Source organism: Engystomops pustulosus, chromosome 4, assembly GCF_040894005.1.
Source record: "Engystomops pustulosus chromosome 4, aEngPut4.maternal, whole genome shotgun sequence".
Lineage (NCBI taxonomy): Eukaryota > Metazoa > Chordata > Amphibia > Anura > Leptodactylidae > Engystomops > Engystomops pustulosus.
Genome location: NC_092414.1, coordinates 184,796,825 through 184,941,003, shown reverse-complemented (window position 1 = coordinate 184,941,003; position 144,179 = coordinate 184,796,825). Strand labels below are relative to the sequence as shown.

The window sequence follows — 144,179 nt, the reverse complement described above, 5'->3', positions numbered from 1 at the left end:
ATTTCACTGGTCGGCTGATCTTAAGTCCCAGCCGTAGAATATATTTTAGACTTTAGATTTAATACGGATGGGAGACTCGCGGGAGTAGTATTTATGAGGCTGCTCACTGCTCAGGTGTAAGGTGTTATATGACTAGAAATCTTATATGGACTCCAGTAACTTTTCAAATGTACTTTTACAACATTTTGTTGGTATTGATTGCTGTACACTTAAAGGGAACCTCTCACCAGGAGACCCATTTTTAGCACTCCCCCGGTCCCCGCAGAGCATAGCACATACACTGCCAAAGTGTTTTTGTATTAAAAATTGGTTTTACAGAAAAACAGATATGTTACATTGTACCTTTCATTAGCATCTGCTGTGTGACTAGGCAGTTGCCAATTGGGAGGGGCTGGAAAGGAGCAGTTCCCCCACCCCCCACACTTGGGGAACAGCTACTCCATGTGACCTTTTCAAATATATGAAAACACCCATCACTTGGCTTAGCGACGCCCCCTGCTCCTCTACAGCCAATCCCGAGTGTGGGGAGTTATTCATATATTTGAAAAGGTCACATGTTTCCCAAGGGTGGCGGGGGGGACTGCTCCTTTCCAGCCCCTCCCATTTGGAACTGCCTAGTCACACAGCAGATGCTAATGAAAGGTACAATATAACATAGCTTTTTTTCTGTAAAACCAATTTTTTATACAAAAACAGTGTATGTACTATGCTCTGTGGGGACTGGGGGAGTGATAAAAATGGGTCTCCTGGTGACAGGTTCCCTTTCAAGGGACTCCCCATGTACCCCATTACACTACTACCACTGTCAGGTATGAAATGTCCTTTGAATTCCCTCTTTTATGTGAAATCTCACAGGTTACATATTAAATTATACCCTCCAAGTAATATGCAAATGAGGTTAAAAATAGATGAATAGAGCCTGAAAAGGGGTAGCCCTACTTTGCATGCCCTTATCTTGAAGTTTCTGTGTCATTTTGACGATAAGAATCTCATCTTTGAAATCACATCAGACTTAAAGTTTTGTGAGCTACAGAAAAGTCAAGAATTGTATTTTTTATCTTTATCTCGCAGTAACAACTACGTGGGACATTTATAAATTTGGGTGCAGGGTCCATGTTTTTTTTGACACATGAATCGTTCACTGGGATGTTAGATTGTGAGGCAAGGGGTTTATGAATTGGCGCAGAACTAAAAAGGTTGGAATTAGACAATCCTATCTCTAAGGGGACTCTGTTAGTTAAAAGTTAACCGGTTCGCGACCGCCCGCCGTGTATTCACGGCGGCGGTCGCGCTGCATGGAGAGGGCTCACGGGCTGAGCCCTCTCCATAGCCGGTAAGTCTTTGCTGCATATTGCTAGCACCGATCGCGGGTGTTTTTACAGCGTGGGCTGCCGGCAAAGCTGCCGGCAGCCTCAAACAGATAGCGGCGCATGGGCGCCGCCATCTTACCTGGGATCGCCGCTCCCCGTGACGTCTCCATGGTAGCCTCGGGTCTTCCGAAGACCCGAGGCTATTTCGTTTTAACCCCTTCATTACAATGTGCTGATAGCACATTGTAATGAATGAGTTAGAAAATCCCCATATACTGCCATACTGTAGTATGGCAGTATATGATAGGATCGATCAGACAACCTAGGGTTAAAGTACCCTAGGGAGTCTGAAAAATAGTATAAATAAAAATTAAAAAAAGTTTAAAAAAAAAAAATTATAATAAAAAAACCTAAAATTTCAAATCACCCCCCTTTCCCTAGAACTGACATAAATATAAATAAACACTAAAAATCATAAACACATCCGGTATCGACGCGTCCGAAAATGCCCGATCTATCAAAATATGATAGCGGTTTTTCAATGCGTTTAACCCCGTAACGGAAAATAGCGCCCAAAGTCGAAAATGGCACTTTTTTGCCATTTTGAAAAATCTAAAAAAATCTATAAAAAGTGATCAAAAGGTCGTACAGTCCTAAAAATGATATAATTGAAAATATTATCAAATTTCGCCAAAAATGACACCACCCACAGCTCCGTACACCAAAGTATAAAAAAGTTATTAGCGCCAGAAGTTGGCAAAATCAAAAAAATTATTTTTGTACAGGAGGTTTTAATTTTTGTAAATGTATGAAAACATTATAAAACCTATACAAATTTGGTATCCCCTGAATCGTACCGACCCAAAGAATAAAGTAGACATGTCATTTGGGGCGCTCAGTGAAAGACGTAATATCCAAGCCCACAAGAAAATGGCGCAAATGCGTTTTTTCACCATTTTCATTGCATTTGGAATTTTTTTCCCGCTTCCGAGTACATGGCATGGAATATTTAATACCATCATTATGAAGTGCAATTTGTTACGCAGAAAACAAGCCATCACACAGCTCTTTACGTGTAAAAATAAAAAAGTTATAGATTTTTGAAGGTGGGGAGTGAAAAATGGACATGAAAAAACAGGAAAGGGCCCGGTCCTTAACCGGTTAAATGCAACCCTGCATAAGTTTCCCACCCCAGCACCAGTAATGCCAACCAGTTTGATACCTTCCATTAAAAACGAAAAAATGTATTTGATGGTGCTCACCCAGCAAATGATTCATCCAACTTTCATAAGTGATGTCACTTTTTTAATAGTATGGATTAAATAAAGTTTTCAAATTTTTTAGTCCTTTGTCATTTTGGATTTTTTATTTTTTTCCCTCATTCCAGGTAAATCCCTTATGGATAAATCAAAAGACTCTGAAGCCTTATTAGAGGTGTTATACAAATTGCTTCTTAATCTGTATTTTACACATTTCAACGGTCTGTAAAAAGTTTGTAGGAATTAACATGCAAAAGACTAAGACTTCTTGGCTAGAAGAGTTTATTATTTTACCCTATTTTAGCTGCACTTTACAAACATTTGCTGTGCTGGGTCCTGTAACTCAGAAACCTGCTTTTATAGTTGCATATTAACAAGACCTTGTACTTTTTTATCCTCAGACCAGCTTAAAGTGTTTAGAAATTCTCACAGCTTTTCACATTGTGTGAGTGTAACGTCCCTGCCAATGCAGTGTTATCACAAAACATTGCTCCTATTAGATTGCATGTGTCCCATAGAGCCTGATCACCTCTGTGTGCTATTTCCTGTGTGACCAATAGGATGTCAATAATTGTTAATTTCATATTGTAAAAAGATCCCTGGTTGGATACGGAACTTGCAAGCTCCCAGGGATAGTCCATAAAAGCCCTTGTGGCTGGAAAGTTCTAGGTCTTTGTGACCTGCTGTCAAGACACACGGCCTACAGATCAGGCCTGCATCTATGAGACCTACCAGAGCCTGTCTTGGAGCACTTCTATAGCAGCTCCTCATCTCTCCAGCCTGAAACCACCTAAATACCAGGCTGTGAGAACCCTTTGCCGAACACAATTCAACCAGTGACCTTAGACCCGAACCAGTTAGACTGTTACATTGGCCTGTTGGCTCTGTCAAGTTGATGTTCTGGAATAAAGGAACCGTGGATTGACGTTTCACATCCCTTGTCTCAGTGTGATCCCTAGAAGCCGAATAACATCATGGACCTCCCATTTACCATCTACCCAGGGATCCTTACACACATTTACATATGGAGTGCCCCAGGGAGAACTGTTTCCATCCATCCATGTATCTCCCTTCTTTCTTGCAATCCAACTGCCGGATTCCTGCCTGACATGGACGGAGCCTGTTCCACCTATACAAGCGACCATGACCCAGCCGAGGCCGTGTGCAAGCCAGCCACTCAGGGGAAATTCAGCTTCCCCAAGTCCAAATGGTCCAGCCCCAGTGGGGAGAAAAGTTTTCAATGTGACTGGAGAAATACAATTTGGAGTTCAGGATTTTTCCTTGAAATAGAACAAATCATTAGAATAGAGAGTGCTAGCTGGATCAGGGTACCACCCCATATATCATAGACATGTAATCCAAGCACTACATTAATTTCTTGCTGAGAGATATTTAGTAGCTTGAAAATGGACAAAATTCATTCAAGTTATAGTGACATTTCAGCCCCACATGGGCCTTTGCCAAACACAGGCCATATGGTATGGGAACGTAGATCTCAGGGGGTAAGCTGGCACAAAGTATAGACACAGCATACATGTCTTCATACATCTATTCCTGCTTATGTACACATAAGCCATTTCAGGACCTTTGAAGGGCCTCCAAAGGTCCTAAAACCACAGATCGAAAGCAGGCAGAAGGGACACATCATCCATTCCCCATGAAGCTGATTCTACATAGTAACATATGTAGGAAGTGACTCCAGACTTGTAGGGGCTATAATATCCATACATCCCAGGGCCTATGGTTGTCCAAATCCGCCCCTGGTGACACCAATATGTGATCTATCATGAAGTAACACAAATATTGTAACAGTGTGTAGAATAAGGGTTATGTTATTTCACATGGTCAATGGCTTAACTTTTAACCCCTTAACTCTGCACCTGTTTTCCACGTTACTGCAAAGACTATTTCTCAGTTTGTTTCCTCAATGCCTTCTACAATCTATACATTTTTATGTTTGTCACTATACCTGTATGAGGTCTTGTTTTTCTAGGACGAAATGCATTTTTTAATAGCACGATTTCGGGTTTCATATATCCTACTGATTAATTTTTATGAACCTTTTTTGTACAGTGTACTTAAAAAATAATTAAAATCTGGAGCAGATTTGTCATCTGTGAGGAACCTAAATAACATAAAAAACTTTTTTCTCTATGTCAATCAATATACCAGCAATACCACATTTACAGGGATTCCCTTCATTTGCATAATGCAATCTATTGGGAAAATACATTTTTGTATGGTTGCTTTTTAAGTGCCACGACTTTTGAAATGTTTTAGTAAATGTGGCTGTGAGTGCTTATTTCTTGTGCAAGGACTTGGGGTTCATAAGGTTTCTTTACGGATTGGGTCTGCTCAGTTAAAACATTTTAAAAAAATCACCACCTCCTAAAGTCCAAAGCTAGCTGGTGACTGAGGGGTTAAAATGCCAGTCATTTAATATTCCATGATTTTATAGTTGTTTTTAATTCCAAAAATAACAATTATGAAAACTTCAACCTGCTCCGTATATTCCCATTCACTCACATCTAGCTGCTGGACCACAGACGGCAAAGCAGATTTACACTTTATGACGCGTTTTATTTTGTGCAGTATTTTGCTTGTTTTCCTTTTATTTTATTTCCTAGAAGCTTTTTAAAAGTGAAAAAAAAATGTCTGTGAATGACACAAATCCGGACCGGCTGCAGACCCGTCATTACAGTTTGTCATAATGAGGGCAAAGCGTTTCTGTCACAGACCCTTGATGGCAAATCTTGTCACCAGAATATGTGACGACTTCACTCGTGATCCGACATGATGGTTAATTATCACGCTGTCATGGCACGAGGCTGTAAAGGCTGGGAGCGCAAGAGAAGAGGGCACTGTGTACAAGGGATATGCCGGCTGTGGTCGTGGAGGTCAGCATGCAGTACATGATTTATGCTAATTTAAAGGGTTAGTCAAGCTTCAGATTTATTCTAGGCTTTGTATAAATCATTCAATTTTCAATTTTTCATCTACTTTCTGTATCGCTTCCTCATGGATTTTATGCCCTTTGCTTTCTGTCAGTTTGATTTCCTTGAAATTGAAAGTTCCTATTGAATGAATTATAATGTTTAGTTGCTGGAAGTGGGATCCCTTTAAAGGGGGGTTTCCAAAAATTGTATACATAGCGGTAAGTCTCCGACTACCACTGATCACATACGGATGAGCAATCCTAATAGAACTATATAGGATTGTACTGGTGTACTGTCACCAATGAATTACACCTCTCCTAATGACACCTCCAAAACAAGTGTGGAGTGGGCCATCCTTCCTAGCCAGAAGGTTTATCTGATGCGACTTTGGGGACAAGGATAAAAGCAAGAGCTGGCCATGATTAAGCACTTGTTAAATCCCCCCTCCCCCCCCCTCCATATAGTAGCCAAAAGCAGACATATTTGTTCACTGTGTAACGGCTCTGCAGACTTACTACCCTTCAGTTTCTATTCACTTGATAGGAACTTAACTGCACTACCCACCATGACCACTACACATTGGATGGGGCTGTATTTGTCAGTGTCTTTACCACTAAATAGAAGGATCTGTATAAAATGAACCTCAAGTGTTATGACTTGCATATTCAACCATATTAAAGGGGATTTGTGTGTAAAGATGATTGATGAACTAACCGAAGATTAGGCCATCAGAGTTAAATTGGGGAGGGCCTAACAGTCAGCACCCCTACAGATATCCAGAGAATGAAGCAGGAAGCAGACAACTCTATTCGCTGTGTAGTAGTTGAATTTAATGACTGCAGCTTTGCTCCTATTTGGATGAATTGTAGCTGATCTGTAGTAACCTGGTCTGACCACTACACATAGATTCCTGTGCTAGTCTTTGTTTATGATCTGCTTTTTGAAGATGTAATCTTGGAATATGTTATCAAAATTTTAACAGAGAAAATACTTTTTTGTGCAAAGTTTAGGTTACACATATACTGTGGGACACGTATGAAATTTTTAGGTTGGCTATTTTTTTCTTTTTTGCAATTTTTAGCGGCACTTTCGTAACTTTTTTGCAACAAAGACAGTCTCCCTTCAAAGTTCACCATTGTCTATTTTTTTGCAACATTCAATGAGTTATCACCTGAAACCAAGTATGAAAGATGGAACTTTAAAAAAAAAAAAAAAAAAAAAAAGATCTCTTAAAAAAGTACCATATTTTTGTGGTCTTTTTTTTTACTTTTTAAAACAACAGTCACAAATTCACTTAAAACCCTAATTCCTCAAATGCCACATGTATTAATAAGGTAAAGCCACAAAGATACATTTGAACAGCAGAAATGCCAAGCAAAAAGAAAAAGCAGACACACAGGGGCAGATTTACTTGCCTGGTGCTGTCGCGATCCCCGATGTGCGTTCTCCGACGAGGATGAAGTCTGGCGCGATTCTTCAAGATCGTGCGTCCATTTTCCTGCATGTGTCGCTTCCCCACTGAGATCCGCCGGACAGGGGTGTACCAAGCCTGTCTGCTGCCTGAGGCGAGCCATTTATGTAATATATAAGGAAATGTCAGGACCAGATCCATCATATTTTGGTTTGAAATTAAATCAATGCAAAATACATACAGAGTATAAAATGCATACAGCGTACCACCATGTAATACAAGATAGATACAGTGTACAGCCATGTAGTAGAAAACATATACAGCCAGGGCCCCCATTGAATGTAGTCCAGACAGGGAACAGTAGTATACCCCCCAAGCCAGCAATGACTGTATACAGCTCCACCCAAGCTAGCAATGACTGTATACAGCTCCCCCCAAGCCAGCAATGACTTTATACAGCTCCCCCCAAGCCAGCAATGACTTTATACAGCTCCCTCCAAGCCAGCAATGACTTTATACAGCTCCCCCCAAGCCAGCAATGACTTTATACAGCTCCCCCCAAGCCAGCAATGACTTTATACAGCTCCCCCCAAGCCAGCAATGACTTTATACAGCTCCCCCCAAGCCAGCAATGACTTTATACAGCCCCCCCCAAGCCAGCAATGACTTTATACAGCTCCCCCCAAGCCAGCAATGACTTTATACAGCTCCCCCCAAGCCAGCAATGACTTTATACAGCTCCCCCCAAGCCAGCAATGACTTTATACAGCTCCCCCCAAGCCAGCAATGACTTTATACAGCTCCCCCCAAGCCAGCAATGACTTTATACAGCTCCCCCCAAGCCAGCAATGACTTTATACAGCCCCCCCCAAGCCAGCAATGACTTTATACAGCTCCCCCCAAGCCAGCAATGACTTTATACAGCTCCCCCCAAGCCAGCAATGACTTTATACAGCTCCCTCCAAGCCAGCAATGACTTTATACAGCTCCCTCCAAGCCAGCAATGACTTTATACAGCTCCCCCCAAGCCAGCAATGACTGTATACCGCTCCCCCCAAGCCAGCAATGACTTTATACAGCTCCCCCCAAGCCAGCAATGACTTTATACAGCTCCCCCAAGCCAGTAATGACTGTATACAGCTCCCTCCAAGCCAGCAATGACTTTATACAGCTCCCTCCAAGCCAGCAATGACTTTATACAGCTCCCCCCAAGCCAGCAATGACTGTATACCGCTCCCCCCAAGTCAGCAATGACTTTATACAGCTCCCCCAAGCCAGCAATGAGTGTATACAGCTCCCCCCAAGCCAGCAATGACTTTATACAGCTCCCCCCAAGCCAGCAATGACTGTATACAGCTCCCCCCAAGCCAGCAGTGACTTTATACAGCTCCCCCCAAGCCAGCAATGACTTTATACAGCTCCCCCCAAGCCAGCAATGACTTTATACAGCTCCCCCCAAGCCAGCAATGACTGTATACAGCTCCCCCCAAGCCAGCAATGACTTTATACAGCTCCCCCCAAGCCAGCAATGACTGTATACAGCTCCCCCCAAGCCAGCAATGACTGTATACAGCTCCCCCCAAGCCAGCAATGATTTATACAGCTCCCCCCAAGCCAGCAATGACTGTATACAGCTCCCCCCAAGCCAGCAATGACTTTATACAGCTCCCCCCAAGCCAGCAATGACTGTATACAGCTCCCCCCAAGCCAGCAATGACTGTATACAGCTCCCCCCAAGCCAGCAATGACTTTATACAGCTCCCCCCAAGCCAGCAATGACTTTATACAGCTCCCCCAAAGCAAGCAATCACTGTATACAAATATATCACACACACATCACAAATTTCACCTATATATATATATATATATATATATATATATATATATATATGTATATATATATATATACCTAATTGATGTTATACCTGTATATACAGTATACACGCTTTACACCTATATCTACACCCTTTACATGGTATACCTGCATATACACATACATGGCACCTATGTATACACACCTATTCCATGTTATACCACTATATACACACATATATAATACATTACACCTATATATACAGCAATTACAAGTCATACCTCTATATACACAAGCATTACACACACACATATATATATACAGCTATTACACGTCATACCTTTATATACACACGGATGACACCTATATATATGTATATATATATAGATACAGCTATTACACGTCATACCTCTGTATACACATGCATTACACATATATATATATATATATATATATATATATATATATATATATACAGTTATTACATGTCATACCTCTATATACACACGCATTACACACACACATTATACAGTATATACACAGGGAAGACACACACATATACACATTACACTTACCTGATATCCAGCAGCAGGCGCAGGTCAGGCAGGGGATACATCATGGCAGTGGATGGAGCTGTCTCCTCAGTGCAGCAGGCCGGGCTGGTGGGCGGGGCTTCTCCTGTCAGCTCTGCCCAAGCTGCACCTCCAGGTAGACCAGCCACAGGTTTGAATGTGGCGCTCCCGCTCCTCCTCCCCCTCGCTCCTCCAAGCTGCCTCTGTGGTAGTGACACAGGAAGCGCTAGTAAGCGCTTCCTATCTCACAGCAGCTCCGCACAGGACGTCCTGCGCGGCGCTGTCAGCAATGGTACTTGCATCTGAATGATGCAAGTACTATTGTAAGTAGTAGCAGAGCAGCCTGCCAGCCTGTAAAATGCCGCCCCCTCCACCAGCAGGAGGCGTGCCTCCCTGAGGCGAAAGTCTCAACTCGCCACATGGCAGTTCACCTTCTTCTTCCGGTGTATGTGAGTGCATGTCTTGTGACACAATTTGAATTGTAAATCCCGCGCTCAGTCCGAATCACAATCCCAGGTCAGACACTTCCTAAATAACGGTGCAGGCTGTACAAATCCCAAAAAAGGCAAACAGTCCAACAACGTGAGTAGCGTGTGTACTCACTGGGGCTTATTTACTAAGGGTTGTGGATCCCACTTTTGTCGGACTGTGCGTTGTTTTCGGGGATTACACGCGATCGGATTGTGGAGGAGCTGCGCCGGCTTCCATGCAACACAATTTAGGGGGCGTACCGTCGGATGATCCGACTGTTTCGGACTGAGCGCGGGATTTAACTTTCAAATTGTGTCGCAAGTCCAAGCACTTAGATCCACCAGGAAGAAGAAGGTGAACTCTGTTGGACCTGAGCGGGGGAGCGACACATGCAGGATATCAGGTGCACGATCTTAGTGAATCGCGGCACAGTGTATTATCGTCGGACAATGCACTTTCAGGGAACTTCGTCAGACAGGTAAGTAAATGTGCCCCACTGTATTGTGCTGTGCAGGCTCTATCTTTGGCAGTAAGAATGGCTGTGAGGCGCTATTTCCTATGTAGAGGGGAGGGGTGAGCAGTGCTCATACCACCTACTTTCCAGTGCGCCTCATGTATGCCGGTATACATTATGCTATGTCCGGGCTGTGAATGTAGCCTATGCATTGTCCGACGATAATGCACTGTGCCAGAATTCACAAAGATTGTGCGCCCGATTTCCTGCATCTGTCGCTTCCCCCGCTCCATGGTTGCGACACAATTTTAAAATTTTAAAATCCTGCGCTCAGTCCGAATCCGTCAACCTTCATCATCCGACGGCTGGCCCCCCCAATTTCTGTAGCATGGAAGCTGGCGCGATTGCACCAAAATGCGTGCGACCCAATCCCCTTCTAAATAGCTGTCACAGCGGAGCAAATCATCCCAAAAATTTCCATAATCCAACCAAAGTACGTTCCACGGACCTTTAGTAAATAAGCCCCATTGTTTCTGCGTAGGATTAGTCGGAATACTTCCTGCCAGGGGCGTATCGTGTTAATTCCGAGCTCCGGTACCCACCGCACTGATACATTCATTAAGTGTGGCTGATTTTCACATCTAAAACAGTTAATGCTACTAATTTGTGTTACTATCATTTACAGATCTCCTTCGCTCTCCTCTTTGTTATAATTACTTTTTCATCTCTCAAGAAACTTTCTAATCAGGAATATAATGGAGACTGAAATCCAAAACTCCAAAAATTTTGACACTGCGGGAAAAGAGAAAATAAATGTGTTCATTACATTCTTTCTGTTTTTTTTAATTGCCTTAAAATGTCAATTTCCTTTCCCATCAGATGTGGAGTACATCACTGGAATTGTCTAATTGTCCTTATCTACATCATTTTCTGATATGTCAAGGCTGATCTGTTTTTATTTTTACTTTAAAACCTCATCATAAGTTTTTTGACCTTTTTACAGAAGCCGCCATGATCTGCATAATGTTCTCCCGTGTGACTTGTTTTCCAGTGGTTATCACGTCTCCATGAGTCCTTTCAAGGTCATGCCTTCTGCTCTATGACCCTGTTGCTAGCATCTGATTCATGGTTGTACTGTCCATTGTCTGGTCCAGTGTCGGACTGGCCCCCCAGGGTTGTAGGTTTATACTTTATAGCTATAGGTCAGCCTATAGCTATATTAGTAGATGATGAGTACTCACCTCCCTGTCTTGTCCTCCTGTGATGGAATCTGTGCTTGTTATGTGCTGGATTTGGAAAAAAATCACTTAATAAAATTGTTCAAATCAGTCTGAGGCCTCTCTCGGCTCTGGGATTTATTTTATGCATGCCCCAGGCCCTGCGTTGTCCCGCCTGACACTACCTACAGAGGAAAGTAATCAGTTGGCTCTCTGTAGGCAGTACCAGGCAAGCCAAACCGCATCGGGGAGTGCTTAAATTCATTCCCAGTGGAGCTGGAGCCTTAGCCTGATATGAATAATTTTAAAAAGTGATTTTCTTCCAAATGCAATGGTTCCAGCACATAATAAGCACGGATTAAAGCACAGGGGAACATGAGGGGAAGGTGCGTACTGATCACTTATCATCAGTGAATCTGATGGTAGATGTCCTTTAAGTTATAGTATAAAGAAGACCTAAACATTATAGGATGTAATACACATTTCAATATGTTCTTTAAAGAAAACCTATTGTAAGATCAATTGACTGCCATACACTTCTATACTTATGGCCATTAACATATTTGGTGTACTAAGACAGTAATAAAACAGTAAAGGAAGATTAGACATGGGGGAGATTTATGAGAAGTGTCTGAGAGGAGAACTGTCCTAGTTGCCCATAGAAACCAATCAGAGATCAGCTGTAATTTTATCACAGTTGCTTATAAAATGAAAGCTGAGCTCTGATTGGTTTCTATGGACAGCTAGAGCAGTTTTACCTCAGACACTTCTGATAAATCTCCCCCTGATTTAATATGACATAGAAATTTAAACATAACACAAATACACCCGAGTAGTGGTCATATCAAGTTACTGCAGGTCAGGTCCTCATTTTTTTATTTTTTTTAAATACTTTTATATCATACCGACAATAAGAAACTATTCTATTAAGTAGCCATTAATTAAGGACCAAGTGTTAAAATATTATTGGATGTAATGTATTGAGAGCAATAAGATTTTTCTCTATAAATAGTGCAATTAGTCATTTTTCAATGACACTTGACTGATTTCTTTCTGTGCAATAAAAGGAAGGTCCTCCATAAGGTCTTCACACTTCGTAAGTCACAAAGATACTTTGCTTACGAGGTACAAACAATATATCCTAAATTAGACTTATTTCCAGTATTAATAAATAATGACATAATCAAAAAACAATGGGTTTCTATGGTAACTTCACACAATCGTGGCAGAGGTCTCCAGAATCCAAGGACATTACGTAGACTAGAAGGCGGGAATGTTAGACCTTGAGATTAGAATGTGTGGATGTGAAGGTTTATGGCTGTCTCTGTGTCTAGATTATATTGCTATCACGCTGTTACGTTGATGGGGATTTTATTAGCATTTTACACCTGCTCATAAAACGTACAGTTGATGCGATCAATATGCAACATCTCTGTATCTCATCGCAACGAGGGAAGAACAAGACAAGGATTTGTTCTCCTAATGAGTTTTGTTCTTTGTCGATTCCAGGCAGCTTTGGAATGAAGATCTCTTGACAATCGGGATACAAGGTTATTTTCATTTGGTTTAAGAAAGACATGGCCACAGGATAGGGCCTAACTTGCTGATCGGTGAGGGTTTCCCACAGATCATGAAAATGAGGGGTCTGATGGGGTTCCACGTACCTCAGTCGGACCCCTCGTCGCTCCATGAGAGTAATGGAGCAGACGGCCGTGCATGAGCTTTGTGCTCCATTCATCTTAATGGAGCTGATGGAAATTGCTGACTGTGGGGGTCTCAGCAAGGTGGGGGTCTAACCGATCACCAAGTTAGACCATATAAGGCCTAACTTGTATTTGTGGGAAAACCCCTTTAAAGAGCAACATCCTTTCGGTACAATTGCATATGGGGCAGTAGTATACCATGTAACAGAGACTAGTGCCATAATAGGTGATTGTCAGACCCCACTATTATCACCATCAACTGGACCCTTCTTGTAACACTAGCAGCTTTCCTTGTCTCTATTGGCTCCCGAGTCCTACTGCTGGGTCCGTTTGTAGTGCCCTGCCTATTTTTAAGGGGCCAATACACGCTCAATTAATTTATCACTTCCTCTGCAAACCTGCATTATTTAAGGCACCTTCCACACGGGAAGCATTTTAGCAGCAGTTTCATGACCTCTGATTATTTAAAGGTTATCTACAACCTCTTTAAGCCTCTTATAAAATCTGCTGGCAGTATGTTGTAAAGAAATGTAATATTATTCGGATAAACAACTTTATTGTTTTTGTCTTTTACAACGTTTCTGATAAATTCCCATTTTAATCTGTATGTTAATGAGGTAGTTGATGCACCTAGGGTAAAATCTCAGTACCTGGAGCACTGGACCACTTCCCTCTCCATCAGATAAGCAGGAGATTTGTCTTGTTGGAAACATGGGGTAACACTATAATTGAAGGGATTTAGAAATAAATCACAGTTCTCCAAGTGCTGTGAACATGACCTTAGTGATAACTGCCTGTTTAGCATACAGATTAAACTGGGAATAATTTAGATAGTTGGATTACTGGAAATACCATAATGGACTGAAACAATAACGATATGTTATCACAGTGTATTTCTCTACAACTTTCTGCCACTTGGTGAAAGTGGTAGACCCTCTTTAGATCCCCTTCTCCCTGCACTGACCCTAACCCTTTACCATTCAGAAACTTTTTCTGCCTGCCCTGACCATGGCCAGTTATACCAATACTTTGGCACTACACTTGGTGTTTTTTGATCTGTCCAGGTCAGCTGTCAATTTTCTGGATGTAACTCTAATTAGGCAACTTGCTTCAAAGGTTTCTAAAGGGTGAAAACCAGGGACCACTTATGCCCTAAGGACTTGCCCCTTACCAGTTTAGTGTAAAAGTAGAGAATCCAGCATCCATGCATCGTGGCTGCTTTGCACCACTTGGGTTGGTGTTACACATCTGAACAGGTATTTGGACATTCATTCCAGTTTAGTGCATTGTGGATCGACACCCTCTGAGTTGCACTTATTTATTTTGGCTATTTTGTTGGATACTGTCAAAATAACATATATAAGGGCTTCTACGCCAGAAATAGACAAAGTCCTGAAATAATAGAGAACCACCAGACATCGTGATTATTATCCCCTTTACCCCAGCTCCATACCAAGGGGACTTGGAGGGCTGTGAAGGGGGCATAAATGGCAACAGAGTGGACGGGCTAATAGCATTCCTGGCCCTTTGGTCTCTGGTGGCTGAAAAAAGAGCCACCGGCCAACCCTCTTACACCCACAATCCTCCGGCGAGTTGTTAGTTAATTCTTGTCTCCTCTCCAAGGACAAATATCTTCACTTTATCTCTGTCTGGTTGTCGGCTTTTCTGCATAAAATGGCAGATTTGTTTCCTTTGTTCTCCGTGTTCTCACTTGAACCCGCTCCCATATCTCAGCTTTATTATTTCTATTGCGTCTGGTTGGGTTTTTTTTCATGGATTTAGTAGATTACCCTATTTTTGTCATTAAAGCTACGGATGGAGATTTAGTTCTCTTTGAAACACATTATCATCTCCACAGGCGTCAAAGAGAGATGATCTATGAAACGGGAGAATTGATTTACAACACAAAGTTTTTCTGAATTCCTTCTAAATGTTGGGTAGATTGCTCGGATTGACTATTATATTGATATTATGTTATTTAGATATTATTTATTTAGCCACTTAAAGAAGATTTAAAATGGATTTTATCTTCTTCTAACTTGTTAGTGCTTTTCCCAAGGTGGGTTCAGGCTAGAAACATTGCTGGCGGCCAGCTTCATTCAGTACAGCAGCCACCAGGTCTCACTAGTAGCGATTCCAGGCTACATGTGTGCTCTATACATGTTATTGAACCCTTGCATACCCCGAGCATAGCTGCCACCACCGATCACAGCTCAATTTTTAAAGGAAATCTACAATCAAAATCTAGCATGATAAACCAGGCACCGTGACTGTGGTAATCTTCTTATATTTGGTTATCCATGGCCTCCTTCCTTCGAATCAAATTTTAAAATTATGTTAATGAGTCTGAAGGGTTCTGAGGGACGTTACCAGAGCCCCTCCGTGCTGCATGTTTCCCCTTCTCACTTTGGGCTGTAACTTCCTTTGCTGTAGTGAGTTTACATCAGTCAGAGGGAGGATGAGGTGCTTATAGAGCAACGGGGAATGGCACAGTCTCATAGCCTATGAAGCTGCAGCACAGAGGTGCTCTGGTTACACCCCACCTGGCTCATTAGCATAATTTAAAAAATGATTTTAGAAGGATGGAAAACAAAGATAAAAAGATAACCACAGTCACAGTGTGTGGATCTATGAGCCAGTGCTCTTGGTTTACCCATGCTTGGTTTTTATGGTAGATCAAATTTTTATGGCAACTTCTGCTTCTGTTCTCAGAGCCCATCTCAGAACTTGTCTTATTTATCATGACCTGTAGACTGACTGATAACATCATTGAATCCTTGCCATTTGTCCTGACCTCTACCTAGCTACCTTAGCCTCTTAACTCATCCTATTCTTTTAGCGCTGCACAATTTGTCTCTCCTGTCTGTTTCTTATTTCCTTGAAAAGAGATTCCAAGAGGTTTCAAACTGGTGGTTTCTCTGCAACAAAGTCTATACATGAATTAAAAGGTTAATACAAGGGAACCACTCAGACAACACCCATGGGAGACGGCCAGAGTCATATCAGTTAAATGGTCACCTGTCATCAGGTCTCTGTCACTATTTCTGTCACCTCTAACTGTTGGAGCAGCTCACAAGGATCAATCCCAGGCTTTATCTAGTTTTTTCATACATTAATCATTATAAAATCATATTTTCTTTATTATGTAAATGAGGCCGGTCAGAGGCAGTGATGTCACTCCTGTTCCCCCTCCCTTCTCCTCCCCCTGCTCAGGTCTGTGTGTAATGTATAGTAAAGCATTGCTAGTGTCTGTGCTGCATCTGCTGACATGCTGCATCCTCCTAATACACAGGTGTAAGACACAGACATCAGCTACATAAGTACCTGACATGTTCTGCTATAACATGGCTGCCTGGAGCGGTTATATCTCTCCTATACATACACAGGCTCCATGGGGCGCCAGGAAGCACATGGAGGAGCCATTACACATTATACCTCACATCATTAAACAGGCTGTGAGTCATGTGTATAGGAGTATCTCATACACACAGTCTGCAGGGGGCGCCAGAACTAGGAAGCACATGGAGGAGACATTACACCATTATACCTCACACCATTCATTATACAGGCTGTCAGTCAAGCACTGGGGGTGTGGCTGTGCCTCCCACTCATGAATAAGCTGGACAGCTTGAATATGATAATGACTCATTGGACATCTCACAGGTCATTTGCATAAAGCTTTATGACCTCATTGCTTAAAGAGAACCTGTCACCAGGGCCTAAAGACAGGTTGCAGAAGCTTATTACACCTGCAGTGCAAAAATGCCTCTCTGCCCTTTCTAAGCATTTGCATTACAGTATAATTGTGTGTTATAACTTACCTTGCACCCTGACAAAATCCTGGGGCAGTCCCAGGGGCTGGACTTTGGTTTGGATGCATTTCAAAAAAATAACATGCATCTTGTCTGTGTTACTCACTCCTAAGCTCTCAGCCCCCACCTTTGTGCTCCTGTACAGCTCCACCTCCTGCTCCTTCTCATTGGCCACAGCCTGGTGAGCTGACATCAGTGGGGGAGGGACAAACTGTACAGGAGCCCCAACCATGACTATCACTGTATCTATAGGGCTGACCAGGATGCCCCCAGGGTAGGAGACTTTACCTACGGTTGGTGCAACAAGACAATGACCTTCTTTAATATTGACAGCACAGGTAACCCTGTATCAGCAGTGTCTGATAGGTACAGGATTTGTGGGGATAGGAGAGTCAGGTCAGGCCTAGAGGCTGGGAAGGTGAGTGTGCTGTGATAAAATTTGTGTATTCCTTCCTCGTGATCCCCAGGGATAAGGTTGATCAGACACATAAGAAAAGGTAGAGAATCCCAAAGGATTCTGGAGGTCTGAGAAAGAAGCACCTAGATGACAACGTTTATATAGATACAGTGGGAGCACCAAGGGGGGTCCCAGATGAGTACAAGGCCCACAATCAGATATGGACAGGACTAGAGTCCATTATTCCCCAGAGAGCTATGAGCAAAGATGTTGGTTGGGTAACTGGTTTTTATTGTAATCAACAGAGATTTGTGAATTATATCGGAGATGCTTCCCAGAACCGCATGGCTTTGGACATGATCCTTGCTGAGAAGGGAGGAGTCTGTAAGATGGTGGGAGTGGCTTGTCGCATATACATCCCAGATGACATCGCCCCCTATGGATCCATTACCCATGCTCGTGAAAAGATTGAAGGACTGTCCAGGGAACTCAAGAGAAACTCTGGGGTGGACACTTTGTCCTTCACTTTGTGGTTGGGGGATTGGACGGGTTTCCTTTAAGTGGGGGTGATATTGGGGATTGTGATTTTGCTCTTGTCACTTATTGCGTGTTGTGTGGTCCCCCTCATCAAGTCCACCATGTCCCAGATGGCCATCCAGGTGGTAAGAACCAGGACAGGAGAAGTGCCCGGAGCGGAGGATGATGCTGCCTGTTTACAAACCTATGGACTATGGGAACTCAGTGATGTGATTTGAGTGTGCGGGCCTGTAACCCCTGAGTGACCAGCCTCCAGGGGATCTGGTGAAGAGTTAATAAGTCCAGCAGGTACGGGCTTGAGGAGGTCGCTCAGGATGGAGTTACAGGCCAGCAAAGCTCAAAGGGGGGAATTGTTAAGGAGGTCGCACTGGTTTCGGACGCCATCTTGACTACTGTCCGCCATCTTAGATACAGCGGCCATGTTCCCTAACCATTGTCAAGTTAATGTCATGATTCAAACTTCATTTTATGTAACATGTTTGCTCGCCTGTCAGCTAATACCCTTTGACATTTAATGAGAAGCCAGTCTGTCCTCGAAGCTGCATAATAATATGATTCTGGAGCCACTTATCACCTTCTTCTCAGCAAACTAGTATAAACAATATCTGTGTACAAGGTCTCTGAGAACTGAGCACAATTAATTAATTGTTTTTCCCAGAATGTGCTGATGTCCAATAGCTTTGCAGTATACTATTCACGCCTCTTTGATGATTCTTCTGTTATATATTATGCATTTTGATTATTAAAAGGTGAGAAGATCTTGACTAAGAGAATGACGTGTGTGGCTTAGTCTTTATGTTCAATCATAAAAGGGTTAATTAGGACTCACCTTACAAAAGTCAAGAGGGCTGTTGGGGCCCTGCATAAAAATCCCTAACAGAGCATAAAGATGGAGGCAGCCTGCAGCTCAGTCAAGTCACATGACGTTTTTTGAAATTCATCCAAACTAAAGTCCAGCCCCTGTGACTACCCCAGGATTTTGTCAGGATGCAAGGTAAGTTATAACACACAATTATATTGTAATCCAAATACTTAGAAAAGGCAGAGAGGCAGATTTGCACTGCAGGTGTCATAAGCTTCTGCAACCTGTCTTTAGCGAAAATAAGGTCCCTGGTGACAGGTTCTCTTTAAGTTTACAGGCATGTAGAGGGGCTGTGAAGGGATAGAGGCAATGCTTTCTAATGGCTGTTTATGAAAATATATTTAGTTTATGGGGGTTAATTTGCCTAAAATCTTTAACACCTTATACAGAGCATAGAGGAATCTCTATCCACGTAGAAAATCAATCCTAAAAAAGTACCTATAGTCACAAAATAACAATCTCTTATTTTTTAGAAAAAGTACATTAGGTCCCCCACAATTTGTGGCAGATCATCCAAAGTACATTTCAATTATAATAATCCTGGGTAGTCACAGGGGCTGGACTTTGGTTTGGATGCATTTCAAAAAACAAGTGCCTTGTCTGTATTACTCACTTCTCAGAGCTTAGCCCCCACCTCTGTGCTCCTATCTAGCTCCACCTCCTACTCCTTCTCAGAGGTCACAGCCTGGCAAGATGACATCAGTGGGGGAGGGACAAGCTGTACAGGAGCAAAAAGATGGAGGCAGTCTGCAGCTCAGACAAGTCACATGTTGTTTTTTGAAATGCATCTAAACCACAGCCCAACCCCTGTGACTACCCCATGATTTTTTCAGGGTGCAAAGTAAGTTATAACACATTTTACAATCTGTCTTTAGTGAAAATGAGGTCTGTGGTGACAGGATCCCTTTAAGAACAAACCTGTGGAACTTATCGGGGACTGCCTGTACATTACGTGGAATAATGAATAGTGCCTCTAAGAAGTGCAATTTGTTACTCAAAAAACAAGCCCTCACACAGCGCTGTACATGGAAAAATGGAAACAGAAAAAAGTTATGGATTTTGAAAGGAGGGGAGCCAGAAAACTGAAATGCGAAATGCACAAAGGTACTGGCGAAAAGGGGATTAAACAAATTAAGATGCTAATTTTCAATTGATTTATTGATAATTCGGACACAGCAGCATTTTGTGTGTACTCTCTTCATATACAGTTATAAAGCTTGTGAGTTGTACAGGAAGCACATAGTAAGCCCATTGGAATTAGATCTTATGGTAATGACTGCTAATGGCACCTTCTCCAGAAATAACTAGTACATTCACCTGAGCCAAAAGTGCAATGTAGAGGACAATCAGTGGTAATAGATGCCAAATAAATGCCATTAGGCAGGTAGCGGTGTCATGTCTAAAAGCTTTTATAGAGCTATTCCCGGCAGACATGAAATCAACATCAATGATACAATTACTATTGGGAAGTTACAGGGTAAAAAAAAACAACATTGAAAAGTTTTGGCAAGTATTCTTCACTTCATTTTCAGAATCACTCCCAGCATGCCTTAGGATGAAGATATGCGGGTGCTTTCTGCCGCGCTCATTGTCGTCCCCCTGCTTGGAAATGTACTTTCCATGATCTACCATAATTGTGGGCGAACAAAAATATTTTCTCTAAAATAAAAAGGGATTGTTATTTTGTGAGCTTATTTGACTACTCAGTAACTAGACAGAACTTTTTTATATAGGATTTATTTACTGCAGGGATTCTATGAGGACTCCTGTGTGAATGTAGCAGGACAGTGCTCATAGAGGAAGCAGTGGTCATTCATGGGCACTACCACTTCATTCAACAGGGGATTAGAAACCTCTGTTCTCATGGTTATTGGAAATTTTAGATAGAAAACAATAAAAAACATAGAATTACTGTATGTACTTGAGTATAAGCTGTTTCTAGCACAAAAAGCCCCACTTGGCTCCAGTGTATAAAAAAACGAAAAGCAATACTTACCTCCTGTGTTCCCTGCAACTACTCTTCCTTCTCAATCTCCTTTATGCACACACTATACAGTGTTGTTGCCTGATGACATCATAATGTGCGCGTGGGCAGAGCACATGGATCCATCTCTACCTTTGATGTTACATATTAATTCTGAGAGACAAGAGGAGCTGCAGGGGGCATTGGAGACAAGTACTGAGTTTATTTTTTTTACACAACAATCATCTGCTGATGGGTATTTCATTACTTGGGGGAGGCTGCTGGGCTTTCATTAGTGGGGGAGGATGCTTAGTTTTTCATTGGTGAGGGGAGGCCGCTTGGCATTGGATGAGTGGGGGGAGGCTTCTGGCCATTTTATTTGTGAGAGGAGGCTGTGACTAATGCATTTCCCACCCTAGGCTTATACTCGAGTCAATACGTTTTCCTAGTTTTTTGTGGTAAAATTAGCTGCCACCGCTAATACTAGGTTCAGTTTATACTCAAGTTTATACGGTACTCACTAACTTGCATATACTGGGAGACTAGGAACATAATTAAAAAACATGTTTTTTTCCAGAGTGCATTTTAACATCTTTTCTCTCTCTGCCATCTTTGCAGTGTTTTAGGTTAATTATTAAAATCTTGTTTTAGTATTAAATGTTCACAGATTTTGCATACAGATTGCATTATGCCTGCTTAAAAAATTAGACTATTGAGAAGGATGTTGACCTTTGAAATAAGATTCCCCCAGGATATTCCAACTGCACGTCCATTACTAATAGTCCATAAAATGTAATAGCCAATATCACAAGAAGACAATTTAGTAAGCTAAAAGCTCTTTAACAGGGAGGTCAAAATAGCTGAAAGAAGGATCATCTTCTACAATGACTAGTTGGGATATTACCCCCTGAATGGGACCATGCTGCTGTTCCTTGTACTAAAGATGACTGTGTGCACGCCAAACAGTGAAGAGGGCACAGTACTAATAAATACTTCATACTTTTCATACTGTAACTGTACGGTATTGTCAGGCACCAGGGGAAGTGGACCAATTGGACCACCGCGGACAGTGGCATAAGCAGACACCTGGGAGGGGAGGACACGCAGAATCGAGGTCACAACGGGAAATCAGGATAATCACAAAGGGCATAGAACAAAGCTTTCTCTCAGGCATAGAAGCACACAGATCAGGGGTCACAGGAAGAGGTGTAGCATTTATCAGGGGGCCAGCGCCAATTAGCAGTGCGCTGGCCCTTTATACTTCAGATAGCCTGGCGCGTGCGTCCCCGCCTCCTAAAAGTGAGGAGGCCATCACTGGAGCGTGACTAGGTAAGTGAGGCTGCTGCTGCTGGCGTGAGGGGGCACACAGAGGCACATGGCTGCACCTGCGACCAGTAACATGGAATAAAGCTTTGGCCATCTCAACTTCGACCCAAAAGTTGTAGTCGTGTGGCTATGTGTTGACAAAGGGTCACATGCGACTTAAGGTTCATGGTTGGTCCTTCCAGGATCTTAACACTTCTTCCACGTCTCTGTCCCTCATCAATTGTGCAAAATTCCAGAACAACTCCTTTATTGAATTATGCTCCAAGTCTCAGGACCTGGTATTTCAAAATCCTTTAATTTTGTATAGAAAAACTGTAATGGTAGGACACAGACAAGGACAGTGAGCCCTGGCACTAAAACCCCCAATCTGTCCCTGCGTACTTATTGGGTCCCCCTAAATGGAGGCCAATAACTGGGCGACGTCCCCTCCCTGGGTAAGGTGAGAATACATCACAAATACAGACAAACAAACACAATAAGGCGAGGTATATAATCCGAGTTGGCAAAAGCGGGCAATAACAATAACCAAATCACAATCCAAATAGAATAGTCAAGACACAGGCAAGAGATCAGAAACCAGAAAATACAAGAGAGCTAGTGAAACAGCAAGATAGCAGTAGATACAGAGATCAGACTGAATAACCAGCAAGGTATGATGGGAGTAGGCAGGTATATAAGGCCGTTCCCAGACACGCCTCCAGCAGCCACTGGGGGAACTGTCATATTATCATAGTATCATAGTATCATAGTATATAAGGCTGGAAGGAGACGCAAGTCCATCAAGTCCAACCTTTAAGAATTAAATAAATGTTTTATCCCCATAACCCGTGATATTTTTTCTCTCCAGAAAGTCATCCAGGCCTCTCTTGAACATGAACATAGAGTTCGCCATAACAACCTCCTGCGGCAGAGAGTTACATAGTCTCACTGCTCTTACAGTAAAGAACCTTTGTCTATGGTGATGGTAAAATCGCCTCTCCTCTAGGCGTAGAGGATGCCCCCTTGTCCTGGTCACAGGCCTAGGTATAAAAAGATCTTTGGAGAGATCCTTGTACTGTCCGTTCAGGTATTTGTACATTGTAATGAGGTCTCCCCTCAGTCGCCTTTTTTCTAAACTGAATAATCCCAAATTTTGTAATCTGTCAGTGTATTCTAGTTCCCCCATTCCCCTAATAATCCTGGTTGCTCTCCTCTGCACCCGTTCCAGCTCTACTATATCCTTTTTATACACTGGTGCCCAAAACTGTACACAATATTCCATGTGTGGTCTGACCAGGGATTTGTATAAGGGCAAAACTATGTCTTTATCATGAGAATCTATTCCTCTCTTGATACATCCCAGGTTAGTAACCCTTGCAGGGCAGGGCTGAAATACAAGGAGCAGGGTGGGGCTCAGTTCACCTAAAAAATCAACGCCACCTATTGTGGCAGCTGCGGATAGTGCGACGTTCTGGCATGGACGTTACAAAAACATAAAAGCTCATATCAGATACAATTTCTGTCCATCGCTCCAGTGCACATGTCTAGGTCTGTGCAGGAGCAGGCAAACTATAAAAAAGTTGTTTTAATGTTATTTTTATGTTGTTGTAATGTCTATTTGCATAAAACAAACCAAATGATCCAAAACTCTTGATCATTGAGCCAATGCTGGAGTGATGATACTGCTCTAGAGTAACAAGGAAGAAATTGGGCAGCTTTAAGTATTGCCATTTCCTAAAATTTTTCAGCCTGCTTCCCTAGTAGAAGAAGAAGAACTAAAACAGAAAAACTAGAATTGTCTTGGCCGTGTACTCATAACATATGGGTCACATATGAAGGCAATGATCTCGAGTGATTACATCTAAGCTAACCACTTTACTGAAGCAATTTTGAAGACATTTTCAAGCTACTCAATGCATTCCCCATGGAAAGCAATTTCACAGCAATTTTTTGTAGTGTGATAAAAAGTCTTGTTGTAGCCCGTATCTTCGTGCTAAAATGATCATCATCTGGGGAAGCTGCTGACATCCATACATCCCCGCTGGAGGCAATGTGCTGGATTGGACATTGTTAATTGAATTCAAGCAAAAAGAAGCAATTTTGCAGTGTTGTCAATATATGGTTAATATAGGGCTTTCCTAATCGACCCATTTAAGACCCTCATATGCCTTATTAAGGAAGCCATACCTTTTGAACGGTGGTACCTTGCGTTAGATGCAATCTGGTGCTGACTCAATGTGGTGCAAAGGAATCCTCCCGTTCTTCAAGAAGGTTCAGATGTGACTGGTTGGATCCCTAAGACATGAAACCCAGAACAATTACCAAATGGCAGTGAGAATGGAAAAGTTGCAGTGACAATCTAAACTGCTTTTTGTGGAATTTGTAATAAATGTCATACAAAAGATTCAAGTTCAGGTAACACTCTATAAAAGGATGTATTTAAAGTGCATCGGTTCCTTAAAGGAATGACTATCCATCTTCTTGATTCATTCTGAGCCATAAGTAGAGTTTTTCAGGCGCCTCACAGTATTAGGATCAGGTCACTGTCGCCGATGGTAAACTTATTCCAGAAAGTAAGAGCTTCCTCTGTTCTGTGTTCTTTTCAACATCAAAAGCAATTATAAAAATCGCCTGGAAAAAAATACATGATATTCTTTGTGCTGATAATGACAGCCCATTTATCAGAGGAAGGATTCTCCCTCGAGTTTAAGATCATAAATCCGGATGACTTTCCTCTTGAAAAGTTGTATAATCACCTGCGTTTGAGAGACAGGTCGCTTTCAAAGTGACATTAAAAAGTAGAGCTAATGTGCTGCAGGGGACAACATGAGCCCAGCGTGTAAATACACTTGTTGTGTTGCTGGTTTACTGCCGGCTCAGAGTGAGCGGATATCATTTATTACTATGGAGTCTTAGTGGTTGCATAGAGCTAGGGATACCTCATATAAATCTTGTATGATTTATGATTTTATAGGAGGTTTGCACTCTTATTCATTTTTCACTCTTATTCATTTCTTTTTTTGCTCATAAAATTTTACTAATTTATTAACCAAAAAAACCTGAAATATCACATGTTCGTAAGTATTCAGACCCTTTACTGTAACTCACACGCTGTCCATTTCTTTCTGATCCTCCATGATATGCTTCCACTCTTTCATTGGAGCCCACCTGTGTTTAGTTAAACTGATTGGACTTGATTAGGAAAGGCACACACCCATCTATATGAGACATCACTGTGCATGTCAGAGCACATGAGTATCATGAGGTCTAAGGAACTGCCCAAGGATCTCAGAGATAGACTTGTGGCAAGATACAGATCTGGCCAAGGTTACAAAAGAATTTCTGCAGCCCTCAAGGTTCCTAAAAGTACATAATCCTTAAATGGAAGAATCCTCCATAATCCTTAAATGGAAGAAGTTTGGGACGACCACAACTTTTTGTCGACCTGGTCATCTAGCCAAACTAAGGAATTGTGGAAGAAGAACCTTGGTGTGAGAGGTAAAGAAGAATCCCAAGATCACTGTGGCTGAAGTCCTGAGATGCAGTAGAGAGATGGGAGAAAGTTCTACAAAGCCAACTATCACTGTAGACCCCATACCAGAGTGTGCCGACAGAAGCCTCTCCTCAGTGCAGGACATATGAAAGAAAAACATGAAATATGATAAGTAGAGATGAGCCAGCACTAAAATGCTCGGGTACTCGTTATTCGAGACAAACTTTTCCTGATGCTCGAGTGCTCGTCTCGAATAACGAGCCCCATTGAAGTCAATGGGAGACCCGAGCATTTTTCAAAGGGACCATGGTTCGGGAATAAAATGTGTTAATTAATTGAAAAAGAATGTCTTCTGATAAGTTAGCAGATGTATGCAAACATCTGCAATCTATTCTTCACTGTTCTGCGCGTATATTATCTCCCGACAAGTTAGCAGATGTGAAGAACAGTGAAGAATAGAATAAAAACAGTGACCACAGGATCATTTAAGTGAAAAACAGTGAAGAATAGATTGCAGATGTTCGGCACATCTGCTTACTTGTCGGTAGATACGCTGTCCCGGGATCCGCTCCTCTTCTTCCACTGAAGTCTCCCCGATCTCTCTGCCCTTCCCGATGTCTCTGTGCCGCTGCCCCGCTGTCTCGGTGCCTGCCGCTGCCCCGCTGTCTCGGTGCCTGCCGCTGCCCGTGCTGCTCCCCGTGCCTGCCGCTGCCCGTGCTGCTCCCCGTGCCTGCCGCTGCCCGTGCTGCTCCCCGTGCCTGCCACTGCCCGTGCTGCTCCCCGTGCCTGCCGCTGCCGGTGCTGCTCCCCGTGGCTGCCGCTGCCCGTGCTGCTCCCCGTGCCTGCCGCTGCCGGTGCTGCTCCCCGTGGCTGCCGCTGCCCGTGCTGCTCCCCGTGCCTGCCGCTGCCTGTGCTGCTCCCCGGTGTCTTTGTGCTGCTCCCCGGTGTCTCTGTGCTGCTCCCCGGTGTCTCTGTGCTGCTCCCTGGTGTCTCTGTGCTGCTCACTATGTTCTTCAATGTGTTCTTCACATACTATTTTGTTCGCACCGTTCCGCGCGTATCTTCCGACAAGTAAGCAGATGTGCCGAACATCTGTAATCTATTCTTCACTGTGTTTTTCACTGTGTTTTTCACTTAAATGATCCTGTGGTCACTGTGTTCACTGTTTTTATTCTATTCTTCATTGTTCTTCACTGTGTTTTTTTAATTAAATGCTCGATCTCGAGCAGGGGAAATACTCGTCCGAGCAACGAGCCGTTTCGAGTACCTTAATACTCGAACGAGCATCAAGCTCGGACGAGTATACTCGCTCATCTCTAATGATAAGACTATGAGAAATAAGGTTCTATGGACTTATGAGATGAAGATTTAACATTTTGGTGTTCATTCTAAGCGGTATATGTGGAGAAAACAAGGCACTGCTCATCACCTGCTAAATACAATCCCAACAGTGACACATGGTGTTGGAGCATCAGGCTATGGGGAGGCAGAGAACGACTGGTTCCAATTGAAGGAAAGATGAATGCAGCCAAGTACAGCGATATACTGGATGAAAACCTCTCCCAGAGTGCTCTGGACCTCAGACTGGGCCAAAGGTTCACCTTGACCCTAAGCACACAGCTAAAATAACAAAGCATAAGCTTCAGAACATCTATGTGACCCTTCCTGACTGGGCCAGCCAGAGCCCTGACCTAAACCCAATTGAGAGACTTGAAAATGGCTTCCACCAATGTTCACCATCCAATCTAAAGGAACTAGAGAGGATCTGCAAGGAGGGGGCAGAGGATCCCCAAATCCAGGTGTGAAAAACTTGTTGTATCATTCCCAACAATTAATGTATTATTTAAGAAAGCGCAAAATAAAATTCAAATATTACTGAAAATAATAAAGGCAAAACTATGTTACAAATACGGTAGGCAGTCTCCCGCTCCTGAAGAGGTACTTAAGATTTGTGATCACTATTGTACTGCAGTATAATATGAATATTAGATATCATTGTCAATAGACTGCATTGTGTGTGGAGCTGTTATTTAACCACTATATGTATGATTTAAAAGGGATGTTCACTTTCAGCAAATAATTGATATTGTTTGTATAATGAAAAGTTGTACAATTTTCCAATATACGGTCCTTTTTGCAGCAATTCCTCATGGTTTTCTAGATTTCTGCCTGATGCTATTCTATTGTGTGATATAACAAGCTGTGCACCTGTGTGACATCACATGACCATGGACCATTTTTTTATATGCAGAAAAGTGAACAATGAAGCTTCCTGTTGAATGACAGCATGCAGAGATCTAGAAAACTGTGAGGAATTGATTAAGAAAGTATATTTGATAATTGATAACTTTTGATTATACAGACCATATTGATTATTTGCTGAAAGTGAAAATCCCTTTAAATCATACATATAGGGGCAGATTTACTTACCTGGTCCTGTCGCGATCTAGTGGTGCGTTCTCTGTGGAGGTTTCGGGTCTTCCGACGATTCACTAAGGTAGTGCGCCCGATGTCCACCAGGTGTCGCTGCTGCGCTGAAGTCCGTCAGAGTTCACTGGAGTTCACAATCCGTTGCTGGCGTGTCAAGCGACACTTTTTAAAAAAAAATAAGGCGTTTTTTCTGAATCCGTTGGCCTGACGACCACGCCCCTGATTTCCGTTGCGTGCATGCCGGCGCCGATGTGCCACAATCCATTTGCGTGCTCCAAAAACCCAGGGCAATTCATGGAAAATCGGCGCAAATCGGTAATATTTGGGTAGCCCGACGGAAAAACACGATTCAGGCCCTTAGTAAATGACTTACGTTTGAGAGCACAACACCCCATATTTGTCCACCTTGAGTAATATTTGAGTTGTACTTTGTACTTTGTAATGCTCCTCCAGTCTTACAAACTTTTAGATATTAGAAGAATAGATCTGTATGCTTATATGTTGGTCATCCCCTAAGGGAAAAAAATTCTATCTATCTACCACTTTTTTTATGCAACACAATCTAAACAACATATAAAATACAGAGCCTGTCATTATACATGGCAGAGCCCATACATCATAGCGGACCCATTGGGAACGGATGTAAGCGGTGGTCGTAGGTCCTTACCGGTTAGTACATGGGATTGGTGTTACCATGTCGTATTGATCGTACAGCAGTCCCTACTTCACAGTTAATATTTTTTTTCCAGTCTATCCATCAGTTCAGACAGGTTCATACATATAGTTATAGATTAATCCCACTGTGGTCTTACAAGACTTTCTATCTGAATCTTAAATGTAATCCAACTGCGTCTATGTTCCCCCATTTTATTCGGAGTCCTTGGAGTAGAAGATGTTGGTCATTGAGATTCTTCATCCGTTGACTACTGGTATTAATACTATTCTGTAGTGATGATATATCTATGAATGGGGCTTTAGGGACCATACTCGAAAACATCTACACTCGGATGCTGTATGCCCAATACATGTTTATGAGTGTTCTTCACAGAAATCCATCTGGTTGACAGGTCCCATTTCCGTAGAAGTCATGGAAAGGTTACTCTGCCATAAAAATGCATCCTAGTATCTGATAACATACACACTCAAAGTGAAAGTATATTATTCACTGATAAATCCAAGTGCCACCTCTGTCTGCTAACCCCCTAGACGTGTTCTTGACCCACGATCTATAGGGAGACCGTATCTATAAGCAGAGCTGAGAGCACTTCACCTTAAGAAAGATCAATGCATATTTAAGTATGTGTAGTAATATTGCCTACGGTTGCTTGTCACAACGAGTAAATTGCCTCCAGGCATCTTTAAAAGGTCAAGTAACCTTCTTTAAGTTAGAGTCATTTTAATTCTGATTGGTTCTAAGATCGACTCAATCTACAGAATATGCAAATGTCATTGTAAATTGTTGGAAGGTATCTTGCCGTAGCCTTTGAATTGCTATACAATGATTCTTTTGCCTTTGGGGGATTTTGCATAAATTTCCAAATAAATAATCTTGGGGAAATGTTGAAAGCAAAAGTAAGCAAAAAGTTACAAGTGGTCTGACATTGACTAAAGTTAGAGGTAAATATTAAAGAATCTGTCTTGGGACATCGTATGTGTGGACTGAAACATGTTGTATCTTGGGTTTTGGGGGCTTTATGTATTAGTTCATGCTATTTTGCACTGGTTTTATAATGTTATACATGCACTTATGTGTACATGGAGCCTAATTTGGATGTTTTGGACAACGAAATATGATTGAAGTGAGGCAGGAGCCAGTATGTAGGACTGGTGCCTCTGCCTATTGGTCTTCTTTTACCATCACAGAATCCCTGGTTTACTATGACACCATCGGGGGACCATACCATCACAGTCAAATATCTGCATCCAGCCCTCCATAGGATTTTTACCGTAGGAAGGGTACTTTTGTTGGAAATTGCAGTTCCCCTGATTTATACTTTCTACATAACCTTCACATCATTTATATAGAAGGATGTATTATTTAGTAATAATTTTTATGTCATACATCTAGTGGTTGATATTGGTGATATTTCTGGTTGATGTTTTCATATTGAATATACATCATCCAGTATGTATGCTCGTATGCTAATGTAATTATGGGTCCATTTTCCTAAGAGGACTACATTGGATTACTCAGCATTAAATTTTTATATTATGAAGCCCTGAAGTTACTAAAATATATGGTAAGTAGGGAAATAACCTGCAGACCATCCGTGGAGATCCGTAGATGCTCCAATTGTGTGGTTGGGTTTGGAAAAAGGGGATACAAAAAGCGCTAACCTAGTGTAGTATATTCAATAAATTGGAGGATAGTGAGAATGTGAATATGCTCACCTTTTAGCACTTTTTGGGGCACTTTGAAAAGTTTCTTTTAGATGGCTGCCGACATCCACCTCCTTAGCGGTGATCTGCTCCCAGGGAACCAGACGACGCTTTCGCATTGCAGTAGGTTAGACTCAAATGTGGAGGCAGAGGTATCGGACGCTAACGGCGCTTGGGCTTTCAAGAATCTTCAGTCCTGCTTCCAATGTAAAAACACTTTACTTAAATACATTAAAACACTTTAAGTAAAGTGTTTTTACATTGCAATTTATACCTGACGAAGGCTCGTTTCCCGAGCCGAAACGCGTTGTAATAAATTTCTCAAAAGGAAGCAGGACTGAAGATTCTTGCATGCCCGAGTGTCGTTAGCATCCGATACCTCCACCACCACATTTGGGTCTAACCTACTGTAAAATATATGCTTGCTTCATTGTTCCGAATAGGAATTGACCAGGGGTTATGACCTATCTTGATGATCGATATTTCACAAAATTGGTGCCACGATCAGCTATTAGACCTGTCATAAACGGAGAGTACGGAGCAGGAAGCTGTTGTCTCCTTGCTCCCTGTAGTGGCTATCATCAGTAAGTAAAGCATTAGGCCGTACATGGACTGGTCATCCTTTGAATAGACCAACATTTATAATTCCTGGACAGTCCCTTTAATGATGGTGGTTTAGGACAAGAAGTTTTACCTACAATTTTCCTTTATTTACTATACACAAGTCTGGATATTCTTTCATAGCGGTTGACGCTCATCTTTCTTTTACATCCTTCCATGTAGCTATAGATAACCTGCCATTTACTCTACAAATGTTATGCTCATAAGCCGAATGGATAAAGCATTAAAGGAACGGATATGTGCTGTAGGGTATGTAAGAAACACAGCAACACCAGCCCCTATAGGAAAATCTTGTCTGTTTTAAGGGATAAAGATCCTTTCAATACCTTCAGAATAAGAAACCCAAGTTTAGTAATGAGATCATTAGTTTACAGGCACAGGAAATGCTGGAAGCCTCTAGACGGTGATTGAACTCTGGGATAACAGGAAAATTCTTATTCGTTTTCATTTCTGGTCTATGATTTGCCTCCAGTGAAAAAGTTTTTAAATGTCTTCAAAGTTTGGATTAAGAATCGAGCAAATAGCTTTGCATCGTTTACATATAAAACAAGCAGCTTCAATCTCCAGAAGCTTTCTTATAATAATATCCTACACGTAAAGCTCTGAGCTACAGGGAATGCTGTAATAGAAAGTCCCAAACCAACAGGAGATGGTTACAATTCCTGAATAGGTGTTTAACTTTTATAAGTAACCCCGAAGATCAACTAGGGCCTTAAAGAGAATAGGCCACAGGCAAGTTACTATGTATTTTTCTTGTCACTTTCTTGTCCAACGGCTAAGTATAAATCAACTATAAGAACACTGTAACTGGGTTTGTTGTGCATCTTCTGTAACAGGTTAAAACTGCACCAGGTGCATATGATTTTATATGTATATGCATATGCATGTGTATATGTATTGGAGGATGCCCAATTAGTGGCCCTATAGAAGTCTGTAGCACCTGGTTTTTGTTTCTCACTGGTTTCTGCCGGAATACAGTGGTGTCCCAGCTTTCTATGTGGTGATGAGCACTCACCCACCCTCCTCCATCTGGTGGGGTGCATGAGACTTGTCTCCAGCCACCTTCTAACACTGGCAACCAAGGGATTTAAACATGTGATCTTGGGGCCGAATAGTATACCTACTTATTGGGTGCTGATTATGAGAAACTGAAGACAAAAGTGGTAAATACCAATTCTGTCTTCTCTCCAAGGTCCCCGCAGCTGCATGCCGGGGGGAACCCAACATGTAACTATCCAAAGATTCGGACAGCCTCCTAATGCCCACACCCTAAATACACAAAGGAGGCATGAGGAACCTGGACCATCATAAATCTACTGTGGACTGTCCAAAAACAGCTAATATTTCAATGTTTTGTGATAGAAGTCTGCTTCATGTGAATATAACCATAGTGTTGGTGAAGTATCCGAGATGTTGGCAGAAATAGTTAGGATAAGCTTGTTATTCTAGTTTTACACCAGCTACAGAAACGCAAGTTGAGGAACCTTTAGAAGAGGAAGTTGATATGTTGCTTAAAGAGACTTTTGAGGCACTGGGAAAGTAAGTGTTCTTTTTCTGTTTCAGCTACCAGTCCCTGCATCGCATTAGTAATCCCAGTCTTTGGCACCTGATTGACAAAGTGATTTAACCCCTGTTCCCTCTCCCCTCCCCTCTCCTCCCCCTGCTCATGTCTATGTGTAATGTACCTGACATGTTCTCCTATACACATGTGAGAGACACAGACATCAGCTTCACAAGCACCTGACATGCTATGTTCTCCTATACACATGTGAGAGACACAGACATCAGCTTCACAAGCACCTGACATGCTATGTCCTCCTGTACACATGTGAGAGACACAGACATCACCTTCACAAGCACCTGACATGTTCTGCTATACACATGTGTGAGACACAGACATCAGCTACACAAGTACCTGACATGTTTTGCTATTCAAATGTGAGAGACACAGACATAAGCTACACAAGTATCTGACATGCTCTGTCCTCCTATACACATGTGAGAGACACAGTCATCAGCTACACAAGAACCTGACAAGTTCTGCTATACACATGTGGGAGACACAGACATCAGCTACACAAGTACCTGACATGTTCTGCTATACACATGTGAGAGACACAGACATCAGCTACACAAGTACCTGACATGTTCTGCTATACACATGTGAGAGACACAGACATCAGCTAAACAAGTACCTGACAAGCTATGTTCTCCTATACACATGTAAGAGACACATGTGAGAGACACAAGTACCTGACATGTTCTGCTATACACATGTGAGAGACACAGACATCAGCTACAAAAGTACCTGACATGCTCTGTTCTCCTACACATATGTGAGAGACACAGACATCAGCTACACAAGTACCTGGCATGTTCTGCTATACACATGTGTGAGACACAGACATCAGCTACAAAGTACCCGACATGTTCTGCTATACACATGTGAGAGACACCGACATCAGTTAAACAAGTACCTGACATGCTCTGTTCTCCTATACACATGTGAAAGACACAGACATTATCTACACAAGTACCTGACATGCTGTGTTCTCCTATAAACATGAGAATCGCAGACTTCAGCTACATAAGATTCTGACATGCTCTTTCCTCCTATACACATGTGAGAGACACAGACATCAGCTACACAAGTACCTGACAAGTTCTGTTATACATATGTGGGAGACACAGACATTAGCTACACAAGTACCTGACATGTTCTGCTATACACATGTGAGAGACACAGACATCAGCTACACAAGTACCTGACATGTTCTGCTATACACATGTGAGAGACACAGACATCAGCTAAACAAGTACCTGACAAGCTATGTTCTCCTATACACATGTAAGAGACACATGTGAGAGACACAAGTACCTGACATGTTCTGCTATACACATGTGAGAGACACAGACATCAGCTACAAAAGTACCTGACATGCTCTGTTCTCCTAGACATATGTGAGAGACACAGACATCAGCTACACAAGTACCTGGCATGTTCTGCTATACACATGTGTGAGACACAGACATCAGCTACAAAGTACCCGACATGTTCTGCTATACACATGTGAGAGACACCGACATCAGTTAAACAAGTACCTGACATGCTCTGTTCTCCTATACACATGTGAAAGACACAGACATTATCTACACAAGTACCTGACATGCTGTGTTCTCCTATAAACATGAGAATCGCAGACTTCAGCTACATAAGATTCTGACATGCTCTTTCCTCCTATACACATGTGAGAGACACAGACATCAGCTACACAAGTACCTGACAAGTTCTGTTATACATATGTGAGAGACACAGACATCAGCTAAACAAGTACCTGACATGCCATGTTCTCCTATACACATGTGAGAGACACATGTAAGAGACATAAGTACCTGACATGTTCTGCTATACACATGTGAGAGACACAGACATCAGCTACAAAAGTACCTGACATGCTCTGTTCTCCTACACACATGTGAGAGACACAGACATCAGCTACACAAGTACCTGGCATGTTCTGCTATACACATGTGTGAGGCACAGACATCAGCTACAAAGTACTCGACATGTTCTGCTATACACATGTGAGAGACAAAGACATCAGCTAAACAAGTACCTGACATGATGTGTTCTCCTATACACATGAGAATCGCAGACTTCAGCTACATAAGATTCTGACATGCTCTTTCCTCCTATACACATGTGAGAGACACAGACATCAGCTACACAAGTACCTGACATGTTCTGCTATACACAAGTGAGAGGCACAGACATCAGCTACACAAGTATCTGACATGCTCTGCCCTCCTATACACATGTGAGAGACACAGAGTACCTGACATGCTATGTTCTCCTATACACATGTGAGAGACGCAAACATCAGCTACACAAGTACCTGACATGCTCTCTTCTCCCATACTCATGTGAAAGTCACAGACATCAGCTACATAAGTACCTCACAAATTCTCCCATAAACATGTGAGAGACACATACATCAGCTACACATGTACCTGACAGGCTCTCTCCTTCTATACACATGTGAGCGACACAGACATCAGCTACACAAGTAGCTGACATGTTCTCCCATAAACATTTGATAGACACAGACATCAGCTACACAAGGACCTTACATGCTGTGTCCTCCTGTACACATGTAAGAAACACAGACATCAGCTACACAAGTACCTAACATGTTCTGCTATTCAAATGTGAGAGACACAGACATCAGTCACAAGTACTTGACATGTTCAGCTATACACATGTGAGAGACACAGACATCAGTAACAAGTACCTGACCTCCTCTCTTCTCTTCTTCAGCTGTGAGACACAGACATAAGCTACACAAGTGCCTGACATGCTCTGTTCTCTTATTCACATGAGACACAGACATCAGCTACACAAGTACCTGACATGCTCTGTTCTCCTATACACATGTGAGAGACACAGACATCAGCTACACAAGTACTTGACATGTTCTGTTCTCCTATAAACATGTGAAAGACACAGACATTATCTACACAAGTACCTGACATGCTGTGTTCTCCTATACACATGAGAATTGCAGACTTCAGCTACATAAGATTCTGACATGCTCTTTCCTCCTATACACATGTGAGAGACACAGAAATCAGCTACACAAGTACCTGACATGTTCTGCTATACACATGTGAGAGACACAGAAATCAGCTACACAAGTACCTGACATGTTTTGCTATTCAAATGTGAGAGACACAGACATCAGTCACAAGTACCTGACATGTTCAGCTATACACATGTGAGAGACACAGACATCAGCTACACAATTACCTGACATGTTCTGCTATACACATGTGAGAGACACAGGCATCAGCTACACAAGTACCTGACATGTTCTGCTATTCAAATGTGAAAGACACAGACATCAGTCACAAGTACCTGACATGTTCTGCTATAAACATGTGAGAGACTCAGACATCAGCTACACAAGTACCTGACATGTTCTGCTATTCAAATGTGAGAGACACAGACATCAGTCACAAGTACCTGACATGTTCAGCTATACACATGTGAGAGACACAGACATCAGCTACACAAGTACCTGACAAGTTCTGCTATACACATGTCAGAGACACAGACATCAGCTACACAAGTACCTGACATGTTCTGCTATTCAAATGTGAGAGACACACACATCAGTCACAAGTACCTGACATGTTCTGCTATACACATGTGAGAGACACAAACATCAGTAACAAGTACCTGACCTCCTCTCTTCTCTTATTCAGCTGTGAGACACAGACATAAGCTACACAAGTGCCTGACATGCTCTGTTCTCTTATTCACGTGAGACACAGACATCAACTACACAAGTACCTGACATGCTCTGTTCTCCTATACACATGTGAGAGACACAGACATCAGCTATACAAGTACCTGACATGTTCTGTTCTCCTATACACATGTGAAAGACACAGGGGCAGATTTACTTACCCGGTCCGTTCGAGATCCAGCAGCGCGTTCTCTGCACTGGATTCGGGTCCGGCCGGGATTCATCAAAGCAGTTCCTCCGCCGTCCACCAGGTGGCGCTGCTGCGCTGAAGTCCGCTGGAATGCCTCGAAATACACCGGCCTATCCAGGATGAAGGTGAGTGAAATTTTTGTGACACAATTTTTTTTTTAAATGCGGCGTTTTTTCCGAATACGTCTGGTTTTCGTTCGGCCACGCCCCCCGATTTCCGTCGCGTGCATACCGGCACCGATGCGCCAAATTCCGATCGCGTGCGCCAAAAACCCGGGGCAATTCAGGTACAATCGGCGCAAATCGGAAATATTCGGGTAACACGTCGGGAAAACGCGAATCGGGCCCTTAGTAAATGACCCCCACAGACATTATCTACACAAGTACCTGACATGCTGTGTTCTCCTATACACATGAGAATCGCAGACGTCAGCTACATAAGTACCTGACATGCTCTCTTCTCCTATAAACATGTGAGAGACACAGACATTGTGGCACATTTACTTACTCGTTCCTGCGGAGTTCACGAAAGTGCCTTGTCCGACAATCATGGACTGTGCCTCTAAGATCCTGTGTTGCTTCCCCGCTCAGGTCCGACGAATTTCACCTTCTTCTTACCAGTGCATGTAAGTGCTTGATCTGACATGCTGTGTTCTCCTATCCACATGTGAGAGACACAGACATCAGCTACACAAGTACCTGACATGTTCTCCCATAAACATGTGTGACACAGATATCAGCTACACAAGTACCTGACATGTTCTGTTCTCCTATAAACATGTGAAATACACAGACATCCTCCACACAAGTACCTGACATGCTGTGTTCTCCTATACACATAGGCAGCAACCTGAAATAGTTTTATCTCTCATACACACAGGCTGCAGGGAGTGTGGCAGCCAGCACCAGGGAGCACATAAAGGATCAATCACCAGAAGTGTCACACCATTATACAGGTTGTCAGTCAAGCACTGGGGATGTGGCTGTGCCTCCCACTCATGAATGAGCTGGACTGCTGAATTTGATAATTACTCATTGGACCTCTCTCAGGTCATTTCCATACAGCTTTAGGACCTAATCGGTTGAGTTTACGGGCATGCAGAGGGACAATGTAATGATAATGGCAATTCTTTTTAATGGCAGTTTATGAAAATATACTTGGTTTTGGGAGTTAATTTGCCTGACAGGTTCTCTTTAAGTCCTCAAGTTGAGATCAACATTTCATTGCCTCTCACAGGAGAAAATAGGTCGAACCCCCCTGCACATCTAGATTCTTTAGGATTTCATAAATCAATACAAAACTCAATGACAAGCTATATCATTATTTAAAAAAACAGGATCCATGTTTGATGGTCTATTTACCATAAATCAAGAAAGCCCTTATAAATGGACATGCACTTGTGTGAACACTTTATTGAGATTGGAATTTGTTTCCACTCTTCTTTTCCTGAAAATAACGCTTTATTAAAGAAAATCCCTGCACTGATTCCTCAGCCGTTAAGCTGACTGTCCATTCGGAAGAAGGTCCTTGTGAGAATTCACCAGCGGGTAAGTGACTGATTCTAGTTTTGCTGCTGGGAACTGTTCACATAGCCGGAGCTCCAAGTTCTCTGCGCTCAAGTGGCTATGGGCCATACGTACATCCCTCCTATGGGTGAAAGCAGATGTGCCAACTTTGGGCTTCTCAAGTTGACTGTCTCTCTTTTCAGTTGGCTCTTGAGGTCGAAAGTGGCAGAAGAGCACAGCCACTAAACTCTTCTTAAAGTTTTCATTCATGAAGGTGTAAACCAGTGGATTATTAAAAGAGTTAGAAAATCCAACGGCTTGAACAATGGCCACTATCATCTTCACTGTGACGTCATCGTACTCTTCCTCCAGGTCATCTAAGGACAGTAAAAAAGGATATCGCTAAATCAACATCTTGGTGATTACAATGGAGCCATCTACTGAAAAAGTGCTGCTATATGGATGACACAGAAAACCAAAATTTGTAATGTAAAATTTACTCTCCAAACAATGAAAAATATCAAACGGCAACAAAAATGAAAATTTCTTTGACATTTTTGTAATATAATACAAGCTAAAACATACAGAAACACATAAAAATGGTATAATAGTTAGAGGTACCATGAACAGTCATGGTCGAGTAAAATGCCCAAAGTTTACCCCCGGACACAAAGAGTCCTGGCAAGAGACTAGTAATAATTATGTAATAATCCACCCCATATAAGTGAAAAACTATCACATTAACAATGATCCCACTATGAATACATAATAGTAAAGTAAATAACAAAAGGTCTAAGTAGAGACTGCAAGGAACTTGTAGTATCAGCGATACCAGGGTGAAGATAATTATGAAATTATGCATCATTGTAGTTATTTTGCATGTTATTATCTTAAATTAAGGGGGTCACTGAATTTAGATTTGTCATCCCTATTAAATTTGTTAATTATCTTCTTGTTTCACGGATGATCATTATATTACAATTATCACAGCGTTGCCTGGGTCTTTAGAGTGGGAGGTCTAATTTGGGAGTCCACTACTACTGTTCCCCTTTGGCTCTAACTTTTGTATTATCTATACGCTTCTTCTTATGTTTGCTGTGTGCAGTAAAACTGTATAGCTGATATATTTCTTTGTTTTCATTTTAAATAGCTGGGTTTAATTTTTATAGGAAATGCCTGGACCCAACACATGTTAAAGTAGTAGCAAAAAGGAGAGGAGAGACCGGGGGCACTACTGGGAAAGTTCCTAAGCCCTCACGGCAATGAGGGCTTTATTTCCAAGTCAGAGAGGAATTCCAACCGTAAGACTTAGTTGAGGTAATGGCGTGGTGCTCTAACTATAAACATGTAGTCGTATACAAAAACTTCGTAGAGGAAAGGAAGAAAAAAGTTGGCACTCACCGCCTTTTGTAAAATTCTATTTCTTTATTGATCCGTGCTAAAACATGGCGTACACAGCAGGGGAGGATTGTGCAATAGGATGTGTAATCTCGTTCAGGGACGATTCGTTTCGCGCAAAAACTAGCGCTTCATCTTGCCTGATTCTCCGGGCGTCCTCATCTGGCTTTTAAATGAGGGCGCCGGGAGATTCTGCTGCGTGTGCAGCCACACCTACAATTCAAAGACATTACATTGGATAAAAACAAATTAGGGCGGTGGGATGCATTCTGACCCCGCCCTAGTCACGTGGCAGATTCAAGCGTGAAGGAGGAATGACAGACTAAAGTCGGACCTGAAAGAGAACTGTAGACTACCGGTTTAGCCAATAGGACGTAGGCGGCCGTAGGGGCGGGTGAGAAAAGAGGAGGTACCTACGAGTCGTATAGCATTTCTTTTGCATATATATCAGCGGACCTGAATGGAGACCGCTTAGTGGTGTGTAAGGCCAATCGGGTTGTAGAAGAGGGCGGGGATAGTGAGTGAGGGGAGACACAGGGGGAGGAGACAGAGACTTCTCTGTATATGTGGTAAACTGAAACCTAAGGGGGATTATAAGGTTGCACGATAAATGCTTCAGTACTGTTCTGCTATTGTACTGAAGCATTTATCGTGCAACCTTATAATCCCCCTTAGGTTTCAGTTTACCACATATACAGAGAAGTCTCTGTCTCCTCCCCCTGTGTCTCCCCTCACTCACTATCCCCGCCCTCTTCTACAACCCGATTGGCCTTACACACCACTAAGCGGTCTCCATTCAGGTCCGCTGATATATATGCAAAAGAAATGCTATACGACTCGTAGGTACCTCCTCTTTTCTCACCCGCCCCTACGGCCGCCTACGTCCTATTGGCTAAACCGGTAGTCTACAGTTCTCTTTCAGGTCCGACTTTAGTCTGTCATTCCTCCTTCACGCTTGAATCTGCCACGTGACTAGGGCGGGGTCAGAATGCATCCCACCGCCCTAATTTGTTTTTATCCAATGTAATGTCTTTGAATTGTAGGTGTGGCTGCACACGCAGCAGAATCTCCCGGCGCCCTCATTTAAAAGCCAGATGAGGACGCCCGGAGAATCAGGCAAGATGAAGCGCTAGTTTTTGCGCGAAACGAATCGTCCCTGAACGAAATTACGCATCCTATTGCACAATCCTCCCCTGCTGTGTACGCCATGTTTTAGCACGGATCAATAAAGAAATAGAATTTTACAAAAGGCGGTGAGTGCCAACTTTTTTCTTCCTTTCCTCTACGAAGTTTTTGTACATGTTAAAGTAGGTAAGTTGCCACATTTATCACTTTTGTGCACCTAAGTGTAGTAGTTGCGCCTAAATTCTGGCGCACTGTTTTGCCAGAATTATCACAAGCTACAACCATCTGTGATAAGTATATTTTCTGCCTCTTATTAATCACTTTACTTTAACACAGTTTAGGCGCAATTTTGGCGCAGTTTAGGCGCAATGCTAGATTCGGGCACTTACATGTCATCCTGCTACAAGCTCCTCTCTGCTTCTACCACAGCCCAGAATGAAGATAACACTCACAGCAGCACCCAGGTGTGTGACACCCTGCACCCAGTGATCTCCTCAGCAGGGGCTTCTCCTGGAGGGGATCCCCCAGTGCTGGTCTCCTGCTGCACCCCTGTAATTCTGCACAGTCCCCTCTGAAACACTGGTGATACTGTGCAGAATTACATGGAGGACACTTGTTTGTAGTATCTGCAAACTTCTGCAAACTTCTCTTCTCTCTTGCTTTGAGCTCAGCGTTTTGCAGAATATTTTGTAAATAGAAGGTGATGAAGTGTAAATAGAGTCTGCAGCTCCTGTCTGCAGAGTATCTCATGTCTGTATGATCTGTTCCAGTGTCTGCAGTGTATGTAATGTATCTATTATATGTTCCAGTGTCTGGCTGAGCTTTGCTGCTAGAAATGAGCTCTTCTGCAAAGGGGCTCAGTGCTTTCTTCTCAGATAACGCCACCTTCGGGCTGGAGTGTTTTTGCGCCCGTTTTTGCGCCTAAATGAAAACGTTGCAAGTGATGAATATCATTAGGCGCAGCAAAACATCTGGATTGGTAAGATAGATGAGGGAAAGCTGCTTATTTTTGCTGCACGGCTAGTTTGGCGTTTAATCGCAAAAATGGCGCAAAAACGGTGCACCTGAATGAAAAGGTGCAAAAACAACAGAAAAAACGAGTGATAAATGTGGCCCAATATGTTTTATTATCACAGTTAATGGAATGGGAAAGTTAATCAAAATGTGCAGAAACCAGTAGTCCAGTTTTTCTGGTGATTATGTGACTAGTATTTTTAGCGGTTATTATCTCTCCAGTCTATATCTACAGTCCTCTCTGTACTAGTAGGTGCAGACTTAGCACTCCTGTCTACATAGAGCGTCCATGTAATGCAAGCTTCTTTCCATCTTGACAGCATGAAGAATTCAGCAAAGTGACCCAAAGTCCCATTAAAGGGGTATTCTCATCTCACCAAGTTTGGGTTAATCAATCCCTAACAGAAAAAAATTCTTCAATTTATTGTTTTTTTTTTTAAAAAATCTACCTACATGCCCATAACTGTAAATAGGGCTTACCTGCCCCCGAGCAACGGCCCTGTGTTGACATAAGATACGGAGCAGGACGTCTTTTGGGCATGCGCAGTAGCACACCAGTCCTCTTCATATAAAAGCAGCAGTGAAGCTACTATGCATGCCTGCAGCTGTCCTGCTCTAGCGAGCGAGGTGGCCGGCATATGTGAACTGCGCATGCACTATCTATGCACGTTCACATTTTCCTGGCTGGTTCGGAGGCTGGGAAGCCTTTTTCTAGGTGCCTGTGCAGCCACCGCTGCTGATGAGCAGCGTTGGCTATATCTTATGTCAACATAGGGGCGTTGCTAGGGAACAGGTAAGTCCTATTTACAGTATATTATGGGCATGTTTTAAAAAACAATAAATTGAAGAAAATGTATTTTTCACAGTCCTACTGTAACCCTTTTTGCAATTTTTGCGCTGTCAAGCAGCTGAACAGCTTCTAGATCGTGTTTATTTCATGGCCCAGGTTGATGGCATTATCCAGAAAATCAACTTTGAACTGATATGTTACGGTAATTGGTTGTATAAAGTAACGGAGGCAGAACGTTTAAAACCAAAATCAAGCTTTCCCTGCCTCCGAACACCTCCTCTTATGTGATTGACATCATAAACCCGACTTCAGGAGATCTAGTCATTGATGTCCCTGGATGCAGGACCATCACTTAGTGTGAAGGGAGCATTCTAAGGCAGGGAGAGCTTGACTTCAGTGTTAAACTCTCCGCCTCCTTGACTTCACTAAACCAAGTTACATCTCACTTTAAAGTTGATTTTCTATACGATGCCACCACCATGAAGGAAGCATGATCTAGAAGCTCCTTAAAAACATACTGGTAGTGCTTTATAGGACCAATTTTTGATGACAGGTTCCCTTTAAATATTCTTTACCTCAGATTTCCTACATGCGATGTTCCATTAGATGCTACATGTATGTGGTAGATGTGATGTGACACTATTTTGGCCCAATGCCTTGACATTATAAGTAAAATGACTGATCTGCACAAAAACAATGCATGATCTTTGTCACAGTCATACAGATGTCCAAGGGCAATAGGTGTTGTAAAGAGTTAAACGTTAAATTTAAAAGTGCATTTTCCCACAAGATTTTATTCACATTTCCTAAAAGCATTGAATTTTGTCAGATCCTATCTTGTTACATACAAGATAGGTTCCTTGGGTTTGTACTTAAGTAGAATTTGTATGTAATTCGGAACAGGGCTATTTCATAATTGTAGCTTGTAATATGGAATTCTGCATCAGTTTGTTGCATAAGAAATTAAAAAAAGAGAACTTACTATATTCAAAAAGGATGTGGACCACGTGGAACGGCGCCCAACAGGCAGTGAAGAAAAGGACTACAATGACCATCATCATCACCGCTCGCTTCTTTTTCCTTGTAAATAAGAAGAAAACATTTCAGTACAACAAACCATCTGTAGAATAAAACAGAACTCAGGTCATTGCTTCGTAAAAAAAAAACCACATGAATAAAGAAATAAAATTTTTTTTTGTAGAATCGGAATTAAAATGTTCCTTTAGTTGTAGCCTGCAGTATAGATGTGACCCTAGGATGTGAAAGTTCATCTCCGCTGCCAAAATGACCTTTGTATGTAGCAACACGTGGAAAATAAAGACGTCCACATCTTTTTCACACAGTTTAGCTTTTCAGGTTTCTTTTTTTTTTTTGGATGCATTGCTGATTTTTGTTTATCATAAAAATGATATTCCATCTACTGGCAGCATGAAAGACCCAGATTTACCTACAGTTTATAATTAAAAAATGATAATAATAACCATGGAAAATTAATGGATGGAATAAAATGTCCATTGGTGTCAAAGGCTTCAGTAATAATTCCTTTATTTATATAGCGCACACAGATTATGCAGCGCTGCACAGAGTTTGCCAAATCAGTCCCTGTCCCCAATGGGGCTCACAATCTAATCAACCTGCCAGTATGTTTCGGAGTGTGGGAGGAAACTGGAGGACCCACAGGAAACCCACGCAAACACAGAGAGAACCTACAAACACTTTGCAGATGTTGACCCTAGGACTTGAACCCAGGTCCCTATCACTGCAAGGCTGTAATGCTACCCATTGAGTCACCGTGCTGCCCTACAGTTAGTTCGTTATTATAATTTTAGTGTCAAAAGTTAATAGCAGAGGTCCAACTGCAGGTGTGAACTGGGCCTAACAGTTCAGGCTTTTCTTTTTTTCTAATGAAATTAGTGGTGTATGGAGGAAGAGTATAAAACAGCGTCTGCGATCCCAGCTTTATAGAAGTCAGCGGTTAATAGGAAACTTGTGACCTTAAACCACACATTTAATAGGCTATAAAATAAGAAGAATTATCCTCCTTTGTCTTACCCTTTCTATGCTTCCGGCTCAGTGTAATATTCCCACCAGGTCCAATAGCTGAAGTATATAGAGCCGTAAAATACCGAGGCCTAAAACGCCTTATCTAGCGCTCTGTGACATTGACAGGTGATGCCTGCAGACAAGTGAAGTTACATCTTTTGGCGAGTCTTTCTCTTGACAGTATAATATGAAGGCGCAGTAGGGTTTTTTCATGTCTTAGACATTTTATTGTCATCTTAAGGGTAAAATGAGTTTTTAATAACACCCTCCGCGTTCATTATCGCTCTATTACTCCAGAAGATTGGCTATAAATAATATCATATTGTATTCATTGCGTTGTGTCACTGCTTTTATTTAATTGCAACCTACTGAAGCTATAGAAACATGTCTCTATGTGTTGACTTTCCATATCCTGACACTTACGTGATAGATTTATTAAGTCAGGCATGAGGATATTACTTATTCACATCCGTAGACGTGTAGACTCAGACTTCTCCTGTTCATTTATCTAAAGTGCTGTGCAAAAGTTTTAGGCAGGCTTTGAAAAAAAAAAAGCCCTGACAAAGTGAACTATCCTCAGCATTAAGAAGAACAATGGGGCTTATTTACTGAGGGTCCGCGGCCACACTTTCGTCGGATTTTCCGATGTTTTCGGTGATTGTGCGGCTGGGACAGGTATTTAACAGGGGATTGTGTCACACGCGATCGGATTGTGGAGCAGCTGCGCTGGCTTTCATGCGACAGAGATTGGAAGTTACAGAGCATTCTCTGTATCACCATAGCAATTCATCCAACTTTATCAGCGACCGGAGGACACCGATAGGGTTGATGTCCCAGGCCAGAGCCCTAAATCCAGGACTTTTCCAGTGGGTTCCGAACTATAGACATCACTGTTGCGACGTTGTTGCGTCTCCTTAATACAGTGTAGGGAACTGCTTTAGCTGAGTGAAAAGCTATTGACTAATGTCAGGAAGTTGCACCTTGCAGACATGTGGAGACTTACAGTTATTGCTCAACTAGTCGATTCTGTGAAATATGCAAATACGTTTTACAGGATGGAAAAAAATGCCTCTGAAGCTACCTTGCAAGCCAGTCCCCTTAAAGAAAATCTACCATTACCCAAAAGTTAAAAAAAAACACTACACATACTCACCTACTCTCGTCTTCAGCCCGATCCCAGAACTTGTCTTCTTTAATGTTGACACCCCAGAATCACCTAGAAACAAGACTTATATTAGCAGCCCGGAGCGTGGAGACGAGGTGTCCGGTGCTCCAAGCTGCTAATTATGCACGTCTCGCATGATGTCTCCACCCTCTCCCATGTTTAATTAGTAGCTGTAGTGTTTTTTTTTCACTTTTGGGTGATAGTGGATTTCCTTTAACACTACTATCATTCGTATTGTGAGTTGCCTACTTCTCCAGTTTGCTGAGACAACCACTTTATACACTCACCGGCCACTTTATTAGGTACACCTGTCCAACTGCTCGTTAACACTTCATTTCTAATCAGCCAATCACATGGCGGCAACTCAGTGCATTTAGGCATGTAGACATGGTCAAGACAATCTCCTGCAGTTCAAACCGAGCATCAGTATGGGGAAGAAAGGTGATTTGATGCCTTTGAACGTGGCATGGTTGTTGGTGCCAGAAGGGCTGGTCTGAGTATTTCAGAAACTGCTGATCTACTGGGATTTTCACGCACAACCATCTCTAGGGTTTTCAGAGAATGGTCCGAAAAAGAAAAAACATCCAGTGAGCGGCAGTTCTGTTGGCAGAAATGCCTTGTTGATGCCAGAGGTCAGAGGAGAATGGGCAGACTGGTTCGAGCTGATAGAAAGGCAACAGTGACTCAAATCGCCACCCGTTACAACCAAGGTAGGCAGAAGAGCATCTCTGACCGCACAATACATCGAACTTTGAGGCAGATGGGCTACAGCAGACCACACCGGGTGCCACTCCTTTCAGCTAAGAACAGGAAACTGAGGCTACAATTTGTACAAGCTCATCGAAATTGGACAGAAGAAGATTGGAAAAACGTTGCCTGGTCTGATGAGTCTCGATTTCTGCTGCGACATTCGGATGGTAGGGTCAGAATTTGGCGTCAACAACATGAAAGCATGGATCCATCCTGGCTTGTATCAACGGTTCAGTCTGGTGGTGGTGGTGTCATGGTGTGGGGAATATTTTCTTGGCACTCTTTGGGCCCCTTGGTACAACACCACAGCCTACCTGAGTATTGTTGCTGGCCATGTCCATCCCTTTATGACCACAATGTACCCAACATCTGATGGCTACTTTCAGCAGGATAATGCGCCTTGTCATAAAGCTGGAATCATCTCAGACTGGTTTCATGAACATGACAATGAGGTCACTGGACTCAAATGGCCTCCACAGTCACCAGATCTCAATCCAATAGAGCATCTTTGGGATGTGGTGGATGGGGAGATTCGCATCATGGATGTGCAGCCGACAAATCTGCGGCAACTGTGTGATTCCATCATGTCAATATGGACCAAAGTCTCTGAGGAATGCTTCCAGCACCTTGTTGAATCTATGCCATGAAGAATTGAGGCAGTTCTGAAGGCAAAAGGGGGATCAACCCGTTACTAGCATGGTGTACCTAATAAAGTGGCCGGTGAGTGTATATTGGTAAATATGATTAGTACAAAGAAAATACCAAACAAAATTATAGTTATATAGGGCAACAATGATGTAAATGACAAACTCTGCATGCATCCTCCATAAAAGTTTCCATCAGGCCCAACAGCACTGACATTGCATCTCCGCTACTAAACCCAAGTGATTTTGCCAGCGATCTCTTGGCTGTGAATACTGAGGACTATTGAACTTGAATTAATATGCTGTAATTCAGACTTAATAGAGCTGAACTATGCTCCCCCACAGCAACTCCTGAGCTAAGTCAGTGCCATGTGGGATTTGTAGATCTCTGACAGCACCAGTTGTAGGTAGGATGGAAACTTTCATAGTGGATGTGTACATCAGCTGTGAAGGTAAAAGTCAGCAATCTACATAATTAGGTTACTTCTTAAAATATTTTTGAGAGGTCTAACATCAACATTCTACTGTGTATAAGGGCATCCTGACTCCACTGATGGCTGATGGGGGAAGATAAATTTAACATCCAAACCTTCTCCCATGTCATAAATTCTGGTACCCACATCTACAACTAGATTTATAACTACTAGATCTATAAGTAAAGTGTGAACACCTGGCTCACCATAATAACTGGCAGAGAATACAGTATAGCGAAAATCTCTGCCAGATGAGACCTGGTCTAAATGGATCCTGATCATTCTAGATCTACTTAGACGCCAGGCCAGGGCCTCTTAGTAGATCCGGGCTGCACTGCACTGGCAAAGTTAATAGTAAGAGACATTTTGTATTACCTTTGCTAATGAATGGACCCCCTTTGATGTTTTTGGTGTGTGCCAGTTGTACGACTCCTAATTCCTACAAAGTATAATCCCAAACTAGACGGCAACCGGTTCAGAGGATCCTACATGGTGGCAGCACACCATTGGAAACACTCTTTCTATCAAATGCACAACCTTTTCTGGTGAACCTTTTCAGATCTATTTGATTATTACTGTACATACAATATTATACTGAGTTATGTGAACTATGGAAAGAGTGTTAAGTTCTCTGTGGTTTCCATAAACCCTAGCCATGGGGCTACTGTGATGATTCTGCCTGGCGAAAGGGTTACGCTATGAAATATTTCCGCTTCCAATGTATTTAGGATGTATTTCCAGGGGCCTCCAAAAATGCCAGCCCTATTGGGGGATGTTGCATTTATACAAAATGTACCGTGATGTATGATTTATCTTGGAGAATCTGCTCTTTGGAGATGTTGGGCAGAGGAGAAGAAGGGAACCCTTTTAATAGATGTGTCAGGCTGCTGGAACCAGGCCATCACCTGTCCATATATGGTGTTTCTACATTTCTGAGGGCTTCCCCTGACCTTGTCCCTAAACTATTTAATGTTATTCAATTCATAATTTTTTGGTCAGACAAGAATTGAACCAGCAATTTCCACTTTTTAGCAGTGCAGTACAGTGACCTTATCCACTAGACTATGCAGCTACCTGTTACAAATAAAAGTGTTTTATCTAACTAAGAGCTTCAATAGAACTTTCATAGTGTTACACTTGTATATTGGCTCAATATGCTGATGTCTCAGAGATATCTTTTTATATCACTACATTATCCTTTTTTTCTGTTTTTAAAATGAATGAATGAATGAATCATTTAAAAATGAAATGATAAAAATGTGTTAGGACTAAAAATAAATTATATATATATATATTATATCAACAATACCTGGACAACCTTTACAATACATACGATAATATAATACATATTAACGATCACATGTGTTGCAACGCATATGGTATCAGGCCCCACCATCAGGAGTTTGCATTACGTTTCTAAACACAATGCAAATGCACCATGTGACTGCACCCTAAACATTTTGAATTCAGATAAAGCTATTTTATTGAAAATATTATTTGAGTTTCGGAGGGAAGGGGGGTGCTGGGCAATTCATTACTGGAGGAGTAATTAGTGGAGAAAGGCTGTTTCCCATTGTGGCTTATACTCAAGTCAATGGGACACATTTACTTGCCCGGTCCAGTCGCGATCCCTCGGTGCGTTGTCCAACACTGATTTGGGTCTGCCGCGATTCACTACGGACGTGCGCCCGATATCCAGCAGGTGTCGCTGCTGCGCCGAGGTCCGCCGGAGTTCACCTACTTTTTCCCGGTGCATGTGAGTGCTGATCTTGCGACACAAATTCTTTTTTAAATACCGCGATTTTTCAGAATCCGTCGGGTTGTCCGACGGCCACGAGCCCGATTTCTGACGCGTGAAAGCCAGCGCCGATACATCACAATCCGCTCGCGTGCGCCAAAATCCCGAGGCCAATTCGGCTCAAATCGGAAATATTCGTGAAACCCAACAAAAGTGCGGCATTCCGACCCTTAGTAAATGATCCCCAATATGTTCTCCTAATTTTTTTTGTGGTAAAATCAGAGGCTTCAGTGTATATATGGGTCGGCTTATACTCAGGTAATTTTATTTAATAAAGTTTCCACTTGCTTTAACAGTACTGTATGTATTGGTAAAATTAATTTTCCCAGTCCCCCTCTTATACGGCTCTTGTCAATATTGGATTGTGACAATCTTTCATTCCAGGAGTAAATGTCAATATATTTCTTATATATCGTTGCTGAGACAACAGCTTGCACACTGTGGGCTTCAGCCGATTTCCCTTACATGTCTACACCTTCATGCTGATTAAGTCCTTATCTACAAAAGCCTCAATACTGTGCCATGGCTGAAAAAAAATGCGTTTTAAAAATATGCAAATAAGTCCATGGATCTCCAGGGCATCTCTAATAAAGCACTTGGCGCTACCTCATTACAAAATTATGCACACCGCTTGCATGTTCTTCTTCTATCCTCCTCCCTCTCGTTACCCTGCCCACAATGAGAGTTTCCAGATGCTCTTTGCGGATTCTAACCGCGCATGCGCAAGACTTTCAGAGAGCCGGCTGCGTCACCGCCTCTCAATCAAGAGTATAGAAGGGAGGAGGAGCAAATAGGTGTGAATAGTTATGTAATGAGGGAGAGCCAAATGGCTTATCTAAGTTGCCCTAGAGACTAATTTAAATATTTTTTATATCCAGATATTTTAGATCGTAGATATGTAAGTGAGTTCTCCTCAAATTCGCAGTGTGCGAGCAGTTGATTTTCTTTAAAGGCGTTTGCCCATGAAAGAAAGTTCACAAATTTCAATCCCCTAGTGATGTTAACACAATGAAGATCATTTTTAGCCCCTTACTTTACAATTTTACTCAGTTTTATTGCTGTTTTAGCTCCTATAACTCAGTGCTGGTCAGCAGTGTGGGTGGGGACTCAGCAGACACTTGATGATTCCTCTAGTGCTATGAGATACTGTGTGCTAACAATGTGCTTAGATTATCATGGTTCAGGGTTTATTTAGACTTTTATTTAGCTTCTGAACATTCTACTACCCTGTTTACCGCCAAAATAAGACCTAACACATTTTTATTCAAGCTTATAAATATAAGGCCTCCCCTTGAAAATACGACTTAGTGGCAGCCATTGCTGCAGCTCTCTCCACAACATACATTAGTATTGGCAAATAATTTAGAGAGGTGGTGAAAAATTCATTGAGAAGCTACCTGGGCAATAACAGCTCATTTATGGAGCATGTTATCATTAAACATGAGAGATTGGGGCCAATAATTCTAAAAGCAATGGAATCACAAGAAATTCAGCATGACAATTAGCGTTTAGAAAGTTATGACAAGAACACAATGATATAACTTAAAATACCAGGATCTGCAGATATACCATAGATTGATGTACATTTAAATACAGAATATTAGTGGAAACTATAGTATATTAATAAATGTACAATTTTTTGTTAAACATTAAATCAGAATTTTTGTTTAACAAAATAATTCCCTGAAATTAAGACCTATAGTGTCGTTAGGGCCCAAAATTAATATAAGACACTGTTTTATTTTTGAGGAAACAGGTTAGTATTTTACAAATAAAAAAGAGATATGAGATATGGGATCCAGTAGATGGATATAACACACAATGACACTCTCAGCTCTTCTAACTCACCTATAACACACAGCCAGCACTGCTACATGCTTTCCTCCTGGATAGAGACCCTATCTGTCTGTAGCTTGTAGAGTAAGTTTTTGCACACTGCTACTTGCTTGCAGGAGGCAGAGAGCACTGCAGTGTGCAGGTCAGAGAAGCTATTCATGGGAAGAATATGACCATAGTCCATAACTAAAGGGTAGCAGGAAAGCACATTTCCCCCTTAATGGGAGTCAAGCACAACATCACTGTGTAACCTAAACTTTAAGGATAAGAAATTCACAATCATATACCCTATTTCTTGGCATGGTCCTCCACCATCTAATGGTTTTGAATGTCTTGGGCTGGTAAAATTGGAGCCCCAACTTCTTCTCAAACACTGCTTGACGATATCACCATTAAATACCAATCATTACACTTGGGGCCAGTGCAAATGTAGTGAGAAGTGGTTTCCATTTCCAGTGTTACATTACCATTTGTTGTTACTCATGTCTGGGCAGATTGATTGCTGGAAGAAGAAGAACTCTCTAGGTGTCATTCCAATTCTTCCACTAATCCTTAAGGGGGTAACCACATGTTCAGTTTTTCAGATGCAGTTTTTGAAGCCAAAAGCAGTTGTGGATCATAATGGGTAGCGACAAATAATGGAAAGGTGCTGCTCCTCCTCTATTTTCACTCCACTCCTGGTTTGGGCATCAAAAACTGCATCTGAAAAACTGAACCTGTGGTGGTCGCACACTTATGGCAGTTAATTGCGCTGATGTTGGAGTTATAGGGGCTCATTTACTAAGGGTCCGAACACCGCACTTACGTCGAGTTTCCTGAATATTTCCGTTTTGCGCCGAATCGCCCCGGGATTTTGTCGCACGCGATTGGATTGTGGCGCATCGGCCCCGGCTTTCACGCGACAGAAATTGGGGGGCGTGGCCCTTGGAAAACCCGACGGATTCGGAAAAACCGCAGAATTAAAAAAAAAAATTGTGTCGCAAAAATACACCGGAACAAAGGAGGTGAATTCCAGCCAACTCCGGCGGATTTCAGCGCAGCAGCGACACCTAGTGGACATCGGGCTGACAACCTTAGTGAATCCTGGCAGAACCCGAATCAGCGTCGGAGAATGCGCCGCTGGATCGCGACTGGACCAGGTAAGTAAATCTGCCCCATAGAATAGAAGACCAATAGCAGACCATTTTGACCATTTTGGTTCTGCTAACCGCTGTGATATTTGTTGCTTATGTCATGGATATTTTTGGACTACAATAAAGGAACTTTGTTTTATTTACAATCCCGAAAGAGTATTAGATCGTGCTGGACAATTGCCAAGTAGTAGACCATAGTTTGTGTAGAGACAAGACAGATCTTTCTTTTTAGATGGGATAGCCCTTTATTACCTGTGCCCTCTCCATAGCACCAAACATTATTCTATATGACTATATTGTTCTTTGTGCACTTGACGTTATGTAGATGGATCATGCAAAACATGGAAGGGAATGTTCCCATAGGCTTACTAGCGCAGTCATTAAGCGTGAATTATTTTACTCGTATAAAAGTACATTTTTACCTTGAAGACTTTCTTGAGATTTTAAAAGAGCTAAAATAATTCAAAGACAATTGTGAGGATGCTCAATAGTAGGAACAATCAAGTTCTCGCTAGCAATCAAGATTCCCTCCTAATGGGACGTGACTCAATTATACCTGGTGATTTTTGCCATCTCATTACGGCTCAAAGTATTCAGCACAGAACAGTCTCCAATGCGCTTCTTAATCCATAGCTCATACCCGATACGGGTATACAGAAGAAGCATGGCGGCAAGGGGCACCAAGAACAGGGCCACAAGGATAAAGATGGCATAGGCTCTACGCAGGGCGGCATCACTCCAGGACTCCAGGCAACAAACATGGTACAAATTGTAGAGCAAATCATATTTCACCTGCAAGACAAACATTTACAGATTCAGTCATCCATAAAGACACGGCCATATGCCAATCCCTGCCCAACCAGTTACTGTTTATCTAGATATTTCCCAATTGCCTCATTCATTGTGTCATTTTTTTCCCATCTAAAACAATAATGGGGCAAATTTACTTACCCGTCCTGTCGCAATCCCCACTGTGCATTGTCCTACCCCGGTTCGGAACTGCCGCGATTCACTAAGATCCTGCGTCCAATTTCCTGCATGTGTCGCTTCCCCGCTCAGGTCTGCTGGAGTTCACCTTCTTCTTCCCGGTGTATGTGAGTGCTGATCTTGCGACACAATTTGAATCTTAAATTCCGCGGTTTGTCCAAATCAATTGGGTTATCTGACGGCCACGCCCCCCGATTTGTGTTGCATGCAATCCAGCGCTGATGCACCACAATACGATCGCGTGAGCCAAAAACCCGGGGCAATTCAGTGCAAAACGGAAAAATGAGCGAAACCCGATGGAAATGTGGCTGCGGGACCCTTAGTAAATGTGCCCCAATGTGTATATAATAACAATACATCTAAATGGAAAAGCTTCTTCAGTCATCACAGAAACACATAAATTTACTTCTAATACAAACCTCCACTACAGTGTTGTAGAGGTCAGAATACATTGCAGCCATATGTACATATAGATGATAATTGTGCTCATTCCTGTGAATAAGTGCTTTGGGGTGGGGTTAAAGTAAACACAGATCTTTTCTAAACTGAGATCTAGAAAACTGCAAGTAATTGATACAGAAAAGTATATTTGAAAAATGTATAACTTATCCTTACAGAAACAATATCAATGATTTGCTGAAAGTGGACAACCCCTTTAAGTCATCTGCTTGTGGAAGTGCTGCAGGGGATGTGGATTAGCTAGCGAAACGGGCACTCAGAGCAGCTCTGGTAACGCCTCCCTTGAAGCTTTTCAGACTTACATATATATAAAATGCAGTTTTATAAGGGAAGGAATACAATAACCATAGGAACACAAGGCTGCAGTGTCTACGTATATCTCTACAAGTCAGTCGTGGAGGTTTATACTAAAAATACAATTACATTATAGATTTTCTTTATATCCTATTGGCTAAATCAGAACAATGGACAACCCACAGTAGTGTGAATGTAAGCAAAGCTGGTCCCTTACCTCTAATGTCTGTACATGCAGCATCGGTGACCCTACAACGATAGCGATAGTCCATACAAACCCTAAAAAGGAAAAGACAATGGTTTACATTAGAAGAAGAAAGCACATGCCCTTTAGTGGGTGGTATCAATAGGTAGATCTCAGAGGATGAGGATGTTGGTATTAAATGGGTGGATAGTAAGAACAATATGATATATGCCCAGGGTATACCAAAAATGTTTCAATAGTGGAAGTCTAAATGGTGTGTACCCCAAAGTTTCATATAGATATTTGGGGAGATTTATCAATTTGCCTAAGATTAAGAATGTGCTTAGTTGCCCAAGGCAACTAATTACAGCTCCCATTTAAAATATTCATGAGCACTGGTAAAATGAAAGATGATCTGTAATTGGTTGCATGGGCCACTAAGTACATTCTTACTCTTAGGCCGCTTGATAAATCTCCCCCAATGTGCAATCTACACTGTAGGTGATCGATTATCCAATAGCGGAGTCCCTCGATAGACTATGGTGACTGTATGTGGGTAAGAATATGCTTATTTAGCCTGTGCCAAAAATTGGCCTGTGTGTGCTCTGTTGTTGTCATGAACCTATTTACCTGGAAACGGGTAAATTGAGTGAAAACTACATTTTTTTGATATATGCACCATATACAGAAAAAATAGTATTATACATGGAGTGTGGCTAGGTATAAACAGCCAGACCTGCATAGTGGGGGAGGGGTAAGATGAGTGATATTTCACTGTCTGCAATGGCCTGCAGTTCACTAGAGACGAATCTGAGCAAAACAAGGGAACCAGAATCACCCCGGTCTTACCGAGCATCTTGTAGGCCCTTCTGTTGGTGTACTGCCTCTTCATTTTTAGCGGGTGGACAATCCCTTGGTACCTCTCCACTGCGATACAGGTCATGGTTAATGTACTGGCCACCACTGCTGTAGTTTGTATAAACGGAACCATCTTGCAGACAAATGGACCTGTGGAAGAAGATGTATGGGGTTAGTGCACTCAAATGAAGACATGACTTTATATTGACCTACTACATGCCATATTAGCTGCTTAATATTGATTAACTTCCCGCTGGTTTAACTCCTTATATATTGTATTTTATCTCATCTAATCTTCCCTACTAATTATTCTTCGAGGAGTCCTATGTAGAAAATCAAGTCTGGTACATTTACATTAAAAGTGATCCATATCAATTTAGTGCTTTATACTGTAAGTATTTCTCCACAGTGATAATGCAGCAAACATATGGGGGGTGGGGGCTAAGGTTTAAAAATATAGTGAATAAGAAGAAGGTATATCCACCAAAAATTACAGCCCTTTAGTGATCTATAGTACACCACAATCATCGCATGCTTACATTGAAGTAGCTTATGACCAATTCACACCTACAACTGCCTCTATAACCAGCAAGATATTGTCATGTGGTAAGAATCTCGAGATAGGAATGTTATATTACCACTGTACAATGTATTAGTTCGGCCTCACCTGGAATATTCTGTCCAGTTCTGGGCACTGGACCATAAAAAGGATGCCCTGGAGCTGGAGAGGGTTCAACGGTAAGGGGTATGGAGGGTCTCAGTTGTGAGGAAAGATAAAAACAACTAGATTTATTAAGTCTGGAAAAGAGACGACTACGAGGGGACATGATTAATTTATATAAATATATGAATGGTCCATACAAAAAAAAAAGATGGAAAGTTGTTTCAGATTAAAACAAATCAAAAGACGAGGGGGCACTGTCTCCATCTGGAGAAAACAAGGTTTAATCACCAGAGGCGACAGGGCTTTTTTACTATGAAAACTGTCAATCTGTGGAATAGCCTGCCTCAGGCGCTGGTCACAGCAGGGACAGCAGAGAGCTACAAGAAGGGTCTAGATTAGAGATGAGCGAACATACTCGTCCGAGCTTGATGCTCGATCGAGCATTAGCGTACTCGTAACTGCTCGTTGCTCGGACGAGTATTTCGCCCGCTCGAGAAAATGGCAGCTCCCGCCGTTTTGCTTTTTGGCGGCCAGAAACAGAGCCAATCACAAGCCAGGAGACTCTGCACTCCACCCAACATGACGTGGTACCCTTACACGTCGATAGCAGTGGTTGGCTGGCCAGATCAGGTGACCCTGGGATAGACTAGCCGCTGCCCGCGCTGCTCGGATCATTCTCTGTCTGGATGCCGCAAGGGAGAGAGCTGCTGCTGGTCAGGGAAAGCGTTAGGGTGTTCTATTAGCTTACTGTTAGGCAGGAGTGATTCTACAACAACCCAACAGACCTTGTTAGGGCTACAATAACGTTATACTTTTTTTTTTATTTGCTTGTGGCTGGGCTTGCTGGCACTAGTAGTGCAGCTAGTACCATATTGTGAGGAATTTGCAGGGGGACTTGCTACCGTTGTGTTTAGCTCTTAGTGACACACATATCCACCTCAAACACCAAAGTGGGAAAATTTATTAGGGGTTTGATTTCAATTAGGCACACTCTGCCAGTTTCCTTTTATTTTACGTTTATTTTTTTAATAACTCAGCGTCATCTCATCTGGCATAGCAGTGTGCTTTAATACTTGGCTAGAAAATAGCCATAGGAGAATCCAAACGGCTTACTTACGCCTACAGTAGCGTTATATATATTTGATTTCTGGTTGATCTGCTGGTGGCTGTAGTTGCTGCAGTGCATCTACTAGCAAATTGTGAGCAATTTGGAGTGAGACTTGCGACCACTGTGTTTTGCGCTTAGTGACGCACATATCCATCGCAAAGACCGAAGTGGGAAAATTTATTAGGGCCCGGGGTTGGATTTCAATTAGGCACAGTCTGCCATTTCCTTTTTTATTTTACGTTTATTTTTTTAATAACTCAGTGTCATCTCATCTGGCATAGCAGTGTGCTTTCATACTTGGCTAGAAAATAGCCATAGCAATAGGATAGCATCGTTTGGTTTTAAAAACTAAAAAACACACAAAAAAAAAAAACACAAAAAAAAGTTAAAAAAAAAATTAAAGTTATAACTCTCATTTTCAAAATGTTTAACCCGAGGGCTAGGGGTAGAGGACGAGGGCGGGGACGTGGGCGTCCAACTACTGCAGGGGTCAGAGGCCGTGGTCCTGGGCGGGGTGAGACACCACCTGCTGATGAGGGAGCAGGGGAACGCCGCAGAGCTACACTCCCTAGGTTCATGTCTGAAGTTACTGGGACTCGTGGTAGAGCACTGTTGAGGCAGAACAGTGCGAACAGGTGATGTCGTGGATTGCCGACAATGCTTCGAGCAATTTGTCCACCAGTCAGTCTTCCACGCAGTCCACCCATGTCCCCGAAATCGGCACTCCTCCAGCTCCTGCACCTCAGCCTCCTCCCCCCCAGTCTGCCCCCTCCCAGCAAAATTTGCCATTTGAACCGGCATACTCTGAGGAACTGTTTTCTGGACCCTTCCCACAGTCACAAACCACTTGTCCGGTTGCTGATGAGCAATTTTCCGATGCCCAGGTTTTCCACCAGTCGCAGTCTGTGGGTGATGATGACCTTGTTGACGTACTGGAAGAAGTGTGTAAAGAGGTGTCCGACGATGAGGAGACACGGTTGTCAGACAGTGGGGAAGTTGTTGTCAGGGCAGGAAGTCCGAGGGGGGAGCAGACTGAGGGATCGGAGGATGATGAGGTGACAGACCCAAGCTGGGTTGAGAGGCCGGGTGAACACAGTGCTTCTGAGACGGAGAACAGACCAGAACAGGTTGGAAGAGGCAGTGGTGGGGCCAGACGGAGAGGCAGGGCCAGAGCTGGTGCATCAGCGCCAAATGTGTCAACTAGTGAAGCTCCCGTGGCGAAGGGCTCCTGCGGCGAGGGCTAGATTTTCAGAAGTCTGGAGGTTCTTTAAGGAAACACCGGATGACCGACGGACTGTGGTGTGCCACATTTGCCAAACCAGGATCAGCAGGGGTTCCACCACTAATAGCTTAACTACCACCAGTATGCGCAGGCATATGAATGCTTAACACCCCACTCAGTGGCAACAAGCGCGTTCACCTCCGGCCGTGCACACCACTGCTCCTTCCCCTGTGTCAGCTGATAGTCAGCCCCCTGCCCAGGACCCTGCCACAAAAACCCCATCGTCGCCTCCACGATCCTCCACAGCATCCACCAGCGTTCAGCTCTCCATACCCCAGACGCTGGAGCGGAAACGCAAATATAGTGCAACCCACCCGCACGCCCAAGCCCTTAATGTGCACATCTCCAGATTGCTAAGCCTGGAAATGCTGCCCTATAGGCTAGTAGAGACCGAGGCCTTTCGCAGCCTCATGGCGGCGGCCGCCCCTCGGTATTCGGTCCCCAGCCGCCACTACTTTTCCCGATGTGCCATCCCAGCCCTGCACCAGCACGTGTCAGACAACATAACCCGTGCCCTGACCAACGCCGTTTCTGACAAGGTCCACCTGACCACGGACACGTGGACGAGTGCTGCCGGGCAGGGCCACTATATATCGCTGACGGCACATTGGGTTAACTTGGTGGAGGCTGGGACCGAGTCTGACCCTGCGGCTGGTCATATACTGCCGACGCCGAGGATTGCAGGGCCTACCTCGGTCCAGGTGTTTCAGGCCTACTATGCCTCCTCCTCCTCCCACCCCTCCTCCACCTCCTCCTCCGAACGACCATCCGTGGGCATGGCGCCATCAGTCGGTAGCTCTAGGCACAGCAGCAGTGCCGTCTCTAAGCGACAGCAGGCGGTGCTCAAACTGCTGAGCCTAGGCGATAAAAGGCACACCGCCCAAGAACTATTACAGGGCATCACGGCGCAGACTGATCTGTGGCTGGCACCGCTGAACCTGAAGCCAGGCATGGTTGTGTGTGACAACGGCCGTAACCTGGTGGCGGCTCTGCAACTCGGCAGACTGACACATGTGCCATGCCTGGCCCATGTGTTAAATCTGATAGTTCAGCGTTTCCTCAAGACATACCCCAATCTGTCTGATTTGCTCACGAAGGTGCGCCGCATCTGTGCGCATTTCAGGAAGTCCAGCACAGATGCTGCCACTCTCAGGGCAGCGCAGCGCCGCCTCCAACTGCCCGCTCACCGACTGTTGTGCGACGTGCCCACGAGGTGGAATTCAACACTGACCATGTTATCCAGAGTTTACCAGCAGCGCCGAGCGATTGTAGACTGCCAGATGTCAACTTCCACCAGAACTGGTAGTCAGGTCAGTCAGCTTCCTCAAGTCTACAATGAGGAGTGGACGTGGATGTCTGATATCTGTCAGGTGCTGAGTAACTTTGAGGAGTCAACACAGATGGTCAGTGGCGATGCCGCCATCATCAGCCTCACCATCCCGCTGCTTGGCCTGTTGAAAAACTCTCTGGTCAGCATGAAGTCGGAAGCTTTGCGCTCGTCAAAAGAGACGGGGGAAGAAGATTCCCTTGTTGATAGCCAAAGCACCCTTAGGTCTGTTTCTCAGCGCATATCGGAGGAGGTGGAGGTGGAAGAGGATGAGGAGGAAGAGGAGGAGAATGTTGGCGAGACATAAGAGGGGACCATTGTTGAGTCCTTCACTGTTGAGCGTGTATGGGCAGAAGAAGAGGAGTTGGAGGAGTTGGAGGAGGAGGAAATGGACAGTCAGGCCAGTGAGGGGAGTGAATTCTTACGCGTTGGTACTCTGGCGCATATGGCAGATTTCATGCTAGGCTGCCTATCCCGTGACCCTCGCGTTCAAAGAATTTATTCCAGCACCGATTACTGGGTGTTCACTCTCCTGGACCCACGGTACAAGCAAAATCTTTCCACTCTCATCCCTGGAGAGGAAAGGAGTGTGAGAATGCATGAATACCAGCAGGCCCTGGTGCACAAGCTGAAACACTATTTCCCTTCTGACAGCGCTAGCGGCAGAGTGCGTAGTGCTGCGGGACAAGTAGCGAGGGAGAGTAGGCGAGCAGGCAGCTTGTCCAGCACTGGCAAGGGTACGCTTTACAAGGCTTTTGCCAGCTTTATGTCACCCCAGCAAGACACTGTCACCTGTCCCCAGTCTCGGCAGAGTAGGGCTGATCTTTACAGAAAGATGGTGAGGAAGTACGTAGCTGACCATACCATCGTCCTAAATGATCACACAGCTCCCTACAACTACTGGGTTTCAAAGCTGGACATGTGGCACGAACTGGCGCTGTACGCCTTGGAGGTTCTTGCCTGCCCTGCCGCTAGCGTCTTGTCCGAGCGGGTTTTCAGTGCAGCTGGTGGCATCATCACCGATAAGCGTACACGCCTGTCGACTGACAGCGCTGACAGGCTGACGCTTATCAAGATGAATAAAGCCTGGATTTCTCCTAATTTCCAATCTCCACCAGGTGAAGGAAGCTCAACCTGAATAATTTATCCACTCCTCCTCCTCCTCATTTTCCTCCTTCTCCTCCTCTTTGTACAGTAAAGCAGAGGAAACTGGCTATTTTTTGACAGGGCCCACTGGCTCTAGCTATAGTACTTTATGCATTTAATTTTTATGGAGGGCCACCGACCCGGTCCTCTGTTTTAAACAATTTTTGGGAGTGCCACATACAGGCACTCAATCTATTCCATTTTTCTGGAGGGCCACCTACCTGCTCCTCTGGTTTGAAAACTTTTTTGGACTGCCACATACAGGCACTCAATCTATTCAATTTTTCTGGAGGGCCACCTACCTGCTCCTCTGGTTTGAAAACTTTTTTGGACTGCCACATACAGGCACTCAATCTATTCCATTTTTCTGGAGGGCCACCTACCTGCTCCTCTGGTTTGAAAACTTTTTTGGACTGCCACATACAGGCACTCAATCTATTCAATTTTTCTGGAGGGCCACCTACCTGCTCCTCTGGTTTGAAAACTTTTTTGGACTGCCACATACAGGCACTCAATCTATTCCATTTTTCTGGAGGGCCACCTACCTGCTCCTCTGGTTTGAAAACTTTTTTGGACTGCCACATACAGGCACTCAATCTATTCAATTTTTCTGGAGGGCCACCTACCTGCTCCTCTGGTTTGAAAACTTTTTTGGACTGCCACATACAGGCACTCAATCTATTCCATTTTTCTGGAGGGCCACCTACCTGCTCCTCTGGTTTGAAAACTTTTTTGGACTGCCACATACAGGAACTCAATCTATTCAATTTTTCTGGAGGGCCACCTACCTGCTCCTCTGGTTTGAAAACTTTTTTGGACTGCCACATACAGGCACTCAATCTATTCCATTTTTCTGGAGGGCCACCTACCTGCTCCTCTGGTTTGAAAACTTTTTTGGACTGCCACATACAGGCACTCAATCTATTCAATTTTTCTGGAGGGCCACCTACCTGCTCCTCTGGTTTGAAAACTTTTTTGGACTGCCACATACAGGCACTCAATCTATTCCATTTTTCTGGAGGGCCACCTACCTGCTCCTCTGGTTTGAAAACTTTTTTGGACTGCCACATACAGGCACTCAATCTATTCAATTTTTCTGGAGGGCCACCTACCTGCTCCTCTGGTTTGAAAACTTTTTTGGACTGCCACATACAGGCACTCAATCTATTCCATTTTTATGGAGGGCCACCTACCTGCTCCTCTGGTTTGAAAACTTTTTTGGACTGCCACATACAGGAACTCAATCTATTCCATTTTTATGGAGGGCCACCTACCTGCTCCTCTGGTTTGAAAACTTTTTTGGACTGCCACATACAGGCACTATCCAAATTGAATTGTCTCCATAGCAGCCTCCACACGTTGTCTCCATTGCTTCCTCCAAAAGTCGTCCATATAGCTGCCTCCATACATCGTCCCTTTATCAAACGAGGTGTGTCAGGCCGAAATTTGGGTTGTTTTCATGGATTCCACATCAAAGTTGTTAACTTTGTCGCCACCCTGCTGTGTTATCCACAAAATACACTGGCAAACTTTTACCATTTACGGATATTATTTCAGCGCTTCTTGCGCATCTGTTTACATTCCCCTCACCCGCCATATCCTAAACTTATAAGAACGCTACTACACTTGATCTTATACAAAAGGTTCTTAGAAGTGCTGTTTGGGGAGTAGCCTAGAGACAGGGGCTTGGATTGGCGAAAGCTCGCCTGGCAGCGGAGCGCCAGCTCCATGCCAAGAACCAACTAACATAGTTTTAACTGCAGCACCTTTAATCTACTACTAGTTCACTGCCTCCATACATGGCCGCCTTATCAAACGAGCTGTGTCAGGCAGAATTTTGGGTTGTTTTCATGGCTTCCACAACAAACTTGTTAACTTTGTCGCCACCCTGCTGTGTAATCCTCAAAATATACTGGCAAACTTTTACCATTTACGGATATTATTTCAGCGCTTCTTGCGCATCTGTTTACATTCCCCTCACCCGCCATATTCCAAACTTATAAGAACGCTACTACACTTAACTTGGTGCAGGCTGGGACCGAGTCTGACCCTGGGGCTGGTCATATACTGCCGACGCAGAGGATTGCGGGGCCTACCTCGGTCCAGGTGTTTCAGGCCTACTATGCCTCCTCCTCCTCCCACCCCTCCTCCACCTCCTCCTCCTCCGAATTACCATCCGTGGGCATGGCGCCATCAGTCGGTAGCTCTAGGCACAGCAGCAGTGCCGTCGCTAAGCGACAGCAGACGGTGCTCAAACTGCTGAGCCTAGGTGATAAAAGGCACACCGCCCAAGAGCTATTACAGGGCATTCCACATCAAACTTGTTAACTTTGTCGCCACCGTGCTGTGTAAGCCACAAAATATACTGGAGAACTTTTTTCATTTACGGATATTATTTCAGCGCTTCTTGCGCAGATGTTTACATTCCCCTCACCCGCCATATCCCAAACTTATAAGAACGCTACTACACTTGATCTTATACAAAAGGTTCTTAGAAGTGCTGTTTGGGGAGTAGCCTAGAGACAGGGGCTTGGATTGGCGAAAGCTTGCCTGGCAGCGGAGCGCCAGCTCCATGCCAAGATCCAACAAACATAGTTTTAACTGCAGCACCTTTAATCTACTACTAGTTCACTGCCTCCATACATGGTCCCCTTATCAAACGAGCTGTGTCAGGCAGAATTTTGGATTGTTTTCATGGCTTCCATGTTAACTTTGTCGCCACCCTGCTGTGTAATCCACAAAATATACTGGCAAACTTTTATCATGTACCGATATTATTTGAGCGCTTCTTGCTCACCTCCTTTGGTTCCTCTCTGCCACCCATTGGTTTGAAGCCTGAGTCCATTTAGGGTATGTCGCCATGCCACTCTCTAGCCTTCCGCTGCTGCCGCTGCCTCTGCATGCCGTCCCCTATAGTGTCAGGGTCAATTATTGGATGTTTTAGATGCTATCTAGCTTCATTCTGTCACTCTGTCATGGCCATGCTGTTGCCCATAATTTTGGCATAATGGTGCGATTAAGCAGCCTCAGAGGCATCCATGCATGCTGCCCCTGCTGTTTCCTGTCCATTTCCGTGGTGTTTCCATCCTTTTCTGAGGTTCCCAGGTGTTTGGCCAAGCTTCCCTGTGCAGAGCCTTGGTCCCCTTGAAAAATGCTCGAGTCTCCCATTGACTTCAATGGGGCTCGTTACTCGAAACGAGCACTCGAGCATCGGGAAAAGTTCGTCTCGAATAACGAGTACCCGAGCATTTTAGTGCTCGCTCATCTCTAGTCTAGATGCCTTTTTACACCTAAATAACATTGATGGTTATGTTATATAGAACCGTTTCCCCTAAATCCCATCCTCCTCCAATCCCTTTCCTTTCTTGGTTGAACTTGATGGACAAGTGTTTTTTTTAAACCATATAAATTATGTCTGGGCTTTTCATTACACTCTCTGTTTAAGAAGAAAATAACAGAAACTAAAAACAAAGAGTTAACAGAAGGTCTACTGTTCACCTCCCATTCCTCATCTTCCCTTATTTTCCGTTACACAATTATTAATAGTGGGAAAAAATACACCGATTCGAGCGCTATTTTATCCACTATTAATAACTGAAGGACGATTGGATCCTGTCAAATGTGAATTTAGCCTGATTCTGTTTCTTAACATCTGCAGGCACCTTGGAGGCTCCCAGATTGTAAGCCAAATCTACCAAAGTCCCATCATTTGGGCAATTTGATCTAATATATGGTGTATAGCCAATATAATGGCTTTATATACACACACATATACAGGTGGTCCCCTACTTAAGGACACCCGACTTACAGACAACCCATAGTTACAGACGGACCCCTCTGGTGAAGCTCTGTGGATGCTTTACTATAGTCCCAGATTGCAATGATCAGCTGTAAGGTGTCTGTAATGAAGCTTTATTGATAATCCTTGGTCCCATTACAGCAAAAAATGTTTAAACTCCAATTGTCACTGGGGCCAAAATTTTTTTTGTCTGGACCTACAATTCTAAAATACGTAGTTTCGACTTACATACAAATTCAAATTAAGAACAAACCTCTGGACCCTATCTTGTACGTAACCCGAGGACTGCCTGTATATATATATATATTTGTACACACACATATATATCCTTCCTTGTGCTATAATAAAACTGGCTGAACAGCTTATAAAGATGTAATAAATGGATATGATAAGAATCTGGGAGCTCCGGTAGAGGAAGAACTAGATGTTTGCTCTCTGCAATATCAGTACCACACAAAGATAGGCATCAGTTAGTTCTTGGAAATGTCTGTTTTATTTCATTCTATAAATTGGAAAGTTTTAACAAGACCAGAATCTCAAGTCTACATTTCTACCAGTTCTGATGTACTGAATGGAAAGGTTAATTCATGCATTTTTTTTCTTTACTTCATGAAGGCAAATTTATCCTTATCCAGGAATTGCTGTCTTTGAGTTTAATGCAGCCATAAATGTAGAATACCAAATCAAAATAAATAAAAACCTCTTTGGATGATTTATAGAACCTAAAGTAGTTTTGACTTTTACTTTAAAGCACTTTTATCAACGCATAGAAAGTTATATATGAGAAGTTTGTAGTAAACTCTATTTAACAAATCTGTGTTCTTAATATCAAAAACTTTGCTAATCCTTCTTTTCCAATGCTTTAACAAAGCGTTGCTAAGGAGTGCCCATATAATGTGGAATGTCACTGACCAGCAACATTCCTATTATAAACTACTTTTTACACTACAACTGTTTCTTCCCATTGGCTGAGATATATTCTATATAAGCTCTGAATAATCTACAAAGTAATTGTGTATAAACAATGTAATATATTTGGTAGGGCAAAGCAGAGAGAGTACAGAAGCCTTCTGATCATTGATATAGGTATCCATAGATTTGAGAGTTCCTGCTGCAGATGCAATTGTTTAGCATAAGCAACATTCTGTTCGAGTGTTGCTAAGGAGAACTTCACATGAAGTTTTATTTTACTAATAACATACTGATTTGATTAGAAGTATGTCATTTATTATCCTCCCCTACAAAATATATTTTTTATCTTAAATTATAGAAATTTCTAAAAAGATGGTTAGGGCTATACAATTACTTTGACCTATTTTCATATCAAAACGTACTAATGTTTCTAAAACAAAAATGTTTCTAAAAAATATATATATATTTAGCGGTTAAAATTTTTTTTCATATATTTTATGCCATATATTCTCCTTTGGTACCAAAACAAGTCTCTATTAGTTTGATGTTTTATGAAAAACAATAAAAAATTGCAAACTTTTACATTTTCTTAAAGGAAACCTACCAACTAAGGTAAATTTGGTGGCAGGTTCTCGTAATCTATTCTAAGCTACTTCTTTTTTTATTAAAACTTTTTGTGCTTCAGATCCTCTGAAAACTTGAGCATGCAGCTCGAAGAAGCTGTACGGCCTCATCTGAGAAGCCAGAGCTACTGAGTATTCTCAGTACTCCAGGACCTCAGAGGAGTGTACGCTGAAGACAGGAGGGTGGGAGGGATTGAAAGAGGCTACTGGGGCGTGGAGTAGCCGTAGCTCCAAGGTACAGCTACTCTGTGCCCCAGTAGCCTCTTAAGAAAATTGTGATATATCTTAGATAAAAGTTTTTTGAGGATCTGGGTCACAAAAAGTTTTATTAAAAAAAAAATTAGACTAGAATACTTTACAGGAACCTAACGTAAAAAAACAACTGTTAGTGATGCACAATTCACCACTCGGCGCTACCCACAGTTCGAGACTGTTCCAAAAAAGTCTCACATAAAATCAAAAAAGAGGAAAAGATAGTTCTTTGCTCTGACCAGAGCTCCAAATGATTTTCTATACGACTCTTCTCCTGGACTATCCAATCTTCCTTTGCCGTTGAACAGCTCTACTCCACAGATCCTCCTGATAAAAATAGGCCACCATTCAGACCAACACCATCGCATTTTTCACTCTTCCTTCATTTATTTTATTTATTAATATTGCTGGAAGAAATACGCGTACAGATGGTGTAGTAGTGTGTTCTAAAAAGTTTAAAATTTATTCCAATACATTATACTCACAAAGTAGACATGAAAATGTGCATATCAAGATTGTATAACGGGATGGCAGCCTCATATGCCCGCCTGACCCTGGGTTTCGCCAACATGGCTTCTTCTGGGGTGTTGCACAGGATCTGTGGAGTAGTGCTGTTTATCTGCAAAGGAAGATTGGATAGTCCCGGAGAAGAGTCGTATAGAAAATCATTTGAGCAAACAACTCTCCTCTTTTTTGATTACAGGAACCTGTCACCAGGACAAGGGGGCATCCTCTATGCCTAGAGGAGAGGCGATTTTACCATCAACATAGACAAAGGTTCTTTACTGTAAGAGCAGTGAGACTATGGAACTCTCTGCCGCAGGAGGTTGTTATGGCGGACTCTATGTACATGTTCAAGAGAGGCCTGGATGCCTTTCTGGAGAGAAAAAGTATCACGGGTTATGGGGATAAAACATTTATTTAATTCTTAAAGGTTGGACTTGATGGACTTGCGTCTCCTTCCAGCCTTATATACTATGATACTATGATACTATGCTACCAAATCTACCTTAGTAGGTAGATCTGTGGTGGTAGGTTTCCTTTAATGTTTCATATGAGATTTAAGACAACTCTTTTTATCAATTATTTTATACCAAAAACAATAAATCTATGTATCAAGAGAGAGAAAGCGGTGCAGGCTCTAGGCTACCCAAAATTAATGTCCCTGCCTGCTTGTCAGGCCCTGCGCTATAAAAAAGTTGCAACTGGACAACAGTCTCTACTCTGGATCAAACAAATTAGCTTCTCCTGTCCAATGAAAAATGCGGGAGGGTGCTTACAGAGGTAGGTTTTAAAAGTACATTGTATATTACAGAGATACCTTTGTAGTAAGTACATTGCATATTACAGAGATACCTTTGTTCTCAAGAGAAGTCTGAGGCTGGCCTACATCAAAGTTTGGCCCAGAAACAAATATATTTGTACATATTAAAAATATTTTAAATGTTAAAATTACAATCTGTACATCTTAAAAGGATCCCTTAGAAATAAACTATTCTATAATGTGTCCCACTAGCAAACTTAGTAGTGAGTACTTCATTTCATTGCAGCGTCACCACAGGGGAGACCAGGATTTTATAAGGCTGGAGGATATTTGAAATTCAGCGAAACCTTAATATTTAATCCTGTCACTTTGAATATGTATTCCAAGATATGATTTCCTTGATAACACAGGGATCACTGCTGGAAGCAACGAGTAAATCATTATGTCCAAATACCTCTAACACACGGAGACCTGAGCAGATGATAACACTACGGCAGAGTGGAATATAAAAAAATCCAACTAAATATTTTATCCTGCCCCAGTGTATTAGAACAATGCAGATAGATGTATGTTTTTTTAAAATATATTCTCTAAATATTTAATATATACCATATATAATATCTATCAGTGAAACCTCAAAGTGACAGGATTTTCATGCTATAACATTGTGCTATGCACGCTGAAGATAAACAGGATTACAAGCTCTGACCCTCAGGCTCTCGGTTATTAAGCCCCTTCTCATATTTCTTCACCTGTACAGAGAATGTATTATCCATATTACAGGAAGGATATAGAAATAAGTAGGTCAGATCCTATTGTAGCTACTGCAGAATTTCAAAGAGATATATGCAAATCTAAAAATGTAAAGTTTGTATAAGGAGGTCTTTATTGTCATTGAATAAAAACGTCCACCTCTGACCCTGTGCCATTAGTGCTGTGATCAATGCTGTGAGAAGGGGATGGGGTTTGACATTGACCCCTGGGACAAACCAGGTCTTTTAGTTGTGCAGAGGTCAATGAAAGACCAGAAGACATAGGAGACCTAGGTGGGCCACATCTCGCAGAACATTTTTACATTAGGCCTGATGGTTACAATCTTTCACTATACACTGTGCGTTCTAAGACCTTTACATTATGCTGCTTAAGCTACATTTGGACGTCTGCTTATTACATACATCAAGAGCCGGTACTTTCTTGATGTATCACACTGCGAAAATGCAGCGGTGGGCATATCATACGCCGATATGATAAATGTCTCCGACATTGAGGTTGTCCGAGACTTCTTAAAAAAACAAAAGGTGGCCGGAGAGGGCTGCTTAAAAAAAATAAAGGTGTACTTACCCTTCGGTGCCCTCCAGGTGTCTCGCGCTGCTGTGGCTCCGATCCGCGCACCATGTAAACAAACATGGCCGTGGCAGTGCCAGCCATGCCCACCCATCCTTATTCACAGCATTGTATATGCGGGATGGATGGTTGTTGGATCTGGTCGGAAGCTGAATCCAGCACTGTTCCCTCGGCCATGTTTGTTAACATTGCACGCGGACCGGAGCGATAACCGGAAGGTAAGTACATCTTTATTTTTTTAAGCAGCCCCCTCCCGGTCACCTTTTGTTTTTTTAAGAAGTCTCGGGCAACCCCTTTAAATCCCTTTCCCTTTGTCCATCAAACAGGAACATATGATATCTGTGATGGGTGATACATAGCTCTACATAGCTTACAGACTCATGTATAGAAATTGTGGGGGAGATTTATCATACGCCGGTGCAATAGAGGCCACACTCATCCCCAACCAACTGGATACATCAAGAGACTTAGGGCTGGCGTAGAAGCGCGGATAAATCTCCCCCTGTGTCTCTCCGGAAAGATTTACAGTATTGATAGGCAACCATTTCAACGTTAGATAGAGAGATAGAAGCAGAAAGAAAAAGAACAGGTAAGAAACTGTAATCCAATACATGGTGAACTATAGTACTGCCTGACGTATTCCTTCATTGTGAAAACTATAGTACAAGGCCTCCATTATTCACATAAACTACAAATTTATAAATTATGACTGATACACACAGTGTTGGACTGGGTTTCCTTAGGCCCACCAGAGAAAATCAATCTGGGGCCCACTCTTCATCAACCCTAAGGAAATATACTCTAGTAGCCTTCAAATTATGTTGTTTTCTGATGGACCTCAGGGCCCACCGGAGGATCCTCTTGTACTCGGGTGGGCCAGTCCGACACTGGATACACAGGTACATAAATGTAAGAGAAGTCTATAGAGTATAACAACTCTATCTGAAGATGAGATTTCTATGGTGTTCGAATAGGGTTCCACAGAATATATTCGGAGACAAACTATTCAGCTCTATATTCCACACAATTGGGAATACACATCAATATGTGCATTTTTTTCCATCATAAATCACAAAATGACCCATATATATGCAATAAAAAGGAAATAGAGGCTGAAAAAACAATAATAGATCTGGAGACTGGGTGATAAAACAAGTATGAAGTGGTAAAATGTGTTAAATGTCTATTTCTTCTTTTCTTGAAATATATTGCTCCTGACAGATTTATAATCACATAAAAAGCCTTGGCTCATACTTCCAGTTCTTAGCCAAGTTTGGAAGATGCAGAGTTTTAATAAAATTATTCTTAGCTTGTCTGGCTGATGAATTATACTGGGTCACCACTAAAACTTTCTCAAAGCAGAGTCCATGCAGATGCAGATAAATGCTGTCATATGCTAATTCCATCTTCCTCAACCCACAGTATTTTCTCCATCTCCGTCTATTTTCTCCGTCTGCATTGTTGAATTAAAAGATTGTTTAGAGGGGTAATGGGTAGAGATGAGCGGACATGATGATCATGCAGAAATCTACTTTGAAGTGAGATAGATGTAAATTGATTGTATAAATTCTAGGAGAAGGGGAGTTTAACACTGAAGTCAATGTAAGGAGCTCTGAATGCCTTTTCCTATGTGATGGACATCATGCAACTGACTTCAGGAGATCTGGTTAGTGATGTTTCTGGATGTAGGACCTTCAATTACAGTGACGGGAGCTTTCTGAGGAGGAGAGAGCTTGACTTTAGTGTTAAAATCTCCGCCTACTTGACTTTATAAAACCAGTTTACATCTCACTATGTAAACAATCTGGAAGATGTGCAGCTGCTTGACAACATACTGGCAGTGGTTTATTAGGTCATTTTCTGCTGACAGGTTCCCTTTAAGATTATTTTTCCTACCTAAAAAATCCACATATCTAATACCCAACATTTAAACGTTTATCCATTTTGGACAATCTTTGTTAAGGCAGGCGTGGAAAAAAATGTGATAATGCGTTCCAGAAAAAGGAGCATTAATAGAAGTGTAGCAGAACAACCACCCCAAACATACAGCCAATGTCATGAAGAACTATCTTCAACATAAAGAAGAACTTAGAAGAAATAGTATGGTTCCCACAGAGCATCAATCTTCACATCATCAAAGCCTGTCAAGACTTGCACAAAGAGACAGAAGGATTTGAGCCTACATATACAGAAGACCTGTGGTTAGTAGTCCGAGATGTTTGGAACAACCTCCCTGCTGAGTAGTTCCTTCAACAACTACATGTACAGGTGTATATAAAAGAACTGAGGCAGTTTCCAAGGCAAAAATGTGTCACGAGAAAGCATTCTCATTCTACATCTGTTACATACATATGTATATTGCATGGACATGCCATGTCCCCTGGAGAGAGAATTACACTTTGATGTGTTCTTGATCATCGCCCGGCTCCTAAACCTGTGTAAAGGGTCCTCGGTATCTATATTTTATTGGAAACTGGACTTGCATCAATATTACGCCTGCATGCTATCCCAGACCCCTACTTTTGGTGGACCCTCAGGAAATTCTGGTGGTAGCAGCTGTAACTACACTCCGATTATTGATTATCAGTTATCGATTCTGTCAAAGACTTCCTTTGATGCATATCAGAAGGAATCACTGGAGACTGAGTGGTTTCTCGTAAGATGATAATTACAGATCTTTGTTGTAAGAATTGGGGGAAAGTCGAAATCTTTCATGTGAAGAGGTGTATAAAATGTATGCGGTTTTCCTACTGCTATGTTTACGACAGGGTCCTAAATCAGTAGACCAGCTTAATGATTATCTAGACACAAACACTGGCAAGAGCTGAGTAACATCTACAGTTATGGTGGCAGACTGCTTATTACTTACTGGTAAACACTTGCTATGAGGTAAGTTCTTCAGATCTCTTAACGTTTATGGGAATAAGGCCAGGAAGCTTAGGATTCACTGTTCAATTGAATTTCACCACTAGAGATATACAACATTGTTGTGTGGTACTAATCATACGCCCATCACAAATATTATCTGTACCCTAGATGTTCATTATTCCAAGACCCAATTTTCTGATGGCATACAAACTGCATTAACATTAGTTTTTTTTTTAATTACAAAGTGGGTCATTGGGGCACATTTACTAAGGACCGTGCAACAGTTTTCTGTCGGACTTTGCATGTTCTTTCTAGTGCAAACTAAATGCACAGGTATGTAAGAAGGGTCCACGGCATATTTGTGCCGCATGCCTGCACTATGCTTCATTCCTGCACATAAAGTGGCATTCTGGTGCTCAGTCGGACCGTGCTCAAGATTCATCATTCAAAGTTAGACAGAATTGTGTTGCACATCCAATGTTAAAGGTGCACCAAAAAAAAAAGTTGGTGCACTCTGTCTGGGCAGTGCAGGGGGGCAACAGATTCACGAAGAACATGCGCCAGACTGCACTGTTTTTAGTAAATGTCCCCCAATCTCTACAGACAATGCAAGTTCTACTCCAGCTGCAGGACTTTTTAATTTGAAATTTATGAATTGCATAATCGATACGGGTGACCTTTGAGATTTAAAGTGAATCATAAAGAAGAATCAATCGCTCTTAAAGGTAGATCTTTAGAGGAATTTATTATAGACAATCAAGTGACCTTTCTGATCATATTGCAGAGTAATAAGAGATGTGCAATGGAGGTGGAAGACGCGATGGCCATATCCAATGTCACATGTTTATTCTGGGGGTTGTAGATAATGAGCTCTTCTGATAACCATACAACTTGAACTCCTTACACCCTATAAATAAAATGTATTCCTCTCTATATATGGCAAAAGAGAACAGCTTCTCTAGAGTATGTTTAAGAAAAATGCACTGTGATTTCAAAATTACCTTTATTATTTCTGTCCATTATATTGTTTCTGAGAAATTCCCATTTCAGTCTGTATGCTAATGAGGCGGTTGGAGCACCTAAAGTGTGCTCTCTGAACCCGGAGCACTGCTATCCCTACCTGGACCCCTACTCTCTCCATCAGATTTGTCTTGTGAGAAGCATAGCATGAAACATTGAAAAAAAGGTTATGATTTAGGCAGTGCTACAAATGTGGAAGACATGACCCCAGGTGCACCAACTGCCTCATTAGCATAAATTAAATTGGGAATATCTTGAAAATTGCACAATGGACACAAATATAAAAGGAACAGTAGGTTGGATATCCCAGTGCATTTCTCTACAACATTCTGCCAGACATTCTACAACTTGGTAGACTCCCTTTAATCAAAAAGTATTACCTTATTATAAGACAAGTCGCACCATATAAGTTGTACGTATATAATAGGCCTACTATGTGTTGTCCCTTCCAGGAGTGGATCCGAAGTAACCATGATTATACTACCACAATACTCAATGGTATCAGAATTCATCATTGTAATATTTCAATTATTCCGGTTTGGCTGGATTTTGAATAGAATTTAGAATCCTTTTATATCCCAGTTATAGGAAAAATTACTTTCGGGAATGTTCTCTAGAGATACCAGTTCTATTATTAGAGGTATATGGCATCTAATTTATGTCTAAGCTTAACTTTTTAACTTCTTTTTCAACAGAGATAATAAAACTTTCCCCAAATACAATGTTCTGTATAAATCTGTCGTGGGCTCTGAAGTGTGCAGTTAGGGATCCTTTGTCAGACAGATGCAATTTACCGTTCACAGCGGGGCTGAGCAGTGAATATAAGTTCTGTATCTGTATTCTCCAAGTTATAAATAGTGTCCCACGTATTGATGTCTCTCTACTGAAGTTCCTTTTCTTATGAATGGGCTCCATCTTTTACCTATTATTTGGCCACAGTTAACATTTATTACGGTTAATGACCCATGAACTGGTTGTAGCTTAGCACTTTTTAGCTGATGATAAGTTTCTTTCTGTGGAAATGCCCCTTGGATCACCACTTTTGAGATGAAGGACCTGAAAAAACTCTATCATCTTATAAATGTAATACTACATTGTTTCTTTCTGTGTAATCTCTACACAACTACAGAAACTAATGTAAAATTGATTCATTTGGATGTTTCTTTCTTCCAGCCCACTGATTTGAAAGAGCAGATTGTAATTCTGTATTTGTCCAGTGGGGGCACTGTAGGGAAATTAACCAGTTAGTGGATGGTTTTCCATAGATATCAGTTGATTGCTGGGATCCCTGATATCATCTTATAGTAAAGGTTTCCTTTTAACCCCTTAATGACTTGGCCTTTTTTAGTTTTTTCACTTCCATTTTTCACTAACCAACTTCAAAAATCTATAACTTTTTTATTTTTCCACATAAAGAGCTGTGTTATGGCTTATTTTCTGCATAATAAATTGCACTTCATAGTGACGGTATTTAATATTCCATGGCGTGTACTGGGAAGCAGGAAAGAAATTCCAAATGCAGTGAAAATGGTGAAAAAACATTTGCAACGTTTTCTTGTGGGCTTGAATTTTACAGCTTTCACTCTGCATCCCAAATGACATGTCTACTTTATTTTTTTGGGTCACGTGGATACCAAATTTGTATAGGTTTTATAATGTTTTCATAAATTTAAAAAAATTTAAACCTCCTGTACAAAATATCTATTCTATTTTGCCATCTTCTGGCGCCAATAACTTTTTCATACTTTGGTGTACGGAGCTGTGGGTAGTGTCATTTTTTGCGAATTTTGATGGCGTTTTCATTGCTATAATTTTTGGGACTGTGTGACCTTTTGATCACTTTTTATTAATTTTTTTATATTTTTCAAAATGGAAAAAAAAATGCCATTTTCGACTTTGGACGCTATTTTCCGTTACCGGGTTAAACACAGTGAAAAACCGTTATTATATTTTGATAGATCGGGCATTTTCGGACGCGGCGATACCTGATGTGTTTATAATTTTTACTGTTTATTTATATTTATATCAGTAGGGAAAGGGGGGTGATTTGAATTTTTAGGTTTTTTATTATATATATTTTTTTTAACTTTTTTTAATACTGTATGGCAGTATATGTGGATTTTACTCCCCATTCATTACAATGTGCAATGTTTTCGAGGTGAAAACACCCGCGATCGGTGCTAGCACTATGCAATATGCAGCAAAGACTTACCGGCTATGGAGAGGGCTCGGCCCGTGAGCCCTCTCCATGCACCGGGACCCGTCGGAAAGGGGTTAACATGTTGGTAATATCCAAGTTCATATAATTAAAGGAAACCTACCCATTTGATTTGATGCATATGAAGCAAACATACCTTGAGAATGGTGTTGCTACACAGATGCAGGATCATATCTTGGTTAATCCATGAGCTGAGTGGTTTTGCTGAAAAAACAATGATACCATTCAGGACCTTGGGACATTCTATAGTCCTGTGTAGCATGCTAGGGGTTATACAGGTGAAGTCCCAGCTGGGAAGCTGCTCCTGAGTCCATCGTCAGGTTAGATCAATAAATAGAAACGAGGAGCTGAGAGGAAGAGAGGATTAGCCATTGGGGCTCATTTACTAAGGGGCCGTTGGACGCATTTTTGTCCGGTTTCCTGAACATTTCCGTTTTGCGCTGAATTGCCCCGGGATTTTGGCGTACGCGATTGGATTGTGTCACATTGGCGCCGGCTTTCACGTGACAGAAATCGGGGGGCTTGGCAAACCGCAGAATTTAAAAAAGAAAATGTGTCGCAAGATCAAGCACTCACATGCACCAGGAACAAGCAGATGAACTCCGGCAGACCGCGGCGCAGAAGCGACGAATACAGGAACTCGGGCGCGCTATCTTCCTGAATCACGCCGGACCCGAAGCAGGATTACGATAGGACCAGGTAAGTAAATCAGCCCCATTAAGTCAGTTAAAGGGGTTGTCTGGGAATGAATTTTTTTTATATGCATAAGATTTGGGTGGAGACCTTTAAAATTAAAATTTATGATTTATATTCCTGGACAACTCGGAAATCTACTGTCAGGAATCTATTTACTCCCCAAGATCCCCAATCCCAATACAGTTTTTATTATTTTACCTTGAAGTCATGTAGTAGACTGTGAGCTCCAGTCTCCCGGTAGGCTTTGCACAGCCACCTCCACTATGCCGCCTATGAACTCAGAACGCCGTGGCAAGATGTGTGAAGGCGTAGAGGCTCCAGGGGCTTAGAGAAGCCGGCAGAGGACCTGGCGCTTCTGTGCATGCGCAATCTCCCTTATGGCCGGCAATGCACCAGAGGCCACTGCTCCTGGAGGGTACTTCACTTCATAGTAATTAGAATTAATTTGAATGAAATAAAGTTTTAAAACAGGGCACATTTTAGAAAATAATAAAATCTGTATGGGGATAAGAGATATTTGGGGAATTTAGCATCAGGATATGTTAAGTAAGTGGATTCCTGGCTGCAGAATTCCTTTAATGAAAAAGTAAGTAAGTACAGCGTGCTCTAGGCACTGTTCAAGAGCAGTCAAAGGAAGAAGTAAGACCCAGGCCCTTCCTGTGCTGCTAAGGAAAACTTCTGACAAGTAGCATCTCAACAGAGAAAAGTTCTAGATCTCTGGAAAGAAAATTGTCACACAAAATCAGTAATATATATTATATATTATACTATATACTGTATTATAAGGGTCAGTTGTAGAAAATATTGCTATGACTAAGGGCATGTGATTTTATTTTGCTCGAAACGCGTCAGCAGTCATGTCGCTGTATTTTAATATGTTTCAATAAAAGAAAGTTTTATTTTTTACGGAGCTAAGACCCACAAGCTTTTCAAGTAGTTTACTAGTTTCGGTGGAGTAGGCAGTCTAGTCTCGAACCTCAATTGAGTCAACGGGATTCAGCTGTATTAGACAAGTAGCTGAGCTGTGAAGGAATTTCTACGAAAAAGTATTTTCACCGTAGACAATATTGATTTTGTTAGACGCCTTCTTTCCTGTGAAAAGAATTACCTGAAAATGGAAACTTGCATCAACATGTGGCATAAATATTTATATTTGATTCACATTGTATCCGGAATTATTCCTAGTTTTATAGTATACTGGTTGAAGAATGCATATTTTTAATTTCCATTTTTTGTTAAATTTCCTATTTCCAATGTGATATTATTATTAAAACAGAGGGTTCTGAAAGCAAAGTGGAGACACCTTTCCATGATAAAGTCGCTTTCACATTTCCATGAAATATTTCTCCTGGATGTCGGCTGAATAATAATCCCATAGTAAATAAATCTTTCCAGAGCCCAGGAGTCACATCATATCACTGACAGTGTGTTTGCCTTTCGGAAGAGAAAGATAACAAATACAGAATAAAATTGGATGGGAATAGATCTCCCTCCACTTTAAAGTCCATTTATCTCCTGGACTCATGAATACCTTTACAGAATGGTGCTTTAATACTGGTGAAAGGGGTTAATTGTTAAGTCCCTATGTACGTAACATTCATAAGGTTCTTGACCATTGGAGGAACAGAAATCACAATTTCATGGATATCCATCCTTTTCTCTTTTATCATTGTATGTGGAAAACCCTCTTCTTTTATTCATAAGCAATTTCTCATGACAGGTTTATGAAATACCTGGATGTATCGGGAATCAAGGGTGAACGGCTGATATACATGGAACATGATGGAAGCCATTATAGAGGAGTAATGTACCGGACAATACCGTGTGCCTGGTGAAGTGCTACCTAATCCATTCAAAGGAAGAAATTATTGGGGTTATTGCGAGGTTATGGGGTTAGATGAGGAGGTGGGGAAGCTAAAGGCAAAAATTACATCAACTTACAGAATGGGGACCTCAAGGGAAATAGAGGCAGTCCCTACTCACTTTCCTCATGTTTTCACTGTGAAAATGAATTCAAAAGTACCTGGAACAATGGATTTTTTTTTTAATTTGTGGCCTTTATTTTGGTTATGAGCTAGACATTTCTTTTCAGCTAACGCAAAACCTAATTGAGCTGTATTTGGCTTGGTCACGGCGACTGCCTGCACTTCATAGTATGGAGCAGGTCCTATTCTAGCTCATCTTTGTGGTGCTGATCCGATATATGTGGGGTGAGTGGCTCTCACCTGCCAAGATCATATAGGTAAGCAGGGTGTCATGTTCCCCAGCTTGTGGGCAGCTAAGTGTACGTGTCCATGTGCATGAGACCTTACTTTGTAAACTAGAGTATGTTAAAATACCGTAACACTCCCCCCCCCCAAAAAAAAAAAACTATAGACTGTGAAAAAGAACAAGGACCATGTATAATTAAATATGGAATAAAGGTATTGGAGGTGAACTGCAGTAACCTGGTTTGACCATTAGACAAAGAATACAGCTGTTTGTTATCTATCCTGTTTCATTAAGTCACCACACTGGAGGTTGATGTGTACAGTAAATTGGTAGGAGTGCAATCTTTGCCCCCAACCAACTATGCCCCCAACCAGTATGATATTGAAGGAGTGGTATTGTAATGTCCTTACTAATGTTGGCTCTCTGATTCTTCCTCTAATAGTTATTCGTTGTTGCCTACGGTCTGAAAGTGGTATCTACATGTATATTACATCATGCTTTCCACTATGGAGTTAATTGTTTATGCATGTTATCTTTTAAATTTAACTTTTTAGCAGCACCCTGGCTGGTCATTGGTTGGTGTCCTGGAATTCCCCAGATCAGATAGTTTATAAATTCTCTCTCTGACTTCAATTTAAGGTCTTTCTCCAGTTCCTTCTCTCTGGACTTTTTCATGTGAGCTCTGCTCACTGATTGCCGCAGAAGCAGCACGGCCAACCTGGCCCCTAATTCCAGCCCTCTGACACACAGGTCAAGTCTTAAGAATCTACCAAATTCCTACTTCTCAATGGAGAATTCCCACTTCTCACCACATTCAGAATGTACAGCCAATCAATCCACCACCTTGTAAACATGTTCAAATTATGTTATACTCTGGCCAGTGGGGTTGGGGGGTATACGCTGGTCTAGGCAGGGGAGGTGAACTCTGGCCAGGGGTCTACTCTGGCCTGGGCTACTTTCTTCCCCAAGGAATACTCTGGCAGGGGAGGTATACTCTGGCCTAGGCTACTTTATTCCCCAAGGTGCACGTTGGCTGGGGGGGGGGGTGTTTATATTCTGGCCTAGGCTACTTTATTCCCCAAGGAATACTCCGGCAGGGGAGATATACTCTGGCCTAGGCTACTTTATTCCCCAAGGTACACGTTGGCCAGGGAAGAGGGGGGTTATACTCTGGCCTAGGCTACTTTATTCCCCAAGGAATACTCCGTCAGGGGAGATATACTCTGGCCTAGGCTACTTTATTCCCCAAGGTACACGTTGCCCGGGGAAGAGGGGGGTTATACTCTGGCCTAGGCTACTTTATTCCCCAAGGAATACTCCGGCAGGGGAGATATACTCTGGCCTAGGCTACTTTATTCCCCAAGGTATACGTTGGCGGGGGGAAGGGGGGGTATACACTGACTATTACTTTATATGCTGAGGTACACTTTGTGCTAGGACAAACTATACCCGGGTATAATCTGGGACGGGATTATTCTGGTCTGCTATACCGGAAATCTATTACCATACACACAATGGGAGTTGCCCTGGGGGGATCCCTACTGTATACTGCAGCCTCCCCCTCTTCTTGAATTTGCCCGCTGGTGCTGACAGCCGTGGACGAGACCTGTTCTCGTGGACCAAGTCATGGTGACATATCTCTGGCTTTAGGCCCCAACCACAGCCACTCCGGTCCCTGAAAATCCACTGCAATCAGGCCCTGCAATACTTCCAATACTTCTGCCCCACAAAAGATTTACTCATTTAGAATTAAATATAGTAATTACTTCTAAAGAGTATTTGTACAATATATCAATAATCACATATTTTCTCCAGCAATGTTTGGGTCGATTTACATTATTCTAAATAAGAAAATGGGAGATCAATTATTCTTATTTTATTGGATTACGGAGGAAGAATATTTTTCAATTACATTTTAGAGGAATTAAAGGATAACATATCTATAAGAGGTGACTGAAGCACACGAGAACCTGCCATAATCCACTAAATTCAATTCCTATTAATCTACGTCTCAACCTGCCGTGACAAGCAAAATCATTGCTAAATGAAATTGTAATGGGGCACTGAGATAACCTCCTTTGTATGAAGGAATAAAACTAATTTAGGAGTTTCATTTATTTCACATAGACATAGTTTAAGATGAAGAGCCCTCTGGAGAAAATTATCTAATTGCAATAGAAGCATTCACGACTAAATTGTATTTTTGGCATAAGAACAGCATTTGTTACTTCTCGTTTAAATGGGTTAAATGCAATTTTATATCCTAAGGACAGGTGACTAATTTCTAAGTTAAAGGGGTTTTCCTACCAAACAAGTTAGGCCCTATCTACAGCATAACTTGCTGTTTGGTGGGGTCTCAGTGATGAGACCTCCACACATCATAGGAACGGGAGGTTCGAGGGGGTCCAAGGTTCCTTTGTCGGACCTCTTGTCGCTCCACAAGATGAGTGGAGCAGCCGGCCTTGCATGTCCATTCTGCTCCATTCATCTCTATGCATCTCTAGTGCAAAGCAAATCTACCATTACAAGTCAAGCATGATACACCAGGGACAGTAGTTACTCATAGATCCAGGCACTGTGACTGTGGTGATCTTCTTATATTGGTTATCCATGGCCACCTTCCTTGTATAATCAACTTTTAAAATTATGCTACTGAGTCTTACGGGCTCCTGGCCGTGTTACCAGAGCCCCTCCCCCTGCACTTCCTGCTTCTGCTAGATTAAACAGGCAGACCGAGAAGGGAGAGAGCTAGTTTGTGGGTGAGACATGTTCTTCTCATTGTAACAGCCTTAAAATCTGCAGGACAAAGGGGATCTGGTAAGGCACCAAGAGCCGTTCCGACTCATTAGCATAATTTCATAATGTTAAAAGTTGATTTTAGAAGGAAAGAGGCCATGGATATCAATAGCTTTCTTTTATTTCAGAGAGTTTTTTGTAAGTATTTCTAATGCTTTATTTCAAAGACATAAAGGACACAAGCCATTCCAGTCCTGCAGGTATAGTGAAAAGCCATAGCTACTCATTTGTAAGGTAGGCATATTGGAGAAGTATATAATGAAGGTCCAATATCTGATCAAGGTCCAAAGCTACATATAACTTTGGATAGTAAAATGCTGACAAAAGAATTTTTAAAATCAGCATAACATAGGCCAGTGATGGCGAACCTTTCAGAGACCGAGTGCCCAAACTACAACCAAAATCCACTTATTTACCATGAAGTGCCAACATGGCATTTCAAGCAGTAACTTATTGCTACCTGTTCTTCAACATCATTCAATTGTATTGGATCTCCTAAGGCCACCAATACATAGATTTGAAAGAAGGCGGGCAAATAAGTTCAGACCATCATTGTAGCTTCTCTCCAGGAAGAATAGTGGGTCCAACAGGAGGACCTCCAAAGACAATGCAGTTCTGTCAGCACCTTCTCACTTTTCCCGCGTTTCACGTTTCAAACAGCCAATGAAGTGTTGCTTTAAAATAGCGCTGCGTGCAGCATCCCTTAATTTGCTTGGGACTGCAGGAAGATTTGGTGGATTTTGTCCTGTTTGGTGAAATTGGGGCGATGGCCTGAGTGCCCACAGAAAGTGGTGCCATAGGTTCGCCACCACTGACATAGGCTATAGGAACCTGTCACCAGCAAAATGTTTTCTTACGGGATATAAAACACTGAAGGAAGTGTCTGGCATTGGCTAATCCTTTTTACACTTGAGAACACATGCATGCTCCAGTGAGCTTACCAAGCACAAGTTTGAGATGTTGAAAAGAACAGCATTAAAACATTAAACCAACAACTATCCAAGATGGTCTCCAAAAAACCTTTCTGCTGAGGTTTATGATCCTCATTGGGATTCATTTACTATGGGTTGTCACTTTTTTTCAGACTGTTTGCCATTTTCGGGGATTGCACGGCTTGGACAGGTATTTAACAGATGTCTACACTGGGATTGTGTAGCACACAATTTGATTTTGGTGCAGCTGCACCGGCTTCCATGGAACAGAAATGGGGGGGTGCCATCGGACAATACGACTGATTCGGACTGAATGCAGGATTTAACTTTCAAATTGTGTCGCAAGACAATGCACTTACATGCACTAGTACAAAAAACTTTGTCGAAACCTGAGCGGGGAAGCGACACATGCAGGATATCGGGCGCACAATGTTACTGAATTGCAGAACAGTGCATTATCGTCAGACAATACACATCTGGTGAACTCCGCGGATGAGGTAAGTAAATGTGCCCCCAATTTATGTGTTTCAGATATTGGTGCAGAATTTAACCTGGAGGCAAATGCAATGCAAAGGTTCTGACAAGTGGATTGTCTAATCTGGGGAACGCATGACCGCAACATCTCCCCCCTCTTTTATTTTAGGTAGTTGTGTATGCGGGTGATATTGTCCCCCCCCCCCCCTTTTTTACTTGTTTTCTAGAGGAGGTATTGCCCATCTTACCCATTTGTTCAGCTTGATGGTACATCCCTTATGAAATGTTGCTGGTGTCCGGGCAGAGAATCGTTGGCACTGTCCTGATTGCTAGCAGATCCACAGATGATCGAAGATCCCTAAAACATCGGAAAAACTTACGTGCGGCCGCAGACCCTTAGTAAATAAGGCCCATTGTCACATTGAGATACATTGTTAAATTCCCCTCAATTTACATACTAGCTATAGTAACTTCAGTTCAGCCACACAGCAGTAACTATGCTACAATAAAACAGCCTCAGTCACTGTAATCTCTAGACTTTTAGAGTACGGATGCTTCTCTATAGAATATAATTTATACTGAGTGCTGTCAGGTTGGTTTCTATTTCTGGGCAATCTGCAATTACCATTCCTTCCAAATGTCCTGCTTCTAGTTTTGAAATACAGTGCATTAGTGTGAACAGGAGATCAGACGATTACTTGTTCAATCCCCAAGAAGGACTAAAGTTAAAAATGTTAAAGAAAACATTTAAAAATAAATCATTAGAATAATAAAATGTCCCAAACCCCCCTTTACATATAAAAATATAATTTACAAAACTGAAAATAAGTAAAAATATACACTACACACAAACACTAGACATTAGGTATGGCTGAGTCTGTATCAAGCAGTACAATAATAAGAAATCATTGTTGAACCCACATAGGGAACACTGTACGAGAAAAGAACTATGAAAAAAACGCCTTGTATCACAAAAAAACTGATGAAAATCATATAAACATTGAAATATATTCCAAAATGGTAGCAACAAAAAGTTTAACTTGTCCCATAAGAAACAAGCCTTCACAATGCTCCGTAGACAAAAAAATAGAAATTTGTTGTCTCCCAGAAGAAAGTGATGCAGAAACAAGTTATTGTTCTCCAAATGAGTTGTTATTCTTAAAAAAATATGTAACACATAAAAAGAAATTCATAATGACCTATAAAATAAATCACACATGCTACTTATGATATATAGTCAAGGACAAAAAAAACTATTAAAATAAATGAACAAAATGTTTATTTGTTTTGGATCCCCTTGGCCAATCACAGCGATGGCTAGTGGCTGTGGGAGTGAGAGTGGGGGGAGTGAGCACAATCTGCCCAAATGTCACGGGTGTCCCCACGACCCACGCCTTGGGTCACGGGCACACCTATGCCTCGCTCCGGTGCCCAGCTCCCCTCCTGCTACCTTACCTACCCACGCTATTGCTCCGGATAGGGCAGCCCAGGGCGAGTGTCCCCGCATCCTAGGGTGCACCGGTGCTCGAAGATTTAAAGGGACAGCACACCCCTAAGAAAGCCTTTGAGAAAGCTATTCCATGCAATTTGCTGTGTTTCTGAATTTCCGTTGTGACCCCCGTTCCGTTATTGACTCTGATCCAGTGCTGCCTGTCCTGACCTTCAGCTACGTCCCCGACTCCGATCCTGTGCTGCCTATCTCAACCTCCTGCCTGTCCCCAACCACAAATTTGCCTTACAATTCTGTACTTCACTTTGGCCGCCACCACGGCTGTCGTGCCTGAGGAACAACCTGGTGGTACCACGCTGCAACAAGTCCAACCTGCTTTGTGGCAGGCTCTGGTGAAAAATGGGTACCACTAAGACTACCAGGTATCGTCCGTGGTGGTACAGAGGATCCACTACCTCCAAAATTTGACACCAAATTTAGGACATATTCTATATTTTGTTGTCACCTGGCTCGGAGACACCTTGCGCTCACGACCCGCACTATGGTCATGTGAATGAGGCTTGAGGGTGAAGGGTGAAGCATGGGTTGGGCGATAGACTGAGATGAAAGAGGAAAGGTAGGGAGGTGCAGCATTATGCAGAGCTTTGTGGATGAGGGTGATTATTTTAAACTGTATTCAATAGGAGAAGAGCAACCAGTGCAGTGACTGACATAGACTGAAAGAATTAGTGTAGCTTTTGGTCTGAAAGAGCTGCCTGGCTGCTGCATAAAGAATAGATTGTAGAGGAGAGAGTTTAGTGAGTGGAAAACCAATTAAAAGGGAGTTAAATTAGTCTAGACGACAGTGAATTAGAGATTTCGTTTGTCTTTGTCCTACTGGTTTGGATTTTCAGCTTTCTCAATGGCAAATTTCTGATTTCAGTAATAGCTTCATTCCATGTCGCAAGTCGTCTATTTTCCATCCATTTTCCCTGAGTCTTCCAAGAATGCCTCTTTTATAACAGTGTATATATATATATATCGTTTTGGTCCTTTATGCTTCTAACTGGAAACACTTGATTTGTTCAAGGATTCAGTGGTTTACTTGACATCCATTCAAGTCTTGTCTACACTTAAGTTCAAAGCTATACCTTTCCTTTTCCGGCTTTTTTCTTCAGTCATCACATAGAAAAACAGCTACATAAAATAATAGAGGCGGAAAAAAGCAGCTTCTTTACTACACTATGTTATTTTTAACATGTCCTCCTTCCATGTTCTATCATGCATGAATCTGCACCGTTTTTTGAGCCTTGCATTTCACATTTCAATTGTTAAACCATGTAAGCACAAACCTGTCACTATAATTACGCTCTCACCAAAATCTATAGTAATTTTTTTTTAAAGTGCCCTCTAGTTCTGGGGCAAGAGGCAAGAGCAGTTTGTGCCCAGTTGGGTCGGTTCTTGCCACTCCAGATATACACAACTCCTGCACATGTGCTGGGAGAGAGACGGCATGGGTGCTAATCATGAGCTCCTAAACTAGTGCTTTTGACCATAGAAGAAATGGCCGGTATATACACACATTAGATCAGGCGTAGCGGAGTGATGGAATAAAGCTGTGCGTGTGCTGAATTTGAACTCATGGGGGCTGATATGATGCCAAACATAGGAGGGAAAATAGGTTTGAGAGGGGCAAGACATAGTGGGGCTTGGGAGAACGTGGCAATGCCCTCGGTGCACTATGAAACTCATAAGATATCTAATATTCCTATATTACATACATTTTTAATGGGTTTCCTCATTCAGACAATTCTTGTCTATATACCTGTATTCATGTCATAGGAAGGTTTTAAACTTCATCTATACACTGTAAAAATAAGTGGTTTAAAGGGAGCCAGGTATATATATGTAAAGTTCATGTTTTTCCTCTCATAGTACTTCTTTTCTATAGTTAACTGGTGCATCTCCACTTCATATGACTCCCTACAGCTGCCATAATCGGTACAGGAAGGTGTTGTGCCATGTATGCAAATAATGCTTGTTGCCTAGGATTAGTACACCCACTGCTCCCGAGGCAGTGTTCAAAACCTTGTGGCTGTGCCTCACGTGCTACTGCCATGGGTTCAACAGTGCTGCGCATGCACTATACTCCAGAAGCTGCGCCACTGTCTTCGTCTGTCCTCCTGGGCTTCAAAGAGACACAGGGCAAAAGTCAAAATAAGGGCCATGGCTCAATGGCAGTCCTGGAGAAAACAAGAGTCATACTCTGAATAGAAGAGTTAAGTATCCTAATTGCATATCAGAAAAATGGCTGTCATTACGGTACAGTGCCTCTCTAGCAGCTAATTTTAGGTGATAACCATTTACCAGCAGGCATTGTTGGTTAGGGGCTAAAATTCTGGTGACAGGTCTTTAAGGTCTGGTGGACTTGCCCCTGCCATATGCAACATCCCCCACCGGGGCCTAGCCTTTTCTCGGGGCCTGGAGTCAGCCGGGGCCCGCAGTACCTGAGTGGCTGGCGGTTGCGGCCTAGGCACGCTATTATCACGGTGCTTGGTATGGGGAACCGGAGGGCTGTCCTACAGCCTGGCAGGTCTCCAGCAGGGTGGTGTTGGCAAGAAATGATGAGGGAGAGGCTGCTATAGCGGATCTCCCTGGGGCAACCCTTTGGTGTCTAGAGTATAAGTCTCTGTGTGGTGGACAGGGTGCCTGTGAGGATGACAGTAGTAGCAGGGACCAGACGGAGGCAGACGTTGAACAAAAACAACTTACAGTTCTTTATTGGAACCGACAGGAACTTCAGCAACGTGCCTTTAACAGAGTGATGGAGTGCTGAGATGCTTTTGGTGGGAGCCTCAGGAGGTAGATCGCCAGCCTGGATGCAGAGGGCAGGCTGGGAGGTAGCTGTGTCCTAATAGGAAGCTTCAGCTTGTCCTGGAGTGCTTCAGGTATCACCCTTGAAGGTAGGATGATACCCCTTTCCTCACTAACTCTAATCTATTAGCTCCACTCTTCAGAGGCAGGGGCTAGGCTCACCTGCTCTGGTATGGTATGCTGGCTGAATAGAGTCTGGACTGGGGTAACCCAGTCTGCTTCTCTTCTCATCTGAGCTAGGCTAAACTAGTCTCTAGCTGTTCTGATCTTGTGCCCTGCAGACCCAGAGGGTCTGACTGGAACTGGTCTCTTCTCCCTCCTGGGAGAGACTGCTCACCTCTCTCTCCTGAGAGAGACTTCTCTAGAACATTCCTGGCCAGGGGTTTTATTATCTCCCCTTGGTCAGGTGGTGGCTGCTCCTCCAATCACATCTCAGCTTACAGAGGACAGGATGTAACACAGATCATTGGATAATAGAATCTTACATCATACACAGATTAACTTCTGCCTTGCCAGGCAGGATTAACCACTGCAATGTCTCCTATGTCCTATAAGGACCATGTAGTGTAATGTGGTTACATGCAGGTTGGGCGTATTCGCAAACACTCCCTCGCCTTGCATCGGCGAGGGTGTTGCACATATATTACATGATTTTAGTCTAGCTTATTCATTGATCAACACTAAAAGGAGTTGATTCCAAAAATGATACAATGATGAATGAATACAATTAATTACATTGTGATTATATCATAGATATAGCCCTTAAAACTTCAAAGGTATGACAAGACAAGTTACAGGAACATTCCAGCATATGCCTTATATCTTAGTAGATAGATAAGAGCAGGAAGTTTTGTCTGCAGACCTTTATGACTACTGAGGCCACTGAGGGGAGAGTGAGGCCATCGCTGGAGTGGCAGAACCAAAAATCATTGCCGAAAGTCAGAGGAGGTGTGCCTGGGGGGTGGGGTTCTCAGCTACTGTCCTAGCAGATATCTTATTTTAAGTGAGCATTCTTCAGTTCTTATGACAAAATCTTTTGAATGGAATTTTTGATGTCCATCTCAGAGAGGTACCATTGCTTGTGGCTTACGAAGATGTGTTCTCTATTTAGTCAGAAAGTATATACATAGTATACTGTACTGCGTGATGCCTACATCACACCACAGCTGAATATCAAAGGAGGTCTTATAAATAAATAACATGCCGCTAAGAGATTCTGCAGCAGCTGGATTTGTCCCTTGGCAGTCATTATTACTGTTACTCCTTATTGCAGCCCATCTATTCTCATATACACATCCCCTATTCAGATATCTGCATTATAACACAACGATATCTTTATAGCATGACATTTTCCATCATTTGACTAAATTGTATTGGATGCAATTTCTTCTTTCATGTTGTAATATGAATCTTCTGCCGAGCTCATTAGCTGCTATGACACGAATCCTTAGAGGATTTGGTAAGGAGATTGTCAGCTATCCGGGATCTTATTATGAGAAGTAAGATCAGTGAGAGCTGATGACCCCACGCTGTGCTGGAGCCGTGCAGCATAACTATCACACAGAATGTATAATGCATACTGAGACTAGACCATGGGGGGGGGGGGGGAGGCAGCTGTTTATTCCGGTTGGATATACCATGTTCAAACAAAGCTATGGATTCCGGAAGCGAGACTTGAAAGAAGTTAGATCTGGAAGCGGAGACATCAATATTCCCTGATATTTTCTTGAACAGTCATTCTTCATATATGTCTTATATTGTTTATATCCATGTGTATTTAAATGATTGTTTACCCTTTTTTTTTATAATTACAATGGGGGCAATTAATCATAGTTTGTATTATCAGTTTTCTGACGTACAAGCCATGGAAAAGTTGAACGTTCAGGAATTGCAAGTTTCTTTCCCCCTACGTCAAGTGGGTGGTGAAGGGCCATGGAGGGGTTGGGATGGAGCAGGTAAGCCCGTGTGGCACGTTTGCTATAGTTTGCACCATTTTGGTGCAGGCTATACCAGAATTCAATTGTGCGCCCGGTATATAAAGATGCAGGAACCTCTCGGTATAACGAGCTGATGTATCACTATGTATCACTATGCAACCAATCATAGTAGAGTATGAATTAATGTTTGCTGTCACACAGATACCAATAATAACTAGACAGGAACCTATCACACAATTATACATAAATGGGGGCAGTTATCTGCTTCTATTTATTCAAAGCCTCCCAGCTCCGGTGCTGCCAGATACATCAGGAAACTCTGGCCCCCTGATGTATGTGGCAGCCATCTACTCTGCCGCATAATTCTAGAATTACGCTATTGTTATAGCACACATAGGGAAGGAATGCCCCACGGAGGCCCAATTCACTGCTGGCTGCGCTCCCTTCACGCCCCTCCATGCCCATTTGGTGTGGAGGTGGCGTAAGGGGAAAATAATAGGAATGCATAGAGGTTTGCTAGGCAATTTGATTATTTAAGGGCTTGCAAGCCAAAATACTAGTGTACATGTCCTTATAAGGAGCTCATAGCTCAGCCTCTGACTGTATAGGAATGGTATGGAGGGTACAGATGGAGAGGATTGTCACATGAAAGCCATCATGGGATTAATATCTTAACACAGATGAAGTGAGAGGAAGGTAAATATAAAAATCAAAGGCTCTGCTATACAAGGTAAAAAATTATAAATCTGATATACACGCAGGTGGTGGATGCTGTTAAGTTGGGTTTCCACAGGGAGGGCTTTTTAATGAAGTTGACAGCTATTACCAAACTTTACTAGTATTATGCCATGATCGGGTCACCCATATATTACCCTGGTAAAGTTTGAATAAAGCTGCCAGGACTGGCAAGTCACGTGACCCTCCAGGCAGCAGAACTCAGGACTTCCTGTGACATCCTGTGTCCTGCTGGCTTTTGGCGGATGGACGGGGCCATGCAGTGATTACTGTGTGCACACCACCTCCATAATAAACTTTCCCATAGCAATGCTGATGAGGTAGTCCAGTGTCCTGGCCAGAAGGCAGAAGGGAAGGGGACTTCACAGGAAAGCCAGAGTCCTTCTGCCGGTGGCGTTACAAAAACATTACCATGGTAGGTACTATATAGGTGACCCTATTAGAGCTGTGTGCTGTTTAAGTGGCCAGACCCTTTTAGTTAAATTTGGATGATTCCACCCTATTCTTTGCTGGACCTTTATTACGATGCCATCTCTCTTTACAAAATTGCTAACACCATCTCTTCTTTGGGCTGCCATATCATAAAGATGCAAAATACATACAATAGATAAGTTACTTTCAGAACCTTACATCTGTTTTGTGATCTAAACAAGAAATGGATAATTGGCACAGCTGGCACGCTCATTCCTCCTGTAACAACACTCATTGTTGCTAGGTACATTGAACACGTAGTCTGTGAATGCCAGGCTATAGAGAGGAATTATACTGGGATTCAGCTCCTTCTAATTACCTTTGAATTAGCACAAAAGTAGCAAATCTGTAGCAATACAGGAACGTGCCCAACAGACCATAAGAGGGATAGGCTCAACTCCAGCATTATAAGATAACAAGGATTTGGGTAACAGTTCTCAGCATTAGCCGCTAATGACAAGTATTATCCAACAAAATTGAAAACTTCAGGCTTATTTACATATATTTTGAATTGTCTTGCTGCTTGTCTTCTGTTCAGCTGTATATGTAGCAATCATTGTGCCATGAGCTGAGACTGCTTATGACAGCTAAACTTGTTATAGATCAAGGGGACCCGAACTGCACCTATCTGCTGCCAGCATGTCATAGAGCAGGAGGAGCTGAGCAGACTGTACCTAATGGGGCACATTTACTTACCTGGTTCTGTTGTGATCCCGTGGTGCATTGTCCGACAAGGATTCGGGTCCGGCGCGATTCATGAAGATCGTGCGCCCGAGTTCCTGCATCCGTTGCTTCTGCCGCCGAGATTCCGCCGGAGTTCACCAGTGTATGTGCGTGCTTGATCTTGCAACACAATCACATTTTTAAATTCCGCGTTTTGTCCGAATCAGTCGGGTTGTCCGACGGCCACACCCCCTGATTTCGGGCTCATACCGATGCACCAAAATCTGATGGCGTGCGCCAAAATCCCGAGCAATTCCGTGCAAACGGAAAATGTCGGGAAACCCGATGAAACTGCGTCTGATGGACACTTAAATGAGTGAATGAGCCCCAATGTCTTATCTGCAGACAGCATGTTTTAGAGCAGAAGGAGCAGAGCAAATTGTGTAATGGCTCGCTGGACAGGGCATTACGAACGAAACCAGCTCTCGTAACCTCCCTACCTGATAAACTTAATAAACACAGCCCCGGGCGCCAGGTGAGGGTAATCTATCTTTGTCCAAAGGGTGCATTCCTTCTTCTATGCTATGACCTAATGGTTATTTATGGTAATGCAGCTGAATTGCCATCTACCTTTGAGAGTAGGTTTAACCCCTTAAGGACGCAGACATGAAATGTCTGGATAATTTATTTTGATGTCGGGCGGCTTACAAATCATATATCAATTTTACGTATTTTAAGAATCTATTTATTTAGAAGAAACTATTTTGGGGATAAATACTGTTTTGCATGAAATTTTAAAATTTAGCATTAAAAGTACCCATTTTCAAAATATGCACCCCTCAAACTATTAGAAACAGCTTTTAGGAAGATTGTTAACGCCTTGAAATCTTCATAGTAATTACATCAAAATGAAGGTGAAATTTAGAATGGTCAAACTGTGCCAGTTATACGTTCATTTAGCCGTAAAATGTACCCATTTGCAAAAGATAAAAAGAGAAAACCCATCTTAAAATTTGTTATACAATTTCTCCCGAGTGCAGAGACCCCCCCACATGTGGCCGTTACTTGTTTTATGGACACACAGCGAGGCGCAGAAGGGAAGGAGGGACCTGCAGCTGCCAGGATTTTAGTTTTCTCATTGGTTTTCTCTCTACAATACAAAAGGCTATACAATTTTAGCTTTTTCGTTATTGGAGCCATGTGATGGCATTTTTTTGCGGGATGAGATGCTTTTTCTGGTGTTACCATTTTGGGGTTGGTATCCCCTATTGTTGAAAATGTACTAACTTTTTTTTGAGGTTAGAAGTAGCATCAATTCTGTACTGTATTTTTTACTTTTTTTTTGGTATTCACCGTATAGCCTAATAATCATTTTATTTTTATTCTATGGGTCAGTACAGTTATGGGGATACCAGACATGAATATTTTTTCTTATGTTTTACTAAATTTGGCAAATAAAACCCTAATGTGGGGAAAAATCTATCATTCTGAATCGCCGTTTTCCAAGTGGCAGAACATTTTTACTATTTGGGCTAAGGAGCAGGTTGAAGGCTTTTTTTTGTGTGACATGTTGTACTTTGCAACAGTCACATTCTGGAGTTCATATGTTTTTTTGATCACTTTTTATTGCATTTTTTGTGGGATCAAATAGGTAAAAATCTAAATCTTAAGTGTAAAAAATAAACATGTTCCTCAACCTCTCTGTGCTGCGCCTTCTGGCTGGCCGGCCATGCCTGCCCGTTCTTTGTTCCAGTACTGTATCACCGCAGCCTGATACAGCACTGGGATAGGGGACGGATGGACATGCCTGAGGGCAGCTTCCGTGCCCCTGTGAAAAAAAAACAGGTGCACGGGACGGAGAGACTACGGCGCGGGACACTTTGAGGATCTTTACGCAGCTTCCCTGGCCACATTGCTATTTTTTTTATATCTCTCGGACAACCCCTTCAATAGATGTCTAAATTGTTTGCAATTGGTACCAGCACTGATCACGGATGCATTAAAACAATTTTTAAAATATTTTTACTTTTCATTTAAATAGAGGTATTATCTTTTCGTTTCAGGGGCATCGTTCTATAGCTCGTCTCAGGCTGCAAAAAGTTTAAGTTGACCCCTGGGAACCACTTATGGTCAGTAATTATGGCGGAGTGAACACCAATGTGCAAGAATTGTTATTTCATGAACAAATGAAGTGTTTTGTAAAGCAAAGAAGTCAAAAGAGATGAGGGGTCTACTGTTAATGCCATTTGCCAATAGTAGGAATGTTTTCTTTTAAGGAAAAACATTCAAGAGGTTTTCCTATTTGTCTTCTAGACTTTCATCCCCTTCATCTTTGTTCAATCGGATAATAAAATCAGCTGTATCATTCACTAGATACAAAGTAGCACTGTACTACATTAACATATACACCAGTCACGGACCAAGACTTTAGAATTTCTAATCGCAGAATGAATAGGAAATAAATAGGACAAGATAAAACAGAAAGGGAAGTTTTCCATTCAGTACGGGCAAGTACACAAAGTAATCACATTTTATAGAATCAAAAGGCCCTAACGACCATCTCCGAGATTGAATTGAACTGCGTTTAGGACCATTGGGACTGACTATTATCTTTCAGATTGGGTCATAGAATCAAAGAATGCTTTCCAAGCTGAGGTGACAGGGGCTAATGGAGAAAGAAATTTCACAAATCTGTTCAACTAACGTGGAACAACATTTCACTTACAAGGAAAATAAGAAATACAATGTATACAAAACAGAAACCTTTAAAGGGGTCCTCCCTAGTGGTCTCTAGACATGTTTGTTTTTGTGAGTATTTGCATTTCACATGACATAAAAATAATTTCTTAGACCTTTGAGGGGCATATAACAAGATCAACCTTCTTCATGTCTTGGAAACCCCTTAGAGTGAACCTAAATAATGGGCGTACTCCAAAAAGAGACAGATATCCATTTTGCTTTCTCCACACTTTCTTTGCGGGACAGATGGTGAATTGGACAGAGGTGAGCAGCCCAGCCTTTTCCCACCTTCATTACACCCCTTTTTTGGAAAGTGGTGAGGTTGCTGAAAAACAAGTCAAATCAGTGCTTTGTTTTTTCACATTTAAAAATTACGTGATACATGCCGCTCATGTTGTAGTTGTCAGGCTCCAGGGGTAGTGGACCCACTGGACCATCATGGACAATGACGTAAGCCAACACCTGGGACCCGAATCTAAGTGGTACTCGGTTTTCACCAGAGGCCGCCGCAAAGTGGTTTGGACATGCTGCAGCGTGGTACCACCAGGTCACTCCACAGGTGCGACTTTGCATCTACAGTGGCAGCCAAGGTGATGTACAGTGACGTAGAGCAGAATCATAGTCGAGAACAGGCAGGAAGTTAGGACGGGCAGCATAGGATTGGAGTCGGGGATGTAGCAATAGGTCAAGGTAGGCAGCAGAGGGGCGTAGTCAGGAACAGAACCGGGGTCACAACGGGAAATCACAATAACAGCGCCGGGCATGAGACAAAGTATTTTAAGGCACAAGGCACGAAGATCCAGCAAGGGACCCAGGAAGGGGCTGGCAATTTATCATATAGGGCGGCCGGCCAGCACCAATTATCGTCGGATCTATCAGGAGGCTCTGGCCTGATGTGCCTTAGAATTGTGCTGTAGCCTACGTCTGTTCAGGCACAGACTCTAGGCAGAGCGTAGGTGCGGAGCATCAACTCTGCATGGCCCGGCAAAGCCTTCTCCCCACCTAACCGGTGTACAGGGTGGAGATTTGGGAATTGTGACTAAATCACCATTTGTATGCCTGTTTCAGTTGTACAAGCTGTGCTAAATCCCCCCCAAAAATTCTGGATTCATTTTTCAGAATATATTAAGACCAGTGTTTTTCATCCTTTTCATGATACACCTTTGTCCTGGGACATGCCTCCTCATAAACTGGATTCACCTTCTTTAGGCTACCTGTAGAAACCATAGATGCACCTTAGAATCTGTCTATAGGATTGGTGTTTGATTATAGGTGGCTTGTATTCATTGTCGGCTACATTCTTGCAGTTCTTGCATTATGCTAATGATCTGAAGTGCTTTGGGGGGCAGTAACCTGCATGCTGTAGCTTAACAGGTTGTCACACAGTCTCATCCTTCCCCCTGCTCCCTCAGCACTTTCCTACCCCCTCTACCTTTTGCAATCTCACACAGTGGGAGGGAGGAAGTGCTCCTGCACAGTGTAACAGCCTGTGAGGACAGAGCACAAAGGTCATGGTGAAACCTCAGAGCCCTTAAGGCATCTTTTTAAAAATTGACTTTAGAAGGAAGGAGGCCATGGATAACAAATATAAGAAGATTACCACAGTCCCGGTGCCTGGATCTATGAGTAAGTGTCCCTGGTTTATCAGATGGATTCTGATGGTAAATTTTCTTTAAAGGAATGTTTAATTGTTCAATTTTCTATTTTTACAGATATATATGTAAAATTCATTAATAATTAATAAATGATCGATAGATAGACAGATGATGGAAATGAAGTGAATAATTAGCTGTTTCCTCTCGTGCTGTCCTGTGATAATATGCTAGACAGATGGAATTAGTCTAAGAAACCAATTTCACCCCTTAGCACCTGTTACTGACCATTAACCTGCACAGTTGCCAAGTAATTCCAGCGGTATACAATGGCATGAGAGCGGATCAACCCTCTAGCGCTGACAGACACTTCACTGTAATGATGAACATCCCCTGAATGTAATTAAATCAGATGATTTATACCCTTAAAATACCAAATGTATCAGTCTTTGCGCAGATTATCTGCCATAAATTTTCATAAGGAAATGGGAAAGTTTAATTAATGTGGGTTTGGAGTCAAATAGAATTGTCTAGAAGATCTGTTATGAGCAGACAAACATCTTACATTACTTACGGGAAGATCAAGAAAAAATGAATGTAGATTTTATAGCAAACGATAACAAGTTGGCATAAGTGGAGTGACAATAAACATGCCATTATGTGCACAGAGTATACTACTGCAGCAATTACCAACGGGGGTATAATGCCTGGGGGAAGGGAGACATTCGGTACAGTAACTTTATGGCTTCCCGTTTAAGCAAATATTAATTAATATACACGACGTGATGTTGATGTATATACAGATTAAGGATGCATTTACACTGACATATGCCCGCACAGCTACGGCCGAGCAGGCATAAATCTGGCACCATGGAGAGGAGGAGGTGTGACCCCTCTCTATAGCAATGAATTGAGTACAGGCCATAACACAGGGGAAGATAGCACATGTCGGGGGAACACATTTACTAAGGGTCCGCGGACCGGGATTTAAAATTCAAATTGTGTAGCAAGACAATGCACTTACATGCACCAGGAAGAAGATGGTGAACTCCGGCGGACCTGAGCGGGGAAGCGACACATGCAGGATATCAGGCGCACAATCTTGTTGAATCGCGGCAGACTTCATCCTTGTCGGACAACGCATCTCGGGGATTGCGCAGGGACCGGGTAAGTAAATGTGCCCCATCCTTTTTCCGGTGTATGGAGCAGTACAGTGTGGCACATGTGCATCCCCGTTTCGCTCTGTACGGCTATTGCCGTCTATGGGGGGCGTATGTACGGCCGCAACAACTCCCTAAAGATGTTTCAGTTTTCATTATTTTATCTTTATACGGTGATATGTCTTACTAAAGAAAAATGTCTCTTTCACTACATATTCTTGAAGCCTCCTGCACTGATCACTAACTCTAAGCTACTAAAAAGGGGCTAAGATACCAATTTACTTAGTGAAAATTCTAATTTATAGCCTGTCTGTGTAAAGAGAGTCAGATGCACACATACATATACAAAACGCAGCGGAATCCAGTAAGTTTTCTTTGCAGACTCCTACTTCTCCTGATGCATCATCACTACCCTGAGCTCTCTAAATCTGTCCTAAAAGGGTTTAAGATAAATGATAAACTCAAAATTAACTGTGACATTAGATTACAGCTTCTATCCTGTTTATATGAAGAGAGTGAGAAGCACACATTAAAACTCAGCTGCTTCTAGTAAGTTTTTGATATTTCACTATTCATTCCTATGTCTTCTGATTTCACCAGAACATCCTGTCAGAAATGAAGATGACTGGTTTATTGAGAAATCTGATTACAGATTCTCCCCTGTCTTTGTGAAGCGAGTAAGAGAGAGAGAGACCCAAATGCATAAACACAAACTCAGCTGCTTCTAGTAAGTTTTCTTAATTTCACTACACTATCCCTTTTCTCCTGATGCCTCCTGCATGGATTACTAGAACATTTTGTCCTTAATGGGGTTGATATGTGGACGATTGCCTCCTGCATGAGGAACACTACCCCCATCCAGTGAGGAACACTACCCCCATCCAGTGAGGAACACTACCCCCATCCAGTGAGGAACACTACCCCCATCCAGGGGCAATATGAAGGATTGTTGAATTCGGCAGGGGATGTGTAGGGTAAAGTGTATGCTGTAGGGTGGAGGGTGGGTGCACTGAGCAGCAAATCTACATGGAATCAGGCAGGTGAATTTACCATCAAATCACCACATGACAAATGTCTGTGGCCACACACACATACTTATACACACACATACATATATACACACATACATATATACATATATAGACTTCCCTTGGCCCAGAGCTCTGGGCACCTGTGCCATGCTGTCAGTGAGGGCAGTGTAGTGCACCCCAGGGTCACTGGCAGAATAGCACAGTGACAAGAGATCTGAGTCAAGGGCAGTATTTCTGTGGCCATAGACATGTGTCATACAGGCACCTATACAGGCACATGTGTCACAATAAGCACCTATAGTTGTTTAGTGTCCCATAGCTGCCTGCCTGCTGCCTGGGTAATACACACAGAGCAGCTCCTGCCCTCCTGCTGTACTTCTCTGTACTCACTGGGCACCGGCTGCTGCGTGCTCCGGCAGTTTTCTCTCACTCTCCTCCTGTTCCGGGCTGAAGGCAGCACTAGTGAGCACAGAGCAGGTCAGACGCAGCCTTCAAGGAGTTATCCGGGTTTAATTTTTTTTTTATGTCCGGGCTGGGGAAGGCTAGTTAAACATAATAAACATGTACTTACCCCCTCTGGCGCCGCCGTTGTCCCGCGCCGCGGTCCCTTCGATCCGTGCCCCTGTTTGTTTACAGGGGCACGGAAGCCGCGCACAGGGAGCTTCCGGTCCACGATGTGGACGGCTCCTCCCATGCGTCCCTATCTCTCAGCGTTGTAAGCGCTGAGAGATGGTGCGCATGGGAGCTTCCGGCCGGCCGGAAGCTCCCTGTGCGCCGGTGTAATGAAACCGGCGCACGGAGAAGACGGGCCGCGGCGCGGGACATCGGCGGCGCCAGAGGGGGTAAGTACATGTTTATTATGTTTAACTAGCCCTCCCCAGCCCGGACATAAAAAAAAATTTAAACCCGGATAACCCCTTTCAGTGAAAGAGATCACTGGAGCTCTCAGTGATCGGCAGCTTTTCCTGCCCATAGAGACGGCAGTGGAGATGGCACGCGTGCCCACAGAGAGGGCTCTGCGTGCCCTCTCTGGCACGTGTGCCATAGGTTCGCCACCACTGTCCTAGGGGATAGTGAAGAGTGGGCCCCCAAATTGATTTTCTCTGGTGGGCCTAAGAAAGCCCAGTCCGACACTGGAGACCTTAAATCTTCTAGTCTTTACCCACTCTGCCTGGCTGATAACTGGCAATAAAAGAGGGGAGAACTGCTGAAAGTTATCAGGTACATTGGATATAATGATCCAGAATTTGTGATTTCTGATAAAGAGAACAGCTTTTTCTACAAATCACCTGCACATCAGCTACACTTTGAAGTTTTACATATTGTTAGCACATTGTTCTGAGGCAATTTTTCTCTCAATGATTTCAATAGACAAAAATCTCAATATTATGCGCCACATGACTGATAGTGAATGCAGCACTTCCCAGATATTATAATTACTGCAGCGTCAGGCTCCATACAGTTTCGGAACTGAAGCATTATCTGCAGATAATGAATGGCCTATTGTACCGTCTCAGGGCATTTTATTGTTGGATAGAAAATTGCTAAGCTCTAGACATGGGAGTTATATTTGTTGATCAATCACTTTTTCTGCTGTGAAGTTATTGGCAGCGGATACATAAAAGAGTCGCGGCTTTGACTGGTTATGTTATGGCGGCTGGCATTGCCTGTGGATCCACATGAAAAACTATGACATTTAATTCAATTTCCGGACAGCTGCGGATTATCACTCTCCGCAGAGCTGGGCTGATGTGGTCGACTTTGTTGTCACAGTGAAAATGTTTGCAAACTGATTTATTCGCTTATTAAATGATCATTTGTGGTGATGAACGGGTTCTCCGGTAAAATCTTTATTCCGTAATATACTTGATAGGAGAACCAATATTCTATCAGAGGTTATCACCCAGACAAGAAGTTATATACGTATTGGAAATTTGGCCTCTTAAATGGGCCAAGCTGGGTCCCACAATATTAGTGACAACCTATAGAGAGGAACGTATGAAATTTGGCTGCAATCTGGCGCTACTCCTGGGCACTGATCCCAAAGTCTAACTACCAGAGCTCTTCACTCCTTTAATGTCTTATGAGGCAAAACCTTTTCTAATGCCATCTTTCCAATGACTTAACTGATCCTTTATTTTCCCTGGGTTAAATGCAGCTATGAATTAGAAGCCTTCTGAGAAATTCCATATATATAGTATAGAAAGGTGGATAAGAGAAGACCAGATAGCGCTCATAGAGTAGTAGCGCTGTAACCTGCGATGATGGCTAGGAAGGTTAGAAAGAGGCTCACCGGATCTGGTTGTGCTATGTTAGGCACAATTCTAATGTAGGTGTAAAGGGTCAGATATTTAATGTTTCCTGGTGCTGCCTGCGGACAAGGGTCGTCAAGATGCGGTTGCCAAACTGGTCTGGAGTCGTATTCGGTAAAGCAGGATTGGTACTTGTCACGGTTGGCGCACACAGATTTCTCACATACACAGAATGTTAGGTAGAAGGACTTTTATTCGGGAATCTCTGGTACACAACGCGTTTCGGAGTCTAATATGACTCCTATATCAAGTGGGTAGATACAACAAGTAGTTTGTGTCCATGGGCGTCTTCCCCAACACGTGTTTCAGCATGCAAGCCTTTCTCTTGAAAAAGTAAGGAAATTTAACACTAAGCAGTGCTGCACTCCTCCTTAAAGGGGAAAGTTTTTGCATTTCCTTCTTTTGCTCTCCTACTTCAAAAATCTGTAACTTTTATTTCTAAATGTACAGAGCTGTATAAGTGCTTGTTTTCTGTATAACAAAATGTACTTCCAAGTGTTGGTATTTCATATTCCATGTACTGGGAAGCAGGAAAAAAATTCAGAATGTGATGAAATTGACAAAAAAAAATGCATTAACTTCATAATTTGTAGGCTCTGTGTTAGGGTTGGGTAACACAGAAGACAGGGGATAGTGTGCCCTGAGCTTGCCCCAACCTCTGTCCCTTCCTATAGCCCCCCCACGCTAATCCGTGGGGCGACTACTTGAAGACTCGAAATACACTGGATAAGTGTGGGAAGGGAAACACAAACAGACTGACAAACATAAAACACAAAAGAATGGTAAACTAGCCGGAGTCACAACGAGAAGGTACGTCAATAACAAAGTCAGAAGGCAAAACGTCAATGTCAAAAACTAGCCGAGGTAACAACAATTTGGATACAGATACAGAGCGAGTCACACCTAATGCAGCGAGCGAGTGCCGAAGGGTTTTCAAACACTGGCACAGGTGACTAGTGAAGCTGCAATTTATGAACCTGATAGGAGCTGGACAGCTTCTGGGAATTAACCCCTCATGGTGCAGAACAACCAGATAGCATGCAGAGGTACCACAAGTCCCAGCAGTTCCGAACACAACTCCTAGACGGCGCGAGATCTTAGCAGGCGCTGCCCGGGACGAGAGGTGGAGTTTGCGCGGATACGCGCCGGGGGTCGGAGAACGCTGCTGGCACCAGCAGAAGAACCAGAAGTCCCAGCATTCTCCCTAGCGACCCTGACACTCTGCTTTATGGCTTTCTCCTGTATTCTTCTGGTCAGTATGATCATGGAAAAATGTATGTAGTTTTTATTATTTTTTAATAGATTTAAAAAGTTAAAAGCTTAGTACGAAAAAAACATTTAGGGACACTAACTTATAGATCCAGGCACCTTGACTATGGTAATCTTCTTATATTTGTTACCCTTAAACTCCTTCCTTCTCAAATCAACATTTTAAATTATGCTAATTAACAAAAGAGCTCTGGATGGGTGTTATCAGACGCCTTCCATGCTGGTGCTTTACAGGCTGTTACACTGTGTAGGAGCAATTCCCCCCCCCCCCCCCACTGTGTGCTGAGACTTCCTCTGCTAACCTAAGATCACTTAGAGAGACAAGAGAGGTGTGACTGGAACGGCGCTAGCTGGATGGTATGAAGTGATTTCCTGAATGATTACCAACCTGCTGGCGCCCTTCCAGTCACCCCTCCCTGATTCCCAAAATACTAACCACCAAGTGCAGTCTACAAACGGTTTCTGTCTGATGGACATTTAACGAAAGGCTTGAACCAAACCTTTTACAAGGTAAACCCCCACCCTAATAGGGATAACTAGGGGTCTCCACTATTTGATTGTGTTTTATCTACCTTAGAGGAGCGCAATCTCGATTATAACAAGCAGATGGAGGAGGAAAGGGGGAGACATTGTACCAACCGGTTAAGCTACAGCACAGGGAGTCTCTGGTAACACGCCCCCCAGTCCTTCTGGCTCATTAACATAATTTTTTAAAGTTATTTTAGAAGGAGGAAGGTCAGGGGTAAGAATGTAGGAAGATTACCACTGTCACTGACAACAAGTATATGGAGAGGGGAGGAGATGATGATTAATTTCCAGTAAAACAAAGATCAGATACATAATGAAAACCTCTGCGAGCTGGAAAATAATTTATTTGGTTATCCAGCCCTGTAGTGAGGTGGAATGGTTGCCAGACAATGGCAAGTATCAGTCACTGCCCTCTTCAAAGACTTCTATTGCATTCCCTCTCTCCACCCTTGTGACTCCATAATCCGTTACCATCCTGCTTGGGTGTAAGACTGAAGATTTGGTGCTTAAGTCGGGCGGTTTTTCCGAATCCGTCGGGTTTTCGTTCGGCCACGCCCCCCGATTTCTGTCGCGTGCATGCCAGCGCCGATGCGCCACAATCCGATCGCGTGCACCAAAATCCCGGGGCAATTCAGGGGAAATCGGCGCAAATTGGAAATATTCGGGTAACACGTCGGGAAACGCGAATCGGGCCCTTAGTAAATGACCCCCCTTGTGTTAGAAAGTGTTTTTGTGTCTTGTGGCACATGGCTACTTCCCTGAAGCTGTCCCTCCCCCCATCTTGATGCAGATGGTGCTGCCTGAGGCAAGAGGCTCAACTCTCCTCATGACTACTGGTGCACCCCTGGTCAGGTCAAGCTTTTTGTGCCAGATTGCATCATATTCATGAAACATAATAACAACTTATGCTATGTTGACAGTCTGTTCTTGACCTTCTAAAACATATTTAGCTGTATTGTATTAGGTCCTTATAATCCATATATACTATTTGGTAGAAATGTAATTTAACTTTAAAATTAAATTTTCTGTTGTTCATTATTCAGAACAAAATAAAGCTTGAAAGAACCTCCAGTACTTGTATAACACCTATAGTTGTGATGTTGTGCAAGTGGGATGTCAATGGAACATCTGTCACTTGTATGAGAATGAAACACCTACAAGTGGCATTTTCAAGAACATACTGAATGAGCTCTACAGTGCTGTCTCTACAAGTAAATGTACAAAAAAAATTAATTAGCACATTAGTAAAACCTCTTAAATGCCAACATTTATTACTAGGATGCTGAAAAAAATTCCAAATGCAGTGAAACGGACAAAAAACATAATAACACCATTTTTATGCGATTTGTTTTTTTACACTTTATACAGTTTTCTATGTCTTACTACATTTAAAAAGATTAAAAAACGTAAAAATATATATATTTGTATAGACACCTGTAACTTTTACAAGCGGGTAAAGTTTTTTTTTTTCACTTGAACAAGCTTTTTAATTGATTCTATTTTGAGAACAATAAAACTCTTTTCATGTAAATTTAAATTGGAATAATGGCTAAATCTTGTCAAATTGGACTTTAAATTGGATGATAATTTTTCTATTGTGATAGATTGGGCATTTTGAGATGTAGGAATAGCGAACATGCTTCAGTTGTTATATTCTTTATGCATTATTAGAGGAAAAAAAATATTTTTAGCATATTGTGAATGTACTACTCATCTATTAAATGCAGGCTATAATAGAGAGTATGAGATGACAACCATGGAGGCCTCCATGCGGTTCCTGACTGTCATGATAACCATTCGACAAGCCTGCAATGACGTCAAATGGGTCCTCACTACTGTGGTTGGGATTGACCAAGGTACCTAACAGATTAACTGCTGGTGCCTTCTGTATTATACTTCCCCTGTGGATGGAGCTCAGCCTGTGAGCTCTCTCTATAGACTTTTAACAACACCCTGTCATGATTTGTGAAAGAGGTTTTCTGGACAAGGAATATCACTGAACTAATCGATGGATAGGTCCTGAAAGGGGTTGTCTGGGCTTTGAAAAAAACTATATAATTGGGGGGACTGTAAAAACAAACAAAAAATTTCTGCTTACCTCCTGTTGTCCTGTGCCTACTGTTTGTTTACAGGGGCAGGGGCAGCCATTTACCTTGGTCCGCTCTCCTGATACACCATTAAATTCAATGCCAATATCAGGCTTCTGGAACAGTGAACCCACTGGACCACCGCGGACGATGACACAAGCCGACAACTGGAACCAGAATCTAGGTGGCACCCAGTCTTCACCAGAGCCCGCCGGAAAGCGGCCAGGGACAGGTAGATGGTCAAGGCAGGCGGCAATGATGCAAGGTCAGGGACGGAGCAGAAGGACAGGGCTGGCAGCGAAGGAGCAGAATCGGGAATAGGTCCAGGGTCACAACGGGAGGTCAACACTCAGGAAGGAAACACTGTAGGAAGATTTCTCATGAAGCTCTATGATCCGGCGGGGGTTGCTGGGAGAAGCCAGCTTTTCAAGCATCCTGGAAGTGGCCAGCGCCAATCAGTGGTGTGCTGGCCCTTTAAATGTGTGAGTGGCAGCGCAAGCACCACCTAGGGAGCGGGGACGCGTGCACTAGCCAGCCGGGATTGGAGCAGGGACATGGAGAGGTGAGTGAGCTCGTTACGGGGCGCCACCACAGAGAGGGGCACGGGTGTGCATGCAATCTGAGACATGGATCGCAGGGGCACCTGTGACAGGCAACATTGGCACCCCCACCGACCAGCTGTTCTCAGAGAACTGGACAGGAGCGGACATCTCTATTCCCAGTGCAGTGACTGAACTGAGTACAAGCTTCAAGTTTCCTTCTTTCTCATGATCACAGGGGTCCCATCAGTCAGTCCCCCAATCATCAGACAATTATACCTTATGCCGCGGAGGAGAAATGTGTTATTTATGGCACAATCCCCTTCTTTTAGATACCTCCCAGACAGTACAGGAATATAGGGCAGGGGGGTAAATTGTCACATTCTCCTTTTTTTATTTGCCTAGTGTTATATCCCTGTTACTTAGAAAACTAAATCTGCAATGTTAAGTGTCGGAGATTTCTTTGTGTACTTTTTCACTTTTTAGATTCTCGTCTGTCTGCACAAAATAAATCTAAATGTGTTCCATCCGGCCTTTGTATTTCTCATTTTAATGATGAGTCTATATGTCATGGCTGTAGAGGGCACTGAGAGCTCCTGTCCGCTCCGCAGAGTGATGACTCAACACATTTGGCAGATTCTTTCCATTTTTCATAGTGGACTCTCCGCTATTGTCAATTGAAGAACCCAATAAATAATTTACTATATGACTAAACAACATCAATTTCATTAGGTAGCAAAGATACATTTGCCACAGAAAGGAACCTACATTACCAAGTGTCATTGTTATCTGGAGTGTCACAGAGCAACAAATTACATAACACACATCTCTGCGAATAATGTCTACATCTATCTCCCAGAACTTCTGGTACAGGGAAGTGGAAGTGGTACTGTATTTTGCAACTATAGAGATGTCCAGCGTTAGTTTAGCTTTTGCAAAATTGCAGCATGCTGAAATTCACAATACATCCACCTGGTAACCATATAGAGACACCTATAGGATATCATTAGACAACACTATAACATAGAACTGTATTATCTTAAAAAGCTGGTCCTCTGTAATACTGCTTGTAGGGGAATTAGAACAGGAAAAAGAAGGGGAAGACACACATGGTGAACCCTGACTGTAAACCCATTCCGCTTTCCCTACCTATTTGCTAAGCCTACCCAAGATGGTACGTGACAACTTGGCAATGTTCCCTTCCTATGGCAAAGTAAAACATAGGGGCTCATGTATCATCGTTTTTTTGTTGCCACTTTTTCAAGTTTTCGGAATTCGACCTACTTAATCATTGCTATATATTTTAAGTTTTCCCCCTTTGTGATACATGTGATGAGTTGCCTGTTTAGTCTCACTTTTGGCAGCTTTTTGTGGTGTGCAAATTTTTAGTCCGAAAAGTAGCTCCCAAAAGTAAGTCTGGGTCTAGAATGCACTATTTTGTGACAATTTGGGACAATTTCAGAGCCCAAAACGCTGCTTGATTCTGCACCTAAAAAGTTGCAAACTGTGAAAACTCTCACAAAAAGTTGCACAAAAAAAGAAAAAGAAAGGGAGCTACTCAGAACAGTAAAAGAGTCATACAGAAGATTAGGAGGTGAGCAAACATAAGGAAATAAATCAGCACAGAATTCGTTAGGAAGCTCCAGAAATTATTTACAGAAAGCATTAAGAAGAGGTCAATGGATCTTCTTGTGGAATGTCCCTGTCCGAACGTGATGGGACCCCCCCCTTCTAAACCTCTGGGCCACTATTTGCCTTTTGTCTGGTCAACACTAATGGCAGATTCTCTTTAACATATGTGCTGTCTTACACGATTGGCCATCCATTTACAGTATCTTTCCTAACTATTTATTGTCTATTTATCCTTCTCCCTATGTTTTTCCTTTATCTAATGAGAGTGATGGTTGTTCATGTAGTGCTACAAGTTCTAGTTAATTAGAATAAATTGTAAAACCCACGTCTTTTCCATGAACGTCAAGTTGCTGCATGTACAGGTCTGTTTCTTGGAAACCTTACTACGAAACACTTGAACTTTGTAAGCCCCATACAAATTGAAATGTATTAACGTAAGAAGTCAAGGGGCAAACTAAAGTGACCCGTATCAAAGCACTTGAATGCAGAGTGGTGGTCCCATTCAGTCTTTGTCAAATATTTGACATTTTCTGATGAATTTCCAGCTACATGAGGTTCTGGCGGCTATAAAATGATTTATTAGCTAAAACGTATAAACTAGAGCCATGTACTAGAGGAGAAACTACTAGATAATACTAGGATAGAGAAAAGGTAAATGTCCAGAGGCAAAGGGAAAAGGCTTTGGACCCAGGTGTAGCAAACATTCGGCTGGAGAGGTGAACACTCTTCACCCCTTCCCTCTCCATAGCGCAGCCAGGCTAGAACATGCTCTATCGTTTGTCCGACGATGACACCTTACAGTGACTCACATGTATTCTCATCGTAGTGAGCCGTTCCCAATGCACTCCTATGGCGCCTTTATGATAGACGTTGTAAATGGCCAAAATATACAGTCGTGTGAAAGGGGCCTAAATGTCCAAAGTTTTAAACCTTGTACCCCTAAACATCCCCCCATCAAACATTTGTCTGGAGCCACAATTATAAAATATACAGTTCCGACTTACATACAAATCTTACACGTAACCTGGTGACTGCCTGTACCCACATATATAATATCCTTGTATACAAATTATTTGCCCCATTATAATCCCTTGTGTATAATTAATGGTAACAAATGCTTAAAAATTATACCACCCTTCAAAGACTACAATGCCGCCATGCCAGAACCACAGACAGTTTACGGCGGCTGAGTGGGTAGCACATCTGCCTTGCAGCGCTGGAGTCCTGGGTTCTAATCCCACCCAGGTAAACATCTGCAAAGAGTTTGTATGTTCTCTCTGTTATTGCGTGGGTTTCCTCCGGGTCCTCCGGTTTCCTCCCACACTCCAAAAACATACTGTTTGGTTGTTTAGATTGTGAGCCCCATGGGGACAGGGACCAATTTGACATGCTTGTGCAGCGCTGCGTAATCTGTGTGCGCTATAAAGAATTATTATCTACCACCAGACAAGCTCAAAAAGGCAGATTGCAGGGTGTAACCATGTGCTATATTAGAGCAAGGTGGGTAAAATATAACTTTTATTTAAAAATTCCTTAAAAATTCCTTATTAGACCAAACTACAAACAAGGTGCTATCATCATATGAGCAGCTACATATAGGATATACCCAGTGTTATGTGATGCTCAAAGGTTCAAATCAGATATATGGAAAAGACGGCAATACGTTTCCATAATAAATTAACCATGTGCTGAATACAGTGGAATCTTTTGCTTCCTCTTTTCTTCTCCATGTGGTTTAGGCCACCATGACAACTTCTCCCAATCCAGACTTGTCTCTGTAGAGTTTGTTATCTTCCTCAATGTACCCATAGTAAAGGTTACCTTAGTTGCCTATACGTGGTACCATCTGTATGGTATCTCTTCTATGCCACTATTTTAAAAGTTCTCTGATCATCCACTCTAGTAAACAGTCACGGTGCCAGGATCTATGAGTAAGTGCCTCTAGATTATCCATGCCTCTGATGGTAGATTTACTATAAAAGTAATATTTTAAAGAGAATTTCCAATTAATAAAACCTGCCAGTATTTTCTGTATGCATTACATTTATAAGGCAAGTCATTAGCTTCCCACGCTTCCCACCATGTAGAGACTGAAGAAATAGACAGCATCTGCTACATGTCCAATGTTCCTGTATCAGCCAGGTGATTATAATAAGACCCGTACAGCGTCTTATCCTGGAGACAGGGGTCATGCTCTTTCTTTATTTCTGTAGATTCTACAAACCACAGGAGACTGTGCTGCAATAGTTTTGAAAGAAAATTGTCAAATTAAATTTAGTGCATGTTAAAAGGCACTGACATTGTGTGTACTTGAGATGAATCGCTAGGATTTACAGCAAATATGCACATATTTTTAATTACATTTTTTAAAATTAGGGAATTGAATAATAATTAAATAACTCTTAAAGGGGACCTGTCACCACGTTTTTCACAAATACAGGTAGTGGCAGCACTAGTAACTATCTGACACCCTTATTTTAGCTAAAAATAGTTTCCTTCAGATCCCCATAAAATCAGAGTTATAATCTTGCCTGGTATCTATGCATCTTTGGAGAAAATCTAGGGGCGGGGGCTAATATCATATGACCAGGGTGACATCATCACAGTTCCTTAAGCTACTTAACATTAGCAAACATTAGCAATCACAGCAGCCTCCATGGACTTCTACTCCTCTCCAGGCAGGCTGCTGTGATTTCATGTGATACCATATGCTGTGATTTCATGAGATATATGCTTGGTGTACAGTTTTCTTATGCTAAAAAGCTGAAGGACCTGCGATGATGTCACATGACATTACAGTTGCATATGGATATGTAATGGGGAGGAGCTGCTGGATTCAGCCTGAGGAGGCCATGACTCGCTGTAGCCATGCTTAGATACCAGGTAAAACTATAAAGTTGAATATATGGGAATCTCAGGGGAACAATTTTTAACTAAAATAAAGTCAGTTAGTTTCTAGGGCTCCATGGGAAACTGTCACTACCTGTATTTGTGAAAAATGTGGTGACGGGTTCCCTTTAATGAAGTGAGCAGTGAAACCTGTGTTGGGGATCACAGCCCTAACTGTTAAATCCACTTGAGCAAAGTGCCGTCTCAGACCCCAAAATGCGCTGTGGTGTTTTTACAAGAAGAATAATAAAGAATTCCGTCTTTACAAGTACTTTCGTTTCATTTATATTTGGTGCGTCCAACTCCCATTCTGGCTCTATTCCTACTATGACCGGTGTGTGGCCACCAAGGCAGCACCCTCCCTAACATAGACCATGCTTACAATAGACTTGTGTCTAAGGATGGGCAAAACCACATTCCTATGTAGGAAGGTAACACTTCATGAGGAGAATGTTTCCAGAGTGATCTGAAATATACACAGGCTGGAAGGGAATGTAGAGAGAACTCCAGTAAGTTAGTTTTTAAGCAAGAAGCAACTTTTTTCCTAAGTGACAGCTGAAAGTCCAGGAACAAGCTGGAAGTGACAGCGGGTTCCAGGCAACTATTAAAAGTTATACAATGTAGTTTTAGAATATGTACAAGTTAATTCTTATGCTGAATCATGTACTGCGCTGCAGGACAGAGGTATAGGCACCCTTGTGTCAGTGTATAATGGTGACATAGTAATGTCATGAAAGAGTTTATACTTATGGCTCTAAACAAAGTGTAAACTGAGTAACTAAACAACTTGCTTTCTATTGGTAACTTACTAGATTGAAATGCAAGACATTTCCGAAAGACAATGAGATACTAAACCATCTACACAAGACCTGTGCTCCCACACTGTATAACATGGGATCAAGTGTGAGGAGGGGGGATACGGAAGAAATCGGTCAAACATTCTCTCAATAATTGTACCAACGCTGGTAGGGCTGGTGCACAATGACCCCGCTATGCTTGACCTGGTGTGTATGGCATCCTTGAATGCAAATTGGGCGTCTAAGGCTCTTTCGGTTGAGAACAGTTTTTTCCATTTGCTGCTTTGACAATTTACTGATTGGAATCATCTTTGTCACATTTAGGAGCGTTGTGTGAGCAGCAACAAAACAGTGGACATGCTGAGGTACACTTTTATGACCTTATAGAACTTGAGTTGTGTCACAGGTCCTTGACTGCTTACTGTAAAAATTGTGCACAGCGTAGATGGACATACTGGGGTGTTCAATAAGAAGATTCTCCAACGGGCTTGTCCCCACCTCCACAGTGTCCAACTCTCCAGTCATAAAACAAGGGGGTGGAGTGACAAACCAACTCTCCTCCAAGGGACACGGATCAAAATGGACGTAGTAAGAGTCACTTGTATCATTGAACTGTTTAAAGGTCTTCATTCATGTAATCGATGTAATCGATTTTCTTCTGGTGTTCTAGAGCAGTTATTCACCATAAAGTCTACCACAATCCACTCCTCATCCTTTTTTTCACTAAGTTCTGGGTCCCGTTTTAAGACGCTGCCTCCATCTTTTACAAACATGCTCTTGAGTTTTTGGAACATTCCAAGAAGCATGCAGTGTCCTCTCCTGCCAGTCCTTCAGAGGGCACAGTGATGGCTCAGGGTAATCAAGGTGGCACAGGCAATGATAAAGTGCTAATATAAGGACCCGAGTTAAGAGATACACAGGAAACGTCTGTACAACAGTCGCAAGCTGTTACCGCGTCCAGTGCCGTTACTGAGGTAGATCTAAGCAGCTGTCAGCGTTTTCACAAGCTGAGAAATGCAATTTTCTTCATAAATGCAATTTTTCATTCTGCTCGACAAAGGTCATACAAATTGCATTGCAAATCTGCTTTTATGCTTTCTCTAAGCATTTGTATTACAGAATCCTCTGTGTGGTCCCAGGGGTTGGGCTTTTGATGCATTTCAAAAACAACATGTGACTTGTCTGTGCTGCAGACTGCTCAGCTCTCAGCCCTCACCTTTGTGCTCCTGCACAGCTCCTCCCTCCTGTTCCTTCACAGAGCTCACAGCCTGGTGAGCTGACATCCTTGGGAGAGGGAAGAGCTGTACAGGAGCACAAAGGTGGGGGCTGAGAACTGAGCAGTCTGCAGCACAGACAAGTCACATATTGTTTTTGAAATGCATCCAAAGCCCAACCCCTGGGACTACACAGAGGATTCTATAAGGGTGTAAAGTAAGTTATAACACACAATTATATTGCAATGCAAATGCTTAGGGAAAGCAGAAAGACATATATACAATGCAGCTGTAATAGGCTTCTGTTACCTGTCTTTAGTTAAAATGAGGTCCCTGGTGACGGGTTCTTTTTAAGGCAGGAGTAGCAACTGGAGAAGTATTATAGCAACATAAGAACATACAGTACTTCTAGATTTGGGCCACCAAACCTGGTAACAGGTTACCTTTCAAGGGTCCAAATCAACAGAATACACTTGTATTAGTAATACTCAGCAGTATAAGACTGAAATCGGATGCCATCCTATAAAAGTTTATGAGGACCACCAACTTACAGTATTTAACCAAGGTTCTTCATCCCTTCTGATAAATAACTAAATATCTGTCAAATATTTTTCATCATAATGCAGACGATAGATACTTTAAAACAGGTTGCAATATCAGAACTGTCATCGTGTTAAAGTCTCCATGTTTAAGACTCCATTATATTTACATGAACATCACTTTCTTTGTCATTGGGAAAGAAATCCAAAGAGCTTAGCTCTTTATTGACTTGGGATAAGCTCGGAGATGATATGGATCAAGCCTAGCCAATAGGTTGATTCCTGGCAGTGAGAGGGTTAATGACTATCCAGCAGAGGGGAGCAGGGGGAGATGTGGAGGCAGATAGCAGGCACTTGTCATTGTGTTTGCTGTGCATGAGCTGCTGGTGTGACATGAGAGCGGGATACAGCTCTGTATAATCTTATCCAGGCAGGAGAAAGTCTCTGCATTTCATTAATTCTGCGAGATCCGAGGATTATATCAAAAATGGAAAGACAAGAAGGAGCTGTTCCATACAGATGGGATAAATATGACTGACAAGTGACTGACTTACATGGCAATATACATGAATATTATCTATACCACTTATCAGCCTGAAGAACCAAACAGAGGAAAGGACATACTGGGGACTGACAGCCTATACATGTGTATAATGGTCTCTGTATACTGTATACAGGGGACCTGGGCAATCACTGGTTAAGTAAGGTATTAAAGTATACAGAGGTGGAATATGTATTGTGACAAACAGATGTAGCAGAACTGAATAGTGTCTCACTGAATCAGATGTAGCAGAGATGAGTGTTGTGCTAATGAATAAGATGTAGCAGAGATGAGTGTTTTGTTAGTGAGGTAGATGTAGCAGAGCTGAGTGTTGTACTACTGAATTAGATGTAGCAAAACTAAGTGTTGTGCTACTAAATTAGATGTGGCAGAGATGAGTGTTGTGCTACTGAATAAGATGTAGCAGAGATGAGTGTTGTGTTAGGGAATAAGATGTAGCAGAGATGAGTGTTGTTCTACTGAATACGATGTAGCAGAGATGAGTGTTGTTCTACTGAATAAGATGTAGCAGAGATGAGTGTTGTTCTACTGAATAAGATGTAGCAATGATGAGTGTTGTTCTGCTAAATAAGATGTAGCAGAGATGAGTGTTTTGTTAGTGAGGTAGATGTAGCAGAGCTGAGTGTTGTACTACTGAATTAGATGTAGCAAAACTAAGTGTTGTGCTACTAAATTAGATGTGGCAGAGATGAGTGTTGTGCTACTGAATAAGATGTAGCAGAGATGAGTGTTGTGTTAGGAAATAAGATGTAGCAGAGATGAGTGTTGTTCTACTGAATACGATGTAGCAGAGATGAGTGTTGTTCTACTGAATAAGATGTAGCAGAGATGAGTGTTGTTCTACTGAATAAGATGTAGCAATGATGAGTGTTGTTCTGCTAAATAAGATGTAGTAGAGATGAGTGTTGTGTCACTGAATTAGATGTATCAAAACTGCTGTACTGGTAATAAACAGACACATGATGGCAACATGAGTCAAAACAATTGGAAAAAGTATGCTACAAAGAGGATGGGATAGCAGGTAAGTATTTGCGAGAGAAATATTCGTGATAGATTTACAAATAGATACACAATGAAATCTATGAGACAGATAGATATATAGATATTTAGATGATGGATAGATAGATACAGTAAATAGATAGATCCCAAATCAATTGTATATTTATAGGTAAATAAGAGATTGGCATATAGTTCATATATATGAGTAAGACTGATACGAAGATACATAATTGTCAGATAAATAGATAGATGGAAATATCTATAAATAGAGCAGGTAAAGTAGATACACAGTTTAAACAAACTCTATCTACTTCACCTGCTCTATGAATCCAATGTCTATCTATCTATCTGTCTATCTATCTATCTACTATCTATCTACTATCTATCTACTATCATATATCTATCTATCTATCTCATATATATCTATCTATCTATCTCATATCTATCATCTATTTATCTATCTATCTATCTATCTATCTATCTATCTATCTCCTATCTCTCTATTTCCTAGCATATATATCTACTATCTCTTATCCTTCTCTCTACTTGTTTCCTCATCCAGTAAAACAGAACTGTATTTAACACCAAAAACTTTAGCCTGTCCCACCACTTTGGAATAAAGGGCAGTAAAACAAAAACACACAAATCTACACCATGTGCCCCTTAACTCTCTTATCCCAGGTACATCTGAATCAGGATATCTGCAGACCCAGATACCCCCCTTGCACCAGGCTGGGACACATGTGGTCTCAGACATATTGTTGTCTACATGTGAGCAGTCACATTCACATACACAGTTTGCTGCTTACAAACAAATCCTGGGTTGTCAATAGTTATTACAAGCCATTATTTCATCAAGAGGTTCTGCAGTAGCTGATCATTCTACATGCTAATAAGATGACTGTAGCATACATTGAACATATTTTACTGCATGCAGTTTGATCTATAATGAGCTGCTATGGGTCAGCACTGCTTATGATGAAATTTTAATGACAGTCTATGCTTATCTTAAAGTAATAACCCTTCTAGTATTATATATGTGATACAGTGTTTATAAGTAATCTGTAGGATCCAAGAAAACCAACATCCTGCAAGCTCAATGTGTATGAGTCCAGCAGAGCTTTACATTGTGTCTGCCTCTATACAGAGTGGGGGGGGGGGGGGTGTATATACAGTATATGGTTGTTATACCCTAGACAAGTAGAATGAGCTCCCTCCTAGAATAACATCTTACCTCCCAGCCATTCAGATGAGATGTTCTGCAGCAAAGTAAAAGGGATGCAAAAGAAAGTTACCAACAAGTCACTGCAAGCCAGAGAGCAGATGAAGATGTTTGTAGCTGTCCTCATAGCCTTCTTCCTGATGATGATATACACCACAAGACTGTTGCCAAAAAGTGCCAGGACAAAGATGATAATGTACAGGATCAGAAATACCACCTTGGCACTGAGGGGCAGCTCTGGGATGTAAACTAATGGTTTAAGACCATAAGATGCAATAAACTCCAGTCTGCTCATGTTGTGCTCCTTCAACAATTGATTGAAGGCTTCAGGGGTGATATTGAGTCTTCTGTCCATGGTGCTGAAGTTCCCTGAAGAAGCCAACTCGGAACAATGAGAAGAGTCCACTTGCTCCACCAAGCAGTCTCACATGGTGGTCCCTGAGCCCATAGACAAAACAATAAATCCTCCAAAAGTTTCACTTGCATAATAACTCTGTATCCCCAGCCATCAATTACTATCTGTCAGTGATCCAAGTAGACCATGAAGAAGGAACTTTCTTTATAGACCTCTTCCACTCTTCTGGCTTAGTTCATACTTTCCCATAGTAATGAAATGACTCCTGTCTCCTCTTGCTACAGATCAAGCTTGAAGGTCTGCCTCCTTCTCCCAGCTTCTCCTCTTCTTCAGGACTCCTCTCTTGTAGTGCCTGCTCTGGTCTGTAGTGCACTGCTTGCTGTCAGCAGGAGGACTGTCTGCTTACTGCATTGCTGCTTACATTACAAGACACAATAGGATCCTATTTGCTGGCAGAGTAATTGCAAGTCAGTGATCAGAATCCTTGCTTCTCACACCAGAGGTCTAAGGATAATCATTGCTGGAGGTATGTATGACTGAAGAAGCAGGAGACAGCTTAGCATGAAAGCGGAAGGAGGCAGATGAAAGAGAACTGAAATGTGCATGGACTTCATATGTTATGGCATGAGACACACATAATCCCTGGATACCAGGATAATTTCCCCAGGAACAGCGCCGCATTGGATGTGAATAAAACTTTAACCCTTCTTCCGTAAAGTGCCGAAAGGTTTTTGTGAAATTCAAGCAGAGCGTACGAGAATACATCCTCAACCCACAAAGGAATGAAAAAAAAAACAGCATTACGCATGGGACTTCTGAAGTGCAAATCCATATCCCTGGAATAGTCTTATGGTTAAATGATCCATTCCAATGGATTCATATAAAGTTTAGGATCTTATTGTAAAATAATTAAGGTCTACTTGGGATCAGTATGCAATTAGCTCATGCACTCCCCCTTGTGGCTACAGTCTACAATGTAAAATATATTATCTAAATAATTTAATTTTAATCACATTTCAAATGACCTTTTTAATTGCTTTATTCCTAAAATTATTAATAAAAAACACTTTTTAAATCACGATCTGAATATACTGTGGATCACTCAGCGCCTACAGAACATCATTTTTATATAAAAGATTTCCCAACACCAGTTTGGAGGACATCCACTTGTATCCCGAAATGTTGGATGACATAACTCCTTCTAATTATTATAAATCTGTCTGCCCACTGATGCCATTTTGCTGCTGCGCTGGCTGTCTCGTGGTATCCAGGAGAAGCAGTCTCTGTTGATTATTGATTACTGTTACTCTTGGCTTCTATGGGGCCACTGCGACTGCTTGCTACTATGGGGGCACTGTTATTGTCGGTTACTGCTGGGTCATTGATACTAAATTGGCTGCTGTGGGGCAATGTGACTATATTGGCTACTGAGTGGTCACTGTAACTATTGACTACTGTGGGGGCAATGTGACTATTGGCAGCTGTGGGGGCACTGTGACTATATTGGCCACGGTTCAGGCATTTTTACTATATTGGCTTCTGTGTGGCATTGTTAGTCTGTGACTGTATTGACTACTGTTGTTACTGTTCACTATTATGGGGGCACTGTGACTATGTTGACTACTGTGAGAGCACTGTTACAACATTGGCTACCATGGAGGCTCTGTGACTATATTGCTTACTGTGGAGAAACTGTGACCATACTCCTTATTATGAAAGCACTGTTGGGGGTCTATATTTTTTATATGCAAATTCTGCAAACCATATAATTTTTTTACTATGGGGAGCTCAATATTTTATTATTTTATTGGGGTCAATTTTGCATAATGACCCATAATGAATAATAATTTATACCACCCCCCTAATTATTTGAGAACCCTATGGGGGTTGGGGGTCTCAATTTATTATGGTAAGCATATATATTAGTATTTACAGTATTATGGTGGCCTCTATAAACAAATATAGCAGTGTTATGAGGGATGTATATTATTTAGGAGCACAGTGTTGTTATTCAGGGGAAACTATACTGTAAGTGACATAGTTTGGTTGTAAAATGTGCTATACTGAGATGAAGACATCTGGGGGTGAATGCAACAGTAATAATTCATGGTCTAGAAGAAATCACCATGAAGTTATGTAGTCGAAGGGGCAGAAGGTGAATGTTACTACATGCTACTTCTACCTTTGTATAATCTGTACTCGAGTCACTCACTAACCTCTTAATGTCATATGGTTCACAGTGGTAAAAGGCAATATGTGCACTGGGATTTGGTGAGTAGGGTGACAATATCTGCCTGTAGGGTGGCCCTGAAATTTCTATAGGCAGCCCTGGTCCTCTTGATCTCTATGGGTGTATGTTGTATGTACCACACACAACCCATGGACATGTATGGTGCAGTCTTTACATTAAATTATACCATGTTCTTTAATCCTGTACATTCCCTTTAAGTATTTCACATACCTTGTAATATCTACAGGTGATGCCTTAACAGGATACAATTGTAAATCCCAGCTAATTCCATCACAAGCTAGTTTCTTTCTTCCAAATCCTCTGCATGCACATCAATATATATATAGAAAGAGAAGTTAAAAATGGAGTCATTGGGGAATCTGTCTCCCAGCATCTCTGGCCGTACAGATAAAGTGCAATTTCTATAAGCGACAGAATTCTAGTGATAGAAAGTAATGTAACTTAATAGCCGGCAATCTCCACAAGAGCAATAATAACCCTCATTATATGATAACCCTTGAAGACCCTAACAGAATCCTTACAAGACGGTCATCAATACACTGACTCGGATGGGATTACAAGGCTGATCACGCAAAAGTGCTGCTTCTTTAAGATGTTGCGCCCTTCATTGTTAGAAGGCTACAATGTAAAATGACATACTTTACAGAAGAAAATCATCTCCTCGTTAATAGATGGAATATATTTTCTGTTTACTAGCAATAATAATAATAATAGGTTATGGGAACGGAGGGATAATTACAGGACTGGGCCAGAAGGATCCATAAATTTCAATAACATAAAGACTGTTCCAGTGATCATTCTTTATGCTAGAAGTACAGTAAAGCCCAATTATCACCACATTTAGGGGAGTATGTTTCTTTTATACAATTTATTTTATAAGAATGAGTGGATTCGGGTTAGAAATGGAAAATGAGCATTAACCATAAATGTTTGATCGGGGGGTTTCTGATTGACAAGACCTATCACATTGCACAGAACAAAGTACCACCCCGCCAACCTGTTTCATACTGAATGGACTCCTAGATTTTGGCCAAGCCAGAAGTCTCATTGAAGTCAATCTAGAACAGATCTGAGTTGTGTCCTGAGCTCCAATGACATCTAAAAGACTTCCAAAACCAAGAAATCCCTCTAGTACAGTATGTTCTGCAAATCACATGGGTCGAACTCTCTAGACTTATACAGTGTTTAACCACTTTAAAGTCCTATAGATTAAACATATGGGACAGTAGCTCATCTTGATGAATTTTGTTTGGAAAATAAAAGGGATTTTACTATTGATGACTTATTTTAAGGGTAGATAATAAATGTCAGATTAATGAAGGTCAAACTTTTGACACCCCTACTAATCAGCATTTTAGATTGGCTGAGGGGGGGGGGGTACTGAAAAATGTCTGATACAAGTCAATAGGACTGACCTTTTGGTACCATTCCTGGCCTCTACATAAGGAACAGAACTGTGTGATCTATGCTAGTTCCAAGGACACTGAGGCGACTGAACAGAGCTGATGAGCGACAGATTCCCACCAATTTGATATTGATGACCTTTACTAAGAAACAGCCTCCTTATTCCTGGAATACTCCCTCAAAGCAGTTTAGTTTTATGAAAACCCCTTTAAATGTTTATACAATAATTATTATCGACCCTTCAGAGGGCCACTGAACTACTAGGTTGTCTCCAGGCAGTCTAAAGGACCAGGCTCCACACAGAAAATCAGCATCAGAACTTGACTCTGTACAGAAACATAGCACCAAAACATGTACATGCACATACCATGAATATAGTACCAGAACAACCAGATCTCCAGCGGGAACTGCAGACCACGCGGCACGAACAACTTCTGCCACGTGGTCTGCAGTTCCCGCTGGAGATCTGCTGTCTCCGGTAGCGGGGACCTATGTAAGTATGGTCCGCTGCCCTCCTCCACCTTCCCTGCGTTCCCCGTCGCGTCTCGGCGTCCCTTCCCGTCGCGTCCCGTCGGGTCTCCGCTCCGTCCCCGGACCTCCGCCATGCCCCGGACCCCGCGCCTTATAGTCCGATGCGCCTTATATATGGAATTATTACATATATAAGGCGCATCGGACTAATGCACCTTATAGTCCGGTGCGCTTTATAGGGCGAAAAATACGGTAGTACCCAAGTCTTAAAGATGCAGATACTATTGATTTTAGTATATTTTGGAGCAGGTGGGCTGGATAGCCCTGTGATGAGAACCACACATGCCTAATTACCTTATCATTTAATGTGGCCACAGGCTAGGTTTCCCAGGCTTGAGATGGGTTTGGGTACTAGTTGTAGCAAGTTATGGCATATTCTCTGAAAATCTAGGCTGAGCTGCCAACAGCTGAAATTAAAAGTCTTCAAATAGGAATTTTTCTTTAACTTCAGAATGAAGCGCTCTTTACCACTTGATTTGGCACCTCATCACAATTACATTATGGTCTATCTTCCTGACAGTCAAAGAGGATCTATCATATTTTCCATGATCTCTCCTCTTGACTCAAAAAATGTAAGAAGAAGATGAAAATGTCAGAGAAAGAAAGTGGTAAATCTGGAGCAGCTCACATATTTTTTAGCCAGATCATTAAAACCATTCTTCATTACTTGGCTTTCTAAAAGATTTTGATGAAATGTAATAATGTGTCAGAATTGCAGAGATGCCAGGATGCAATGTGTATTCTTCTTCATTAATTTTTTCCCTTGTTTTGGCTGTAAAGGAACATAAATCACTCAGAATAAATAGTAGAATAATGATGTACCTGCTATAATTTACTCTCTACCACATAAAAAGCAAGAAACCTACCTATACTTCCACCAGGGATTCATACCAGCCAAAATTTATAGGGACCACCCATTTTGGGTAGACATGGAAATCACATCCATACCTTGATACACCAATGTAGGCCAAAAGAGGGTTACGTCACTATGAGGTCTCCTGCACACAATAAGGGGAACCTATATTATACTGGCTCAGTGGTTCTAACTACAGCCTTTAGAACAGGGTCCTCCAGTTTCCTCCCACACTCCAAAACATACTGGTAGGTTGATTAGATTATGAGCCCCATGTGGACAGGGACTGATTTGTCGAGCTCTGTGCAGCGATGCGTAACCTGTGTGCGTTTTATAAATAAAAAAGATATTATTATTCTTCTCTCCCTGAGTCATATAGAAGGCAAGAGAAATTACACCCATCTTTGTTTTCTAAAGGTAAATTACGGTTACAGTAGAGCCCTAGTCTAAGTGACTTTAACATATTTGTTTTTTGCTCATTTGTTAAAGTACTAGGTACAATAAAAATGTTGGTATAGATGACTCTGGTGGACCCAAACCACCGTCCATGTAATATATGATTTATTTTTAATACTGTTAATGTACGACCACTTGTTGCTCCTTTATCAAGGTCCAAACCTTATTTTTGTAAGGTAAGTAATATGGAAGGGAAGATGTCCTGGGTGTAATGTGCAGCAACATCAGCTGATCATTAGTGGTTTCATCCCATTCTTCTGACATGACAAATCTCCTGCTTATCTGATGTAGAGGGTAATGGCCCAGGCAGAAATAGCAGTGCTACAGGATGCACCAACTATCTCATTAGATTAAAAAGGGACTTTTCATAAATTGATTACTAGAAAGAAATAATAAAGGTGCTTTAGAAATAACAGTGGGGCACATTTACTAAGGGTCCTCAGCCGCGAATCGGTCGGGTTTTTCCCGAATATTTCCTCTTTGCGCTGTATTTCACGGGATTGTGGCGCACGCGATCGATTTTTGGCGCCGACTTTCGCGCGACAGAAATCGGGGGGCGTGGCCACCGGACAACCCGAAGGATTCGGAAAAACCGCAGAATTTAAAAAGCCATTTGTGTCGCAAGATCAAGCACTCACATACACCAGAAAAAAGCAGGTGAACTCCAGCGGACCTCGGCGCAGCAGCGACACCTGGTGAATATCGGCGCACGGACCTTAGTGAATCCAGGCAGAACCCGAATCAGCGTCGGAGAACCCGCCGCTGAATCGCGACTGGACCGGGTAAGTAAATGTGCCCCAGTGTGTTTCTCTACAATATTAGGGGAGGAGGTAGAATCCCTTTACAGGGAACCTGTGACAGGTTCTCATAGAGCCCTACTAACTAAATGCCACCCTTAAGCTAAAAATTGGTCAGATGACGAAGTGCTGAATGATGTAGCTCTCAACAGTTCAGCAAGGCACAGTGTAAAATATATGACACACTATATACTACAGAGCCGTACAAGGCTGTAGTTGAACATATGGCCTCTTAACCACAACAATATACCACAAACCAACAGACAGAGCGGCCTACTTGAGAAATGACAGCTTTCACCACAAACATATCAGACAATCCATTATATACACTCACTGGCCACTTTATTATGTACACCTGTCCAACTGCTCGTTAACACTTAATTTCTAATCAGCCAATCACATGGCAGCAACTCAGTGCATTTAGGCATGTAGACATGGTCAAGACAATCTCCTGCAGTTCAAACCGAGCATCAGTATGGGGAAGAAAGGTGATTTGATGCCTTTGAACGTGGCATAGTTGTTGGTGCCAGAAGGGCTGGTCTGTGTATTTCAGAAACTGCTGATCTACTGGGATTTTCACGCACAACCATCTCTAGGGTTTACAGAGAATGGTCCGAAAAAGAAAAAATATCCAGTGAGCGGCAGTTCTGTGGGCGGAAATGCCTTGTTGATACCAGAGGTCAGAGGAGAATGGGCAGACTGGTTCGAGCTGATAGAAAGGCAACAGTGACTCAAATCGCCACCCGTTACAACCAAGGTAGGCAGAAGAGCATCTCTGAACGCACAGTACGTCGAACTTTGAGGCAGATGGGCTACAGCAACAGAAGACCACACCGTGTGCCTCTCCTTTCAGCTAAGAACAGGAAACTGAAGCTACAATTTGCACAAGCTCATCGAAATTGGACAGTAGAAGATTGGAAAAACGTTGCCTGGTCTGATGAGTCTCGATTTCTGCTGCGACATTCGGATGGTAGGGTCAGAATTTGGCGTCAACAACATGAAAGCATGGATCCATCCTGCCTTGTATCAACGGTTCAGGCTTGTGGTGGTGGTGTCATGGTGTGGGGAATATTTTCTTGGCACTCTTTGGGCCCCTTGGTACCAATTGAGCATCGTTGCAACGCCACAGCCTACCTGAGTATTGTTGCTGACCATGTCCATCCCTTTATGACCACAATGTACCCAACATCTGATGGCTACTTTCAGCAGTCACCAGATCTCAATCCAATAGAGCATCTTTGGGATGTGGTGGAACGGGAGATTCGCATCATGGATGTGCAGCCGACAAATCTGCGGCAACTGTGTGATGCCATCATGTCAATATGGACCAAAATCTCTGAGGAATGCTTTCAGCACCTTGTTGTATCTATGCCATGAAGAATTGAGACAGTTCTGAAGGCAAAAGTGGGTATAACCCATTACTAGCATGGTGTACCTAATAAAGTGGCCGGTGAGTGTACAGTCAAGCTATAAGTTACAACCAGGGCCGGCTCCAGGTTTCAGTAGGCCCCTGGACGAGAGTGCCTCAGTGGGCCCCTTTGCAGTGAACTCACGTGCCAGCATTAAAAATTCAAAAACTAAAAAACTGTCTCCTGTTCCCTGAAATATTCCCCAGTTTATCATCCCAAACAGCCGTGTCACGATCAGGGCAGTTTTGTGGTCATTTAACTAACAGGGCGAACCTAAAAATGTGTACCCCTCCACTCTGCAAAGTAATAAAACGGAAACTTCAGCTGCTGCGTAACCTCATAATACACACCAGAGCTGCTGCGGAACCTCATAATACACACCAGAGCTGTTGCAGAACCTCATAATACACACCAGAGCTGTTGTGGAACCTCATAATACACACCTGAGCTGCTGCGGAACCTCCTAATACACACCAGAGCTGCTGCGGAACTTCATAATACACACCAGAGCTGCTGCGGAACCTCATAATACACACCTGAGCTGCTGCGGAACCTCCTAATACACACCTGAGCTGCTGCGGAACCTCCTAAAACAGGCAGTCCCCTGGTTACATACAAGATAGGGTCTGTAGGTTTGTTCTTAAGTTGAATTTGTATGTAAGTCATAACTGTATATTTTATCATTGTGACCCCAGCCAGAACTTTTTTGGTCTCTGTGACAATTGGATTCTAAAAATGTTGGGTTGTCATAAGAATCAGTATTAACAATAAAGCTTCATTACAGACACCTCTGATAACTGTTACAGCTGATCATTGCAGCCTAGGACTAAAGTACAATAAATTACCAATATCCAGAGGTCCATTTGTAATTATGAGTCGTATGTAAGTCGAGTGTTCTTAAGTAGGGGACCGCCTGTACACACTTGAGCTGCTGCGGAACCTCCTAATACACACCTGAGCTGCTGCGGAACCTCCTAATACACACCTGAGCTGCTGCGGAACCTCCTAATACACACCTGAGCTGCTGCGGAACCTCATAATACACACCTGAGCTGCTGCGGAACCTCATAATACACACCTGAGCTGCTGCGGAACCTCCTAATACACACCTGAGCTGCTGCGGAACCTCATAATACACACCTGAGCTGCTGCGGAACCTCATAATACACATCACTGCTTACACTGAACCCTCTCTGCTTCTCATGTACATTTGAGATGATTAATATCATTCACACATCCACACATGCAGCAAGACATATATACAGGCAGATACATGCAAACAGCTACAGAGACATGCAGACAGCTACAGAGACATGCATACAGGTACATGCATAAAGCTACAGGTACATGCATAAAGAGCCAAGCATGGAGGCACACACACACACACTGATAGACAGATACATGCAAACAGATACAGATACACATGCAGGCAAACACATCACTATATGGATCAGTAATACACATCCATAAATGTCACATACCATCACACACCCTGTGGTGTCTGCAGCAGCCCTGGCATCACACAGAGGAGTCTTCAGCCTTCTCCTCCTCCTTCTCTGCGTCCCGATTTCTGAGCTGCCAGATTTCAGCATTACTGCAGCTCCGTGTGAAGAGGTGATAGGGGGTAGGGAGGGAGGTTAACCCATAATGTGCTGCATCACACAGGCAGCTCTGTAGCCTCTACCTGTGCTGTGTCTGTCCGAGTGGGGGAGGAACAGTGCAGGACACAGCTCCTCATCACAGGAAGTGAAGAAGATGTGCACAGCGTGTGTGGGCCCCCGGCAGTTCTCTGGGCCCCGGCACTTGCCCAGGTATGCTGGGTGCTGGAGCCGGGCCTGGTTACAACCATACAACAAAGACCTAGAAGAACTCCTCCTGGAGCTCAGGTCTGAATTTCTCCAGTTGGGCTACAGACCAAAATTGACTGGCCACCTAATAAGCAAAGCAGCAGTCATCAACAGAGACAGCTTACTCACACAGGCCAGAGTCACTAACAGGCCACTACTGGAGATCCTATATTGTATTGTCAAAGAACTGCAACCTGTTCTTCATGAAGATACAAGACTAAAGGAAATATTCCCAGTCCTTCCTCTCCTTTCCTTCAGGCAACCACCAAACCTGAAACAAGTTCCCCTGAGGCCTCCATCAGAAATTGGCACTTCACCCTGCTTGCAAATACAGGTGCAAAACATGTTGGCACATTCACGTGGGTGACCATGTAACTGTACCTCAATTACAGCAGGAACATAAAATTGACAGGACATTTTCCTACAGGACTTCATATGTGGTCTACCTTATTATGTGTCAACAGTGTCCCATCACAGGCCTCTATGTTGGGAAAATGAGCCAGAGACTTCTTCAGTGCTTGAGGTATCACCGATCCGACATTCAAAAGGAAAGATCAACCAGTGGGCACACATTTCCACAGAGAGGACCACACTATGGAAGATTGGTGAATTACTATTTTAATGGGACATTTCAAGACACAGAGGGAAAGGAGGAAAGGGAGAATAAATTAATGAGGAGATTCAACACCTTATAAAGTGGTCTTAACATTCATGCAGCTTCATGACCTCCTACCTCTGACCTGGAGGCCACAAGCAGATAAGAGCCAGGGCTCTCTTGTCATGCCTCACAGGTTTTTAGTCTGTTTATTACCATCCTGTCATAATTTTATAAATGCTTTGGCAATGCTAAATTGTATTTGGTCCTTCTAATAAAGCTTCTTTGAATTTGAATTAAGATGTCTGTGTATATATCATTCAAAGTTTTTTTTTATTAACCTTTGATGATCACTGCCTAGTATGTATAAATTGCTGTTTCATGAATGACACCATGTCTGATGAAGAGAACTAGTATTCTTGAATACTCACCATCAAATATACTCAGTCAGCCTTAAAAAGGCATCGCCTGAGTTCTTCACTCTACTTCTGTAGTTGAATATTAGCAAACAGTCCCTAAGTTTTCGTAGCAGTGAGACCTGTCAATCAGTACTAGGGAGGCAGGACAGTGCAGTGAACACTGCATATGCAGGACCCCATTAATATCATTGGAATCACTTCAAGTGAGGTGCATATAAGTTTACAAACTGATTTTTTACTGATTTTTCAACTGATTGCAGCCATGTAATGGAACCATTTTGGGATAAGGGCAATGTTATTTTACTATAGCTTTTTTTGAAACATTGTCAGGAATGGCAGGTTCCTAGTAAAGCTAAAACCTAGAATGGATTTAGAAAAATCCCCTTTCCTTTATACTCTCATTCCCTTTATCATATTTGCCAGGTTTTACCTTCAAAACAGCATCAGAAAAACTAATTAAAAACTGACGATAGCGGTGCCCTACAGCTGGCCCCTTGGTTCTCATCTTATCAATTAACGTATTAGAAAATCCCTTTAAAGACTTGGTGTGCAGACACACGTCAGTTTTTCGGATGCAGTTTCTGAAGCCAGAAGCAGGTGTGGATCATAATGGGTGAGGACTTATCATTAAGAAGTGCTACTCCTCCGCTATTGTTACTCCACTCCTGGTTTGGGCACCCTCACTGTTTACACCATTTGCTTAATATATTCACATTTTCCAATGTTTATGCTCCATAACCAGTCATGAAAAAACAAGAGAGAAAACCTTTAATGGACGGATGCTACGTACTCCCTTGGCTCCTGGTTTTAGCTTCAAAAGCTGCATCAAAAAAACCTTTATGTTTTTGGAATGGTTCTAAATAAAATAAATAAAATATAGGACCCTTGGTTAAAAAAAAAAAAAAATTGAACACATTTTTCCTAGCTTTTCCCTATTCTGCAAAAATCTGGTTAATAAATTATTACATTACCATTAGACCATCCTAGTGCCTCACGTGTGGGCAATTTTATCGCACTGTTGCCCCTGATGCCCAATGTAATTTAACGTGTCACTTCTGAAGTAAAATCAAAATTAATCTGCAGCAGGAAAAATGTGCATTTTTTTCCCCCTCTCAGTTGTGTAAATGATTGGGATTATTGAAGTGTGAGAGGTGATAGTGCATTGCCTTGTGCCGGGTTGACAGCTCCTCTTCAGACCTAATAAAAATGCTATCAAATACTCCTTAGGATTGTTTACACAAGTTATAGACAGAGAATCTGCCCCAGAGGAATCTTCGTGTTTGGTTTCCTGCGCAGGAAGCGTGGGTTATATGAATTCATTTACATCTCTTCCTGTCGTGGCTCTCCGTCACTCTTCTCCTGATTTACTGCTGATATGGCAAGCTCCGAGGGGCAAGCATTCCTGCAGCAATTACCATAATCACGGGCAACACTGAGTCAGCCAGGCACGATACTGGCAACCGCAAGCCCCTGTGATGATAAGATCGTGCCCAAATCATTTACCCACAGGGAAGAGATTCGAGTTAACAAAGTGCGAATTCACAAAAAATGAAAATTGTATAATAACAGACCTAGGTTCTTGGAATTGTTAGCAGCGGATAGATTGGTCTCTCAAGACATTTGTGATATGAAAAAAGAAGGATGAATCAATTTGTCTGCGAACACATCAATTAGCTAATGAATCATATGGACGTTTCAATGATATATAGATCTCACGAGGGTTGTGAAGACAGGTTAGATGTAAATTTTCAGAGAAAAAAAATCAGACAAGAAATATACGAGGTACCAAGTGGCTCAAATTAAGATGTCGATGCAATCGATTCTCATTTTGCTGAGAACACATTTTCCAGAATTGATCATTGGTGGTTTTTGACATACGGCATGAGACTCATAAAAATATAGGGCACTTCTAAAATTAGTTCTTATTTTACATAAAAACACTATATATAGCTTTCCCTTTTCTGGAATGGATCACTAGGAATACCGGTTCTAGCAGGTGACCACTGGCATCGAAAAGGACCTTTCATCACTTCCAACTTTGTATCCTTTAAAGGAAATCTACCATCAAAACCCATCAGTGTAAACCAGGGACACTCATAGACCCAGGCACTTTTCTTATATTTGTTATCCATGGCCTCCTTCCTTCTAAAATCAACTGTTAACCCCAGCCGGGTCCCGGTGCATGGAGAGGGCTGTAATCCGAACTTCTAGTTGTCTTTTTAGAGGACATCTGTTTTACTGATGGTAGATGTGTCCTAATAAGAACTTCCTGAGGAATGATGACGCTTAGGACTTCTTTTATAAAAGTTATGCTAATTAGCCTGAGGCTCTCAGACTACGTCACCCAAGCACCTCAGGGAGCCTCGTATTTTAATTTATGCACTCTCCCGTAGCGCTACTGGTCCTGTTCATCCCCTGTTCTATGCTCTTGGGGGGTGGGACCAGCAGGGACCATTAGTGCTATGGGGGGGAGTGCATAAATTAAATTACAAGGCTCCTTGAGTGAAGTAGCCTGAGCGCCCCAAGGTAATTTGCATAACTTTTATATTTCTACAATTGCAGTATATAGAGCTATAATAAAAGAAGTCCTTAGGAACTTCTTATTAGGACACATCTAAAATCAGTTGGTAGATGTCCTTTAAGTAAAGTTTTAATGGGCAGATTTCTGAGTCCCTGTTCATTGGCTACACTCCTCCTCAGGCTCCTGTCCATATTCTTTATATGGATGATAGGCACTGTGGAGATCCTGGAGGGGATGTGAATGAGGATCCTCTATGTGGATGGAAGGAGCTGAGCACTACGATCCTCTAAATTTTAGGTATCTAATGCAGGCCTGCACCCTGCTGTCCCATTCTTCATACAGACACCACACCATCATGTCACATTCTTCACATACAACCAGTATCTTCATTTCCCTTCATCTCATTCATCCTGTATAACAATGTCCTTTTGATTTTAATGACAAAGCCTATGGATCCATATCTGCCTCCTACTCCTTCTGCCAGCTTCATCATGCACCCCATCTTCTTATGCAGCCTGTCCCCATAGTTCCTCCTCCTCACAAAGTCTGAACCCCAGGTTCCTTTTCTCCTCACACGGCATTGTACCTCCAGGTCCTCCTCCTCCTCATACTATCAGCACCCCTGTATAAAATGTATTACTCAGAAGTGAAGAATCTCTATGAAAATTCACCTTAATCAATAATAAATAAATCTTGTTATTAAATTATTGAACAGGAAAAAAAACGACCGAATCTGAATAGAGTTGATCCAACCTTTATGACGGAAATGAATCAAGGTGGACTACTGCTGAGCACAATACGTGATGTGAGGAGACGAGAGGTGAGTCAGTGGGAACCTTCATAATCTGGACAACACGGGGTCATTTCATTATCAGAGGAAATATTTCAGGCCTTACTGTGGCTGAACCTGACACATGGAGCAACAATGAAAATGGCTTGCACACTATCACAGAGAGATATCTTGTTATTGTATTCCAGTAACTACATTCTGTCTCTGCTTTATGCTATTATTATATTTCCCAGCCAATCAACAACATAGGTTCACTCAAGGACACCAGCAGATCTGCCAAGTATAGAACTCCAAGGGCAGTTTGCGGTGAGAACTTAATATTATAGCTCACAGAAGGACCTGAGCATTGATGGAGACCATCTTCAAAGAAGACCTTTATCTACTGACTCAAATTTTACATCAGTTATAGATGCGGCTCCACCGATTCCGCCACAATTGGAATTTTCGTCTCCAGATTCCACCATTTCTAAGCAATTAGTTCTTGCACCAAATATAATACTTAGGTTATCTACTGTGAGGTGGGTGGTCTTCAGCCAGAAGAAGACAGTCTGATACAGCATACCTAACATTAGAAAGCCTTATCAGTATATTGAATGATGAAAAAATAAATGTGCCAACTGAGCTAATATCAGTGGAGCTGAGACCTGTCACCAGTGACATCCCCTAAAAAACCACATAAAGTACTTTTTAGATGTCTTTATACAGATTTCACTGATGGCTTTATCAATGGGATTTGAGCCACCATTCTTCTAAAAAAAGACTTTTATTGGTGCCCTCTGTTGCTTAAGATCCAATCAAGTAGGCAGGCGGAGCTCTATCAAACAGTCAAACTACCCCGCCTCCTAACGGAGGATGACACAGCTAACACCATCCCCCTCAGGAGGGAGTTGAGGGAAACGTTGGCTGTGTGTGATGGCCTGATGAGAAATTAGCTCCCTCATTCACCCCTCTCTCAGGAATTCTTTTCAGCAAGTCACACACAACCAAAGTCTCTCTCAACTCCCTCATTCCTCTTTTTTTATCCTGAGTGGGGTAAGGTTATCAAATCAGGCAGATGGAGCTCTAGCATACAGTCAAACTACCCCGCCTCCTAACGGAGGATGACACAGCTAACACCATCCCCCTCAGGAGTGAGTTGAGTGAGACGTTGGCTGTGTGTGACGCCTTGATGAGAAATTAGCTCCCTCATTCACCCCTCCCTCAGGAATTCTCTTCAGCAAGTCACACACAACCAACGTCTCTCTCAACTCCCTCATTCCTCTTGTTTTATCCTGAGTGGGGTAAGGTTAGCAAAGTCAACAGAAGTTAGGAGGTGGGGTAGATCTCCTTGGCCTAATTCACATTGACAGATTTGTGGAAAAATATAATTTAAATGCAAGAATGGCATTGACAGGGCATTTGAAAAGATATATGTAATTTAGCATTATCACCACTTTCACTCCTTAAAATTCTTTTATTTTTGCATTTACACAGCCTTATGAGGGCTTGTTTTCTGCAGGACAAATTATACTTACTACCGGCACCTTTAAATATTCTGTGCAGTTTACTGGGGAAGCTAGAAAAATCTTATGAAACTGACAAAAAATGCAGTTGTGCAGGTTTTATTTTTGTTTTATACTAGGTGGTCCATTTGACACCTCCCCTTTATTCTTTGGGTCAGTACAACTACAGAGGCACCAATTATTAAAAGGTTTTGTAATGTTTTAATGTAAAACTGTAGAGAAAAGAACATTTTGGCATTTGCAACTTTTTGATATTTCCGTGTATGGTGTTGTGTAAGGGGTTATTTTTTGAGGGGCTAAGCTGATGTTTTCATTGATCCCATTTTTTATTCAGATTTTTGTTGAAAGCAAAATGTTGAATGAGAACAGATTCAGACATTTGGATTTTTTCCAGCTATGTTTAATGATACTTTACTTCTATGGTTCAATTATTTCTTATACTTTGTTAGATCAGTTGCCTGCCGTCCCATTGAATATATATGGGACTGACAATGACACCTGAAATAGACCTTGAATACAGCTCCAGACCTTTGGATTTCTGTATCATTGATTGATGAAGGTCCCAGCTGTCAGACCTCTACTCATTATACATTCACAACCTAAGGCATATAACATAAGCACTGCAGTGTTATACTTTGTTGCATTGCATTTTATATACATAGGTTGGAGAGTCAACTCATTTGTTTTCCTCGAGGAGCAAGGACTAGCGCAGTCTTGCTTTCAGCTTCAGTTTCACTTTGGTCTCCATGGGACATGTATGACCTTCAGAGCCAATAGGACAAATGGCTTTGCTTACGTAAGGCCTCATTGACCAGCATGTCCATTTTACACCTGCAGAGCATTTTTCATCCATGTGCTTTTTTTTATGTCCACAAATTGAAAGTCAGAAATCCATGGCAGTACTACCTGGCCTGACAGCTGTCTTCATTTCAGTATCTCCTGGAAGTGGATCTGTGATCAGCATATAAATGATCATGTGCAGGAACCGATCAACCTTCTCCATAAATCTCTCCACAGCACTGCTCCTCCCTACAACTCTTATTCCATCTGGCCGCTACATGTTCTCTCTATTCTGGTCTGATACTAACATTCTCCAATATCTGAGCCTAAGACTCTCATCTCCAAGACTTCTCCTACTTTGCACCAGTATTGTGGAATAACCTGCACAAGCAGATTATTATTCAACTCTATCAATTTAACAAACACGTCTAAGTAACCAATTTCCTTAAATAGACTTAATATTTCTTAATCTCTTACACATTTACTCTTTTTAAACTAGCTTATATGATTAACTCTTCCCTATACAGTATCCCTTATAACCTGATTTTAATACGTAGGTTACCCTACCACCCAAACTTTCAATGTCTACCACCTCGTCACCTTATCTTTTCTCTGTTGGTGACCCACAAGGCTCTGTCCTCTGACCACAAGGGTCCTAGGTGGACCCCTAATCTACTCCATTCACAGTTCTAGAAGGGCAGCTCATTAAAAGGGTATTCCCATCTGGGAATTCACATTTAATTAAATTAATCTCCCATATGTAAACATTTTTTCAATTGGATGTTATTTAAAAAAAATGTTCCTGTGTGAAGATAATTTCTCATAAATGTGATCATGTTGTCCCTTAGAAACTAGATAGCAGATACAACCACCTGCATTCTGGCAGCAGTGGCCAGACATGCGCTATTGAGTCCTGCCTGACCTCCTGTATTCTGCAATCATTACCACAGGACGGCTGTGGGTCACGCACGGACATTTCATTGCAAATTTTTTTTCTTTCTGCAATACCTCCAGCAGAGGTGGTCATATCCAAGGACACGGTCTTGTTTCTTAGGGACCATATGACTACATTTATGAGAAATTATCTTCACACAGGAACATTTTTTTTTTAATAACATCTAATTAAAGAAATGGAAGATTAATTAAATTAAATATGAATGCCCAGAAGAGAATACCCCTTTAAGTCTCACAGCTTCTAATACCACTCCTATGCATATGACACACATATCTACATCTCTGTCCCATGACATCTCTTCTAGTTAGAATCCCAGAGTGTCTATCAGCCATATCCTCCTTCTTTTCTTCCTGCTTTCTAAAACTTAACATGGACAAAACAGAACTTATAATCTTTTGGGCATTGCTAGTCCATACCCTCATCATCTCCTGCTGGAGCTACTGCATATTCTTCTCTGTGGTCTCCCGGATAACTCTCTGATATCCTTCAATCCATCCTTAACTCTTCTGTCTCCCTAATACATCTCTCTCCACACTTCTTCACTGCTTCTCCTCTGCCAGTCTCTCCACTGGTTACACATTGCACAACAAATTCAGCTTGAAAAACTAAAAAAGACATACAAGCCGTCCACACTCTGTCCCCTTCTTAGATCTCTGAACTCATCTGCAATACCATCCTACACATAATCTCGGTTCCTCACAGGACCTTCAGCTTCACTCTATCATCATCTGCTCTTCTCACAACCGTATCCAGGACTTCTCCCGCCATAGAACTCTCTACCGAGATGTGTCCAACTGTCCCCACCTTCCAATCCTTCACACGTAACCTGCAAACCCACCTTTTTGTTCCTCGTGCCTCTATCTATCCTCCCATATGGATTGTGAACCCTCGTGGGCAGGGTCCTCCTTTTACTTCATCCAGTACTTCTGTATTTTGGACTTGTAATTTTTCTAGTCTTATGATTCGCATCCCTTATTGAACGTACAGCACCATGGAATTAATGGTGTTCTATCAATGAATTTAAAAAGAAAAAATAATGCCTGTGGTTTTCGTTTTTGTACATTTAGGTACCAGTTGGCGACTGACACATGCAGCATTACTTATTTTGGTTACCTCAGGACTGGATCATTATACAAGCCTTTTTACCCCTTGTGTCGCCTTCCTTATAGATTGTCAGCCCTTCGCAACAGGGCCCTCCTTGTTATTGCTTAAAGGGGTTTTCTCATTATCCACAGGATAGGGAATAAATGTCTGATCACCAGGGTCTGAGTTCTGAGAAACCCAACTATAGGCAGAATGGGGGTATCCCTGATCTGCCCTGTGGTAAGGACTTCCAGGATCAGGTATTCTCTAATCTGTCATAGAAGTCCTATAGAAATCAATGGGGCACAGGATGAGTTCATCGCTTACTATTGAACTCTATGAGACCTCTGGGACTGAAGGAATACTAACACTGACTATAATGTGTCTGTGGGCGTTTTGTATGAATTCCTTCAACACACACCCTCGTCTGAATAAGCCCTCGCCCATGCACATCATAGCCGTTATGGAAGTTATGTTACAAAAGTAAATGTTTTATCAAAGAAAGAAAAAAATGCAAAAAGAACTCATCTTGGTAACGCCGGGCAGCGATTATAAGGATGGAATGAGCGCATTCCTCATATTACATGTATCAGCTTTCCATAGATACACATTCACTCAATCAAGGGAATTCATGAAATATCTCTTCTCGGGGATATGTGCCCAGCAGCTCGTGCTATTGATTTTCTGTACGTAGATGACACTGTAATCTACTTCATAAGACAGTCCTATAGACACAATACTGTATGGTGCTAATTATAGGGCTGGAATGTGGTGACCTTGTGGAGGGTGAATGCAAAAGGACATTGGGGAGGGATCACAAAATCCTAACAAGAAATATGTTCTCTGCATCTAGAATAAATATATACATATATATATATATATATATATATATATATATATATATATATATATATAGTGCAGCAATGAAAGAATATCAGTTTATAGCATTTTACATTGCTTTTGTAGGGGCTTCAACCTGGGACCTTTTGTATTAACTGGTTCACGACCGCCCGCCGTGTATTCACGGTGGCGGTCGGGTCCCGCTGCATGGAGAAGGCTCACGGGCTTACCGGTAACTTACCGGTAACACCCGTGATCAGTGCTCGCGGGTATTATCACAGCGATCGCTGCCGGCAAAGCTGCCGGCAGCCTTAAAAAGATGGCTTTGCATGGGCGCCCCTATCTTGCCTAGGATCGTCACTCCCCGTGATGTCATCGGGGAGCGGCGATCCGTCTCCATGGTAGCCTCGGGTCTCCCGAAGACCCGAGGCTATTTCGTTTTAACCGATTCATGTGCTGATAGCACATTGTAATGAATGAGGAGGAAAATACAGTAGTATGGCAATATATGATAGGATCGATCAGACAACCTAGGTAGTCTGAAAAATAGTAAAAATAAAAAAAAGTAAAAAAAAAAATTATAATAAAAAACCCTAAAAATTAAAATCACCCCCCCTTTCCCTAGAACTGACATAAATATAAATAAACAGTAAAAATCATAAACATATTCTATCAAAATATATTAACGGTTTTTCAATGAAAAGATGATAAAATTATTATGAAAAAATTATATAACCTATACTAATTTGGTATCCCCGTGACCGTACAGACCCAGATAATAAAGTAGACATGTTATTTGGGGCACACAGTGAAAGCCATAATATCCAAGCCCACAAGAAAATGGCGCAAATGTGTTTTTTCACCATTTTCACTGCATTTGGATTTTTTTTCCCGCTTCCCAGTACATGGCATGGAATATTCAATACCATCACTATGAAGTGCAATTTGTTATGCAGAAAACAAGCCATCACAGAGCTCTTTACGTGTAAAAATAAAAAAAGTTATATATTTTTGAAGGTGGGGAGTGAAAAATGGAAATGAAAAACCAGAAAAGGGCCCGGTCCTTAACCGGTTAAGACTATAAATCATCTGCAACGTGAAGTAAACACAAAGCTAAGTGATTATGGCTTTTAAGAGGACTAGATGGGAGGGATTCCTAAGTAGGTTTTATATTGTGTGAGGATCACAATGAAGATAATTGAATTTTATGTAAAACATGTAAAGGTGCCTAAAAAAACGCAAATGTATATTCCAAAAATGTGCTGGAAAATGGACATAATAAAAACTTCTTGGTTATTGCATATTTGAGTGCATGTTGCTACAAAAAATCAAACTTTGAATATGATTATCACAATGGTTGTCTTCAACTCTACTGTCAATGATCAATCCTTAGGAAAGGGCATTAATAGCTAATCCACAGAAGTCTAAATTCTGTGGATCTTGAAGCTAAACTGGATCGTTCTGTACAGGTTAATTCCTTCTACTTGAATGGGACTGAGTTTAAAGCATGTTCACCAGTCTTAACACAATGGAGCACATTTACTTACCCGTCCGCGGTGGTCACCTAAAGTGCATTGTCCGAGAATAATGCACTGTGCCGCGATTCACTAAGATCATTGCCCGATATCCTGCATGTGTTGCTTCCCCGCTGAGGTCCGACGGAGTTCACCTTCTTCTTCCTGGTGCATGTAAGTGCTTGATCTTGCGACACAATTTGAATGTTAAATCCCACAGTTAGTCCGAATCAGTCGGATCGTCCTCCGCCCCGCCCCCGATTTGTTTCAAAAAAGCCAGCGCAGCTGCTCAAAAATCCGATCACGTGCGACACAATCCCTTGTCACAGCCGTGCAATCCCCGAAAACTTTGGAAAATATGACAAAAGTGTGGCCCTTAGTAAATAAGCCCCAATGTAAGGTGCAGACCCGTCACAATGCATCTGTTGATAACCAGTCAGAAGGTGGTGAGAGTGGACCGTCACTGATTAGATATTGATGAGCTGTCCTGAGGATAGTTTATTATAGTTATGGACAACCCATTTAATTAATAATAATTCCTAATAATTCCTATTAATAAAAGTAACGGTAAATTCACTTCTTTCAGTGGAACTGACCTACCATTCCTACCTGACCAAGTGTTTGGAAGTGTTGGAATGTTAACAAATTCGAGCACTTAATGAAGAGCATTCGATATTTGAAAACTTTGCAGGCAACAAGAAAGTCCCCATCTTGAGAGGGGAGGAGTTGTAACTTATATATCTCTCGGATGCATGAGTGGTGGGAACTGAAAAATTACAATAGCTCCTGATGAGAACAGAAAACTAGTATGTACTGGGTTACGCTGAATGCAGTTTCTACATAAAGAATTAGAATCCCCCCACCTCACCCCTGGGGGTTTATTATACAGGGTTAACTTTAGTATCATTGGATAAATTTTTAAGAAATATTGTCCCATATATATATATTTTTTTTATCCAATGTGTATTTCTTGAGATATCTCCAGTTTTGCACAATTTTTTACCCATTTTGGATTTTCGGCAATTACAGCGCCATCTATCAATGAAAATGACTTGAATCGTCGATTGAATCAATGTAATTTTTACTGGGGAATCCGAATCTGCAATAAAAAATTGGAATTCTGATTTAAGATTTTAAATTTGGTATCGTATAGTTTTTTGATCCGATGAGAATTTAACAACAGGGGCAAAACTCGAAGAGGCAGGGCCCCATAGCAGACTTCTGAATGGGGCCCTCCTTTCCACTTAAAAAAATATACATAATTGTATGCTCACACATGCAAGTTACAATCACACATTTATGCCCTCCTGCACACACATATAGAGCCTATACACACACATACATCAGTGTGGGCTGGCTATATACTTTGGACTAGCTATATACTATGGGTTATCTGGCTATATACTGAGGGCATGGGCTGGCTATATACTGAGGGCATGGGCTGTCTATAAAGTGGTGGGCATGGGCTGGCTATATATTGGGGCATGGACTGCTGGCTATTTACTGGGTGCAGGCTGGCTGGCTATATACTGGGGCATGGCCTGGGTGGCTATATACTGAGGCATGGGCTGGCTGGCTATATACTGGGGCATGGACTGGCTGGCTAGCTAAATACTGGGCGGAGGCTGTGTCCAATACATTTCACAACCTAGGCTTATAATCATGTCAATAGGCTTTCCCAGTTTTTTGTAGTAAAATTAGGTGCCTCGGCTTATATTCGGGTTGGCTTATACTTGAGTATATATGGTACAATAAATTTAAATGGAGTATTATCATCACTGTGTATATATTATTATTTTGAATTAAAGTTCATTTGATAAATAATGTAATTTGGGGGTAATCCATAAACTTTTTTTTTAAGTCCAAAATATAATATAATTAACGTATGGGGGGGAAACAGCGTAGTCAGATTTGGTGTGAGGGAAAATAATTATTTAGGGTTATAGCATTATTATCCAGGTGACATCATACTTTACTGTCACTGTTTTTAGTAGCGCAGTGTGGAGGATGTTTTGCATGGACCTGAAGATACCTGGGAGGGAATACAGAAGTGATAAGTAACAGCCAGGAGAAGCCACCATGGTCTGTATCCAAAGGAGCAGATCATCACCTTTAAGTTACTACACACCATTTCTACATGTGTCTGATCTGCATTAGTCACTGACTAATCTCCCAATGTATGTGACATTGTCAGTGACATCCTTTACTACGGTAGTTTGTATTGTGCACTGTGATGGGGGGGGGGGGGCAGCTTCTAGACATAGTAGACATCTACACTTTTGGTTTGCTTTCACTATTATAATGTAAAGTATTACAAGATTGTATTGTTATACATTATAAGAAATTCATGAGGAAAGGTAACTTACCTGCAAGTGTAAAAGGTGGGGGCCCCATTAAAAATATTTCCCTGGGGCCAGTGGACTCTAGTTATGCCACTGGGAAAGACTATGGGACTTTTTTTTTTTAAAAAACAACTTTTTATTGGGTCCAAATGTACAAGTAAAACATGACCTCACTTTTGTCGGATTTTGGAAATTTTCGGGATTTGCGCCGAAGAGGTATTTAGAAGAGGATTGTGTCCCACGCAACCGACTTTTATGCGACACAAATAAGGTGGTGGGCCATCGGATGAACCAACGGATGTGGGCAAACCGTGGACAATGCACTTACATACACCGGGAGGAAGATAATGAACTCTGTCAGACCTGGTAAGGGAAGCGACACATTCAGGAAATGGAGCACACAATCTTATTGAATTGCGGCACAGTACATTATCGTCGGACAATGAACTTTCGGGAACTCCTTCGGACCGGGTAAGTAAATGTGACCCTATGTCATACTATGTGGTCAAAAAGATGAGGATCTTTAACAGAAGTTCCCATTTGATGGAGATGAGCTTTATGTACCAGATAATCCTTTTATTAAGCATTTTCATATGGTTTTACAAACTCTAACATGTACTTTCTGTAAAACTTTCTACCACACTCTTAGAAGTGACAAGATAGACACAGGTTTCCTGTTTTCTTGTTTTATTAAGCAGTTCGAGATAAAAGGCTGACACTGGCTCAGGACATTAGTTCTTCATCAAAAACCCAACTAGAACAGGACCAAGGGCCACATCTTTAAACAGACTACCTGCAGTTTTCTTTAATAGCTGGCCGACCGAAAGCTTTTATTCTGTATGTTCTGTGTCTTTGATTAGAATTAGGTGGAACATTTTGTACTTTTTTGCAAAAACACACAAGCAATTGGTGAAGAACAACAGATCATAAATCTCAGCTTCTGAGCTGTAAGAATGGAAGAGGAATGAATGTCTATCTGAGGTAGGTGATTATTTCATATTGGTTACCCAGGAGCACTTATCAGTACACCAGTAAGTGACAGCATCTAGGAGCTGGTGATGATTTATTGATGTTGTTGAAGAACGCTGATTTCAAGCAGATCTGGTCAACATCGATGGTCCACTGAACTTCTATAATTAAATGGTACAAAGGTTTTGATAAATGTTTTTTTCCATCCTGACATTCACTCTCTTTCATTACGCCTCCATAGTTTCCATTAGTTTTATCTTAAGTGCTTTCTCGTTGTCAAGCCCCTATTAAGTGCTGCGATTTGTATGAGCTGCCAAGTGGACTAGGGAAGAAAAGGTACAACTGCTCCCGATCTCCAACTCAACAACGTGGTTGTCAAATAAGGAACCCCCAAGTTTGCTGATTAGAAACTGGACCAATTCCAACCTTCAATCTAGAAAACCAGAACAGATTTGGCTTGAAATAGGTATAGGAGCATTTATTTTTTTTTGTAGTCTGAGAAGTACTTGAATTCTCCATTTTCTGTTTTAAAACTGTTTTTATTGGGTACAATGTAAAATACTTAACATTACTTAATTTAAGAATTACTCTGTACACATTTAATCTTTATTAGAGATGAGCGAACATGCTCGTCCGAGCTTGATGCTCGGTCGAGCATTAGGGTACTCGAAACTGCTCGTTGCTCGGACGAATACTTCGCCCGCTCGAGAAAATGGCAGCTCCCGCCGTTTTGCTTTTTGGCGGCCAGAAACAGAGCCAATCACAAGCCAGGAGACTCTGCACTCCACCCAGCATGACGTGGTACCCTTACACGTCGATAGCAGTGGTTGGCTGGCCAGATCAGGTGACCCTGGGATAGACTAGCCGCTGCCCGCGCTGCTCGGATCATTCTGTGTCTGGATGCCGCTAGGGAGAGAGCTGCTGCTGGTCAGGGAAAGCGTTAGGGTGTTCTATTAGCTTACTGTTAGGCAGGAGTGATTCTCAAAGAACCCAACAGCCCTTCTTAGGGCTACAATAACGTTCTACTTTTTTTATTTTAATTTGCATCTAGTACCATTTTGTGAGGAATTAGCAGGGGGACTTGCTACCGTTGTGTTTAGCTCTTAGTGGCACACATATCCATAGCAAAGACCGAAGTGGGAAAATTTAGTAGGGGTTGGATTTCAATTAGGCACTAACTCAGTGTCATCTCATCTGGCATAGTAGTGTGCTTTGATACTTGGCTACAAAATAGCCATAGGAGAATACAAAGAGCTTACTTACGCCTACAGTAGCGTTCTATATATTTGATTTCTGGTTGATCTGCTGGTGGCTGTACTTTCTGCAGTGCATGTACTAGCCAATTCTGAGCAATTTGTAGTGAGACTTGCGACCGCTGTGTTCTGCGCTTAGTGACGCACATATCCATAGCAAAGACCGAAGTGGGAAAATTTAGTAGGGGTTGGATTTCAATTAGGCACTAACTCAGTGTCATCTCATCTGGCATAGTAGTGTGCTTTGATACTTGGCTAGAAAATAGCCATAGGAGAATACAAAGAGCTTACTTACGCCTACAGTAGCGTTCTATATATTTGATTTCTGGTTGATCTGCTGGTGGCTGTACTTTCTGCAATGCATGTACTAGCCAATTCTGAGCAATTTGTAGTGAGACTTGCGACCGCTGTGTTCTGCGCTTAGTGACGCACATATCCATAGCAAAGACCGAAGTGGGAAAATTTAGTAGGGGTTGGATTTCAATTAGGCACTAACTCAGTGTCATCTCATCTGGCATAGTAGTGTGCTTTGATACTTGGCTAGAAAATAGCCATAGCAATAGGATAGCATTGTTTGGTTTTAAAAACTCAAAAAAAAAAAAAAAAAAAAAAAAAAATACAAAAAACACAAAAAAAAACAAAAAACACAAAAAAAAAACAAAAAAAAGTTAAAAAAAAAATAAAGTTATAACTCTCATTTTAAAAATGTTTAACCCGAGGGCTAGGGGTAGAGGACGAGGGCGGGGGCGTGGGCGTCCAACTACTGCAGGGGTCAGAGGCCGTGGTCCTGGGCGGGGTGAGACACCACCTGCTGATGAGGGAGCAGGGGAACGCCGCAGAGCTACACTCCCTAGGTTCATGTCTGAAGTTACTGGGACTCGTGGTAGAGCACTGTTGAGGCCAGAACAGTGCGAACAGGTGATGTCGTGGATTGCTGACAATGCTTCGAGCAATTTGTCCACCACCAATCAGTCTTCCACGCAGTCCACCCATGTCACCGAAATCGCCACTCCTCCAGCTCCTGCACCTCAGCCTCCTCCCCCCCAGTCTGCCCCCTCCCAGGAAAATTTGGCATTTGAACCGGCATACTCTGAGGAACTGTTTTCTGGACCCTTCCCACAGTCACAAACCACTTGTCCGGTTGCTGCTGAGCAATTTTCCGATGCCCAGGTTTTCCACCAGTCACAGTCTGTGGGTGATGATGACCTTCTTGACGTAGTGGAAGTGTGTAAAGAGGTGTCCGACGATGAGGAGACACGGTTGTCAGACAGTGGGGAAGTTGTTGTCAGGGCAGGAAGTCCGAGGGGGGAGCAGACTGAGGGATCGGAGGATGATGAGGTGACAGACCCAAGCTGGGTTGAGAGGCCGGGTGAACACAGTGCTTCTGAGACGGAGGAGAGTCCTCGACCAGAACAGGTTGGAAGAGGCAGTGGTGGGGCCAGACGGAGAGGCAGGGCCAGAGCTGGTGCATCAGCGCCAAATGTGTCAACTAGTGAAGCTCCCGTGGCGAGGGCTCTTGCAGCGAGGGCTAGATCTTCAGCTTAACTACCACTACTAGCTTAACTACCACCAGTATGCGCAGGCATATGAATGCTAAACACCCCACTCAGTGGCAACAAGCCCGTTCACCTCCGGCCGTGCACACCACTGCTCCTTCCCCTGTGTCAGCTGCTAGTCAGCCCCCTGCCCAGGACCCTGCCACAAAAACCCCATCGTCGCCTCCACGATCCTCCACAGCATCCACCAGCGTTCAGCTCTCCATACCCCAGACGCTGGAGCGGAAACGCAAATATAGTGCAACCCACCCGCACGCCCAAGCCCTTAATGTGCACATCTCCAGATTGCTTAGCCTGGAGATGCTGCCCTATAGGCTAGTAGAGACCGAGGCCTTTCGCAACCTCATGGCGGCGGCCGCCCCTCGGTATTCGGTCCCCAGCCGCCACTACTTTTCCCGATGTGCCGTCCCAGCCCTGCACCAGCACGTGTCAGACAACATCATCCGTGCCCTGACCAACGCCGTTTCTGACAAGGTCCACCTGACCACGGACACGTGGACGAGTGCTGCCGGGCAGGGCCACTATATATCGCTGACGGCACATTGGGTTAACTTGGTGGAGGCTGGGACCGAGTCTGACCCTGGGGCTGCTCATATACTGCCGACGCCGAGGATTGCGGGGCCTACCTCGGTCCAGGTGTTTCAGGCCTACTATGCCTCCTCCTCCTCCCACCCCTCCTCCACCTCCTCCTCCGAACTACCATCCGTGGGCACGGCGCCATCAGTCTGTAGCTCTAGGCACAGCAGCAGTGCCGTCGCTAAGCGACAGCAGGCGGTGCTCAAACTGCTGAGCCTAGGCGACAAAAGGCACACCGCCCAAGAGCTATTACAGGGCATCACGGCGCAGACTGATCTGTGGCTGGCACCGCTGAACCTCAAGCCGGGAATGGTTGTGTGTGACAACGGCCGTAACCTGGTGGCGGCTCTGCAACTCGGCAGACTGACACATGTGCCATGCCTGGCCCATGTGTTAAATCTGATAGTTCAGCGTTTCCTCAAGACATACCCCAATCTGTCTGATTTGCTCACGAAGGTGCGCCGCATCTGTGCGCATTTCAGGAAGTCCAGCCCAGATGCTGCCACTCTCAGGGCAGCGCAGCGCCGCCTCCAACTGCCCGCTCACCGACTGTTGTGCGACGTGCCCACGAGGTGGAATTCAACACTGACCATGTTATCCAGAGTTTACCAGCAGCGCAGAGCGATTGTAGACTGCCAGATGTCAACTTCCACCAGAACTGGTAGTCAGGTCAGTCAGCTTCCTCAAGTCTACAATGAGGAGTGGACGTGGATGTCTGATATCTGTCAGGTGCTGAGTAACTTTGAGGAGTCAACACAGATGGTCAGTGGCGATGCCGCCATCATCAGCCTCACCATCCCGCTGCTTGGCCTGTTGAAAAACTCTCTGGTCAGCATGAAGTCGGAAGCTTTGCGCTCGTCACAAGAGACAGGGGAAGAATATTCCCTTGTTGATAGCCAAAGCACCCTCAGGTCTGTTTCTCAGCGCATATCGGAGGAGGTGGAGGTGGAGGAGGATGAGGAGGAAGAGGAGGAGAATGTTGGCGAGACACAAGAGGGGACCATTGTTGAGTCCTTTACTGTTCAGCGTGTATGGGCAGAAGAAGAGGAGTTGGAGGAGTTGGAGGAGGAGGAAATGGACAGTCAGGCCAGTGAGGGGAGTGAATTCTTACGCGTTGGTACTCTGGCGCATATGGCAGATTTCATGCTAGGCTGCCTATCCCGTGACCCTCGCGTTCAAAGAATTTATTCCAGCACCGATTACTGGGTGTTCACTCTCCTGGACCCACGGTACAAGCAAAATCTTTCCACTCTCATCCCTGCAGAGGAAAGGAGTGTGAGAATGCATGAATACCAGCAGGCCCTGGTGCACAAGCTGAAACAGTATTTCCCTTCTGACAGCGCTAGCGGCAGAGTGCGTAGTTCTGCGGGACAAGTAGCGAGGGAGAGTAGGCGAGCAGGCAGCTTGTCCAGCACTGGCAAGGGTACGCTTTACAAGGCTTTTGCCAGCTTTATGTCACCCCAGCAAGACACTGTCACCTGTCCCCAGTCTCGGCAGAGTAGGGCTGATCTTTACAGAAAGATGGTGAGGGAGTACGTAGCTGACCATACCATCGTCCTAAATGATCACACAGCTCCCTACAACTACTGGGTTTCAAAGCTGGACATGTGGCACGAACTGGCGCTGTACGCCTTGGAGGTTCTTGCCTGCCCTGCCGCTAGCGTCTTGTCCGAGCGGGTTTTCAGTGCAGCTGGTGGCATCATCACCGATAAGCGTACACGCCTGTCGACTGACAGCGCTGACAGGCTGACGCTTATTAAAATGAATAAAGGCTGGATTTCTCAGAATTTCCAATCTCCACCAGGTGAAGGAAGCTCAACCTGAATAATTGATCCACTCCTCCTCCTCCTCATTTTCCTCCTTCTCCTCCTCTTTGTACAGTAAAGCAGAGGAAAATGGCTATTTTTTGACAGGGCCCACTGGCTCTTGCTATAGTACTTCATGCATTTAATTTTTCTGGAGGGCCACCTACCCGGTCCTCTGTTTGAAACAATTTTTGTGAGTGCCACATACAGGCACTCAATCTATTCCATTTTACTGCAGGGCCACCTACCTGCTCCTCTGGTTTGAAACATTTTTGGGACTGCCACATACAGGCACTCAATCTATTCCATTTTACTGGAGGGCCACCTACCTGCTCCTCTGGTTTGAAAAATTTTTGGGACTGCCACATACAGGCACTCAATCTATTCCATTTTACTGCAGGGCCACCTACCTGCTCCTCTGGTTTGAAACATTTTTGGGACTGCCACATACAGGCACTCAATCTATTCCATTATACTGGAGGGCCACCTACCTGCTCCTCTGGTTTGAAAAATTTTTGGGACTGCCACATACAGGCACTCAATCTATTCCATTTTACTGCAGGGCCACCTACCTGCTCCTCTGGTTTGAAACATTTTTGGGACTGCCACATACAGGCACTCAATCTATTCCATTTTACTGCAGGGCCACCTACCTGCTCCTCTGGTTTGAAACATTTTTGGGACTGCCACATACAGGCACTCAATCTATTCCATTTTACTGGAGGGCCACCTACCTGCTCCTCTGGTTTGAAAAATTTTTGGGACTGCCACATACAGGCACTCAATCTATTCCATTTTACTGGAGGGCCACCTACCTGCTCCTCTGGTTTGAAAAATGTTTGGGACTGCCACATACAGGCACTATCCAAATTAAATTGTCTCCATAGCAGCCTCCACACGTTGTCTCCATTGCTACCTCCAAAAGTCGTCCATATAGCTGCCTCCATACATCGTCCCTTTATCAAACGAGGTTCTTAGAACAAAAAGAACAAAAGAACAAAAGGTTCTTAGAAGTGCTGTTTGGGGAGTAGCCTAGAGACAGGGGCTTGGATTGGCGAAAGCTCGCCTGGCAGCGGAGCGCCAGCTCCATGCGCATCATGCGCTTCTTGCGCATCTGTTTACATTCCCCTCACCCGCCATATCCCAAACTTATAAGAACGCTACTACACTTAACTTGGTGCAGGCTGGGACCGAGTCTGACCCTGGGGCTGGTCATATACTGCCGACGCAGAGAATTGCGGGCCTACCTCGGTCCAGGTCTCAAAGGCCTACTATACCTCCTCCCACCCCTCCTCCACCTCCTCCTCCTCCGAATTACCATCCGTGGGCATGGCGCCATCAGTCGGTAGCTCTAGGCACAGCAGCAGTGCCGTCGCTAAGCGACAGCAGGCGGTGCTGAAACTGCTGAGCCTAGGCGATAAAAGGCACACCGCCCAAGAGCTATTACAGGGCATTCCACATCAAAGTTGTTAACTTTGTCGCCACCCTGCTGTGTAATCCACAAAATATACTTGCAAACTTTTACCATTTAGGGATATTATTTCAGCGCTTCTTGCGCATCTGTTTACATTCCCCTCACCCGCCATATCCTAAACTTATAAGAACGCTACTACACTTGATCTTATACAAAAGGTTCTTAGAAGTGCTGTTTGGGGAGTAGCCTAGAGACAGGGGCTTGGATTGGCGAAAGCTCGCCTGGCTGCAGAGCGCCAGCTCCATC

The 144,179-nt window shown here is 42.5% G+C and overlaps 1 protein-coding gene and 1 pseudogene across 1 annotated transcript; both read right to left on the bottom strand.

The window, feature by feature from the left end:
- Window positions 1-37,653: 37,653 nt before the first annotated feature.
- LOC140125722 (pyroglutamylated RF-amide peptide receptor-like) lies at window positions 37,654-114,130 on the bottom strand. The gene is made up of 6 exons (XM_072144572.1): window positions 113,069-114,130; window positions 54,892-55,050; window positions 54,076-54,137; window positions 52,675-52,910; window positions 43,259-43,356; window positions 37,654-38,326 (listed from the first exon to the last, which is right to left on the bottom strand). Exons 1-6 carry the CDS (start codon window positions 113,409-113,411, stop codon window positions 37,941-37,943), a joined length of 1,284 nt encoding a protein of 427 aa, XP_072000673.1. The 5' UTR covers window positions 113,412-114,130; the 3' UTR covers window positions 37,654-37,940.
- On the bottom strand, window positions 108,668-109,314 carry LOC140125721 (tumor protein p53-inducible nuclear protein 1 pseudogene; annotated as a pseudogene).
- Window positions 114,131-144,179: the final 30,049 nt, after the last annotated feature.

Bases quoted from the DNA above. Each gene is read 5' to 3' on its own strand.
- LOC140125722 (XM_072144572.1), bottom strand. From the start codon at position 113,411: ATGGACAGAAGACTCAATATCACCCCTGAAGCCTTCAATCAATTGTTG. The intron at 54,138-54,891 runs GTAAGACCGGGG...TTTCCTTTTTAG, and splicing joins AAGGGCCTACAAGATGCTCG to GGTTTGTATGGACTATCGCT. The intron at 52,911-54,075 runs GTAAGGGACCAG...TTTGTCTTGCAG, and splicing joins TGCATGTACAGACATTAGAG to GTGAAATATGATTTGCTCTA.